The sequence below is a fragment of the Dunckerocampus dactyliophorus genome, chromosome 1, assembly GCF_027744805.1.
Source record: "Dunckerocampus dactyliophorus isolate RoL2022-P2 chromosome 1, RoL_Ddac_1.1, whole genome shotgun sequence".
Lineage (NCBI taxonomy): Eukaryota > Metazoa > Chordata > Actinopteri > Syngnathiformes > Syngnathidae > Dunckerocampus > Dunckerocampus dactyliophorus.
This window is the reverse complement of record NC_072819.1, coordinates 43,329,718-43,443,898: the sequence shown is the minus strand read 5'-3', so window position 1 is coordinate 43,443,898 and position 114,181 is coordinate 43,329,718. Positions and strand designations below refer to the sequence as shown.

At 41.9% G+C, this 114,181-nt stretch overlaps 4 protein-coding genes across 9 annotated transcripts; 2 read left to right on the top strand and 2 right to left on the bottom strand.

Moving 5' to 3' along the window:
- Positions 1–346: 346 nt before the first annotated feature.
- Positions 347–42,512, bottom strand: LOC129182572 (protein bicaudal D homolog 2-like). The gene is made up of 10 exons (XM_054778903.1): positions 41,978–42,512; positions 24,662–24,874; positions 13,598–13,750; positions 13,033–13,247; positions 12,720–12,951; positions 11,598–11,855; positions 11,321–11,524; positions 10,669–11,217; positions 10,116–10,267; positions 347–4,867 (listed from the first exon to the last, which is right to left on the bottom strand). The coding sequence occupies exons 1-10, from the start codon at positions 42,215–42,217 to the stop codon at positions 4,513–4,515; spliced, it is 2,571 nt and encodes an 856-aa protein (XP_054634878.1). The 5' UTR covers positions 42,218–42,512; the 3' UTR covers positions 347–4,512.
- ptpdc1b (protein tyrosine phosphatase domain containing 1b) lies at positions 34,711–51,378 on the top strand. 2 transcript variants are annotated; one of them, XM_054779020.1, is made up of 11 exons: positions 34,711–34,793; positions 41,987–44,601; positions 44,932–45,019; positions 45,313–45,478; positions 45,551–45,631; positions 45,712–45,830; positions 46,492–46,629; positions 46,711–47,723; positions 48,626–48,808; positions 48,880–48,990; positions 49,063–51,378. In XM_054779020.1, exons 3-11 carry the CDS (start codon positions 44,974–44,976, stop codon positions 49,186–49,188), a joined length of 1,983 nt encoding a protein of 660 aa, XP_054634995.1. In that variant the 5' UTR covers positions 34,711–34,793; positions 41,987–44,601; positions 44,932–44,973; the 3' UTR covers positions 49,189–51,378. The 2 variants fall into 2 exon arrangements, with proteins under 2 accessions (XP_054634995.1, XP_054635077.1); XM_054779102.1 differs by lacking the exons at positions 48,880–48,990; positions 49,063–51,378 and having other exon boundaries at positions 47,877–48,773.
- On the bottom strand, positions 49,213–55,384 carry fbxw12 (F-box and WD repeat domain containing 12). Of its 4 annotated transcripts, XM_054779315.1 has the most exons (10): positions 54,842–55,380; positions 54,738–54,775; positions 54,499–54,665; positions 54,311–54,435; positions 52,607–52,813; positions 52,359–52,523; positions 52,060–52,270; positions 49,819–50,000; positions 49,625–49,755; positions 49,215–49,541 (listed from the first exon to the last, which is right to left on the bottom strand). In XM_054779315.1, the coding sequence occupies exons 1-10, from the start codon at positions 54,932–54,934 to the stop codon at positions 49,442–49,444; spliced, it is 1,419 nt and encodes a 472-aa protein (XP_054635290.1). In that variant the 5' UTR covers positions 54,935–55,380; the 3' UTR covers positions 49,215–49,441. The 4 variants fall into 4 exon arrangements, with proteins under 4 accessions (XP_054635377.1, XP_054635201.1, XP_054635290.1 ...); XM_054779402.1 differs by having other exon boundaries at positions 49,213–49,541; positions 52,060–52,165; positions 54,738–55,384; XM_054779226.1 differs by having other exon boundaries at positions 49,214–49,541; positions 54,738–55,382.
- LOC129182914 (protein Wnt-7a) lies at positions 53,657–75,190 on the top strand. 2 transcript variants are annotated; one of them, XM_054779698.1, is made up of 5 exons: positions 53,657–53,676; positions 54,040–54,668; positions 57,113–57,339; positions 67,602–67,873; positions 69,362–75,190. In XM_054779698.1, exons 3-5 carry the CDS (start codon positions 57,243–57,245, stop codon positions 69,842–69,844), a joined length of 852 nt encoding a protein of 283 aa, XP_054635673.1. In that variant the 5' UTR covers positions 53,657–53,676; positions 54,040–54,668; positions 57,113–57,242; the 3' UTR covers positions 69,845–75,190. The 2 variants fall into 2 exon arrangements, with proteins under 2 accessions (XP_054635673.1, XP_054635589.1); XM_054779614.1 differs by lacking the exons at positions 53,657–53,676; positions 54,040–54,668 and adding an exon at positions 56,592–56,919.
- Positions 75,191–114,181: the final 38,991 nt, after the last annotated feature.

Sequence of the window (114,181 nt, the reverse complement as noted above, 5' to 3'; positions counted from 1 at the left end):
CTCTAGGGCTTGGACAGGAAGTGTTGAGTGCACCAAAGGTCAGCGGAAACTCACTGGGATGAATGCGCGGGCGTATCTCTAGAGGGTGGCGAGGAAGGAGGGAAGCGGGAGAGAACTGGAGGAAGGCGAGCAAGGGAGAAGATGGTGGGAGTGTTTCAGTGCATTGTGTGAAATGTGATCCTTGAAGCCCTCCACAACTGGGAAGGTCTCCCGTGCACAGGGTCCGTCTGGGAGCGCTCACGCTGCTGTGTTTCACCACGTACTCGCTGGGTTAACCCTTCATCCGCTGCTGTGGAGGAGCTATGTGCACACAAACACACACACACACACACACACACAGAGCCAACACGGACACAATCTGCAACTTGCGTTACATTTATTGATTTAGTCAGCATGACTACCTTTACACAGTTCAGACCACGCCCTTACTGGAAAACAAACCAAACACTTTTTCCACGGGATGAGTTTCAGCAGTAATACATCAGATTCATTTCACTTAATTTAAATCACAATTTTCCAACACCCTAAAAAGTTCACCTGTTTGTTTTCACTGCTGTGTAAAGGTCCCATATCTGAGAAACATGCATGTGACATTTAGCTGTAATCAATATTACTAATCATAATGCACATTATTGATAAGAATACAGTACTGCATGACAAGTCAAATAAATACCATCGTACAGGTGAAGTAGTTATTTCATATAGAGATATCAAACTCTCATTATGGATCAATACTGAAACACAATATAACAGTATCAAGTTTGCACAGCTAGTTTAATTATCACAATGCTGTCGCTTCCAGCAAACAGAAAACATCTTTTTCTCTTGAACAGTGTCAGAATTGCACTTTTTTGTGTTAGGTTCACTTCCGTATTAGTAACTTTGACGCCTCAACAAACGAGCGCTGGCTAGCATGGCACTATTCACGCTTGTTGATGCCAATTTCGTTTTCTGTTTCCTGAAAACAAATTGCTTAAAGATAATGTGTAAAAAAACAAAACAACAAAAACAAAAAGACTCAATAATAATAATAAAAAAACAGACAAAAAGTAAGATAAAATGCGCTCTCTGCACATTTTTGTTTTTGCAATAATACTATTGATATCACATGACCATCACCAAACATAGCCTGTAGTTTCCAACAGCACACTCGGCTCCACAAACACTAAAGATGCTTGGAGCTGTTTGTTCAACAACAGGAGGCCAAATGGACTTCTTTTGGTTCCTAAAGTGTGATTAAAAAACACATTTTCTTAATACCCCTGAATTTGTTGAGAGGATCACTGACCTGCAGAATTCAAAACAATGCTTGATTTATTGAGCTAATTTCTCACTCATGCAGAAAGGGGCGGAATTCCCTTTGCGCTTATTGCTGCTCACAGTCATTTTGAGTCCCAAACCCTCCCCCTGAAAGACAAAAAAGCAAAAAGCGCTAGTCTAAAATTCTCCCTTGAAACAATGAAAGGCACTACTGGTCAGAAACAAAGAACTAAACAAAGCAAAAACAAACAAACAAACAAAAAAAACAAGCCCCGGGCCAAAAATCGACACCTTTCGCAGTGGCCGCTTGCCTGTCCGACCTTAAATGGTGTACCAAGATTTGGCACGATAAACCAAGAGAGAATAAAACAATTCCAATTTGGAATTTAATGGTCGCTTTTGCAGAGAATTCTGAACATCAGTGATCCTGTTTCAGTGGAACGCCCTCGGTAAGAAGCTAGGAAAAGCCGTATCGCTCAATTTTTCCTCAGACTCATCTTACCGATTCGAGGGAGAGCGTTGTCAAGTTTCATCGAGTTAGTTTGAACTATTCCTAGGAATAATAAATACATGAAAAACCCCAGAATTAGATCACCCTGGATTTTTGTAGCGAACATGGCAGTAGAACGAACATAACAGATAAATATGACAGCACAACATATGATAAAAATGAGTCAATGATGTAGAAACGCTTTAGAATTATGCAGAAATTGTAGATCTGTGGTTTGTGGAGTTTGTGGACACACATATCATGGGCTATACTGAACATCTCACAAACCATAGTACTACCACACGCTCCTACAGGTTAATAATAGTCTTTTATAATCCTATAGTATGAAAGTGCACAGATTAAAAATAGTAAAACAAAAACAAAAACAAAAAAAAGATTTACATGGAGCAATACCACCTCCTCTGGTTTCCCATTGGTGGTTAGAATCAGCCAATCAAAAGCACAGTATTGGACGTGTGAGGGCGTTAAAGCCACACAATCTGCAGACTAAACCAGAGGAGATGGTGCTTTCTGGTACACATGTTAATGAGTAACGCGTTTGACATGCACGTAGTGAAACGTAAAGGTGAAGTGGTAGGAGGTAGGAGGAGCCTGTGCGCTGACACGCTATCGTGACACCGTATAAGCCGGACGCCAATTCAGATGAAGCAAAGGCGGGTGCGAATCAAAAGGGGAGATTCTAGGAAAAGTCACATCCAGACGCTCAGATTCAACTGAGCCTTTTACAAGAAGAAATGGTGACTCGACTCATGTGAATCTTGTGGTTGAACAAGAAAGTCACCAGGAGATTCATCTCCCCTTCCGTCAAGTCTCAGCGAGACATCTTTTTCTCTTCTCCACAAGTACTTCTCCCTCCTCGACTCTCCATCAAAGCAAACAGACTGAAACTGTCCTACTCGTGAGATATGTGAATTGTCAACTTAAAAGCGACTGACCTCCGAGGAGGTTGCTCTCCATGCCGTCTCCATGCTGTGAGCGGCCGCTTACCGATGCACACTCAAGCAGGGTTGACCTCTGACGTCCCTCTCTTTGAGGAACCAACAAGCGCCCCCTCTTTTTTACATTTGTGAGGAGCGAATACTGTAGCGGGATCCTGCAAGATCGGTACCTGAACGAGATCATGTTACGAATATAGAGCTTCATTATATATTGGTAGAAAAACAAAATTGCAAAGTTTGCGCAATCTTGCAGGAATCCCTCAAATCAACCCTGCTTTTTGCATCATAAAGCTAATGTGTCTATGATCCACAAGCAGTACGTAGAGTATTAAACACAAGCCCCACTTCTACTTGAACTATTTGCGTAACACAAGCCCAGCGAGGTTTTAAAGCTATTCTGGCTACTAAGATTTGCTTTGTCCTCACACGGCAAACAAAGAGAAAAAGGTGTATAAACAAATCAGGTTAACACACACACACACACACCAGGTGAGTTATCAGGGGCCAAACACATGAGTAAAAACGTTACCCGACATTTCATCAGTCTACTGTTGGGGATGCTGGCAATCTATGAGAGAGGAGGTCGTCATGGCGACAAGAGCATCAAGACACCAACTGAAGACAGCGGGGACAAAGATAAGGATAAGGAAAAGTAGGACACAAGGGCAGGGCTTCAGATCAACAGATAAATATATCAAGTGTTTGGCTTATCAGGCACTTTTGCCAAGCAGTTTGGAGATTTATTATCCAGGTTTGAATTTTTAGAATTTGTGCTCTTTTACCGTTTTAAAAAAAAAAGCCTTCTTACTCAAAACTATAACGTAGCTCTTCTCACAGTAGTCAATAAATGGATTTCTGCCAGAAGGTAGAACCTGAGGCACCTATGCTGAAGCGCACTTATTTTGGGTTTTGGAGATTTGTCAAATGTTCCGTCTCCCTCCTTATATGGCTCTATTGATCCATTGCAACGGGAATGGGTCACACTGGAAAGTCCTCCTGTATTTCAGAGCACAAACTAACTCCTCGCTGACAATTTAGTGCCCTGCGGTATACCCAACAACAGAAAAGCACTTAAAAAGCTCATACAGCTGCAAAGCCATGCATTTCTACTGAGCCTGAGCCGTATTGCTGCGCTAGCGCCACAGCTTTAACTTGAAAGATTAAACAGCTGCCGTCACAGGTGCTCCTTTACAGCCATCATAAAAAAAAACTTTCAGATTTTTTTGTGTCGACGTAACTTGTGCTCCCCCGGCAGGAACACAGGTGGAGATTGCATATTTGAGTTCAATCTTCTTGTAAACATGTAACAGCGGTTAGCTGAGCTTTGATTTTTTGTCGAAAGGAGCACCCGTGCCATCAGATGGAGCAAAGGATATCATATTTGGACATCATCCTCTGCCATCATCTCCGTCATGTGCTACTGTTGCCAAGTAACACATTCAGGAGGCATAGGACTGAAGCACAAAGAGCACCTTGCACTTCATACGTACAGCACAAAGACTGCGGAAAGAATAGACAACCCAGAATATCCACAAAATCCCCTGAATATCATCAGGGCCCTAAAATCCACATGCCATGTATGTCTACTACAGTCCAAACGTCGAATGCACACTGTACATACAACCTGTGCTTTCCCAAGCCTTTACACTAGCACACACAAGCAGATGGTTAGTCACACAGTAGTCCCTAGAGGAGCGCAGGCTGGCCAGGGAGCAAAGCGAGCGAGTGGGGCTCTTTAACACTATTGCAGGGAGGGTCCCTCCCCTCTGTACACAGCAGTCCCTTGCAGACGTTGCAGCCGCTTCAGTCGCAGTAGATCTTGTACTTCTCGCTGCAGAAGACGCTGGGCCCTCCAAGAATGCCGCTGGGCATGGCATTGGTGTGCTCTGCTTGGCCCAGGCCAGTGCAGGTGAGACCCTGACTTACGTTGGGGTTGCTGCCGGTGCTGGCAGAGGCCTTGCCACGGGTTTTGGATCGAACGCCGCTGCCTGTGCGACGCGTCTGCTCGTGGTCGAACTCCAGGTCCTCCAAGCGCTGGGTCAGGGCGAGCTTCTGCTGGATGGCCATCCTCAGCAGAGAGTTGAGGGTCTTCTTCTCATCCTCTGCTGCAGCCAGCTGCCTCTGCATCTCCTCCAGCTGGGTGACATACTCGTCACAACTACAAGGGGAAAAAACATAGACCGATTCAATGGGAGCGAACCATTTTAGCATTTAGCATCAGTAATATCTGGTAATTCACCACCAGGGGGTAATGAATGTTTGACTTTTTCTTATACCTGTACTGAAAAGTGCATACATTCGCTGTCATCAACAGTATCTACTGGGCGACCATATTTTGGTTACCAAAATCCAGGACACTCCACCCGGCAATGATATGGCTTATAATTTTGATATATTTAAAGTATGCCTTCTCTATATTGATTAAAAGTGGTTGTATTACAAATGTAACATTTAACCAAATATACAAATTCCAACGAAAGAACGTTCAAAAACGGTCAAATATTTATGTTTTAGAATGTTTTGGAGCTTGCCCTCAAAAGTTGCAAGACCTTGGGAATTTGAACCGCCGTTGTGCATGAGACTTTACGAGACTTCTACGGGGGAAGCGTCAGAGGATTAACTCTGTGCACGTTTTGCTTTTTCTTTGGCTTTTTGGCAATAATTCAAATAGCCACCCACACGGCACCCTCTCTGAGTGCCCTAATGCCCGTCAATTTAGCGGCAATGGTAACCAGGACATTGTAATCATTTTGTAAAACAAAAAACCCAACAAATTAGATGGGCCAGGCCAGAAGGTGAAAACAGGACATGTCCTTGGAAATCTGGACGTTTGGTCAGCCCTTACAACACCGACGCACACTGCACTCAAAATTACTTTCCAGCAGCGGTCGTTGTGTCACCACCAGGGGGCGCCAGTAAGCCATGAGTGCCTACACCGCTCCTGCATTGTCAGACATTTTTTCCCTTTTACTGACAAATACACAGATTGGTATCCTCTTTGCAGCGAAAAGACCTTTCATTCTCCAGATTATCCAGTGTAGTATCTACATTTTCATGTCCGCAGTGTGTCATGGGACTTTTTGTCCATTCCTCAAAGTAGAAAAATCCCAAAAGGGTCACGCCTTTTTCAAACTCCTGCAACCACAACTTTATTTACCATGCTTGATGCACTGAGGAACAGTCAGGCTGGAAAAAGAAAAGAACCTCTCCCAAACTCTTCCCACGAATGTGATGCAGCATACCGCCTGTTTCAAATTAAGAAGCGACGACAAACTTCTTAACCATGAGGGTGACACTTGAACAAGAACTTAGCTGAAGACATGAAATTGAAGATGAACGTTGTTCAGCACTCTGGGGTGTAACTACTCACACCTCATCTTAACTTTTCAAGTAGAAGTGACACCATATTACTGCCACACTTTACCATCTATGTGGGACACAACAACAATCCCATGTGACTGTGTGCATGTTGCATTATGGCAGTGCTTCTGAAATAGTGGGGCGGGCCCCCTCTGGGAAGGGCGCGGTGAACTGTCAGTGGGGGGCGTGAGAGGCAGGGAGGACATTCAGTATTCGTGCAGACCTGCCAACATGCATGAATTTATTGTACTCAGCATGCAATTTTGACTCTTGAATACGCTTGTACACTTCACTGCTCCCCTTTGTGTTGCATTTCAATGGTTTCGGTTTTGAGTTCATTCTGTACAGCAGGGGTACCCAACCTTTTTTGACCCATGGACCGGCTTGTGCTCCCACAAATCTCCCGCGGACCTGGGGGGGGGGGGGGGGGGGGGGGGGGGGGGTTAGAGTTCATACATTATAGCGATCTAATTTATGTTATCTCTGGTACCAGGCTGTGGCCTGGGGGTTGGGGATCTCTGCTGTACAGTACAGATAAATATAGATATCATCAGTTGCCTACTTGTGCAATTTACTGCGTGTCAGCTGAACATGTCGACTGACTGACTGAGACAATTGTGGTCTGAGTGACATTCCTCAAGGTCTGACTCCCCTCCATGGAGGGAGGAGCCATTTATTTAATACCGGCTCCTATGGTTGCCTCATCCTTCTATTTCCTTCACTGCTATCGTCTCACTGCTCTGAAAAATCAGCCAAAAGCACAGAGATACTGCAAGAGGAACAAATGGTTGTATACCAGTGACAGTAGCTGTAACTGTCAAAATTGTGCGAATGCTACGGAGAAGTCAATTGTTCATGGCGGCTTTTCACTGCTGCTAACCACTCATTAGTTACATTTGCACAAAAGGATGCTGTTGTTTTAAACAAGGAAAAAAAAACATTTCGAGGGCAACATCTCAAAACAGAGACACCATGCCCAAATGTTTCCGCGGCGTGTGCGTTGCACGCGTTTGAAAGTGCGAATCTGACAGACCACTGGACAAACATAACCTTGGCCCCTCCCCTCTTGTGTGTGCAGTTTGATTCCCAGTGGGGCACACACCCAAACAAAAGGGATTAGTGCTGCTTCATTAAACCTAGTGATGATGTGGTTGGGTGGCCGGGTGGTGGCAGGAGGAGTTGACCCCAGTTAGGGGTGGGTGGGGGGGAAGAGAGGGTTTTTCCCGGGAAAAACCGAGGAGTCTATTCTTGGGACGGCTGGGATACAATGGGAGCCTTTCTGTGTTTGTGACATAGCGTGAGGCACAATGATCGAGGGATGGCTGTTGCCTCTAAGAGGAACGGCTGGCGCGTTCACATCTTTCACAAACTTTTAAGCATCATGTGATGATGATCTACTCGTCACACCATCCCTCAAGTATGGCATCAGTCATGCAGACGTGATTCAGGATCACCTATGGACACATACGGACGTGCACGCGCGCACACACGCACACACACACACACACACACGCACACACACAGTAGTTATGTTGTCTGGAGTTTGATTGGTCACGGTCGGTTGCCCTCAAAGAGCAGGGTGGAGGAGGAGGTTTAATTGAATGAGAGTGAGAAAGAACAAGGCTGACAAAAAAGGGCAGCGGGTCTGACTGAGGTTGAGGGAAGAAAGTGACTCGGGCTAATGGAAAGACTGTTCAAGACTGTTCGGTGGGAGCCTGTTCTGACAACATATCTGAGGAATGTTAAGACGCACGAGGTAACAGGATACCAGAAGCTGCAGCTGGAAAGACACACAATCACAAGCGCAGACAGAAAGGCATGTACAAACACTTGAATAAAAAAAAAAATACACATTTTTTCCCTTCTGTTTCCCTTTGTCAAAGATAATACACTTGTACAATTTCTCATTGAAATTCATCTGTCAGAAATTTTACCATATGGTGAAAACAACACACGAAGGCGTCCTGCCTTTCTTTCTTCTCTAGGGGGTGAGAGAAGCGGGTGTTTGGTAGTGAAGAAGTACGGAAGGGGCGACGGGGACACAATAGGGACGAGTGTGGGAAACCGCTAGTCTCTAACACAGTCCCCCATCCTCACCTCATGCTGTATAGGACAGAATTTACATACCAATATAAGCAGCACGTAAACAGACTATAATTCATGCACAGGAAACAGACCACTGGGAGAGAACTGGAGCCTGACGGATAATGTCATTAGGGGAGGTTCTTTGGAGAAGCAAAACACATGATGAAGAGCAACAAAGACGGACAACAAAGATCTTGCTAACTTTGGCTCAGAACTCCATAGACATGCTGCTGCCATCTGCCAACATTCACACTCACACCACCCTTTATTCGGATACTAAGTGGTCAGCTTCACTCTATAATACCATCTTTCCCCCTTGGATTTCTGCCTGAGTTGAGTTAAGGGTAGAAGAGTAGTCTTAAATGTGAAACAGAAAGCTGTCTCAGCATCTCAGCGCAGCCATCTGGGTCAGCCATGATGCTCACTAGAATGGGAGTGCACTTATGAAGAGAACACGACTCAACCGGTCATGTAAAACCAACTAAAAGGGTATAAAGAAGTTCGAAACTACTCAGATGTAAAAATGCCAAGATGCAAGACGTAAATAAACAGAGCAGGAGTACTCAGAGTAAAGGGGTCTATGTGTAATCCAGACCAAAATGAGGTGGGATTATATGCAGAACCTTTGACCGGCTTCTCTTTGGAATCCGAAAAGATTAGTGAGTGCAATGGACCATCTGAGCCCCTCCTTTCACACACGCAGATAAAAAACAAAACATGAGTGACATATTTAAACCATTTCCAGATTATACACCTTCTGTTCCCCATAGTGCATATTTACATCGTGTATTATTTGTGTCCACTGATCCCAGAAAACAAGCAGCATCCTTCTTAATCATTGAATGCCAGGCTAACAGCAGAAAGATGTATCTGATGTGTCACAAGCAAGGATCACACCAGGGGTGGCCATTACGTTGATCGTGAGCTACCGGTGGATCGCCGAGGTAGTTTGGGTAGATCGCGTAAACGTCACTTAGTAGTCGTCATATGACATCAGTCAGCTGACGTTAAGCTCCCCTCCTGATTCGCGCTTGCTCCCCCGCAGCGTTTCAAGCTACACACGAAGATGCAACTTTCATCTTTGTTATTGTGATTATGGATGAACCAACTCTGCGGTAAGATGTCTACATCTATAACAAAAGTTATCTGTTCACTTGTAGCGGTGAGTTGCGTAGAAAAAAAGTGTACTGTTTACTGGCTTTGCTGCGTGTTATGAACTCTACTACAGAAATCAGTGTTTTCTACACATTCGCTTCTTAAACTATTATTTCATGACGAAATTAAAAATGTGCCCCTTGGTGAAACCTTTTCAATATGTTGCCTTGACTTCGGCTGCATTGTCTTTTTCATCATCATTTTAAATTCTCGTACATCGGTAATGTTTGATAGCAAATGCTAACTGGATGTAATACATGAACTGTGTGCCCCAATGAACGTTACATAGCTAATTTGACTGACATATTACTAGTACTCGGGTTATGTACACAGCTATATAGGAGTTATGTGTAATTATCTTTATGTCCATATTGAAGTGAATTATGACAGCAACTACTTTGATTACCTGTCAACTTTGAAAATGTGAATGTGAAATACTAATCATGAATATTTACAATAGAATTTCAGAGTTTACTGGTTACATTTTGTATATGTTATGTTTTATAGAAAGAGGTAGATCATTTTGACTTGTACTTGCATGCTGAGAAAGTGCGTGCTGGTATACATGTATGACCTACATAAATACCTACTCATATTTTTAAAAAATAAATATAGTAAATATATGCTTTCTATATTTATAGTAGTAGGTAGATCTTTGGGACTTGGTCATTTTAAAAAGTAGCTCGCAGGCTAAAAAAGTGTGAGCACTCCTGGATTACACCTTCGTTTTACCTGAAAAAAGTGTGTATGGTTGTTGAAACTAATTTTACTGCTAGTCATTTTTTTGTTGTCATTTTGTGTTTTACCGTGTCGCAAACATAGCTCGGAGGGAGGAAAAGGTGGCTGCGTCTTCCTTCAGGGCTTTGAGCTCATTCCTCAGTTTCATCATGGTCTCCGTCACCATGGCCTTCTCGTTTTCGTACTTGCTCTTCAGGTTGGCCAGAGCCACTTCAGCTGTCTGCGGGCGGCAGCGAGATGGAAAGAAATCAGGGTGGTCAGACTGCATATATGATAGATGTATGATATATTCTGCCATGTGTAAGTCATAAGGGATGCTTTTTCTTAGTGGTTAAGAAATAAGGGTCCTTTCTTTGTTCTGGCTGCAACACACATAAAAAAAAAGTGGCTGTATATTCAGTTCCCCTCGGTTTTTATGTGGAACTGACACAAGACTGCTGCCTCCCATCCATGTGAGCTACAGACCTGATCTGCAGTGCATTTTCTCAAACAGCTGAAAAGCCTTGAAATAGCTACCCCCTCATGTCCTGTTTCTGTCCTTCAAGGCACACTGACAAATGTTTGGGATATTGAACGGTCTGAAAGTGATATCCACAGTGAATGAAAGACAGATCGACTGACCTGCTTGTTGGCTTTCAGCACAGTCCTCAGAGTTGCAATCTGCTCCCTCTTTGTGCTGAGGAGGGACTTGAGTTTGAGGATCTCCTCCATGCAGGCCTCCTTGTCCTTGTCGGCCACGGTGCCGAGCTCCAGAGAGGCAACCTTCTGCCGTGACAACTCGGTGGTGCGGTCCACGGCCAACTGCAAGTGCTTGATCTGGTCCCTGATGATGGCCACCAGGTTGTAGATGTTCATGGGCTCGCGGCGGTGGTCAGACACGGGATAAGGCAGGGAGGAGCCAGGTAATGGAGTGCCATCGCTCAGCTCGGTCTTTAGAGGCTCTGGGAAGAGGCCCTTGGTGAGCAGGATGGGAGAGCGGCGACCGCGTCCCTCTGGGCTGCTGCGCCCACCCTTGCCCTCTTTGTAGAAATCGAGCATGACGCGGTTGGGGGTCTCGTTGTTGCACATGCACACGTGGTTGTAGAGGGTCGCTAGCTCCTCGCTGAAGGTCACCAGCTCATCCTGAGCCACACTCAGACTGCCCTGAGATTCACCGGCCACGTCACTCAGCTGATGGCAGAGTGACACAAATGCATTAATGAGGAGAATAAACGACTTGACAAAGCCAGCCAATTGCAAGTCCCCATTCAGTACGAAGTTAGTTTTAACGCACCTTGCGCAGCTCCTTCTCCAGCTTGACCTTCTCCTCCTTCTCTAGACCACTTGTCTTTTCTAGGGAGGCCAGCTTCTCTCCAAGTGCAGTGACATCGTTCTCCAGCCGTGTGCGCTCCTCTTCATAACGCGACTGACACGCTTGGTATTCTGCCTTTAGAGTCTTCAATTCCTCCTTCAGCTCTCCAGCTTCTGACACAGCAACCTAAAAAGGCAAAGATAAAGGTAGCTAAACGCGGCCTTACGTTGTTCTGTCTAACCTCTCACACTCAACGTACCTTGTACTTGCACTCCAGGATCTCCGGTCCGTTGATGTCCACCTCATAGTAGTCTCCATCTTCATTGCTATCACGTTCTTTCTCATTGTCCAGGGCAGACTGGCGCTCCTTGCTGGCCTGAAGCTTGCGGATGGCGTTGAGATTCTCTGTCAGGCGGTTTACCTTCTCCTGGTGCTCTGACAGAGCACCGTTGGCCTGCTCCAGCTGTTTCTGGGAATCCTGCAGAGTGGATAGCAGGTTGACCTTCTCACGCTCCATCTGAAAAAAAAAAATTTATATATTGTTGGATACACTTAGGCAATGCCAATGCTTCTGAAAAAAGCAACCATAATAAATGAGCGGATAACAGTCACCTAGTTGTCACTATCGCTTATGTTGACAGGGTTTGTGAGGCCCAGTAGCCCAATACTAAGAGTCAGGAGGACATCGACTGTGCAGTGCTGGCACAAACCCATGTGGGTCATTTTACATGCATGCACACAGTTGTGCTGATATGACCACTGCACAATTTTAAAAGCAGATCTGTATATAAGAGAAAAGTATCATGGACACATGACGAAAATTCAAAATTGTCAACATTTTGAGTTACATATAGTTGATATCTACGTCAAAATGTTACATAGATGATCTAACTCAAAATATTTTATTGTTGAATAAATGGATATTTTATTTTTGCAGTGCTTAATTAGTAATTTTAATTAAAATGAAAAATGTAAAATGAATGAATGTATTAGTAATTGTATTCAAGGTCCCCTACCATTACCCTGAAGTAGAATCTATTTGTCAGAAAAGCAGACAATTATGTGTTTGATAAAAGGAGAGGAGAAAAAACCCCACCCCAAAACAGATACAGATGCCGCCTGGTAACCATGGTAATCACTCAGGCATAGTGTTGGATTCATTTAGTGGCAATGAAGCAGATGGCAGGTCCACTGGTGCCACACCACCCACTGTTTCAACAGTCTGGAGAGTGTGTGTGTTTGTGTGTGTGTGTGTGTGTGTGGATTGTGAATCTACCTGAACATCTTACATCTTAGGTGCATGGTCTTATATCTTAGGTTATATGAATGTGAACTTAACACAAAAGACAATTCATTTATCTCGGATGGTCAGAACACTAACCTGCATCAGCTGCTGCTTGAGCTTCTGGATCTCAGAGATGTTGAGCTCGCTGAGCAGGTCGTCCACAAGGCTGGGTGCTGGATGGAACAGCTCTTCCTTCTTGGACATGCGGTTGTCGTCGGTGGGCAGCTTGCTGAAGCCGTTGTCGTATCCATGCAGAGCGTCGTCGTTGTTTGGTTCAGTGGTGGCATCATCGCAGAACTTAAGCCCGTCCAGAGAGATGCTAAGAGGACTGCAGTGGGTAAAATAATGGCATGAGAACATACCAATTGGAATTCATTCAGAGAATCAAGTCTTGTTGCGCTTCACTTACCTGTTGTAAAGCGTGTCTCCGATGTTCATGTAGTGGGACAGCTCCTTCCTCAGGGAGGCTTTCAGCTCACGCTCAGTCTTGATGGTCTCAAGGGCTTCTCCCAGCTGACGCTCAGCAATCTCTTTTAGGCGGATGGCATCCTCCAGTTGGCTGTTCAGGAACTGTGTATCCTCTTCCAGACGACGGATTTCATGCTTCAAACCCTCGAACTCCACCTGGGCAATTATGGCACGAGAAGCAAGAAAATGAGACATGGCATTTGTCTTTGTTAAGTTCATTTGTGGATTACAATGTATTGCTTTACATTTGATTTATTTATTATTTACATACAATGTACTGCTTTACATTTGATTTATTTATTATTTACATAGCTGATGCCCCTTTTGCCATCGAGCCTGAACCATTTATGTCTTTTCGTCTTTGTTCCCTTAATGCTTCACAAAGAAGCAAGACATAGCAAGATGTCTGTGTGCAAAATTTTATCACCATATCAATTTTGCAGTGTTTGCACTTCTTTTGCTGCTTATGTTCAATATGAAAGCCTGAAAAACTGCTGCCTCCTCACCTGGCTCTGTTTGAGCCCGGAGACCTGCTTCTGCAGTGAGATGTTTTCCTCCTCCAGCTCCGTGTAATCCTGCAGCAGACGAGCCTCCTGGAACTTGTACTCCTTGATGTCATCACGCAGCTGATTCCTCTGGAGCTCTACCATCTGGCTGTTCTGTAGCGCAGAGTCAAAGGTAAGAAGAAGGGTTGTCAGCGACCATCTTTCTGATCTTGTTTGACTGAGCAAAGGAGGAGATGGTGATTGATTTGATAATGTTGCTTCAGTCTAACGGCACGTGTCAGACTGTCTTGTTAACGCTCCAAATCTTGCACGATAAGAGAGGGCCTCCATCTGGTCGCACCTGACATGCGTGCGAGTGATGATGAAGGGTGCCAGATGTCTTGCGGCTGATGCCACCAAGAGACACTTAAACCTATTTGGCTCCAAGTATTGAGTGGCAAGGTAGAACTCTAATAGTCAGTCACAATTGTAGAGCTGTAGCTGAATTTGAATCAATTCAATGATGTTGTGAAAGAGGAGGAGAGAAATACATTTCGGGCAACACATGCTTGTAAAAGTGCAGCTTGCTGTTTGGTAAAGTGCAGAAAATCCGTCATTAATTATAAAAAATGTGAGAGAGGAAAGAGAAAGCCCTTCCCCCACGAGGAGCCGCAAACCTGAATCCTAAAGTGCCATGAGCTCTACTGAACCACCTGTTTTAGTACCCGTGGTAAACACCCACCCTGTTTTTTCTAAAAGGCTACATCAGTATGTCAAAACATGAGGCATCGCAAATGTTTGTCTCAAAGTAATGGCCCATTTAAGCTCAGAAGTCAAGCCGTCACTATGAGCTGCTAAAAACAAACACGTGCGATCAGGTGACGCGAGAAAGAAGAAGTAAAGCACATGTACTCGCACACGGCTAATGGTGTCATCGCCTGAGCCATGGTGTGGAGCACGTGGAGCTTTGCGTGTGTGCGTGCGTATGTCATTCAGCAAAGCTGGCAGAGATAACCTAATAGCAGAAGCATAATTAGCCTACCAATCCCTTTACCAGGTGGCCCCTTCCACCCACGTGTCTGCATTCTAACCAGTGCGGACAGGCTGACTAAGCAAATCAATAATGTTAATTCAAAACAAAGACCGCTAAATGATGTTGAATGGATGACCTGCTGGTCTTGCAATGATGAAAAAATTTGAAGTGAGGATGGGGCGCCCGCTTATATTATCGACAGAAATTGGCATAAATATTAGGTATCGGTTCATATTGGTATCTGCTTTTCTGCCGATAAGAATATTGGCGCGTGAGTGATGACGTGCTCCACACAGTGACAAGCTTGCTAGCTCAGCATGTCCCAGGTCTGGAATTATTAACTTTCACCTTTGGATTGTGAATATGCAATTTGCAATGAAAGTGTGGGTTATGAGTCTTTATGCCTGTGAATATTCCCATTCATCCAGGTTATTGTATTCTCAGGGCATTGAATCGATTGCGACAAGACAAGACGTTTCGCCTCTCATCCGAGTCTTCCTTGAATACTTCTAATGCTGCGTTCATGCGTGACATGCTGAATAAGCCCGGTTTATAATATCACTGATTGTATTAGTCCAGAGTTTTATACTTTGCACTTTACTTTGTTCTTATATGGATGTTTGTGCCACACACAAATATGCAGCTTTCAAAGTTGTATAGTTACCACCCATCCATCTTCTATGCCGCTTAGCCTAATTAGGGTCGCGGGGTTATGCTGGAGCCTATCCCAGCTGACTTCGGGCGAGAGACGGGGTACAAACTGGACTGGTCGCCAGCCAATCGCAGGGCACAAATAGACAAGCAACCAGTCACTCTCACATTCATTCCTATTGACAATTTAGAGTCTCCAATTAACCTAACATGCATGTTTTTGGAATGTGGGAGGAAACCGGAGTACCCGGAGAAAACCCAGGCATGCGCGGGGAGAACATGCAAACTCCACACAGCCCTTTCAGATTGTGTGGCCAACCTGCTAACCACTAGGCCACCGTGCGGCTGTATATCTACCAGTATTATTTAATTGGATTCTTATTAGTGTGGTTGTTGGTTGTCATGACTTTAGTTGATGGCAAAATGCTTAAAATAAATACACTTTTTCTGTAACTTGTATTGCATACCACAGTATACGTTTTATTGTGCACAAATTTATGAAATGGACCCGGTGGCATCACAGAAGAAACTAGGGATGCTTCGATCAGGGTTTTATGCTGCCGATCCCAATATTGATCATCCATGAGTGAAAGCGGCCGATACAGATCACACGGATTAATTATAAATGTTTCAATTTAATTATGATGAGTGCTATGAGGGCCAGGAGTGCTGGATACAGTGGAAAAGTCAGAACAAAAATGGCGCAAAGTGAGAGAGAGCAGTCGGCGAACCCGGTGTCTTGCACTGCTGAGAAAGACTGGTCATCTCGTCCCATGAATTCAATTATTTTTCGGGTTATTTAGCCTCCTGACTGTCACGCACGTACGGACGAGTGTTTCCCAGTGTTTTGGCTGCGTTAGCTGCCGTTTGACTGATGATCACACCATGAGCCTCAAACAAGACACTACACTACAAGTACGGATCGCTGCAGGGAGAGATAATAAAAAAAAAAAAAGCATATGCCAATTTCGTGCTTTTTCACGGAAATCGGCGGATGCTATCGCTGGCTGATCGATCGTAACGCCCCTAGAAAAAACAATGTGTTCATTCATTAGACGAGATGTGACCTGACATTAGTCTGAGGGAAGAGCTGCTGTCGGTATTGGAATTGACATGCTAGACGATATCAATGTATCGCATATCATTAAGAAAGTCCATAAATACATAAAATGGTTTATTTATGCACAACAACAAAACATCACTAACGTGCCTCAGGAGACGTTCCATCTATGCAGCACAACCTCCGGGTGTAATAAGAGTGGTTTGCTTCCGGTGAAGACAACACCCTTGATGGTTGCCCCATGAAATGATTACCGTAAAGCACCGTGTATAAACCGCACTTTTTTTCCACTGGTAAGAAGCAAAAAATCGGGGTGCGGTTTATACACGATGACAGGTCTGTGACCAGACGCAGAAATTGACGAGAAGTCCATTTTAGAATCGCCATCTGTGGGTCAGACAGTTGCTTTGACTTTAGCGCCCTCTGCTGTACAGTTGCTGAAAATGATAGTGTATGCAACTAACTTATCTGACGGCTGTCTGTATTTTCACACAGTGAAACGATCTCAATATACACTGAAGCTAACCTAAGCTTCCAATGTAAAATACAATACAACATGGAGTTTATTCAAAAACTGAAGCAATGCAATAAAATAATAGAGAAAAAGAGAAGCAGTGAAAGATAAGATGTAAAAAATAATTTCTTTATTTTTTATTATTATTATTATTATTATTATTATTAATCTGTGCTTAGCCATAATATTAAAGATCTAGATGCCGAAGTTCAGATTTCTCCTTTATTCTTCCTTTTGAAATTGCTTAGTACCTTTACGCATGTTGATTTGAGATGAAAGACTTGGCAAGCATTTATGAACTAAAAAAATTTTTTTCACCGCCGTGAGCCCGAAAATGGGGGTGCGGTTAATACACGGGTGCGGTTTATACACGGTGCTTTACAGTAATCACCATGTGCACAAGTGAGCTGCAGCGGATGTTTCAATCCTAATTCATATTTAGGATGGGATTGTACATGCCTAATGACATAAAGGACAACAATTAATACATGACAGATAATTGCCCCATAATCAAACAAGGAAACAACCAAATGTCCATCCCTAGTCCAGATGGTGAGCTATACAGTTTTATAGAAGCAGATGTTAAGATTAAACATTATTCAGGTCTCTTCGGGGTCAGATGTCATTGGTCTCAGCTGGAGCGTCGGTGCTGTTGATTTGATAAGAATACAAAACACAAGTGAACCTGATTAAAACCCCTCCTCAGTCTGATTACATTGCATGCCAGGGTTGTGACCTTGACTCCACATCCTGTGCCACACAGAACCCCCTTACACAATGGGGGGTGAGGTCAGATGGCCTTGCTGCCTGACAGAAGGTCATTTAAGTAAGCAGGGAGGCCTTTTGTGCTCCTGTGGGGAATGAACTAACAGGCAAGGGAGCCTCACACGTCCTGGGATGGTGTGATAATGTGTGTGTGGGGCTGATTAGATAGCGAGGTATGGTGTATATACCATAACAGGTGATGTCTGGGCAGTTGCTCACACACCACACACATACAGACAAAATGTGCCACCAATAATCACACCTGTCCCATTTCAAGTGGGTGGGTGGCCAAGGAAACAGTATTTGCACAGTGTTTGCAAGTACAGTGTTTATGTATGCATGATAAAGCAGCTGGGTCATTTTGAGACTCTTTCTAGGCCACAGAGTGCTGCAAAATGTCTGGAAATCACAATCCTGGGGAGGGCTTTTTAAAGTCACAACGTCCGACCGAGCTGCAGGACTGTCAAGCACACCAATGAAAGCTTCACAGTGTGATAATGCTCAGCTTGCTTAAATCACCCCAAAGCTTGGCATTATTTCTCAATGTGTTTAAGCGGCTATAAGCAAAACTTCAATGGGAAATAGCTCAGTTGCTCATACGCTACTGTGGCAAAGCATCAGGATTTACATGAGCCCAGATTAGGAATGTTTTAGTGCTTTGTTAAAAGCTATGTTCTCAGCACCAGAAAATCCAGTTTGTCATTCTGCAGTCTACATTTAATAGCATCTTATGTTCTTGGTTGGCTCCAAAGCAAGTGTTGCCCAGACTCGATCAGCAAAATTGTTATTACTGCTATCATAAACACTTACTTAGATATACAGTACTGTACATACGTTACTTATATCTAAATTCGCTATATATCTCTGCCTTCATGCTAATTTTGCACTTGAAATGAACCGTGGCTTTCATCCTGTTTGTTAGCATCTCAGATCACCTTCAGTCCAGCAGGTAACGACTTGTTGTGGAGCTCACACAACTCAAGTATCATCACATTAGACAGAGCTTGGGGAGCTCAAAAGGCTGCTTGCTTCTGTGAGGGTGAAAGCATATCAGCTTTCATACTTCTCTCCACCACAAGGTAATCTTACTCTGTTTTGACTTCCCGCACACCAAATGCGGCACGATCACAAATTAAAACTAAAGCGTGGCTTGTACTTTTCGCATTGCGTGGCCCGGGTAAAAGTGTGCCTTTATGCACTCAACTGTGTTTGTAGGTCATTTGGACAAAAGTGAAGAAACACACACACAAGTGTCCATGAGTAAAGTGAATATGTCAGCCTATTAGTCTGTGCGCTGTTGATTAGGATCCATTGATGCAGCACAGAAACATCCCCTTTGTCATTCAGGCCTCAGGCTTAAATCAAACCTGACACTTTGGTTTCTTTCTGAAAGCTGACAAAAGGCCAGACATCTTTTGGGGTTAATGGTAAGCCTGCCAGATACAGTGCATTTGTATGATTCTGTCTGGGCTTTAAAGGATACAAATAGACACATTGGTTATAAACGGAGCAGATTTAGCAGAGTTGGATTAAATGATGCTGACTATCAGCTAACCCACATAACATGTGGAGCGTTTAGTCCAGCTGTAAAGTTTCTACAGCGGAAATAATCGATTGCAGCCCTGAGATAAAACCCATAAAAATGTCATTTAGGCAAACTTAGAGAACTTGCTTGTGTCGAGCAGCACAAAATTGGTAGTATTTTGACTCATTCCACATAGCATTGCCTATCGACACCTCCAACAAAGAGGTGATGTTTTCCTCGTCATCTGGATATGGTTGGCCGGGTTATTACGTGCAATCTATGTACCAGCAAGAAGACGGCCAATTTTGCACATCATACCTTTTAGCAAGCAATTTTCTCTTGCTCACATTTTTAAGCTCATACTCTATTGTCGTGCCTGCCGGCAGCCCTTAGCCTCCCACAAGGCAGGAGGTGATCCGTCATTGACTCTAATTTCACAAGAAATAATACGACAGTGGACTTCAAAACCCCAAAGCCCTTGAGGGATCCTGTTACATTTTCTTTATGTTGGATGATAACAACTGGGAACAAAGAATGACTCATTTTACAACTCCGTTGTGACCTTTTCACAGTAAAGGTAACGCACGCAATGACAAATTCAGATTTTGCGTCCAAATTTTTCACTGATTAATTGAAATCCAAAGAGCCTTGTTCCAATGGTCTGCAGATTACCCTTAATCATCAATCTATCCTTGATCCCTTTGCCTTGCTCAACCTTCCACATGTCCAACCTTCGTGCTTGTCAATCGTGCTTGACATTTGAATGGCTTTGTCATTACGCTGATTGACATAAGGTGTGCGAAGAGTCCAATCATGTCAATAGCGCATCAAACGGTCCTGAGTGATGCCATTGTAGAAAGGGCTCACTGAAGGTTGATACTGAACATACACTATCTGACTGCTGACAACTGAAAACGACCTTGATAGTTATCGTCGGTGCAACATTTGCAATATGAGGCAGGCAATGTAAATCCCCATTTTGTGGAGATAAGCGAAGCAATCACTGCAGGCATAGTCATCTTGTGGCATGCAAATGAATTTAATGAAGTCATGCTTATTAGTGTGCGCCTCCCTGCAATGATCCTCGCTCTTTGTGAGGGTTTAATCTTGTCAACTGTACCGTAGCGAAGAAATGTGTCTCCTTTGTGCTTGGAGGATTATATTGGCTGCCTTGTCGTAAGAGACTGCCTGTGAGATTTACATGACATGTGTGTAACGTGCTGCTGCCATTAAAGCTCTTCCACTTTGAGAAGAAGTGATTGTTTTATTCTGCAATGATTTTGCGTAGGCCTGTAACGATAATCAATTAATCGAATGAATAAAAACACAGGTTGATAATTATGACGCTCTCAATAAATTGACATTTGCATGTATGCGTGTCTGCTTGTCTATCTGTGACACACAGGCTGGGTGACAAGAGGGTTCACTCTGCATCTGTATGTGCGCATTGGTTTTGTAGTGGTATGAACAAAGAGTGGGCTCTCATTTCATTCAGCCTCTTTGTGGAGGCGGGGCTACTAGCTACTAGCTACTCTATGTTCACGACTAGCTATGGCACATGCCTATGGCTACAACCCCCTAGCTGCAGTTAGCTTTGTGAGCCAGCACACGCTAACATGAATGACAGCACAAAAGCAAATACCACAGTGAACACAGTGAACACGGTGAGCGCATGAAAACCGACGACCGACACGGACAGTTTTCTCAACTGGGGGGAAAAAAAAAAACACTGATGGAGGTGCTCGGGCAGCGGAGCCTTTGTCCCGACAGTCAACGCTTACCGAGGCCTTGGGTCAGCAAATATAAACAAAACAGATCAAAATGGTGAGCACCCACAGAGTGTCGCTGGCTACATTGCAAAACATACATAGTCAACTTCTGTGTCAAGCTAATGTGGCTAACACAGGTAAACCGGCGTACACTATACCATTTAGTGGTTCAAATGCGAATGACACCTCTCATGACTACAATGAATGGCAAAAATAGTGTAAAAATGTTTGCGATAATATTAAATATCGACGATAATTTGTAGCACAATTATCAATCAGCAAAATTTGTTATCGTGACAGGCCTAATTTTGCGTTATTCAGTGATGACATTCTGTCCGTAGTGGACCACCATATACCACTGAAGCCAATGTACTCTCATTTAGCATGTCTCCTTTGCTAAAAGACTTGAGGACTCGTTCCTTTTCTATTGCGCCATTTCATCTCCTCGTGTCCCCTCCCTTTCTTTCTCGCTTCAGCTTCGAGGCTAATTTAAAACAGTGGTGACAAAGGCCTCTTTCAGGTTTGGTCACAATGCCAGCCTTGGTGCCCATTGCTGCCTCCTTTTGCCTGCTACACAAAACTCTGCCAAGCACCCGCAGAATCACCATTAGAATGGTCATTATCTACCATAGATGGGGCTACTTATAGCTCCACACACTAACATGAAACCAATTGGAATTGGCCGAGATGTGTGAACAATAACGCTGCACAATGGCCAACATGCTGGCCACCAGCAGAGCACTAGTTGGCTGTCATGCGCTCTATAACTTAATTCTTTGTAGTAGGCCTACATACTGTAAAACCAATACAGGCCGATGCATTCAAAGGCAAACATTGTGTCTTTGAAGTCACACAGATTTAGGAGCCATTGAAAGGAAAATACGTTGACTTGGGACTATTGTGAGACACAAATGTCTTTGAAAAACAGTTTGGTGAGGCACATCTGTTTCCGTGACGGCCAACATGCACCAACTTGGATGCAGAGCTCAGCAGCAGTTGACCTAATTATAGGGGGAGGGACTCAAAGCTTTTCGGAACTTAAGTCGTTGAGAGAGACATGCCATTTTTAAGTCTATCTCTAAGCCGAGTAAGAAACACTGCTGACATCTGTCTCAAGCTATGAATCACAGAAAACAGCAGTGATTCCCTGCAGCTTTATTATGTACACTAAGGTTGGTTTTGGTTGTTTTTTTTACTCTATCTGCAGCTTACATTGGAATTATCAGTTTGACCTTAAGCATCTGCTCTACTCAAAGATGTGGAATAGTGATGCATTTAAGTAGCACATAGTGACAGGAATGTGGGAGAGTAGATTAAAAGCACATGAAGGCTTCCACCTTTGGGAACATCTTGACCAAGCATACTAATGCTTTAAAACTCGGTATGCGTCGATACTTTGACATCAGAGGTAACACACTAAAGGTGAACACCATTTTCTGCTCTCCTGCCTTGAGTTTGTTAATCTCCTTTCATCTCTTCAGATGTACCCTGTATGCCAGTCATTCAGGGCCTCTTCAAAGCTCCTCAGTCTCTTTGATTACTGCTCTCCTCATCACCAACTTCATCACACATCACATGACCAAAGACATGCAAGCCTCTGCACTTGCTCTCTTGTCTGCTCTAATGAGGTCAGTTGTGAGAGGAAGTAATGGCAGTGATGATGAGGTCACACATGATCCAAAGTGGGGCAGAGACAATAACGGTATGCATTATTATGTGTTCTTTGGGAAGCTGAAGGTTGTAAAATGTGTTGGATAGAGTGTGTACAAAGCAACCAATTGTAAGGATTAGCTTTTAGTTTTATAGAATTAGCCATATTGTAAGGAGCAGCCACAACAGAGAAGTATACAGTACGGCCGTCCCTCTTTTATCAAGGTTAATTGTTTCCAGCCCCGACCGCAATAAGTGCATTTCTGCAAAGTAGGATGCAATATTAATTAGGGGTTTCAATGTTAATAAAGATTTAACGAAAATTCCCTTTTAACGCCGCTATTTTTTTTTTGACGCGCAGTTAACGTGCACACATCCTCTTTGACCCTCGGCCCACACCGTAGTTGGTGTGGCAGCTGATGTGGAGCCACACGTGACAACAAATATTGGACAGAAATGGAGAAAGAAAAGGGTTATTTTTGAATGGTAAGTTTGGCTTCAACGTCCTGACAGATGCTTCTCTTCACAAGACCAAAGTTATTTGCTTCTAGTTGAGTTGTCATATCTCGAATGTACTGTGGATCAATCGCACGGCATAAAAAAAAAAAAAAAAAAAAATCAACATCAGCCTATCATCTATCCTTACTGTGACGTTTGTTACTTGACTGATATGAATTTGGCATACATAGACATACGCTCCGACACTACTGCTTTGTTTACACCAACTCTTATGCGCAGGGTAGAGGATCTCCGAAGTGATACGAGACGGCTGCCGCTTTGAAATTTAGCAATATAACGATCTAACTGGTTAGCCTCCAATTTATTCATTCTAAATTCGAAGAAGGACAAAGCAAAAAGCAAAAAATGTACCACTTCCACACAGAATGAGCAGAACTTTTCTCCACTATGTCATGTCGGACTCTGCATCCATTGCTGCATGTTAAGGTAATGTAATGTAATGCCTCATCAATGTAACATTACTGACGCCTAGCTACCAGAATACTACATATGACCTTTCTTTCAATATTTTTGACGATTTATAGTCCATAGTCAACCACAAAAGCAGCGATCATTTATTAATTAATTTGTGAAAAACTGCTATAGAGTGAGGGAGCGATGATTGAACCGCAATGTAGCGAGGGATAACTTTATACCACTTTTCCAATTCAATTCGAGTTCAGTGGTTATCACACATTATCACACCACTTTGCTATCACTGGTATTCCTTTAGCGAGGCAGCGCCATTATGAGCTCTTGCTTTCTGTCTTCAACCTCTGAAGAATGTCGACTTTAGAATTTTTTTTTTTTAAATTCAAGATTTGGTCTAATTGCAAATCTCATTTTCCATGACCTCTAGGGGTGGGGGAAATAATCGATTCTTAGATGCATAGCCATGCGGACACTGACGATTATTAATCGATTCATAAATGTCAATAATCGATGCTGACCGAACAAAAAAACGGAACAAAAAGTTTATGGTGGTGCACCTAAGTGTAAGACGCTACCAAAATGGCTGAGCAGAAACTCCGACCCGCACCCCCTGGATTTAAAGCGAGCGTCTGGAACCACTTTGGCTTTCACGTAGTTGAAGGTAAAAATGAGTGCCTCGGTGATTTCCCTCAATGTGTAATTCGAACTCCACCCTCGGTGTAGAATGAAGGCAGAGAACGTCACAAAGGCACCAAAGGCAAATTGTTCTTTCAAGCCAGCTCAGTCTACAGTGAACAATTAGACTAGTTCTATCTTGACAATAACAATAGACAAGGTTATGCAAGACACAATCTAACCTTAGCTCCTTCTGGCATGGACGACACTGAAAGAATTCAAGAGATGATTGCATGTGGCACTCATGCATCATTGTCAATCTAGTGCAGAGTGGACTACTTGCATTGCATCTCCAAGGGAAGCTGTTCCTTGCACAACCAAATGAATTCAGTGTCAGGGCAGAATAACCTACCTTTGAAATAACTAAGCTTGGGATATTTGCTGTGTTTAGTGGCGGATACTGGTATAGAAAAATAGTAGTCAACAGTACCAACAGAAAAGTTCATTTTAACACACCCATTACCAAGGAAATATAAGTTATTACGGGCTGATGAACATAGGAATGGTTGTCACCTCTCTCATCTCTTGTGAGATAGTGGTCAGGCGTTCATTCTCAGACTGGGTGTTGGTGAGAATGTTGCGGGACTGACGGATCTCATTCTGCAACTCAAGGACCCTCTGCTCGTAGTAGGCCTCCTTACACGCCGACTCCTGGATAAGAGACTCCTCACGGCTCTCCCCATCCGCTGCCACTTTCCTGTGGTTGGAGTAGGCTTGTCCAAAGGCCTGGAAGATAAAATGACATCCTGAGTTAGACACTGGTGAGCACATTTGGAGTGGAAATGAGGAACGTATGTAAATGAATGAAACTAAGCAGTTTTTTTTAAACATTTTAATATAATACTGATCTTTCACTATGGCTAAGCTGCGGACTGGGGGTCACATCACTCTGGAAAGATAATCAGTCTAGCGCCATCTGGGCTGCATCATACCGTCCCCACCCCCCATACCTCACCCCTGCACGTGCACTGTGGTGACATCACTAATGGGAAAGCGCACAGGAAAAGTAGAGCAGTGGGTCTAAAGACTGGGCGATCATGAAAGGCCTGTATTCTAATGCTCTTAATACCGCAGGAGGCAGATCATAGCGGAGTTGGGGAAGGTCACTCGATATTTGAATCTTATACAGATTAAGTAACTAAACAGGGTACGCAGGCAAATTCCATATTCTATTGGGATTATATTATCTTCTGAGAACCTGGAAACTGTTAATTTTGACTTAAATGTGTTTATGGCCTTTAAAGCGAAGAGAAAAGTACAGCCGGGAAGCGCAGCCACTTGGAGAGCGAGAAAAATGCGTTGCTCACAGCAGAATCTAGGTTAGACTATTCCCTCTCATCATAATCACCTCCTCCCAGATTTAATTCTCCAACTCTGTCACCAGCAGCAATTCAAATGCAGATTCTCTCATAGCTCAAGTGCATCACGTAATCTACAATCACCTGAGGCGCAAATCTGACCTTGTTTGCAGCCACTTATAGCACTCTGCTCTGAGTGACCTTCTGCCAGCACGTGTGCACGTGAGTGCTTGCTGCGGGATTTTCTCCATTTGACAGAAGACTACTGCATTAATCCCCATAATTCTGTCAGAGAAAGAGAAATCTGGAAAATTGTATCAAGTCAGACTGACCTACTTTTGAGACTTTGCAAAAAATATGGGAATGTATGCTACTGGTTCACCGGGTTATTGTACAGTGCAAGGATTTGTTAGATGAACTCTTGGATTTTGGTTTATGAGATCGTAAGGTCTTATAGTCAACCAAAAATTCTCATCCCCATTCATACCGCCTACAAGTTGAGAGTGTAGTAGCAGGTTTTTAACCCAATGGATCAGTATGTTTGTAAATAAGGAAGAGTGTTATAAGCCAAGGAAAAAAATGTAACTTTAAGGAACCAAGATTTCGTACCACCACAAAACGCTTGTGTTTGTCAGTATGCAGGGTGAGCCTTTTGAAAGGATTTAGCGTGGAACTGAAGCAAAGTACAAATATGATACAGTTTTAAATAATGATTTATTTGTGGTTATGATATTTGTTTATTTTTGTACTTGTACTTTTGTACTGTGCTTGTATGGTGCGACTGTACATGGATATACAGGATATGTACAGTATGTATCTACAGTATGTACTGTATGTGTTGGAGAAGGAAGGAAGTTGATTTGATATTGCTTAAGGACAGGGAGCGGGAGTTTTACTTCCATCCAACACATCCATCCATGCCTCATAATGGGGTATGCTGGAGCCTATCCCAGCTCACTTCGGGCGAGAGGCGGGGTACACCCTGAACTGGTCACCAGCCAATGGCAGGGCACATATGGACAAACAACCATTCACACTCACTTTCATACCTATGGACAATTTAGAGTCGCCAATTAACCTAACATGCACATACACACACTCACACACGGGCAAAACATGCAAACTCCACACACAGATGCCCAAGCGGAGATTTGAATCCAGGTTTTCCCGATCTCCTGACTGTGTGGCCAACATGCTAACAAACTTGTATTGTATTGTACTTTATTTATCCCACAGCAGGGAAATTCACAATACTAACCACTCGGCCACCGTGCAGCCCCTTTTTGAATATATAAGTGATTATGTTCCTTTCCATTTATTCTACTTGATTTATATTATTATTATGTTTTGAGAGGAAAACTGTGCTTTTTTTGTTTGTTTGTTTGTTTTGTGCCTGATTCAAATATTCAAACTAAACATTTCAGTCATTAAAAAAATATATATATATATGATTACATGCACTTCACATTTCTGAAGTGAAACTAGTGGATCGGTTTACCAATTAAAATTACCAAGACTATATGTTGATTTCTCAAAAAAAATTCCCTAAAATTTAAATGGGGACTTCCTGAGGCCTCTGCTAGAAAATTCATTGTAAATAAGCACTGTGGTATTTGACTAATCCTTCTAACAGACAGACAGACCAACACTGGCAAAAACAACCTCCTTCCGCCAATGAAAATAATGGATTAGTCTTGGAAGGCTATTGCGAGGAAGAGCTTTCCTCCTTAAGTAATGCTGGCGACTACCTGGCCAATGAGAATTTTGTCAAAACAGGAGCCTATCAGCCAGTCAACTCTCAAAAGGATATTAGAATTGGCACTACTGGCACCACCAATAGCACAAGTGGGAAGCGTTTCCATATTTCAGAAAATGTCTTATTATTTCTGGGTTTACCTTGTATTTCTAATTATTAATGTCTAATGTGAGCCATTATGGATTTACTGTTAGGGGCTATCCACATGGAAACGTTCTCAGGTCAAAACAGCAAAGTATACTACAATTTCAGCCTCTCATCCACACCGAAACGGCGTTTGGGTGGCCTGGAATGGTATTTTTTTAACGGCTTCCAGAGTAGGAAAATCTGAAAACGCCGGCATGTCATATACTAGCAATCCGCTGCCGTTTTAAAACGATGACGTCAGCGACCCATCCCCATTCACGTGACCAGAAGTGAGCTTTGATGACAAGCCAAAATAATATCGACATTCTCCCGGTATTTTCTTATCTCATGCTCCCAAAATGACGCCCATGTAATTCCACTTTGTCATAAGTCTAGCCGTGCCTTGGAAAGCGGAGGATGACGGACTTATGCGCATGCGTTCGTTCTTCTTCTATAGTTTGGTGTGTCACGTGGTTTCGTCTGGGTGGCTGTTCACAGCGCCACACAGAGAGGTGTGCCTTGTGTATTACATCGTTTTCACTCAGTTATCCGTTGCTGTCTGGATGCAACTATTTACTAATCCGGGATAGTGTGGATGCAATTGTTTTCCCATCCATCCATCTTCTATGCCGCTTATCCTCATTAGGGTCGCAGGGGTATGCTGGAGCCTATCCCAGCTGACTTCGGGCGACAGGCGGGGTACACCCTGGACTGGTCGGCAGCCAATCGCAGGGCACATATAGATTTTAAACCAGACAAAAAAAATAAAAAATAATAATCTCAGGAGCGTTCCTGTGTGGACAGGGCCTTAAACACAAACCTCTCCTTTGAGGAGAAAATAAAAATCATCAATCAGCAGGAGATTTTGGAAAATTAAGTCAGATGACGGGATTAAAGAAATCACGGAAATCCCATCAATATATCGGTGGGGCAACATGCGAGCTCCCCAAGACAAAAACCTACTTACTCAAGGCCTCTAATCTCTGCACCCAAGCATGGGTTTAGGTTAGGGAGGATAACTTTGGGACGCACGCCACCAAGCCTCTAATCTCACAGAGAGCTGCCTCCCCAATTTAATATTCATCTTTATCTTGCCATATGCTGCAGTTTTACATTGGACATGTGAGCATGGATTATTAATCTCTTGTAAAGCTAATCAACGGCCGCTCTTTAGTCATTAGCACACTGTCTAGTCTGGATTTCGCTCAACGAACACCACATCAAACATAAAGACCCTACAGAACAGACGGTCATATCCCCTCGACACAGCCTCATGTCTGATTCCAGATGAGTGCATACATCATGGGGTGCGGTGAGACACCCTGCTGGGCTAGTCTTTACTTTGGGCTGCCATGCAAAATTAACAGACATAACCAATGTGAAGAATCATCAGGTCACCAATACATACAGAGAATACAGAGATTCTAACCAAAAAATATAACTAAAAAAATGTTTAGGTAAAGGTAGAAAAAGTCCAGTATCCTCCGATTCCTCATTTTTGGATTACCGTGAACTGGATGACTGGGAATCCACATAGAAAAATGACTCACATAACAACTTTATACCCTTTGACAGATTTGGTTAGGGTTTCTCTCTGCCACATTGTTTTCATTCCATTAATTATAATCTATATAAAAAAGGGCATGACTATTGCAGTCAATAGATTAACTAAAAATACTCTGACATGGGCAGGTTTCAATCCTCTGCATTGTAGGGTGTGATACATTCCACACCTGCTGTACGCGTCGTTTAATAGTACAGCAAGTCAAATGTTGCTACAACAGTGATGGTGAAATCTTTACATTTACAAAAGCTTATTGTTGAGAACATGCTGGAACACGCTCTGGAGGTGGCTCTGTAATGAACATGAGATGACCATCGAGCACCGTGACCCCTGCTCCCAAATAATTAGGGGACATTCCTGATGTTCAACACCTAACGTGGAGGGAGAAAATAATGCTGACGGAATATACTGTAGGTCAGTTCACCTGTCAATCCTCCTCTAATCCACTGATTTGTAGGTATAAGGGAGTTGGGCCTTGGGTCTCACCTTGGCTCAATAATGCTAATGTAAAATATAGGTAAAACAAACAAACAAACCAAATATATATATATATATATATATATATATATATTTTTTTTTTTTCTTTGAATTCCTTTTTCACTGGTAACCTGGAGTAAGTGCATGAGGCGGGGTGCAGACATGTCTCCAGAGATATAATTACTGTCGACCCTTTGACGAGGAGACCAATACTAGCTTGCATGTGCAATAAAAAGGACTTGGTTTGAACAAGACGTACAGAGAATTTCAATCAATACGAGAGCAGCATTTGGACAATCCCTGCTAAAGACTAAAACCCAATTAAAAACTCTTGCCGTGGACCATATTTTCCTATTACCAGTCCAGTTTTAGATATAACACTGTGTCTCCGGAAACTTTTCAGTCCCGAGTGACAAATGAGGAACTTCAAACAGGATAAAAAGACAGACACAAAGCCTCTTTGGTGCTACGTAACAATGTTACATGCTGCATTCATGCAAACATCACAATGAATGTAATATTTAATTAATATTAACATGTACAAATTTGTTGGACTCAACATGCAATTTGAGTCTTTAATACGCTTGTATGGGGGGATGTAAACATTTCTGTCCCCCAGAGGGGGGCATGACCACTGCATTAACACAAGTCTAGCTAGAACCACGTCACAGTGGGGGGTAACCAGCTACGAACAATTATTAGCAAGGTTAGAAATTAGCAAGTTCATTTATAAGAATCGAGAGAGAGCCTAATACAACAACTACACAGAGCAACTACACTGAACGAACCCGTCTGGAAACCAGAACTGGCGCAATACGTTACCGCATACATGAGGAGCATTTGTAATCTATAACTTGCTTTGAAATGCTTCTATTACATTATTTATATGCCAATGAATATATGTGGCAATATTGATTTAAGGCCATATCGCCCATTCCCAATGTCCACAAAGCAAACTGCAGAAGTAAGGGCAATGAGGGAACACCAGTGAGTGTAAATGTAATTAAATTAAAGACTATAAATTAGATAAAAATGCCCATTCAGTGGGAAAAACATGTTAAGTAGTGGAAAAAATAACATGTTGGACACAGACTGATCAAAAGCCAAGATGTCTTGGTCCTGCCACCAGAGAAAAATGAAATAACCCTGCCTTGAGATGTAGACATGTGATACCACAATAGACATGACCAGACCAGGCTTGAGTATGAGAGTGGGATGGTGCTACATTCATCTGCTATGACATCAAGCCATGTGAGCATTGTGGAAAAATATAATTAAAGCCATTTTGACATTTACATAGCGAGACCACTCTGTGGGACAGAATTGAGTGCTTCACTGAATGGAGGCTGTGGAGGAAGAACAGCGGAGCAGGAAGGGGAAAAATAGGCACAACACTGAATGGAATCTCTTGCCTCGTGAATCACAGCTCACGTGGAGTCTGAGTTTGCGATGATAAACAGGAACGCTTGCATCCTCCCACTTTCTTCCTGTGTCTCCAATTCCACTCACGGGCCAATGAACACCATTGCTCCAAGATGTGTGGCAGTTTTATGTTTAACTGACCAATGGTACAATACACAGTTCTTTTATGGGCACAGGGTTAAAAAGGCATCTGGAGAAGTGGCGCATTCTTAAAAAACACACACTCATGACCCAGTACTGCAGGCTGACCGTGTATTGTGCACAGAACAGCGCTGTGTTATTTTTGTGACAACATGGTTTTGTGAAGAATGCACACCATGTCACGTGCCACCGTGTGCGGGCAGGAGTTAACTCAATTTACTGCCAGTTACTGATTAGTGCATGCAATGCCAAGACCAATGACACTGCTCTAATGAGTAACAGAGAAGCTAATGATTGCTTTAGACTTTACTCTTCAGTGGCCATCTGCAGAGATGAACACTTTGCTGGTTTGAGAGCTCCCCCTGTCCTGATTGACTACGAATGTTCATTAAGTAGAAGAAGAAAAACGGAGGGAAAAATAAGACAGCCTGAAATATTAGCTGCTCCCTGCACCAACGTGAATTACTGCAGAGCCCAGAACTGCAGGGCTATGATTCACATCACACATGCGCATACACGTACATCCCATTTTCAGTTTCCTGGTGTGCCCTGCAGTCAACCGTACTGCAGCACCTGGTGCTCCGGCTATGTTAAGACTTGCTCTCGTTTTTTATATGGAAGAGTTCTACTCGAAAGCAATTTTGTCAACATATCAAGGCAGCAAAGAGTGAAAAACAGAATGTGCACGTGCCTTAAGATGTATACTTCCTTGAAAGCGGTGCCAGTTTGTGGAACAGCAGAGTTCCTCTAGGCTAAGAAAGAGACGGCTGTAACAAATTGGGTGGTCGGGGGTGTTTGCACAAAAACAAGCAAATTGCTACTCAATTTTATCAGCACTTTTACATGCCTGCCTGAAAAATACATCCTCAAAAGATAGAAATGCATCTACACACTGATTCTCTAACAACATCAGTATGAGTTTGTATTTCATCAAATCTTTAAAGGCATACAAAACAATTACCCTTTTTATATTGTTTGGCTTGGTTTCTTAATTTCAGGTTATGTCCTTTGCTGGTTCTGTATTTTCAGCAAGTTTAGTATATTGGATAGTCTACAGACATTGGCTGCAAAGCCAATTAAAAATGAATGAAACACTAAGGAGGGATGGAATTACACAGTACAAGGAAGAGTAGAGCTCCTTTGAAACCAGTGTGCCCAGTGATTGACGACCAATCCTGGGTAATGTGCCCCCGCCCCTCCCACTATTGGGTGCATTTTTAAAGATGTCAAAAAAAGGTCTTACTTCACCTTGGTCTGAAAATACTTCTGTTTTATTTATGCATTTATGTACTCCACAACTTAACCCCTGTGCACTCTTATCCACAAGCAGCATCTAAGGCATTTAACATTCAGAGGCTGTGTTCACCTGGGATACAAAACTATTATTTTCATATGTTTATGAGTAAATTTGTCACTTCACTGAGTGGAAACACCTGTGAGAGGAAGGCAACTTAGTTATTCAAAGCCATTACGGAGTCTGAGTCAGCCGTAAGATGTGACACTGTGGGTGTTCACAGCTTAGCTCCTCTGTTTTGACGGTGTAAAAACAGTAATCACATTCATGACCCATGGATCTGAGGAGTGTATTTACCTTCAACTGCAGAATGTTTAAGTTGATGTGGAATTCCACACAGTGTGGAACGTAATGAGAAAACAATTCCAAGACACTTGTGAGTGAAATCCAAGGTAAACCCAGGAATAAACCGTAAACGTATACATAAACTAGTGTGTCTTCACTTGTTTAATTGTGTTTGGGGTTTTTTCAGTGTCTTATAAGACGATAATGAGCCAAGCTTTGTAATCTTAAACATGTCTAGGAAGGATGCGTTTGGTGTTTTTTTTGTTGCTGGTAAAATCGGCATTTGCACGAAGGGAAGAGGTGGCGTCTTTAAAAGGAAAACTACACTTGTTTTGGAATTTTGCCCATCATCCACAATCCTTGAAACATGAAGACACATGTCTTTCTCTTTTCTGTGCATTCCAAATAGAGAAAAACAGCCAGCATGTGGGAGCTGACAATGCACGTAACGAGACACACCTATTTCCACTATAAAGCCCTAAAAAAAACAAACAAAAGAAAAACCACTCCAAAATGTTCTCTTTACATAACTGTCCTGTATATAAACCAAGCTACAGCGACATTGTTATTGTAACAGCTAACACAAATAACTATTTTACTAGCGTAGTTGTACAGCGCCACACACCACTACCAAGTGCTGTTCAAAACAATGCGATAGGACACCAATCTGTACTGACTAGGAAACAAGAACAAGCATATGAACAACTACGAATAGCCAACCAAATGATGTGTAAAGCATTAGCTCACATTCCATGTTTTGTTTATACATAGCTAGATGGAGAGTGTTGGGATATCATGTGCTCCAAGTATCACAGTCAATATCACGGTGACTTACTTGGACAGTTGTCCGACTGGTCCAGCTGGTCTGGGGTGCCATTTCCATTTTATTTTAGGTAAGTTTCTATTACACTGCAGGGTTTGTTAGCGCTAACAATTCTTTGTTCGTTGTGATGCAATCTCTTGGAGCAATGTCCTCCTCGCCATACCCACGAAGCCTTTCCATCAATGGTAACACTGCATGCCACACTCCATTTCTCTCGGCGTGGCTTGATAAGCTCCACATTTATACCACCAAGTCATGCCGGTGTAATGACTTGCCCCCCATCTGCTCAGCTTCTAAAACCTGTAGCTCGTCCTCCGTATATTCATGCTCAAAAAGCTAAGGTTCTGGATCCTCATTTGTCCAAAAGTAGTCGGCGGCGGTGGCTCTTGCAAAGTCTGCCATGATTAGTAGTAGCAAACAGACACACACTTGACACGCTGCTGTTGACGGAAGTAGCACTAGATGTGAAATCAATGCACCCAAGAAAGAAGTTCCGGTAACGTTTAAAATGGTCAAAATACCGTAAGTATTGAATGTTACCATGAATGTACCTGTTAGTGCATGGTCACGGCATGTATATAAAACGATAAAACATTGGATGTTTTTTACAGGGCTTTATAGTTGAAATAGGTGTGTCCCATGACTTACATTGTTAATTCCCTCATGCTAACTTTTTTCCTCTCTTTAGAATGCACAGAAAAGGGAAAATGTGTGCTCATGTTTCACATAAGGATTGTGGATGATGCGCAAAATTCCCCCAAAAAAGGCAGTTTTCCTTTAAAGACAGGACAGTCTTGTCATTGTTGTTCACACCGATTCAATGTTCAATGTTTCAATGTTTGGGGCGCCTCAATCATTTGCAATGCAAAATCTGCCTTATCTCGTCTGCCTCCGTTTGTTAGGATGGGAATACCCAGGTCCACGCACCCAAACCCCAAGGGAACTACTGTCGCCATGGCTGCTATGCCAATTACAGTGACAGAGCGAGAGCCAGTCAGTCAAGGCAGGGAGGTGGTGAAGGGTGCACAGATGGCTGTTTTAGGGCTCGGGCTCAGCCTCATGTAGCTTCTGCTCTTCCCTTTGCTCTTGCAACCATCAGTATTCCTCTCCAAACTGATATTTATTCTGGTTGATAGATTTATATTTTGTTCTGCACTCTCTGGCCAAGAAACAATCATAGCAAGCCAACTGAACCAGACCCTGTCTCCGTTTAGTGCATTTCTCCCCGCATTTCTGAGACAACACTGCTCTTGTTTTAACAGCAGAGGAGGGTTGCAGCTGAGGACAAGCACACGCATACATAAACGCGCGCACACACACACACACACACACTTTTGAACTCTATCATACACACGTGACTCGTGACTTGTTTTTTCCAAACACTAAGATTACATTTACGGACATGTCATGGCTGAAAAGGACTTGTCATGGCCGAGCTCAAGTGTAAAAAGGTTCTCTGGTAAGTTTTTGGCTTATTTGTCCTTCCCCACTCCGTTTGAAACAATTAAGTTTAGAAAAAGTAAATTGGAGAGGCTAACTAGTTAGCTTGGTAGCTTGCTATGCTAGCATCTTTTGTCCCTGCAGTGATCCCATAGAATGCGCAATGTGATGTAAACAAAGAATAATAACGGTAGACTGTGAATTTGACTTTAGGGTGTTATTTCATGTCTACATGGCTCTAATAATGTTAAAACCCGTATTTAGAAAGTCATAAACAGGTTCTCCATGCTGTAACTACAAAAATGTTACGTTTATTAATATTCTTGAATCCTACTTAGCGGAAATTCACTTATCCCGGCCGGGTTTGGAACCAATAAACCGCAATAAACGAAGGATTACTGTATTTCAAAAAATGCTTGTTTCTATCATTTTAAAAAGCACTGTCTTAAGAATATCAAATGTGTTTCTGCTGTACAAAACTAAAGATAGGTTTGGTTCCCTTTAAAGCACTAGTCAAGCCAGCTGATGGCAGAACCATTGTTCTATCCTCTCAAAGCTGTTTCCCACAGGAGACCCCTGCATTGACTGGCGCCCTTCCATTCCACACTTCACCTACCTCATTCTGCCTACAATCGCCATTTCTCAAGAAACCCTGAGGGTCTGGCACCGATCCAACTAAAACCCCTCCTGTCGTTCATCTCTCAAGCCCAAAACTTGTTTTGCAGTGAAACCAAGGTTCTCCACTGGGCCCCTCCTTCACCATTTTTTGTCAATTTTTTCCCATGAGTTGGGGTTTCAAAGCACGGGCTGCATGTGTCTTGGGAACAACATGCTGCGATAACAGAACCAGACTCACTAGCCTATTTATAAAACAGGAGTCTGGGGAGAGGAAGGAAGGTAGCACTGGGGGGTGGGTAAGGCATGTGGAGAGAACTCAGATACCGCTGTTCTCTGATTGTGTGGTGGTGTAAAGGGTCGACCCTTTGAAATTGGACTTGCACAAGTTTTAATAGGTGTTCCACTGAAAAGAGGAGTTTCCTTTCAGCATCATCTGCCCGCTGCTCTAATTAATTTAGTGGAGATGGGAGGCACTGCGCCACCAAGAGTGAGGTGTGAGTCAAAATGTTATTTTGATTAGCTGTTTATATGTGCCCTGCGATTGGCGGGGTGTACCCTGCCTCTCGCCCAAAGTCAACTGGGATAGGCTCTGCATACCACCGCGACCCTCGTGAGGACAAGTGGCATAGAAAATGCATGGATGAAAATAAATACAGTATTAATAATTATGAAATATTAGTGCCTATATTGCCCTCAGTAAGTTAACAAATTAGCCACTGGTGAAAACAAACTTGTGCAGTTTGAAATAATGTTAGTGGCATTGCATTAGCGGTCCTGTAAACAAAGGAAGTGCATCAAAATGGGTGTTGACTTCCTCCATGTTGTGGAGGTGACTTCATTGTTAAACCTCATGTGATCATTTCCTGTGATCCATTTAAAGATATCCAGCATGATGTGAGCCATAATTCACATGAGACCTTCCACGTAAACAGGATGCAGTTTAAGCAGCTCAGGAGGAAAATGTGTAGACAATATTTCAATAAACTTTTCCTGACAAGAACATCGTTTTGGCTGTCTAGTATCTTGTTCCTGTAACGTTTATGGACGGTACAAACATTTCCGTCTTCCTACTGTAATAGGCGCATCTACCCCCAAAGCTGCAGACAACAACAATCATTTATTAGCAATCACGCTCCCACTTCTGAGCCTTCCTTGCCCTGTTGTAAACTTCTTGCTTATGTGGAAATCTGAAGCCCTAATGTGTCAGGAGTGTTCCGTTTTAAAAAAAGTTCAAAGTGATGTTAATTGGCGCTACGTAAATAAAACTGAATTTAGATTAAGAGACCTAATGACGCCATAGCAAAGATCAGAAGCCAACAGACATACAGTGCATCACACACAAGGTTGCCATCATTTCTGACTGCATACTGTGGCGAAGAAATAAAAGCCACATTTCTTCTGGAGACTTTAGTAATGATGGAGGCGAGGCTCAAAACACATGCAGCTGAAAGCATGTGCTCTTCCCACATACCAGGCTGATTCATCTGTTTATATAAGACACAAACTTATGACTTAGCACGGCCTAAACTGAACTAGTAAAGATAAGAAAAAGTAAAGAAAAAGATCTTTCATCTCTATGTTGCGCAACATTTTGAGTTATAAAACAAGAGAATATACTGTCAGGTCATAATAACTTAAATTACCAAACATGAATCGGACACAAAGCATCTCTTTGATTCTTTGGCTCAGCCACATGTCTGACAGAAGGGAAAATGTATTGTTGCACAGCCTTTTTGATGACCTCATCGCCTGCTTTTAGACCTCACTAGTCTGTGGTAATTGGATTACACACTGGTTGAACCATCCTAGACGGTTTTATTGTTTCTCTACTTCTCAACATTTGACTTCTGCAAAAATGCCTTTAATCACAAGAGAGTATGAAATGTCATGATTTAACAGTGTCTAAGAAAAAAATTGGGGTCGGCATTTTGCAGGTGTTAACTATTTGAGTTTACCAAAATTTTAAATTCATTTTGAATTAGATTACCAAAATATTAGGTGTGACAATTTAAAGAGAAATTGTGGTTATTTGTCAGATATCCTTATATAAACCTATTTTTAATTGTTAGTAGACAAATAATCTCTAGGAAAAATGTTTAACGATGTTTCATTTAGGATGAAAATTATGTTTCTTCCTTTATGTTTATAATTAGGGGTGTCCAAATAACTTTTTCACTTTTTGATCCGATATTGCAGCCTTGCCAGCCTAGTAGCTCCACTGTCTTTTTCGGCCTTTAATGAAAAACATAGCCGCACAGCTGAGATCACACCTTCCCCTTGCTAAACACGCTAGCACACGCTGTTGCTTTGATCACGTGGGTTCTGCATGCATGCAATAGAAGTGCTGGTGCGTAGTCTGGAATGGACTGCTTATACTGGAGTGCCAATATCAAAGATTTTAGATGCAGGCCGATGTAATCAGATACTGTTTTTTTTATGTTATCGGGCCAATATCCAATATCAAAATCAGATCGGGACACCCCTATTTACAATGCTAAGCAATCAACAAACCCAATGAGTCCTAGTGCTCACAGGCACTCACTCATCTTTCCGGACAAATGACGCCCATGTTTGAACTGTAGGCGGGTGCTGGTGGTATTTTATTTATCAGCATTAAAGACAAAAGCTCTTAAAATCATTAAGGATTAGCGGTGGGTCATTTTACCTAAACTGGTCTGAATGATTCCCTTATTACTTTGCAATAGCATATGGTTGCCTGTCTGTGATCCAAAAGCCAGTGGTATTGCGGATTGAAACACCCGCTCTGAAAGGAAGTTCAGACTTTGAATTGAACCAAGTTAAACACAGTATGTGGGCAGTCCTGACAATGATTCCTAAAACTTTGCTGAGGCTGCTGAGCAAAAAGTTAGCAGAGCAGAAGGTCTGTTTACATGTAGAAATCACCCTCTAGACTTGGCATCTGACACTGTCTGGGCAGGGAAAAAAAGGTCAGTTTCTCAAGAGCACCTGTCAAAGCCAGCGCAGCATTACCTTTAAAAGGTACCTCCCTTCAGATCGCTGGAGGTTGATGAGACTGGGTGGACCTGGCAGATGCCCAGTCCCCAGTAAACCCTGCATAGTGGTGGGGATTCATCCTCTTATGCCCCGAGGGGAGGGGATTTGGTTCTTTATTTAGTGCCATTTAGAAAAGATTACCCCTAAACTGCAGATTTGTGGTCCAGAATGGATAAAAGGGATGATCAGAAAACCCCCAAACAATACTGAAAGTTGTAGCACTTCCTAGGACTACAGATTGAAAGTCTAGAGAAACAGTGAGAGAGATTGTTTGCAACAAGCTAAAAGAAAGGCAAACTAATCAGATACACCACATTGACCTGACATTTATGACTCTTTGTATAGGAGACCAGATGAGTTTTATGTTTGTGTCGTATTTTATACTGTTGCCCAATCAAAATCAAAATCAGAATCAGAGACCTGAGAGTCACACCAGATATCATTGTTCAAGAACAATGGGGTATGTGTTGGTATCCTTTCAAATGGGTCGCCGCTTTCAACCTCTGCTTTGTCATAAACTGTTCTGCTGGCATTGAGCGCTCGCTACATCCGTGACACCCAAGAGCCGTTAACCCCAGACTGCTCACGCACACACAAAAGGGCCTGAGGGTTGAGCACATAACCCAAACATTTACTGAGCTGAATATTTAAGGTCCTGATTGTCCAGTTAAATTCCACAATGCAGTGCACAGCTGTTGCCACACTGACAAGAGGGACAAATGCGATGAACCAGGGTCTCTGCTTGTGACTGAACAAATTCAACATTCCAAGGACTTGAGAAGTTGACAGCCCCATCTCCTGAACAGCAAAACCACTTTGATGTCTTAATAAATAATGGTCACTCTGTTGACTGACAGATTCTCCACAAGCAGAGAAGCTACCTGTACATACTGGACTGTGCACAGGAGCTACCGCTAAAAGGTGTGACACATGATGTCGCCTGTGACAGGCTTGGGATAAGAATATCAATAACAGCTGAGGGAACACAAGCTTCCACTTACGTGCTGCAGTGTAGTATATTGTCATTAGGGTGTTCACCCGACTGCAGCAGCCAAACATGATCAACTTCATTAGCAGCCCGACATGAAGTTTATCTCAACATTATGATTAGGGAGATGTTACTCTTTACCTCATATGGTGTGTTATGTTAAAGTTTGACCCTGGAAGCGAACTCTACATTTACCAGAAAGCAGCAGAAGATAGCTTTTGCCACTGTAGGCCTTAGGGTGGTATTTGCCTTTTAGCTCCTTCTTTCACTTAAAATTCTCTGTATAAAGATGGGGACAGGATCTCAACATGGGAGAAAACAGACATAATGGATCACATTGGGTCCCTGGAGAGGTGCATACAATGGGCGGGGCAATAATTTTGTTGTTGGAGGCGGACAGATGAATTGCCGGCTGGCTGCCACGGTGCTAAAAGGCTGACCATATTAATGATTACAAATATACATACAAATGTTTTCTTCCAATAACCGGTTGAAAATCTCATGCATAAGGTACCAGGAGTATATTTCGTGTTCTCTCTGCCTATGAGAAGATCCCTTGGCTTATCACCAATCAACACACTCTACGGCAGCACCTACTGTGTAAGCAACGTGGACGCTCACATTCAGGCATAGCACTGTGCTGTTACTAAGCAACACCGCTGTACAGAATTCCTCCAGTGCCCAGCCTGGGGAGTAGTGTAAATGTGGGGGTGGAAATATTAGCACACTATTCTACAGAAGATAAGAATACACAAACCAACTTGATGGAAATGGATATTTTCACAGTGTCAAGGATTTATGCCCAAAATTAGAGAAAAGAGGTACATCTTGTTAGGACTCTGGGAATACAGTAAATCACTAAAGATAAGTTATTTGTGGTATTTATGCATGCCATCAAGCGAGAAGACTACTTCTACTAACATAACTACTAGTATAACTTATTTCAAACATCATGCTTGGTGATGAGAGCAATTAGAACATGCTTTAATGTACAGGGTAAACAGTTCTGAGGACCACCATTGTGGCAGTAGCTCATCTTGTTTGCTCATCATCGTCTCTGGTTCTTCAGCAGACAATCAAGAGAATGTCAAGTAGGATAGGAGAGGACTGTGTTTGTATTTGATCGGCGATAACATGACTTCTGTCCTTCATACAGGCTGCTGCTGGGCTTGGGGGTGGAGGATGGAGTAGTTGTGGAGATAAACAAGTAGTTGTGGAGATAAACGAGCATGGCTCCAGTCTTCTAAGGACAGACATCTGATTAGTAATCTGCCACCAGCAAGAATGCTTGCTTTGGCTAAGAAGCAACAGTTGACTTTATAGTTGTTAGCGTGATAATATGTCTTTAATACTGAATAATATGTCTTTGATTTTACTTAACAAAACTAGTCTTCAAAGATGTCAAACAATGGCGTTTACATACGATTTCAAACAGTGGAGTATTCATTTTTGAAATTGCTTATTATGTGTTGCATTTCAAAACCAAGGCCATTCTTCATCAGTGGCAGGGCTTGATTTCTTTGCCAAAAAAGATACATGGGAAAATGGTGGTCTCTTTGCCAGAACAAGCACATGGGGGATGGCCCCAGGAAGATGAAGAAAGAAGACAAGAGAACTGAAAAGTCACTGGATGTTTCTTCACCACTGAGAAGAACAAAAACTCGAGTGATGATGAGATTTCTTTACCATGTAACCATCTGTCAGTAGTCTGGTATGATTGACTATGCAATAAAAGCAGGATACGACAACCACAAACTACCCTGAGTCAGTGCAGGAATGTGCTTGTTTTCCATGACTCGCGGATCACCCTAAAGTAACATTTTCGTCTCCACAATTGAATAAAGTGCAGCACATGAGTAGACAACTGGACACAGTGTGGGAGGACGGTGGGAGTTAGTCCAGCCACTGTTCAGAAACAGACACCTCCTTTATGGGTCTCCCTAGCTAAACTCCAGCTGTCACATTCTTCCCATTCCCAAAGGATTGTAACAAAACTGGCTTCCTCTGTCAGTTACTCATCCTGCTCTCTTCTGAGCGGGACGTTTTCAAAATTCAAACTTACTCCGCCCCTTGCAACAGAAACTGGTCATACTTGTTACCAGAACAACTTTTTCGACTGGAGAAACAAGGCAAGCCAATTATAACATGGATGCACACGTTCTGAAATAGATTTGTTTTTAAACAAATCTGAAATACAGTGCTGACAACACATGAAAATAGAGTACAAAATACACAGGCGGAAGGCCTTGGATAGCCGTGACCAACATGTGAAGAAGAAGAGGCATGAATTAATAAAGGTGGCAGCGCAATGGGGATACCCTGAGTAAAGAGGGGGTTGGGTGTGGAGAAGCCCATCCTCATCCTGACCTTGCAGCATGAGACATGATGCTATTTAAAACGCCATAGTAAGAAATATATTTCTAGAATAAACATTAAAATGTTTTAAAAAGCATATAAAACGACAACGAAGTGTACATTATCGTACAAATCATAGATATAGGCGAATGATTAGATTCAACTCGATGCGTATCATATACGTTTACTAATATCATTAAATATACAAAATCGGCTATGCTTTTTACCTCTTTCAGTTGGTCGAGTTCCTGTCTTACGCCTTCGTACTCAATCTCCAGGTCATCGTACTGCTGTTTGAGCTGCTGCTTTTCCTCCAGCACCGCCAGCCCATACTCAGCCGCTTGGATTTTCTCGTTGGTGGTCTCGCTCAGCTCCCGGGACAGGCGCTCGATCTCAGACCGCATCCACTCCGGACCGGCCTGGAGCAGCAGTAAACGGTCGGGGTAGCCCTGGTCTTCCACGGACATTGTCACCACAGATGACGACGAGCCAACCAGATGGTCTGAGTCAAGAGGGATGCGGTGCGTCTTCAAGCAGTGTAACCTTGAAGAACAGGAGCGTGCTCAAATTCGTCTGTATTTGAATTGCATGATTGTTACGTTTGCGTTTTTTTGTTGCTGGTCTAGCGTCTTTGGTCATGTAGATGACTCCCTTCAAATTGCTCAAGGGATGTACGCCGTAACCTCTTAGAAAAGCTTCATCGTTTTTGGTCTGAGGTTGCTTTCGCCCCCTCCGCCGGCTTGTAAGAGCGTTTGAGCAAAGTAGGAGTGTACCAATCGTGACGATACGGAAAACGAATGAACTATTTATGTTGCTTACTTTCAACATAAAATACACACAAACATAATATATCATATTGCTGCTAGTATATGGCCACATTTGATTGTTTTAGATATTAAAAATATTCCTAAATACGAACAGTATGTACAGCGCAAAAACAGATTATTCAATTATTAAAATGACAATGATACAAATTTTATTTTGTAGGCAGAATTGACCAACTTCCGGCATTTGCTTGAAATTCGTACTGGCGTCAATGAAACAGCTGAACAGGCTCTTTCTAACGCTCTACTTTACCAGCTGGTCCGGCCCCTAAAACTGCCGCAGTGCATCTTGGGAAACCAAGTACTGCAGCGTATAAAAGAGGCAGCTGATTCATTGAAAAGAAATCATTTCCCACTGCGCTTTTCGCGTTTGCTTACGTGGAATCCGGAAACGTTTGTCGGCGGCGGTTGTCAAGCAACAGACAACTAACGGTTCTCTCTGCCATATGCCTGCCTGCTGCCATCTGTTGGAAGATATTATGAACTCACTGACAGTTTGATAGATCGCTAGATAGATCAAAGTACGCTATGTTTATACTTTATTTTATGAACCGATCAGATATATACTACACTATATACGCTGTGCTGTACTATATGGTAGTGCATTGGTGTATACTGTATTATACTACAGCATACTGCTACATAATGTTGAGTATTCGACATACTCTTAATGATTATAGCCTATAGCACATTTAATTCATACTGGTATAGTTGAGGCATTACACTATCTTATGTTTTACATACTGTTGTATACACTTTTGTATCAAGCATCTCAAAATTAGGATACATTGTACAGTGCTGCAGGCCAAAATACGGTGACAGTGAGTGATCGCTAAAGTTAATAACTTACTGCAGTCTTTGTTCTTTTATTGCAGTTTATAGAGAGGACACGTAAAAAATTCTGAAAAACATGGCTGCCCCATTAATGTTCTTTCATCGTGTTTAAGGAGCATATTTCCTTTCATTGCTTGATGTAAAATGTGATTTGTTCAATCTAAAATGTGGAATTTTTCTAACTTTTACAAATAGAGTGGTGTTTACAGATTCTATTGGTTTCTTATGAGATATATTTGATTGTTCTGTCATGGACACGTTTCTAGGACATAATGAGATGGCGACCAGTCCAGGGCATACCCTGCCTCTTGCCCAAAGTCAGCTGGGATAGTCTAGACCACGACCCTGGTGAGGACAAGCGGCATAGAAAAAGGATGGATGGATGGAAGGATAATGGGCAGCTTTTTCCTTTGCAGTGGGTTTATTGGCTTTTTTTTTCCAAATCCCGTACACCTCTTTGCACTAACCTGAACCCTAACCAGCTTTAGTAAGATGTACTTGGTAAGCCACTCGGAATTCATGTACTTGCTATGTCACCAAGTTGCAGCTATTTGTAGACCATGCCAATAGCAGCACTATCCCAAACCTTTCTATGGCAGAAACACACATTCATACAGTAACTAACGTGGAATTGTCCTAATGGGTATGTGCTTATAAATGAAGCAATTTATTTTTTTTAATAAAACGTGAATATATTAGTAGATGTTTGCAGATCCAAGCACTGCAGTAGAAGGCAAGGCTGACATGACCATGCAGTACATGACTTTAGCTGAGGAGTGGGTACTCTTTTATAAGGTACACTAATAAGATTAGTTGTCTAATCCAAGAGAAGACAGGAATAACCCAATACTCCCCCCTCTGCCTCTGAATTAAATGAAGAACCTGAGCAAAGATATTTCTTTACACCACACGCATTTTTCCAAACGGTCTTTGATTTTTTTTTGTTATTCTTGCACTGGACCCTTCATGATGAGGTAGACATCTCTGAGAAACCACAATATCCTGGTGGACAGCCCCACCCTAACCCACAGAGATAATCTGAGGCAAATCAAATCAAGCGAGGCCAAAGGATGGACTTTCCACAGAGCTGAAGCGGGAGAGACAACATCAGAGCAGGTTGATGTCACTTATTTTGGCAGCTATGGTGCATGTGTGCTTTGAGATGGCGCTCACCTGAGAGTCACATACGACAGGTAAATCTTCCTTTTGTTAAATGATGTTGGATTTGTCTAATGGATCGCATTCACTGCTGACTTAACATGCTAGTAATTTTACACCTTTTAGACAAGAGTCAGGGTATGTTTTCTTTCTTGGTCTATGTATACAGTACTATATTTCACACATTAGTGCAGGGGCACTGGCAGGAATTCTGGGCCCCATGAAAAAAAAGCATTATTGGGCCCCCTCTGGGCAGCTGTTGTTTCCATTTTGGGGGGGAATTGTCCTCCCTTTCCCCCCCATACAGCACTTCTGCTTAAGTGTATTGTAAGGATGGCAAATATGAGGTAGCTTTGTGTGTCCAGGCTCTGCTATGACTGTGGACGTCATCCAAAGTGGAGGTTCCTATGGCACGCCATGAAAAGTCAAGCGGTGGTGCTCTGATGGAATTCAGTAAGTTATTGAAATAGCCGTGGGGAAGTTTGCATGCCGCATAAAGGTTTCATTGTAATACATTTTAAATGTCCGATAGGGGTAACTATTTTTACTGATGACAGACATGTAATGCCAGACAGGATTAGACAGCATTTGCCGCTGATGATCTTAATCATGTACAGTAGGTGTTTTAGATAAAAACAACCGAAATATAATGCTATAAATTAGTTTCTAATGGTGCATATTGCTCAGTTGCGGAACCACTGATGTAATTGCTTCAGTTTGTTTAATATTACTCCTTTTTTCTGCAGTCAGAGCTCCCAGGGCAAATTACACTATAATCGGAGAGGCGATACGCTATGTCATACCGCCACAAATGCAATGTTCTATTGGTTGTGGAGGTCAAAACTGCAAGTATGACAACCCAAATTACTGGCGTGAGGACCAGCAGGCTATTAAAGGCCTCTACTCATCATGGTACACATCCCACTCCTATATCAGTGTTGAGTCTTTTTAAGCCACCATTATTAATGACTTCATATCTTTTAGGGTGACAGATCATCTCCTCGCTATGTCCAGACCCTCAACTGAGATAATTGAAAAATATAACATTATTGAGCAATTCAGAAGGTACACGATATACCACTTAGTTGCAATGTATTAGTATGAGCAAACAGCATTTGCTCACCAAGTGTCTGTGCTTATTTTAGGAACGGTATTAAAACGGTGATCAACCTGCAGACACCTGGTGAGCATGCCAGCTGTGGAAACCCTCTCGAGCCAGAGAGCGGCTTCTCCTACAATCCAGAGGCCTTCATGAAAAATAACAGTGAGCACTTTCTGATTTTTTGGTGTGCTTATAATTACAGCAACTGGCTTGTAAAATATATTATTTATTCATATAACACACTCAGAACGATGAACAACTCCGTTGTTTCCTTTGTACATGTTGGAACAGGATCAATTAAGCGCTGCTGTTTATGATGATGCATTCAAGCACACTGGTAAAGTTGAGTGTTAGGGAAAAGACTTCCAGGCGTCAACTAATCAGAGGATGGAAAAATGCTGATGTCACAGTGGGCCTGCTTGCTGCTTTGTGGGCTGACTTTGAAATCTGAAAGAATCATCGGTTACAAAACAGCCCCATTGCTAATAGTTTGTATTTGACATGGGCCAGCACTACTGATTCTGAAGGCCCAGGGCAGATTACACTGACATGGCAACACACAGAAGATGAAATCTGATTGGAAAACATTCCAACATACACATATATGTACTGAAAGCGGTGCAGCTAAGAGACACGCTACAAAATTAAGATAATAAACTGCTGTGAATAAATTAATACAAATTAATGAAAAAAATACTAGAATTTAAAGTGTAAATGTAGGTCAGTGCTTCTAATATTGTTTAGGCCAGCAGAGAAGGCCTTGTTGGCTCTGACTGCACACCACTGCTACTTATAATGGTATTCACGCACATGCTTTTTTCAGTTTATTTCTACAACTTTGGCTGGAGTGACTATGGAGTGGCGAACCTTACGACAGTACTGGACATATTGAAGGTCATGGCCTTTGCACTGCAGGAGGGAAAAGTATCTGTCCACTGCCATGCTGGTCTTGGAAGAACAGGTAGACTTCCACAAGAAATGTTCCAAGACTGTCTGACCTTGCGCCTTGGCTCACAGTGAAATTTGTCTCCTTTCCTCTTAGGTGTGCTTTTGGCATGTTTCTTGGCTTACACCACCAGGATGACAGCCAACCAGGCTATCTTATATGTGAGGGCTAAACGACCTGGTTCCATCCAGACACGGGGTCAGCTGAGCTGTGTGCGAGAATTTGTCCAGTTCCTGCGCCCTTTGAGATGTGTGTTTTCCTGTGCTGCACCTCGATCCGAACCCATCACCTTGACCCAGTATCTCAACCGCCAGAGACACATCCTGCATGGCCTTGAGCGTAAAGAACTGAAGCACCTACCAAAGATAGTCCAACTCGTGTCGCAGCTGCTGTTGGATATTGCAGAAAATAGACAAGTGATTGAGGAGGACATTTTGGAGGCACCGGATATCCATGATATTGAGATGACAATGAGCATCATTGAAAAGCTTGGACCTGACTTTTGCGCTAAGGAGCCTCGCTTGCCAGGTTCCCCGACCTTACCGAGACATTTTAATGAGCCACCCATCTTCTACCATCGTAAAAGTCTGAGTTACAGTGAATCTGATTTAAGACGTCTGGGCTCACAGCTCAACCTCCTCAGGCAACCTTTGGGCTCACTCTCACAGGGCAATGTGGCCAAGTCCATTTCCACTTCAGACTATGCTCAACCTGCAGCCCATTGCCAGAGCTGGAGTTGTAACGCATCTGAAATCTCCTACACCTCCACCGGATCACTCTGGCAAGTCAAGAATGATGAAAAGGATGGGTCTATTCTGTTGAAGAAAATAAAGAAAAAACCCATCCAACGCTGTGACTCTGTTGGAAACAATGGACCTCTACAAAAAGGTAGCATGCTGTCCAGGTTGAAGGCAGAGCAGAGGGAAGAGTTAGCAGAAAACGGGAGGAAGTCCCCGGGTAAAGAGGAGGAGCAGTCAGAGGTGCCCTTCATCACCCTGCAGTCTGAGTTGTGTTTGAAAGCACGGAGGCTGCTGGTGGCACAGGCCCTGGCAGTGGATCTTTTCTTGGATGGGGAGGAAGAGCACAGGAACAAAGTGTTAGCATGGCAGGTAACTGACCCAGTCTAAATGTAATTCTTTGTCCAGAGTGCATTACAAGCAGCAAACCCACTTGCTTATGTGAAATTACATAATCAAAATAGCTGTAGTTCCATCCTTGGTTGAATACATTATGCAGTCATCATCGACGTCCTTCTCTGACAGCTATTCGGGACAACCCAGTGGCCTGCGGAGCCCTTTAGAGGGAGGTAGATGGGGAACCACAGCAGATAGAAGCTCCATTATAGCATTACCCTCACTGCCAGGCTTTAAAGGCTTGCACGTGAATCTGATTCCATCTGTTTTATCGATCATCTTTTATTATCACTCATTAGCGGTGAGTACCTATATATCTTATAATTTAAAATGCATTTAATGTGTTACCCAGTGGCCTGCAGAGCTGCTTAGGAGGGCTATAGAGGGGGCACCACAGCAGATGGTGGCGCCATTATAGCGTTACCCTCTCGGCCACTGAATCCGATTCCATGTGTTCTATCAATCATCTTTCATTATCATTCATTAGTGGCGAGTACTGATACATTTGACCATTTAGGACTTAAACCAGGATTGTTCTTCCATGTACAGTGTTTAGCTTGTTAGCTTTCTTCACCACAAGCAAACAAAGGCAATTGACGAAAGATGGGGGTTACTCTGGAACTGAATCTAATTTAATAATTACAACAGTCACTTTTATTGCAAAGGTTGATGCGAAATAGGACGAGAACGTCAAGCTAGCAGGAGGGTTTGGAGGTGGAGGAGCGAGCAAGCGCAGTTTACAGTGGCACCTCGATGCAGCAGCATTATGCAGACTGTATTAAGCGTCAAAAATAGACATTTTTATGGAAACCATCATAAACCTGGGGGCTGTGTACCAAATGCTCACGTGACATGTCTGCATGAGTATGTGTTTGCAGGCCGAGCTGAATCAAGGTGGTGCATGGGAGAGGCTGTGCATGGAGCGGGATCCCTTCATCCTCACAGGTCTGATGTGGGCATGGTTGGAGCAGCTTAAAGAGCCCGTCATCTGCCTCCAGGATGCTAAAGCCCTGAAGCCTGAAAACACTGATGCTCAAACTGTCCTGGACACACTTGGCCAGGTGAGACCTTGCTAGTCACACTGACCTTCCTGGATAACCCAGCTACAGTATATTCTTCTCTCTCTCTGCAGGCACCTAAAGAAACATTAAAGTGCATACTAGACTGTATGGCTCATTTACTGGAAGTACCAGAGGAGGTTGAAGATGCCTTTCTGAATCGTACCATTAAAGCTTTTACTTGGGTAAGCAGACATTTCCTTTGCACAATTCCAGTCCAAACTCTTTGTCAACAAATGATGGTCACCTTTCAACAGATGGGAAACAATGAAGGCCAAGTGTATGAGTCCATGACAACAGTCCTACGATGTGTCCTTGAGGACATGAGACGTGTTGCCACCAAATCAGAAGAGCTAACAGAGTCTTCTTTTTCTTTCGTGTAAATACTGCAGGCCATTGATGAAACATGCAGCCGACACCAAGTGCCTTTTGATCAAGATATTTATTATGCAATTGCTGATGTTGTGAGATGAATACAAATAGTCATGGTATGGAATGTCACCCCCATACTGAGGTAACCCAATGAAGAACAGGTTTTTATGTAATGTTCTGCCTTAAGACTTAAGAAACCTAGTCTTAGAATAACCAAGGAACCTCATAATAAAAGCAAGCATGATGAACAGTGAATGCCACAACTCACGATGTGAATGTATAAGCCTTTAAAACATCTTTGCCATCTTTTCCTTCAACCGAACCAACAATGCTGGAGTAGTCACAGCAGACGTGGCTGAACCCTCTAAAACACAGAGCAGTAAGGTCAAATGCAATATTCACACACTAATATTTAATGGCAGCAGATACTGAAATGTTGAAACACACCTGGACATCGTGTGAGAACCTCCTAATAAGTGGTATCGGCTATCCAAGGCCAACCCGTGACCTCTGTCATGTCTCCAGGTCAGCACACGTAAGGAAAGGTCCTGAGATGCCGTTACCACACGAAAGCTATCCTGTAAATTGACAGTGCTTTGATCACTTTTTTGCATTCTGTTGGTTTATGATAAAAACCTTACCACACATATAGAAGTAATTGGCATGATGTGCTCTTCAAAGCTGGCAAGCAAGACGCCTTTCAAAGAGTACACCCACAGATGACGATCAGCTGCCATCACAATGCAGTTGCTGTCTTTTGCCTCGAGAAGAATGTCGGAGGATGTGCTATTCAGTGCCAAGGGGAAGGACTCCACCTGCTGGACTACAGTGAAACGTAGTTGCTTTTAGATCAGAAGTGAAACTTTTTCCACAGTGGGCTACATGTGATACAGAGCATATGACACATGTATATGCTAAGAAGTTAGGAAAAAATGCATTTCAGCTTTGTGATATAAGTGACATATTATTAATATCAACTTTGGTTTTTGCTCTTTTTTTCCCCATTTTTGCTGTTGATTCTTTAAACATTTTTAAATATTTCAACTTTCTTCTTAAGGGCCGCACGGTGGCCTAGTGGTTAGCATGTTGGCCACACAGTCAGGAGACTGGGAAGACCTGGGTTTGAATATCCACTGGGGATCTCTTTGTGGAGTTTGCATGTTCTCCCCGTGCGTGCGTGGGTTTTCTCCGGGTACTCCGGTTTCCTCCCACATTCCAAAAACATGCATGTTAGGTTAATTGGAGACTCTAAATTGTCCATAGGTATGAATGTGAGTGTGAATGGTTGTTTGTCTATATGTGCCCTGCGATTAGCTGGCGACCAGTCCCCTGCCTGTCGCCCGAAGTCAGCTGGGATAAGCGGCATAGAAGATGGATGGAACTTTCTTCTTAAATAATCTTCATAATTTTCTTTTCAAAATATTATGACTTTATTCCCATAATACTATAAAACTTTTCCCCAACCTAATTTCCCAAAAATTCAAACTTTATTTTGTTTGTTTCGCTTAACATGACAACTTTTAAAAAAATATTTTTTTTGTTTAATATTTGTGATCTGTTCCATACTTATTTATTCTTATTCTATTTTCTTATTTTTGTAGTCTCTCATGTCTTTGCCTTGGTTGTTTTATTTTGTGATTAAGTTCATTATGATTTTTGCACAGCTGCTGGAAAAATGTGAATTTCTCTTGAAGATCAATAAAATATCGAAAGTATCTATTTCAACTATGCTACTAAAATATATATATAGTAAATAATTACTAACATATAATATACTGCTCAAAAAAATTAAAGGAACACTTCGAAAACACATCAGATCTAAACTGGGGGAAAAATGATCTTGAATATCTTTCCTGATAATAAGTGGGTGATGTATTAGTAACAAAATGATGCCACATCATTTGATAGAAATGGAAATGATCGCCCTAATGATCGCCATTTCGGCTGGCTTTTTTTTGTTTTTTTCCCCCCGTTTTCTAAATACTTCAACTTCTTGTAAGTTTTGTTCTCGTAATTATTCGGGATGTCCAATACTGGCTTTTTTGCCGATAACTGATATGCCGATATTGTCTAACTCTCAATTTCCGATATCAACCGATACCAATACGTGTAACAGGACTGGACTTATTACCTTATTATGTATTATTATTACTATGTATTATTATTATTTCTTATGTATTATTGTACAACAAATTTGACATGATCCGTTTCATATTTATTTATTCTTATTTTATGTTCTTATTCTTATTTCTCATGTCTTGCCTTCTATCTATCTACTTTTTTTCCCATATTGTCCAACTCTCAATTACCAATATGTGTAACATATCTCCTTTCATGGAATTAACACCGCTGCCACGAGTGGCTGCCTTTAAAGCAACTGTTTGTTTATTCAAGCACATTTTGACGCGCCATGAGAGCGACGCCCCGCATCGGTGTGATTCACATTTTTATGCCAATATTGGGGCGATATTATCGGATATCCCTAGTAATTTTGACTTCTCTTGTAACATATCTTTTTCCACAACCAAAACGTATGCACAAGTTTTTTTTTGTTTGTCATAATATTCCGACTATTGTCTCCTAATATTTTGACTTATTCTTGTAAAATTTCTGCTGACCTTTCCATTTTTGCTGTTGTTTTTTTTTGTTTTAGTTTTCTCGTTAAATTATGTTTTTAGACTGTGCCGCGGGCCAACAAAAAAAACAGCCACAGACAGGCCCCCAGGCCACACTGTGGATATCTCTGCCTTAGATGAAACGCACATTAGAGAGTGTTGTAATCTGGTCAAAAGTGGTATTATTTGAATGGTTACTATTTCAGACACTCACTACAATGGACATCCGAGGCAGGTGTCTACATTTCTAAAAATGTCCTTGCTCACCTTGGATCTGGGACTTGTACTTTGACTTTTTAATGCTGACATCGAAGACAGTGAGGGCTTTGTTGTTGGTCCGCTCTTTGCTGTGGACCGTGGCCAGTCTGGCAGACTGTGTGGGGATGAAAACAGCAGCCTGGCATCCCGTGACTGGTACTAACTGGCACAGAGGATCTTCGTCCTCAACTGGAGAGGTCAAACTCTCAGTGTAAATCACCTGGCAACAACCCCCTCGTCAAAAAACCCCACCCTAAATATACAAAAAGGTACAGTATATTGCAATTTGTCAGAAAACAATGACATACCTTTGGATGTAAATCAACAATCTCCTTGGATCCAGCCAAGATCCATTTCTTGTCAGGTGACACCAGGACTATGTTCACCTTAAAACTGTCACATACCATCATATTGGATTTTTTTGTCAAAGCCAAGCCAGCTAGTGTACACAACGACCCCTGATTTGTTCCAACCTAGATAAAAATATGAGTAAGGATACAAGCTATAATATCGTCAATGCTAGTTTAAATATTCAAAGAAAAGTGAGGATTCCTACCGATAGAAACCAATCGTTGTCCTTATTGTACTGCAGTAACGTACAGTGTGTGGATGCGGCAGAATAGGATGCCACCTCCTGGCCAGTCTGACCCTGCCAGACCTTGATGAGACCAGTGGAGTCTGCTGTGATGACAAAGTCACTCTGCTCGTCACGTATGATGCTTGATAAAGGCGACTGCTTCGCACTGCACCACAGGAGTTCACCCTGAGCGGAAATAGACCCAAATTAGCCAGAGGAATTTGATGGATTGCATTGTCTAGTGTTGCAAATTTCAGCTTTAAGTCTATTTGCATAATTTAGATTTAATTGTGGGTGTCAGCACGACTCTATGCTCATGCAAAGTTGGAAGAACCATATTTGGTCCGGCACTATAAAAGCAGCAGGGCATGCACGTATCAAATTTTAGTGATTTATTTTATTTTTTTATCCAACAATTTAAATATAGACGTTTTCTCAGAAGCAACTAAAACACTCACCCCCCTAAACCTCACTCATCCAGGTCACGCAGCCAGCGTTATGGCCTGCACACACCGGGGATCAAACCCCAGTCTGCACATCCCCCCTGGATGAGAGTGAGGTTTAGGGAGATGAGTGTAATAGATGCCAGCTAATTTGGCTGTGCGAGGATATACATTGTATAAACCTCACTTCCTCAGGCCTTAAAGGAAAACTCCACTTTTTAAAAATTTTTTGTCCATCATCCACAATCCTCATGTGAGACATGAACAGAAAAGTCTCTCTTTTCTGTGTGTTCTAAAGTTATAAAAACAGATCAAAAGAGAGCTCTTTACTGCACGCAATGGGAAACACATTCCGCCTATAAAGCCTTCTGAAAAAAACTAATAATGTGACATGCATATTAACCAAGCTACAGCGACATTGTTGTTATTATTAATAACATGGTTACGCCAATTGAACTACGTTACTGGCTTATTGGTACATTCCCACACCACACCGGCTAGCTACTAGCCGGCTAGCTACTAGCCGGCTAGCGACTAGCTTCACCACACACCCGCCGACAGCGCGTCAGCGCCGCGCTCTCAATGCCTCAGACCACTACCAGAAAGGTAAAGCTACATATTGGAGCTGCCGCCATTGCTGCTGTGTTTATTCTTGAGTTTGGAAAAGTTAACTCTAGGTGTTGGTGTTAGTTTCTATCTTGCTATGTGAAATTAATGCGCCGAGGAAGGAAGTTCCGGTCATGCTTAAAAGGACCAAAATACGGCAAAATACTGTATTACATACAAGTATTCCATGTTATCATGAATGTACCTGTTACTACATGGCCACAACATGTATATAAAACCATAAAACCTTGTTGGAGGTTTCTGAAGGTGTTTTAATAGCGGTCTTTGTAGGCAGCATAGGTGTGTGTGTCCCATTACGTGCAGTGATGAGCTGTCTCTTTTCATCTGTTTTCATATCTTCAGAACGCACAGAAGAGAACGACGTGTGTTCATGTCTTACATAAGGATTGTGGATGATGGGCAAAATTCCAAAAAAAGTGTAGTTTTCCTTTAAAGAGTTGACAGCCCAAGACTTTTAGCTCACTGGCTAGCGTTGCGTGGGTGACCACAGTTACACATGCCCCTTAGATCTGCTGGTTTATGTTTAATTTACATGTGTAATGGATGTTAACATAAAAGATTTCAATGTAACAATATATAGTGCATGTAGAAATACTGATGGGTTTTCACTGACATTTTGGATGTTCCATGCTCGGACTGTACCATCAGTCGAAGCACTGCAGACTGTGGTGGATGCGCTCCATAGGTCAGGACTAACAGGTGAGCTCCCCTTCAGGTAGACCAAGCCCACTATGCTCCCTAATGGAAGACAAGACTCAGACTGGAATCGTTCTGCACTTAAAAAGCAGACTTATGTCAGACCTGTGTGGCCCCGAAGACTTTCGCAGGCATATCCCCCAGTCCGCCCTTCCTTCATTTTCGTCTCCAAATGGGACCGTCGCACGAAGTATGTCTTCCACGAGTGATTGACGAGTGGGCTCGCCAACACAGCCTGGCTGCAAAACCCCCATCGCTGCAGGCACATCTTCCTGGTAAGAAGTAAATATTGATTTCGTTTTTTTTTAAATTTCCTTAAATGTAAGGACACTGAAGAAACGTACCTCCAAAGCCACTGAGTCTCGGCAGCATGGTGCCAGTGCTGCAAAACAGAACAAACTTCATGTCGTGTTGTCAAAGCTACTTCCGCATTTTGGAGGCTCCTTACCTTGCACACGCTGGAGGCGCTGATTAAATCTTCCTCGGCCAGAAAGGTAAAAATATGAATGAGACAGTCGCCTATAAGGTCCTGTGGGTTCATACTGACGTTGTAATATCACCACTCGTAACTCAAAAGCGTCATAAAGTGTCAAGATTACGCAACATGCAGGAAGAATTCAGGAAGGCCGCATGCATGCCGTGCATCCTGCCAAGAGGTGTCGCCGTAATAAAAGGAAACCGGCCCAGAGGGAGTTCTTCCGGGCAGTACAGGTACACACCAAAGGAGGGAATAATGAATGTATTTAAAAATGTAAAGATAAAACAGGCTAAACATTTCAAATATGCGTTTACGTCTTAAAGTTAGAAATAGTGAAATTGTTTGTGCGTGTCAATCTGGGCATGTCTGGATTAAAGCGTGTTTTTTAAGTAGACATTTTCTTACTGCAACCTTTGCAGGGTTAAGAAACTTGGAGTAATCTAACTGAATGGCAATCATCGCAAAAGCATAAAAATGACCCATTTAAAAACGAAATAAGCAGGCAAACAGCTGTGGTATGCGTGTGTATCACAGTGGGAGACCTTTTTGCCCTTTACAAAACACTCAATTGGTTGTATTTGTTTAAAAGTAAGTCATATATAGTAAATAGTAAAAAGGTCAGTAAATAGTACATACTGTATAAGTACAGTAAGTACATACAACAGTAGCCTGTCTGCTATTTTGAAATAGAGATTAAGTAAAAACATTTTCCCGCTTTTGAATGGAAACAATTGAGGGGTGTTTGTAACTAAAAATGAATCATTGCAGTGTGGTTGAAGTAAAGACTTGATATCTTATTATACGAAAATCAACTATTTAAAAACGTATTTTAACAAGCCCTGAAGATGCATCACCACCCAGATGGTCATTTCTTTTGGCCTAGTATTTACTGTGTGTATATATATATATATATATATATATATATATATAGCATATACTGTATATACTATACTGTGCATAGTTGTCCATCTGCATTGTGCATTATTGTTTTTAGGGACCAAGATGAAGAGTAAATTATCTGCATTAGAGAGGAAGAGTGAGGAACCTTTAATGGTTTCATTCAAGATGCAAGTAAGAATTTCACAGCCGTGCAGAATATACTTAAAAAAAAAAAATGTTTTACAGTAGATGTGGAGCACAAAGCTTCTCCGGGACCTCAAATCCAAACATAATTTGTGTCAGTGGTGACAAAGAGAAAGCTATTTTTCAGAGTAGCATTTCAGCTGCAAAATGAATGTAATAATCATGTTTCATAATGCTTATTGTGCTGTTTTTGCTGTGATCTCCCAACGTGTGCTGTCTGATTTGTCTGACCGTGTTGCTGCCACATCTTCGTGAGGTGTCCCTCTGTTCCAAGTTGTCATAGAAACAGCATAATGAGTTTTTTGTTTGTTTTATTGGGCATGGGAGAGACACTATCATTTGTGCACTGTAGCCTTTACAGGTGAACTTAATTTGACCTTCTCTAAACGTGTTTTTTATATATAAAAATACCACTGACTCTTATAGATTTTCCGTTTTGGAATGTGAAGTTTGGAAATTTGAAATGTGTCATTATCAAGCCCCGGAACATGAATCCAACACCTGAATGTAGAGTTTCTCAAGAGAGGGAGAGACAAGATTCTTCCGTGGGGCCCCAAGTCTCCCGTGGCCACGCCCACAGAGATGAGCGCGATATAAAGCAGAGACGTGCGGGTAGCACAAGAACTGTGAGAAGTGGACCATCGCACCTCTAGAGAATTACCTGCGTGGTGACGTCATCCTCGCAATGACAAGAGGGTCCGGCAACCAGGGGGCCACCTAAAGGGAATTTGGCTCGACCTGGCAATTTTAAAAAAGTGGGGAGGACAAGTGTTTTGAATGTTTTTCCTGCTTGTGGAGTTCCCTTTGGAGTTACCTGAGGTGTGATCGAACGGAGAATAAGCGCCTTGAGTTCCTCCTCAGCTGCAGCAGTGGTTGCATGACAGTGAGGTCGCGATGAGTCGGAGAACACGACGTTGGATTTTAAGAGTTTTACTTTGTCTGGGGATTGTTTACCTGAAAATTGGGTGAGTTGTGCTTGTTTGGATTCACGCCACACGGACACTACTTTGTCCCATCTTGGTGTCAGAATTCCAAGTAACTCGCAGCATCTTCCAAAATTGTATGCTTTGTTGTTTTGACAATCAAATTGCACTTGACCCAAACTTCATCAAGATAATTATTAATTCATCAGTCCAATCCATCTCTTTTTCTCCACAGGGGCTTCTCCTCGGTGGTGGCCCTTGGAGCGAGTATTATCTGTAACAAAATCCCCGGTTTGGCTCCCAGACAGCGGACTATCTGCCAGAGTCGCCCCGATGCCATCATCGTCATCGGAGAGGGCGCGCAAATGGGCATCAACGAGTGTCAGTTCCAGTTCAAAAACGGGCGCTGGAACTGCTCGGCCCTGGGCGAGAGGACCGTCTTCGGAAAAGAGTTGAAAGTGGGTATGTTGCTATCTGTTCATGTTTGTTAATAATCGGAAAATACAGTCAATTAACTGGGTGCGTAATTGTGCGCCCTGTGCGTAAACTTGCATCCCATATCTAATTGCACACTGCAGTAAGAAAACAAATCCGTTTTTACAATCACATCGTTACATTCCATTACATATGTAGTAGTTGGTGCACTTGATCTTTGAAATTACCACTTAAAAATAACAAGGAGGCCCTTAAGAATGTACCTGCTGTTTGCTGGATCTTTTCTTTGTGTTCTCATTTTGAAATAGAATGAAAAGTACTATTTTTAATTCTAGAATGCTTGCTTTGGTTGGACCTTAAATACATTTAAAGCAGTGTGAGACCTTTTTACCAAGCATGTATAAGAGGTATCTGGAGCCAACACTGTAACAAAGCGCATGTGAATAGTCGCAGCCTTTCTTTTCATCCCAGGCTGAGTCTCATGAGACACATTTTCACTGGTCTTCATTATCCTGTCTGCTGATGGGTGCTTCAGCTTCCACTGTAAGGCCCGAGATCTTACCACGGGTATAAGTTACAGTGAGGAAAGTACCATGTTGGGCTAGTCGGACATGGACGCGTCCTACACCAATTGGATCATTTGTTGACTGCTTTATTAGTATGATGTGTTTAATATTAGACAACAAATTAAATTAAACCGGGTAGATAATATGCTAAGAGTTAGAGAGAAGTTTGAGAATAAATAAGGTGCTTTTGCATTTTTTCCATTTCAGGGTAACCCCCACACCCCCCACCCTATTCAGTGCAAACAAAACCTCCTAAACCTCTTTTTACACAAAACCCAGTAGCTTGCGCCAGCTGTTTGACGCCATTTTGCCACCGCAAATGCAAAGAAAGGCTGATCCTGGTCATGCTGTCAGAAACTAAAACAGTGGCATTTGACAAGCTGAGTTGTTTTGGCCCATCAGGAGTTTTGGTGTGCGCATGAAAGCCTGCACCCGATCCACGGCTTGGACAGCCATAGCAAATAGATTGGTTTCACAGATCAGATTAGCCCAGAAGCCAAGTGGTTGCAAATGGAAGCCATTGTTGGTGCCCCAACCCAAGCAAGGGCTTTGCTCTTTTAAGCAACAAAGAATGGCAGGTTTGTGGGTAGTGCAAGGTGCATCGCTTTGCTATGATTGGCCCTAAAGGTTCGACTGAGCTTATTGAGGAGAGGCTGAGAGCATAAATATCAGTTCACCCATCAGTCATTACACTCTTATGAAGGGCTCATTTCTGGAGAACCTGTACACAAAAAAATGTAGGGTTAAAAAAAATGAACCACACTGCACTCAGATGTGACTGAGTGCACCGACACACCTTGTTTTGTTGGCCTGGAGCCCATTTAGTCTGTGAAAACGTCCACATAATTTATGACTTTAGATGAGATTTTTTTTTCTTTCAAAGTTAGAAAGGCAGCACACAGTGTGGTATTGGTGAGCTGGGTGGCACAAGGAAGCATAAAGAAAGTGATGCTGTAAACAAACAGCGACAAGAGGAGTTTATTTACACACAGATATGACGGATATAATCAGCTGTTTCTTGTTTGCTTGATAATGAAAGGGGAAAAAGATATGCGACTGCGATGTTATGATGTTTTCATTCGTTTTACACAGTTTCCAAATAAGGCCTCTTCTCTTTGCAGCGTTTCATATTTCGCCCAAGAGCTGCTTGTCACACTCTTTCGAAGAGTCTTGTCAGATTAACCTTTAGTTAATTGTCAATATTTCCGCATGTGTAAATGATTTGTTCACTGGACTCAAATGCAGATAACGCCAGGATGGAGATGCTCATGACTTATACGTTTGCACAGTATGTGTCACTTCCAAGTGGATCAATAGCTCTTTCCCCTTTTGACAGCCCTCTTATTCATGCTGCTTTGTTGACTAAACTACCAGCAGCCATTTTGGTTCACGGACAGGACAGTTTCCGGGTCAGGTTTCAAAACACTGGAGCCGTTTAGTAATTTAGTCTCTGAAACAATGATGTCAGCACGCATACTGTTAATTGATAATGTTGAATAATTTCTTTAAAAGTAATAATATGTTGCCATTTGATCGTATAATATACAGAATAGTAAGCTTGTGTTTTATTGCCATGACAACCCCAGATCACCTGCTCTGAACATCTCTTCAGAGTTGTGTACAGTCCTTGAAGTAACTTCTATAACTTCTGAACATGTTTTTGTTGTTGCTTGAACTTATTTAGCTATTTTTATATTCAGAACCTGTTGGCTATGAAGCCAACTATAAATGCATGACACATGTTTTTAGCGTAATGGAAGTTATAATATTGTGTAAGTAACTTCTTGTTGCTCGATTTATACACAACCCTTGCATGTAGGATGAACTAACAAACAGTAGTCTAACATCGCCACAATTGTGTGCCAATTATTGATTTCTGCTCGAATTATCTGGAACGTATACACTTAAAATACTATGGAAAAAAACGATTTTTTCTTTGCACATTCCCTGTGTTTTGTATTGCTGCTGGTTTTGCTGTGATAATTATGACATTTTGTTGTGAATTTAGTTTCATATTGGCCACATTTTGCGACTAAAATTTGAGACATTGCAAGTAAATGCTTCATCTACACGAGCATGTGAGACCAGATAAAAGTATGCATCTCGTATTGAGTTGACAAGGGACGCACTTTGTCCATTATTACCTTGGGAATGAAAAATAGTCTGTAAAATGTGGAGTCAGTTGACGACAGCTAAACCTTTCAATCTCAGCTCAACTTTCAATCTCGTTGCTGTTCGACTTTTCTGGCATCTTTGTTTCCACCTAGTCTCTGGTCTTTGAACTTCAAATGTACCTTTTTTTTTTTACCAAAATAAATAAAATGGACTCCCAGTCTCTTGTTGCAAAAATTGCACTGAAGTAAAAATCAACAACAATAAAAAATAGATCCTTCCTCTCTTTCTCTATTAAGAACACTCCAATAAGAAGCACACGCAACAATAAAAGCAATAAAGAAAATGGAGTATCACATCACTGTAAAGAAAATTGTGCTTGCATAAATAATGAACATTGGGTATTATTCCTTAACAGGAAGGCTGAACATGCAGCAAACTACACAGTCTGTGAGTGTGCACCGTTTTGTGCTGTTTTGTTTATATTTACTTTGCTCACCAAACGCCTCAGTAAGCACTGACTGTCGGGACAAAGGCTCTGCTGCACCTCCAGCGGTAGTTTTTTTTCCAAGTTGGGTAAACTGGACAGGATGGTTGTGTTTGAGGTGCACATGCAAATTGCTTGTATTCCCCTTCTTCAATCGTCACTACTTTGCACCAAATGCCACATATTGGTTCGTCCGTGTTCATGCGCTCACCCTGTTCATTCTGTTTAAAACCGAAATATTCCCACACTGGGGCTGGGGCATTTGGCTTAGAAATCAGGGCTATCCCAATCCAGATATTTTGCCTTCTTTTTTATAGTCTTGCCGATCCTATTCATTACTCGGGGTGGAGGAAATAATTGATTCTTAGATGCATCGTGATACGGACATTGACGAATGTTAATCGATTCATAAATGTCAATAATCGATGCTGACTGAACAAAAAAAAACCGAACAAAAATCGGAGATCGGAAGTGCAGAAGTTTATGGTGGTGCAAGTGTCTGGAAGCACTTTAGCTTTCACGCAGCTGAAGGTAAAAATGAGCTGGACAAGAGCAAGACAATATGCAAGCTTTGTCATACAAGCTTAAAATATGTTGGGAACACGACAAATATGGGAAACCACATAGCACGTTTCCACCCGAGCCAGGAGGAAAAACAGCCAGCTGAAGTTGCTGCTAACCAGATAATAATCGAGCAGGTGATAACAAGTTTTCCACCCAACTCGGAAAAGGTGAAGCGAATCACAAAGTCAATCTCAACTTTTATTGCAAAGGATTTGTGGCGATATTCAGTGGTTGAGAAGCAGGGCTTTCGTGCTTTGTTGCGCACTTTGGAACCCAGATACAACGTCCAATCGCTACGTTATTTCACTGACACTGCAATTGTGAATAAGGGCAGCCTAGTTTTTTTGGTTATTAATAATATACTTACGTCTGCAAGCATTATTCTTGTATGAGAGCCGCTGGTACGGAAATCTATATTTTGTATGAAAGCTGTTTTTGACTTTGCTATACAACAAAAATATTATTTTGTCAGAGATTCTATGCTTAGGATTTTACTTTGAATTCAGAAGTCTATTATTTATTTGTGAATAATGGCAGATTTTTTCTGTTGGTCACTCAGAATATGCTGAAGTTGTTAATTTTCTACATGCTGCTACTGGTGCACTTTACTTTTCCTGCTGGTTCTGTGCAATGGGAAATATGTTGGTAGAGGTAACCTTCCAATTATTAAAAGATAATGGAAGTAAATTCATCAGTTTCATGTTTATTTTAATTGTGGATTATTACACATATGCTTTGTTTTAGTAGTACACAGCGAGTAAAAATAAATTATATATAGAAAAAAATAATCCATGAAAAAATTAACAAACTATTGATCACAAAAAAAGATGCATCGAGATGCATCGATAATCGTTTTATCATCGCATCACAGGCCTCTGAATCGTAATCTCATCGAATCGTGAGGCGGCCAGAGATTCCCACCTCTATCCGGTACTGATCCTTTTTTTTTATAATATGCTTTTGTTACAAACATCAATTTGTAGAATTGAATATGTTATGGAAATAGCTCTCCAAAGCATTAATAATAATGCATCCAAAGTATTGCTGAATTAACTTTTTTGTGACACAGTTATAGATCAATTTGTGGTGTGATTTAGAATATATGGAATTTTTAACAAATTCTGTTCAGCGCAATATGAATTTATTGACGGTCCCGAGTGTAAAAAAACAGCGGTTAGAGCAGCACTTCCCGTGCGAGCCAGAAATTTTTCATTGGGGTGGCCAAAGTGAGGCCATTACTCACATAAGAGTAGCAATAAGTTGATACCTGAAATGTCTAGATGGCCAGTGGGGTGGCTGGAGAGTGACCAAGGGTGGCCACGACCACCACGTAACTGCACCACTGCTTGCAAGCTTCCTGCACAATAACACAGCAGTCCTGGCGCAGTGAGGGGGAACTACCGCTTTAGCTACGGGGCCGAATGTCCAACATCCAAGATGAAACTAACTTCACCACGGTATACCGCGGACATGTCTGCATGGTGGTGTTGTGTTTTGTTCTTGCGGATGGCGGGAGTCGAGTGGCAACCAGCTTTGAGGCCCATTACTGCACATGTTACATGGTGGAGCGTGGCTCAAAGTTACCGATGTGATACGGCGACCGGATCGTCCCGATATTATCTGATCTTCAAAATACAGCGGATCGGCAGACGATCCCGATCCTGAAGATCGGATCGGGACATCCCTATTAGAAACCATCGCTTTTGTGCCTTCATACCTACTGTATTTGCGTTTGTTTGCTCACGATGTTAACTTGTGCTAACGCTAACCTGGTGGACTTGAACTCTGTATCAACTCACTAGCAGCCCTGCCTCCACCTACTGGGATAAAGAGGCTGAATGGCTGAGAGGAGGGTTCACTCCCTTCGTTCATTCCAACAGAGCACCAACACGCCCAGAAACTATTACTATTAGAGTAGTACTACTTATATAAAGTGGCTTCAAGTACCATGGTCACATGTGGTTGAAGCCCTAGAACAAAATCCATTACTTTTTGGTCTTAAAAATGAATATAAATTCATATAAAACCAACAAAGAGGTGTACATGATACTACTGTATGACTTTGAGTACCTAGGTCACATGACCTGCAAGCTATTAAACAAAATCTTTGATTTTTTTATGTTAAAATTTCATATAAAATCCAATAAAATATAAAATTGGAAGAAATGGGCGTGAAAAATACTTTTAGGGTAGGACTAATCATTTGACATGCTTATATATCAGTTGATGGTTTGATATAGAATACTGGATTTTTTTTTTTTTTTGTAACAAACTCTCTTCAATGCAATCGTAATTTATTGATGGTCCCTAGTATAAACAACCAGCGATTAGAGCGACACTTCCAGTGTGAGCTCACCACACCATGAGATAGCAGTCCGGGCACAGTGAGGGGGAACTACCGCTGTTGCTACGGTGCCGATTATCCAACTGCCAACGTGAAATTAACAGCGATGTAGACAAATATCCAACGTCCGACTAACTTCACCACGGTGCAGAGAGACCCCGCTTGTCATCCAGCCTGTGTGGTAAGAAGAGGGGAGAGAGAGGGAAACAAACACGCATGCATATGCATATGTCAATTTATCGAGGCCGGTAAATTATTGACTTAGTTTTTTTTTTTAATCGTTCGATTAATCGATTTATTGATTGTAGTGACAGTCCTAACCACTCATAAAGCTGAACACTGAATTTGTACTGTTTTGTATTGTCCTGTCTAAGCAGGACAGATGTTTGTTTTTATCATTGCTTCTGAAAGTTCTCCACGGCCCAGTTTGGCCCCACGTATGGACCCCTGCTTTAAATGAAGCTACGTTTGACCTCAGCATATGATGAAAATGATAATGATTAAGCTGTTAGGTGTGATGACAGGCTGGTGGTTTCTGGTCTATGGTAAATATTGAAGGAGTAATAGATATTGTACACCACAGTCATAACATGACATGTTATAAGGTGTGTACTGTATGATGCCACCAAAGAGGCCTTTCAGAAGCTAGGGACTGAAACAGGGTGGTTAGAGAAGACAGTTGTCATTTATTGTTCAAGCATTTATCAGTAATACAGTGACTAGGTTTTCGTGATGAATCCGTTCCAAAGGGTCTGTCTAAAACCAACTCTTGGGAAAACTGGGACGGTTTTTCCATAGGAAACAAAAGTAAATCCAATTGTTCACACAAAACACTTTTAATATTGAACAATTAAAATTTTACATTTAGAAAATAATTTGAAATGCATATAAATGGCAAATTTAAGGGATAAACGACCGTTTAATTGGGGGTGAATGATAATTTAGAGAAATTATGACATCATACCGATAAATCCAATAACTGATCAAAAAAAAAAAGCTCCAATGAGACGAGATTACCCGTACTGTGCTGTAAGTGGGTTAACGTGAGCAAATCAAGAGCTCCTTCCGTGTGACATGCTACAAATGGCCTGTCTTAATGCCCCCCTGAGCTCACTTGTAAACATGGCATCGATTGTGTCGGACATCTAACTGTTTTAGAGAAAGACATTTCACTAAAATGCTCCAAAATGCTCTGCAAACATTCTGCGATGAGGGAAAAAAAAACATCGAACTTCAACACATCAGACCTTATCAGCCACCTGAAACGCCAGCATCGCCACAGTGCCCGGGGCTTGTTACCATTGCCACGTTGTTTGAAAAGTGCAAAAAAGTTTGCAAGGGGGGCCCGAAGCCTTAAGCGATCTGTCATTTCATCATGGAAATGATGGCACTGGATGACCACCATCGTTGAATACACCGCATTTTGTCAGCTAGTAAACCCCTAGGAACCTCAGTTTGTACTTCTGAGCCTCTGAGATTTTTTGTTTATAGTTTGGTTAATAGTAGTGATGTCGTGATATTTGTTAAGGACAAATCTACAGGTGCAGTTTGTCAAATCCAATTTTGTTTGCGTCATTCTTACTTCCAGATGTGCACAAACTACAGTTAAAAAATATAGATAAAATATAGACATTGATAAGATATAAAAAGTTGACCGCACAGTGGCCTAGTGTTTATTTAGCATGTTGGCCACACAGTCAAGAGGTCTGTAAGATCTGGATTTGAATCTCTGTTGGACATCTCCATGTGGAGTTTGAATGTTCTCCCCGTGCGCGCGTGGGTTTTCTCCGGGTACTTCGGCTTCCTGCCACATTCCAAAAATATACATGTTAGGTTAATTGGTGACTCTAAGTTGTCTATAGGTAGGAATGTGAGTGTGAAAGGTTGTTTGTGTATGTGGTCTGTGATTGGCTGACGACCAGTCCAGCGTGTACACCACTGGGATAGGCTCCATCATACCCCTGCGACCCTTATGAGGATTAAGCGGCATCGAAAATGAATGAATGAATAAAAAGTTATAGGTATTGATATTTGCTTGAAAAAAAATTAATGTGCTTCCCTACATTTAATGTCACTTTTACCTACTGTAAGTGAAGACTCACAGTGAAGACACCGTTGAGGTAGTGGCGAGGGAGGAAATGTGGAGAGAGCAACATGGACGACATCTTTAAGTTATCTCTTGAGTTCAACTTTGGCCCCATGGTGGGTTATTTTGCAGCCAAGATAAAATTTAAAAAAATCTGACTTGTATAACTGCATTGGAGCCACGTGGTCAGGATGTCTTAGAGGGGCGACGTAGCTGGGGGACAGTGACTTCCATGTGGGAGTTGAGAGCATGCTCACAGGCACGTTTTGTAATTAAGTCACAAGAACACAGTTGGACTCATGCAGTGTATTACTAACATGACAAGATTGAGTCACCAATGTGTGGAATTCCTTGTTCGGCCACTCGAGTCCACAGAATGATGTGTGAGCAAAGGGACTAGTTTTTGTCACATTCTCATTTGAGTTTGCCAAATGAATGAGCGTTACAGGATGTCACGGTGTTGTGGAAACTAAGTATCGTGAGGTTTGGTGTTGGGTGTGCAATCCAAGATGGCGGAATAAACCAGCAATACTGTGAGTAATCCATCCACATTTATTAATACCAAAAGATTCAATGTGCCAAAGAATAAATTAAAATAAAATAAAAAAAAATTCTCCACATAATATTGTATGATACCTGAGACCGTCTACAAGAAAAACTTTGTTGAAAACTGAATCATACAAAAATTGGGGCGTTCAAAAATGTCTGGTTTGCGTCTGCCACAGTTAATTAATAGTGTTTCGGTTAACATTGAAAATGTATGCCATAATTTGGCCTCAGTTTGCGTACTTTTTCCGATTAGCATATGATATGGCACGTGTGAGTGCATGAGTCCACTGCACGAGTCTAAGTCTTAATGTATTTTTAATGACAAAATGTCCATTTAGCTTGCCATTACATGGAAACAGAAACCGGACTCAGCTGCGTCGCCCGTCTATGATGTCCAAAGCGTTAACCCAACAAACAGGGTTTTTATAGTTTTACAATTCTAGTTTTACATGCATAAAACAATTCTAAAGGCATATAAATGAGAAATGAAAGGGATAAATTAATATTTAAGGTTACTTTTACCCTCACTGGAGACGTGACTGTTCCCAAAGACACGATGTGGCAGCGAGATCAACACCTTCCTCTTCAACACCACCTTCTTGTTTTATCACGTTCTTGAATTCAATAGTGTTTCTCACCTTCTTTATCAAAGGCTGGCACTTGCAACTTTCTCTGGCTCTCTTTTGGTTTATTGAGGTGAGAAACACTATTGAATTTAAGACATAATTCATGGCAAAACAGGAATTTGGAGTCTGTGTTGACCTGGCTCCCATATCGTCTTTGGTAACAGTCACATCAAGAACCACGTCTTCAATCAAGGTAAAAATAACCTTAAATCTTCATTCATCCCTTTCATTCATCATTTCTATGTATTTATATGCATTTCAAATTGTTTTCTGCATGTAAAACTATAGTTGCAAAACTATAAAAACTAGTTTTTTGTTAACATTTTTGGCATTCTGGAACAGATTAATTGGATTTACATTATTTCTTATGGGAAATCAGTCAACAGTTTGGACACGCTTTCTCATTCAGTAGCATGGAGCATAGATGTGTGTCCAAACACACACATATGTAGTATATATTGTATTACCGTATATTATTAAAGTGCTGAAGTGACTATTCTGTTGAACTTGTACAGTATATCACATTGCTTTTGGACAAGATTTGTACGCTTTCCTTTTTCTTAAGTACGATTTCGGGCACCATTTAAGCATAGGCACTGTTGCAATAGTACATATTTGGCACCAATATCAGATAAAACGTAAACAACACGCAACCTCAACCACAAGCAGCTCAAATCTATTGCCCTAAGGGTGGGGTTAAATATTATTGAAATTAAAATATCATAAGCTAACATGCACATCAAGGGTTTGTATGTTCTGCAAGGAGTGCAGTTACACATAGCAAACATTTCAACCAACAGGCCACGAGCCCTTTAGTAAGTGCATCTTGTTTTGCAACACATTTTCGGTCAACTAAACTCCACAACTATAGAGGCAGCCCGGGAGCAATGTAAGAAAATAGACGTTCCCTTACTGCCGCTTAAACGCTGATACATTTCATTCTTTTCTTTTCAAGGAAGTAAAGAAGCGGCCTTTACGTATGCCATCATTGCGGCAGGGGTGGCCCACGCCATCACCGCTGCCTGCACGCAGGGTAACCTGAGCGACTGCAGCTGCGACAAAGAGAAGCAGGGTTTCTACAGCAGGGACCAAGGCTGGAAGTGGGGAGGATGCTCGGCGGACATCAGCTACGGCCTCAGCTTCTCCAAAGTATTTATTGACGCCCGGGAGGTTAAACAGAATGCGAGGACGCTCATGAACCTCCATAATAACGAGGTGGGACGCAAGGTAAGTTGCACCCATCTTTAAAGTCACTGCTTGTATCTGCGGGTCAAATGCAGGTCCTGATACCCGCAGTGACCTGGCAGCCTCTGCCAGGCTGTAGCGGAGGTGAACTTTGCCAGAGATTTGCTTAGCAGGATAAAGGTGGCTTTTAGTGAAAGAGCTGTCTAAGCAGGAAGGATTGATTACAACCCTGATGAGAGAACACATTGGCATTGGCCGAAAAGAGTCTCTGTTGTGCCGCACCAGTGGGACATTATCCAGTTACTTTTGTCGCAAACGTTCCTCTAATATCATAAATTGGTTATGTTCCTTTTTGTGCACCATGGGGCTGCAGCGATGACTGGAAGTCAATGCACTCTTTCAGTTCACTTTCAATTATTGGATGTAATCTAATCCATTTCATTGTTATTCACAGACATGACTAAAATAACGATATGCTTTCATTTCCTGCAAGAAACAAACCGAATTTGCAGCACCAAGACAGACAACAATTGTGCGACAGGATACAAAGAGGACAAACATACCGTTCTCCTGCTCTTTTCAGCAGGCCAGCGCAGGGTGACAATGAGACTCCATTCGGTCTAAGAGGTTAAAGACCGAGTGGAGTGACGTGCCAAACAGCCAAAGCGGACTTGGTGAAGAATAAAGAGCTCAGCTTTGGCCAAGTTAACTCATATCCCCTCCACCTCTCCCTGTGCCAGAAAAGCCTGATTCACACAACCAACACGTCCATCGCCTCGCCGCCTGAAAGGCCTCACAATCGCCCTGAGATCATTTTCTATGTGCACGTCAGGGCCGTGAATCCAAATTGGCTTTTCTGGACAGCAAATTTGTCTTCCAAGAAACTTTGAGCAGTTGTTTTGTCCTTTTTGCTAATAAAGGGGCTCTCTGTTTTGATAGCAACCCCCCCCTCCTTTATTTATGCTAATCAAACGCAGTGACAATGAGCTGGAGCTCCCCTTGGTCCAATCATCCACACAAAGGCTGTCACAAGTGTTGGTTACACAGCAACTGATGGATTAGGGCCGTTGAAGCCAACTGCTTTATGAAGTGATTTGGGTTTTAATGGCACAGAACATTTGTGTTCATATGGCATCTCTGGGATGCCACGTTAACGCTAAACTCCCAACATTTACATGGGAACACTCAGAGTTCACACTGTTTGGAAGGAAAATTCCTGTTCCAGCCATTGGTGCTGCTCGTTGTCATCATGCTGGGCTTTAGCAGTAATCCCAGTCACTCTACGCCTCTGACGCTCACTCTTGACATTTGTGTGTTGTGTGTGGTGACTACACACACAGGGGCTGATATCTGATATGTTATTTTGGCTTCTGTGTGTACGCTATCATGCAGCAGTGCGATGGGCTTCCATTGAATTCTCACTTGTCACGCTGTTATTACGTTGCATCCTGTAGACGTCACTAATTTGCTTGAAAATTATTATCAACAAAACTATTTAGGGTAGTTGCTAAGTTGTTTTTGTGTTTCCAGGTCCTAGAGAAGAACATGCGACTGGAATGCAAGTGTCATGGAGTGTCAGGCTCCTGCACCACCAAAACCTGCTGGACTACACTTCCCAAGTTCCGCGAGCTCGGCTACATTCTCAAGGAGAAATATGCCCAGGCGCTGCACGTGGAACCGGTCAAAGCCAGCCGCCACAAGCGCCCTAAATTCCTGAAGATCAAGAAGCCATACTCTTACCGGAAGCCTATGGATACAGACTTGGTGTACATAGACAAGTCGCCTAACTACTGCGAGGCGGACACTGTGACGGGCAGCCTGGGGACGCAAGGGCGGGTGTGCAACAAGACTATGATGCAGCACATCAGCGGCTGTGACTTGATGTGCTGCGGCCGAGGTTACAACACGCACCAGTACTCCAGAGTATGGCAGTGCAACTGCAAGTTCTTGTGGTGCTGCTACGTGAAGTGCAACACGTGCAGCGAAAGGACAGAGGTGTACACGTGCAAATGAGAATATTTATTGGACGGCGCTGGAGTGCATGCGGTTGTGAATGCGTGTGTGTTTTCTCAATGGTCACGGACAAACTGGATCCATGCTGCACGAGGAGCTACTACTGAGACATATGTTGGATGTGTTGGAAGACTTGAAGCTACATGGACACGTGGTTATAGGAAATGGAATACGGTGCACGGGATGGCTGTGCCGTTCACACTGCTGTCTTTCACATAGGGAATGACTCAGCCATGTGGAATATTTAACATACTGTGTTTTAGAGAATGGAGATAATTAATATTAATTTATTTGATAAGAACTACTGATTTTGTCCATTATGGGTAAAAAAATAACTAAATGTTGGGAGGGCTTAGTTTATCAAAGGGATCAGAAACTGTTAACACAGCGGATTTATTCAGTCCGCCTGGTGTTAAACTGGTGTCGGCTCCTCATATTAACTTGTGACCCGCTTACGTCTTCCCTTTTGTTTGCTGCTAGTCCCGAGAATCCCATTTGTTTAGGTCGAAGCTTCAAAAACACTGGCACAATTTCCACTTTTGGTAAATATTGGTTCATAGAGTATATTTTGTAAGAGCCTATTTTTGTATGGATGTCTTATTTATATCTGTTGCATAATATTCAACGTTAAGCTCTGACACCTGTCTGTTAAAAAAAAAAAAAAAAAAAAGCTGATGTATGTTAGTTTGCCCCCTGCTGTCACTGCCGTGGTTGTGTAGTGTAAGTAATAGAAGCTGTTTCTATGTGTCTTGTTTACTGCATTTCATGACTACTACTGATGGAATACAGGAACAGAATAACACCAACAATGCATGATTTTCTTTGTGTTTCCTCTGGCGTCCATTTAAAGCACGACAATCCTGCTTTAACATGCTAGGTTCAATATCATGTTGAGGGTACAGTGGCTTGAAATAACAGGAATAATGTCTCAGGATGACATACTTTAGTGGTGGATAATGTTGGTGGACCAACCAGGGCACGACATATTGTGTTAACTAGAGATGCTCGATATTGGCTTTCTTACCAATATCCGATATTGACCAGCACTTCATTAACGATACTGATATCATCCGATACGGAAATAGGCAGTAGCCTTTCCCTCAAACTTATGTCGCCACTGGATGCATTTTACAAATACAGTAATCCCTCGCTACTTTGCGCATTTCACAGCTTCACTGTACCACGGTTTTTCAAAAATACTGTATATTAAATAATAAATCATGCTGTTTTGTGGTTAAACGCTGCCTATTATTAGTAACAAATATGCATCTTTAAGCAAGTTTTACATTTTCTTGCCTAAATTAAGCGTTTTCAAGCTTAAAAATGGCTAAATGAACTAAAATACAAATACAAGGCATTCAGAAGATGCATTCAAATACATGTTTTTGATATGTAGTATTCTACACTGGTCAGTAGGTGTCAGTAATGTTTCTGTAATGTTTTGGTGAAACACCAGCTTTCATCGCAAGCTTCAATTATCTCACAACAGGCACAGAAATCCCCAACACAAGCTGCTGTTGCGGCATTAAACCACGGCAAGCTCAAACTCAACTCTGAATCCCCGACATCACTTCCGGTCCTCTCACCCACTCAGCTCACCCAGCACCGGAACACATTTACAGCAACACACATAAGTACAAGTCTTATTTATGTCTTAAATGGCTTATTTTCTGTTATTATGTCTACTAAATTGGGTAATATGAATTCAAAAGTGACTATAGGGATGTTATTTCATGTCTAGAGGGCTCTAATAATGTTAAAAATCGTATTTAGAAGGTTGTAAACAGGTCTTCCATTCTCTCGCTAAAATATATTTGATTAGAAAAAAGGAATCCTACTTTGCGGGAATTACGTATCACGGTCGGGTTTGGAACCAATTAACCATGATGAACGAGGACTTACTGTAAACACTTTGTGCAAAACAAGACAAATACTGCAATATGCAGTAGAAGTTATAGAAAAAAGCTAGTATGTGTGACTTCCTCAGGTGTGATGTGTAAAGATTAGAAGTAGGGATGCTCCGATCGATCGGCCATCAATCAGTATCGGCCCATTTCTGTGAAAAATCACAAGATAAATGCCTTTCAATGCCGATCACAAAAGCTGACCACCTGTGGCGACTACTGTTGCATCCTGCCTGCGTAGTAGTGTCTTGCCCTAACTAGCGTCTCGGGCAGCGTCCTCCCACCTTCCTTCACAGCGCGCAGGCGTGCCAAAACAAACAATCATGTCTGCCGTGTGGAACTTACCTGCCAACACATGCCACGCAGCTCGTTAAAAAGCTTTAATTTAATAAAGCATTTGAAGAACAAACGCATGACGGAGTATGGTGAGTTTTCAAGGCTCACGGTGCTAACGCAGCCATGAGGCCAACCCTCGCCCGTGTGTGCGTGACAGTCAGAGGGCTAAGCTAATAACCCCAAAAATAATTGAATTAAAAATAATTCATCGGATGTGATGACCAGACTTTCTCAGCGGCGGAAGACACCGTGTTCGCCGAGTGCGCTCTCCCTAGAGCTCCACCAATGTAGTCTCACATCCAAACTCCCCTTAAAGAAGGCGTCTCATCCTCTGTAAGTTTCGCCAGCGATATACCGTATGTTCTCTTGAAAAAGTAAGTCACATATGTTTTTGTCTAAATTAACTTCATTTTATGGTTCCTTTTTTCAAACCATACAGCCACTAGCAGGGGTGCAGCCAGAAATTCTGGGTCCCATGAAAAAAAAAAAAATCACGTTTTCCCTGCCCTTTATTAATTCATTACTAATTTTATAAGTTATTGCCTATTTTTTGGGCCCCCTGACAGTCAGGGGACCTTGGAATTGTCCTGACTTTCCCCCTTTATATGGCACCCCTGGCCACTAGCACTCAACATAAATATATTCAAAATGTATAATTAATCCCTGTGATCCCTGTATCGGCCGATTTCACTCCTGGATGATCGGTATCGGAATCGGCAGCATAAAACCCTGATTCGAGCATGCCTAATTGGAACTAGTGAGGGAAGACACCTTACCCCCCCTCACTTTACGTCATGTTCTGAATGACAGGTTGGACTTTAGTTTTGGCTTTCCTTAGTTTTCACAGTTTTTTTGTTTTGTCCTCTTATTTTGGTTTTCTGTTTCCTGTTGCCGCGATGTGCAGCTGTTTTGCGGTGGCTGGTAAGGATGTGCGGCGTTTTTTGTTACTACTATTTAGCTGGAGCCGCGCCGTGAGTTAAAGTGTAACACTTTACAGGCATATTGCATATTTACAATCCAAGGGCGAAACTTCAAAATAATTCTAGACAACAAGCATACTGAGCTAGCAGGTATGATGCTACGTGGAGCGCTCACTGACACACTCGGAAAAAAACCATACCAACATGATCCAAAATCTAACTTTTCTGCCAATATCGGCCATCCCTATTGTTAACGCTGAGTGCTAATGTTACTCACGTCAATTCTCTACTGTTCCTTTAAGTAAGCAGCAGTGATGCATAAATGACATAAAAACCCACATTACTCATTAAATTGTGATCAATTGAGCATTAGTCATTAGTTTAACTTTCAGATGATGACATAGGTTAATTATTAATAGCAGCTCGGCTGGCAGTAGGCTCATGATGGGCCACTCAGATTTTGCCATGGTGATAAATCATTGTATCCTGCTATGTTTGTGTCCATGCATACAATGGCGACAGAAGTACAAGAGATGTTCTGTGAGAGGGAAACGTTATTCAGGGCTTAATTGAGGGCCCATCTTGCCGACTGGGAAGTGGTTGAAGGTGTCGAAGGAGAAGACGCGTTCTCTAATAGCAGGGTACCGATGTAATTGATGAGAATAGTTGGGCTGACTGTGACGGTGATGGCTTGCTCAGTCGTGGGAGTGGGAGCTGTCAGGTGATAGATGACTCGCACATCTGCTTCATTCACTTCTGGGCCGCTCGTTGCTACAACAACCTCAATGTTGCTCAGAAAATGCGGCGCAGTCTCCAAGAGAGGCCGGACGACGTGTCAGGGAAATGTTAACGATGCCGAAGCCCACAGTCGTTACGGATTCCACTCTCATCGGCATGGGAGTGGAGCAAAGGGGTTCACGGTGCTGACGGAAAACACGCTCCTGGTCTTCTTTTGGGACTGATAAATGTGGCGTGTTTAGGTATTCACCTGTGCTGCTTTTCTGTGCAATTTCCCCAGGTTAATTAACGGTATTTTAGCCATATCGTGTGTCATTGTCAGGGATAATCTGCCCAGGAGGAAGGAAAAAAAGAGGCAGCGATGGGAACAATAAGGAAGGCTTGTCACTTCTGACAAAAGCTTTTCATGATATTGCCACAAAAGGTTCATGGAAGACTAGGCAGCCGCTCCGAAAGCTCAGGTTAAACCTCAACAATTTTTGTGCATCACATTACCTCATGAACACTTACACATCACTGTGTTTTTTTGTGGTACTTATGGAGCAAACTAATAGCTTCAAAAGGATTTGGATTTAAAGTCGTCCCTTGCCACTTTGCGCTTCAAATCTTGCGGCTTCACTCTATCCCGTTTAAAAAAAATAATACATTAATTAATAAATCATCACTGTGGTTGACTATAGCCTATTATTTGTCAAAAACATACATATTGTATGTATTTTTGCCTAAATTAAGCATTTTCACGCATAAAAATGGCTAAATGAACTAAGGTACATATATAAGGCATTCAGAAGACGCATTCAAATACATGCTGTTGATATGTAGTATTTTACGCTGGTCATTATGTGTCAGTAATGTGACATTAATGAGACAATAGCCACTGCAGGAAGCACTCTGTGATAATGTGACTCTCAATGCTAACATGTGAGTCTGTATCATGTCTTATTGATGTCTCAAATGGTTTATTTTCTGTCTACTATATTGGGTAATACGAGTGTATAGTCAAACATGACTATAGGGGTGTTATTTCGTGTCTAGAGGGTTGTAATAATGTTAAAAGGTGTATTTAGAAGGTTGTAAACAGGTTTTTTATGCTCTAATTACAAAAGTGTTCCATTTAAAAAAAAAAGGAATCCTACTTTGTGGAAATTCACTTATCAGGGTTGAGTCTGGAACCAGTTAACCATGATAAACGAGGGATGACTGTTCTAGCTTCACATAACAAGCGCTTGTGTTGCGTTAGCACTAGCATCAGTGCCAAAGTGTCTTTTCAGAGTTGTGCATAACGATCTTACAAACTTTGCTAAAGCTAAACAGTGAACAGTTTATTTATGTTTGATTGCATCTTAAAATTAAACCTCACGCTGATTTCCTAACTACCTCTCATGTTGTGTTAGCACTGGTGTCAACACTAAGCTACTTTTCATTTTTTGCTTTCTTACAAACTATTAAAAATGATATCTAACTTTGTGTCCGGGAGCTTGTTAACTAAACCATTTGTTGTTATTTTACTGTACATTAAATTGGAGCTACCGCCTGTGTTGTGTTAGCACTAACGTCGGTGCTAAAGCTGCTTTTCAGAATTGCGCGTAGTGCTCTTCAAACTGTGTGAAAGAAATATCCAATATCTAACAAATATCTTCTACAAATTATCTTACATCGCTTGCTAGCTACTTTTAATATTGTGTTAGCACCAACACGTTTTCTTGCCAATAGGCATGTGCACTATAAAGAATATCTAACTCATTAAATGTAAACATTTTCAATCAAAATTGAAGCATTTGTGGTTAATTTTTAAAACACAACCTTTAAAACGATTTTAATGTTTTTGTTTCTGGTTTTCTTGCTACCTCATGTTATGTTAGCACTTATGCTAGAGATACTTTTCAAATGAACGCGTTGATATTCGATATTAAACTGGCATCTTTTTTATAAAGAAAATAGTATGTGTTCAGTATGTCATTGTTATAATCATACTTTTAAAAAAAAATAATTGTAGCTTGTGTTAGCACTTGTGACAGTGCTAAAGACAGTTGTACGCAGCGCTGTTAAACGGTCATACCTAATATCTAACTATATATCTCTGACGGAGTATTAGGGCCACATTCCAAAAAAAAAAATCTGAGATTTTGAGAATAAATTTACAAGAAGAAAGTCATGAATTTACGAGAACAACGTCGTAATATTACGTGTCGTACGTGTCAGAGGGGAAATAGAGCATAGCTCTTCAGGAAGGAAGGAAACTTTCCTTTTATTTATAAATGTGGCGCAAAGCACAGCAGTTGAGCATTTAGCATTTAAATTAAATTAGCCTCCAGTTTTTTCGCAAAAATGTAGGACTTTAACTCTCATAATATTACGAATTTTTTCTTGTACGTTTACGACTTTTTTCTCATAAATTTACGACTTTATTCTTGAAGTCTTAGATTATTTTAATACTTTGTCGTAACAGGCGTTGCCTGAGACAGCTATGAAAAGGGGGGACTTATGTGACCTTTGGTCTGGGGCAAAGGCAATATTACGACTTTTTTTCTCGTAAATATACGACTTTATTCTTGAAATCTTAGATTACTTTAATACTTTGTCGTAACAGGCGTTGCCTGAGACGGCTATGAAAAGGGGGGACTTACGTGACCTTTGGCCTTGGGGCAAAGGCAATATTACGACTTTCGACTTTTTTTTCCCGTAAATGTACAACTTTATTCTCATAAATTTACGACTTTTTGATGCACCTTGCCGCTGCTTATCTCGAATGCAGTCGCAACTTCAAATTCCTCTAAGCCTACATAACTCTGATAATTCATACCGCCAAACCTTTTTCCAGGTTCAACAAAAACAAACACAGGTTGCCCGCCAATGATCCACCTGCTGTGTTTTCCAGCTGCACAAAAAGAACCCACAAACCACATAAAGGCTCCAATGGCTTCGTCCCCACAAAATACCACCTTCTTTGATGTCAGACACCGTGCGCGATCACTGAGATGCTAATTATACTGTGAACACTGTTTTTCCACCAACAGAGCCGAGGCCATGCCAAGGTGCTCGTGGGTGTTAATATGCGTGTTGCTGTGAGGTTTGCATGCATTCTCCTTTGGTGTTTTGTTTGTCAAAACACACTAAATCATCACACAGAGTTGTTAGAAGTGGTCTGCTTGGTTTGGCGGTGAGCTCCACGTGGTGGTTAAAAGCTATAAAAAGACAGTGGAGTTGCTCTTACTTTATTATGATTCGACGTTAGCTGGCCGCTCCTGTTTCGGCATCCCCCGACGTTTCACTCGGTCAAGTGGACGGGCGTTAAAGACAATAATTTGACGGAGGAGGTGGAGCGAGAAAAGGTGCCCTCCCATTTCTCTCTCCCCTTCGCTCTCTCTGGCCGTAAATCTTATGACACATGGTTATGTCAGTCATACTTTTGTCTTCCCTCTGGTTGAGACATGCACAAGCACCTGAGCAGCGCACAGCAAATTGCAGAGCACAAAGTTGTCTTTATGTGATTCCAGAGATACTGCGAGGAGCTGCAGGAGTTTCATTCATGCACTCTCTTAACAGCATGGTGTTTGAGCGGCGGCGATGGAAGGCCCAGATAGAAGACAATCTGTGCTCCCGACAAGAGAGATCCACAAGGCCTCACAAGGTCTATCTGACTTCCCATGCGCTATCTGATTTTTTGCAGGTAAACACACTGGCCAAATAGCTTGAAGGTATTGTCAGTGGCATTAAGGTACTCACAAAGAACTCTCCGGGGGTATTTTATGATGATTTGAAGCAACATACCAAGCCTTTGAAAGCTCTGGAAACAACCATGTTTCCTTTTAGGAAATGACATGAGAACTTGGACTGTGTTAAAGTCACCTTTGACGATGATGATGATGATATATTGTTCCCTTTTATTAGTTATAGCGGGCCCTCATACGTGGCCAGCGCCTCCCCTCCTAAGCTTACAGTAATCCTCCAACGTCTCAGGCGTCATGACACGGGATGTTTACAATAAAAACACTAAAGTCACTACAAACCCCCGTAGATGCTTAGGCAACATCACTGATCGTCATCTGGCATGGTGACAGCCACCCACCCTCATTCCTGTACTCCGAGGCATGTTCCCTGGCCTTCCAGGGCATTTGCTTCCTTTGTATTTGTTATGTTGCTTTGCCAAGATGGCAGTTTTACTGTACTTACATATTTTCTAAGACTATTCAAAATACCGTGAAACCTCCCTTCCATGACGCTGGTCGCAATTTTGGGTAAGGCTGTAATACTGCATTCTAAATGAAGAAAAACACTACCTTCAGTGTAATAAGAGTACGGCGACACTTTGAATGTGAACGTAGAGCTGAACTGAGCTCTACGTTGAGGTGCCGTGGTCAGCCGTGCTCTTTTATTGGGTCCACCGACCGATCAAGTGGGCCCACGGTTTCTTGGTATCTGACTGGGTTCGCTGGAATAAATTAATGTCTGCTGTGTTGTTTATCATTAGTGTCCATGTACTGTATACGTCAGTGGTATGGCAGTACACGATGTATTCTAATACTGTAGGTTTTGAGTTTTATTATTCTCATGAAACATAAAAACAACACAATTCTATGAGGTAGAAATGTGCCAGGCATTAATGAGTTTCAAAACGCGTTACTGAATCACGGGTACTCCTTCCTGCCCAAGCTGCACCGCAGACTCGACCAAACAAACAATTCATTTCTCACTAACTCACAGGTGCTAGACGAAGGCTCGAGTTTCACTGACTCACAGGTTGACGGAGTCTCGGGTTTTACTGACTCATGAGTACTTGGCAAAGACTCGAGTGTCACTGACTCACGGGTGGGCAAATTCTTGAATTTTACTAACTTAGGGTACTTGGATTAGACTCTGATTTCACTGATTCACGGAATGATGAAGTCTCGAGTTTTACTGACTCGCGGGTACTTTACCAAGAGTTGAGTTTCACTGACTCATGGGTGTAACTTGTTGCACATGTGCAAGTTTCTGCACATGCGTTCTGTGAGAGGTGACTCGAGGGACTCGAGTACTCAATTTACTCCAGTGAGTGACTTATAAGAACTCGAGTCAGTAAAAAGAATCGAGTTTCCCATCACTACTACGAGGATATACTGCACATGTTTGTAAATAATGAGTGTGCCTCGAGGAGTACTTTTAATATACCTGATACCTTTACAGCTTGGGAACATCTACGTACACTTTTGGGGAAAAAAAAGCTATAAATAATCTCCTTAGTCTGTCATCATCAACCGATGGGTTACATGAGTGCAGATTGTACGCCTTTTCCTGACAGTGTGCATGCTCAGTGCTGCACGAGGCAACAGTCAACAATGGAAAGGCGCACAAACAAGTGGCTGGGATGTAAACACTTGCGTGTACTTTCCTGATGGTGTCATCGGTTCCAAGTCTGTGAACGGGCTGAGCAGTTCAGTGGGAGTTGCAATGAATTCTCTCCTCTAGCATCTTCCAACCTGTCCAGGCATGCTGCAAATGTATCATTGCAGCAAGCCATGAAACAATTTGAGCTGGTGCTGCCAGTTTAAATAACTAAACCGTGTGGTCAGAGCTATTATATCATTAATCTTCTGCCTTCTCTCCACTCATGCCTTGCCAAGATGTGGGAACACCCTCACTTTCAACCCAAAGACGTAAAGAGATACCCGAAAGTGCTTCTTTTGATATGTGTCCCGCAATGCTGGTGACCAAAGTGTTTTGAAGTTAGTGCCACAGACCTTTTCAAGCATGTTATCATCATTTCATTCCCTGATGCCGCAAGTACGCACAAATTTGCTCTCTCCGAGCACCCGGGGGCACAAAACTACCGTGTTGTATGTATGATGAAATGATGTACATGCAGATTTTTTATGACTCCGGGTGCAACCGGTTGGCTGTAAACAAAGATGTTGGACAGGTAATATCTCCAGGTCATTCAGAACTAATTTCCACAGAGCGCTCTTCACTCTCTGCCTTGCTGCAAATGATTAAGTTCTCACAGGAATTGCAATGAGCGGTAGTGTAATGTGCCCTGAATGACCTCTGAGTCACTGGGGTCATAGGGTGACAGTTTCAGATGAGGATGTGACAGTGCTAGATGATCCTGCAGTTCAACACCGGGGCAAGGGTTTGTCTGTAGGGCAGGGGTGCACAGCTGGATACTTTGCTCTGAGGTCAGCCTCAGTGATGGTAATGAGATAAAGAATAGCACAAAAGGGAAATGGGAGAAAGAGAGCAACAAAGTGGAGAGAAGCTCACTTTCACTCTGTCTTTAGAGCCTTTACACATACAGTATGTTGATTTATGGTTATTGCTGCGTTCCATTGCCATTAAGGCAGCCAAATGACATTATGTAAGACATTCATTAGTGAGTGTCTCCTCTTGGCCTCATTAAATCAAAGTGAACATTTCTTGCAAGAAAGTGTTCCATTTTGGATGCACCTGCAAAACAGTGTCACGAGAAGATCGTTACGTGAGGCCAACGTGCAATGCAGGCTAAACAAATTCTGGACTACTTCTCCCATGACTCCTGGAAAGCAAGCTGAAGAGTTTTCTTCATAAATCACAGCTCCTCTCAAGGACTCAAGTCAGGTGCATGAAAGGACCACAAACTCACATCCTCATCCCCTGTGGAGGAAACAACTGAAAATCATGTTACACTTGGTAAACACTTTAATCTTTACGTTTTTAAAGTGTAAGTGTTGTTTTATGACGTGTTCTCCAAACCTGCAGAGACCTTCACCAGAATCTTCTTTTCTATATATATTTTGAAATTGTTAGTCGTAGGTGAAATGGAAATTCCATATTTGAGGTATGGTGGTGATACAAATTGATCTTGGATAACGTTTTCTTGATTGATGATTTCATCCTGGATATTAGGGACATATTAGGACAAAAAAAGACCCTGACTGGAATATCGTGGTTTTATTGAGTGGGCTCTGTAATTGCATCCTGTAAAATGATTTGCAGGGGAAGTCATTATTGACGTGCTGTTTGCAAAATACACAAATAATTTCTGCTACACAGATAACCCCGACAAAGTACAGGAAACTTGGAAGTCCAATAAAAATAGTTATGTCACGGCCTGCATGTCAGCCTGCGTGACAGTTTGCTTATTTCTTTAATTCCGGTTTTCATGCTCTTATTTTGTAGTTCTTCCTGCTTGGGTCTGCGTTGTATCTGTTGCCTTTACCTTCCCGATTGCGCTAATTTGAGTTTCCCTGTATTTAGTTCTGCCAGTGGCGTGAGTGTTTGTCGAAGCACTGCGCATGTTTTTGCACGTTGCTGTTGCATGTTTCCTTGTTCTGCCCAGCGAACTGGATTATTAAAAGACTTTTACCTGCACTTGGCTCCTGTCTCTGCATTTTGAAGTCATGCCAACACCAAAGTGTGACAAGTTACCTTTCGTGTCCGCCGCACTCACGCTCATTAATTAGGATGGGAAGTGTCCTGAACGCCTTCTGTTTTGCTTCTAACACACAGCAGCTGCAAAGAAAGACGCTGGCCTTGAGTTATGGGGCCAAATTCCTCCATGTGACTAAAACCTTATTAAGTTCATTATGTCAACCAATTGTGCACAGAGACACACAGCAGAATATGGCATACCGCAGGAGTACATTGCCATCTTCAAAAGCGTCTACGGGAATTCCAGCTGTTGCATAAGAACAAAAAACAGCAACACAGACTTCTTTGAGACTGTCACTGGAGTTCAACAAGGATACCTTCTGTCATCACTGTTATTCCTTCTCATTATTCACTATGTGCTGAGAAGGGCAACGGTGGCGGAAAGTGCAGGAATACCCTGGAAATCCAACAATGGCCTACCAAACCTGGACTTCGGGGGTGACTGCCAAGACGTAACAAAGTCTGCTTTTGCAGATGAAGCATCCAAGGCAGGTCTGAAAATCAGCAAGGAAAAACAAAGGTTATGGTGATTGGTAGACATGGTAACATCGTGTTATACTTCAATGGAGAACCACCAGATGAGGTTACTGCTTTCACATATCCTGGCCAGACTATCGTTTGGCCCACAGCAATGTATGCTGCTGAAACATGGAAAATGACAGCAAGAATTGTGCACCAACTCAACGTTTTTCAGCAGAGGTGTCTTCAAAAAATTCTTGCCGTTACAGATGGAGATCACAAAACCAATAGTGAAATACTCCAGAGGGCAAAACTTCACTGGGCTCCAAGCGATCATTAGTCAAAGAGGAATGAGGCTGGCAGCACATGCGTTCTGATTGCCTGTGGGACGACAACCAGGGGTTGCAGGAAGACCACTGAGAAGGGGAAGACCTAGAAAGCACGGTGAAAGACATTCCTAGAGGACCTGTAGGAGTTGGCTGTGACATGGAAGGATGCAATGGACCAGGCACAAAGCTGGGACGACTGGAGACAACTTGCTGCCCGATGCACAAGCCAAATGTACAGGAGGACCTCAGCCTAAGTAAGTTTGATATCTAAAAGTATTGATATCTAAAACGTATGTGGTATCCAAATCATCATGACTGTTATCACTGACATCTATTTCGGTGAGTGCAATGTTTTATTTGCCACTATTTTCCATGAACTTAACATTGCAAAGTTACCTTTTTACATGTTCTTGCTTTAAACGGAAGTTGTCTCCTTACTATGGCCAAAAGCCAAATGTTGGGAGGTAAATACAGGAGACCCTTGTTCTCCTTCAATGTTGTCCTCTGTCAGCGTGTCTTGTTATGATGTATGGGTTCAAAGCAAGGTTTTTTTCACAGGGGAAAAGTGACAGAAGTCAAATATGTGATGTAAAACACACCATTTGTCATTCATGGCTGCTTTAGTTCAATCAAAGGCGGCTCTGGTGTTAGCAGAGGGCAGCGGTGTCCAAAACGGGGGCCCAAAGCAGCTTGTTTTTTTGTTTTTTTAAATTGGCCCTTGGCATAATCTAAAAATAAAATGAATTAATTATTAATTCAGTCTAATATCAAACACAAATAATGTGCTTTGTCACCTATAAGACAAAGCTAGGATGTTGACGTTTCTGCAGTCACTTCATCAAAGTTTTAGTGAAAGCAACAGAAGAGAAAACGCATGGCAACTACTGTACGAACTAATGAGTAATTTAATCATTACTTTCGAATTACTAATGTAACGAATAATATATTGTAGTATCGCAGGGATTTGACGCTGGACTTCCCAGCATGCTTTGCGGCATTTTGCAAATAGTTGTCCAGCTACATGTTTATTGTTAACGTTAGTTGTTGTGTATTATCCAACGTAGTAGTAGTAGTAGTAGTCATTATGGATGTATTTTACCTACCTGTTACGTGTTGTGCTGTCATTTTGTTTGTACTGTGAGTGCAGTTAGTGTTCTGTTTAGCGACACCATGTCCATTTCCACCATGTCAGGCTCGTTAAGCTCTGTTGACAAGTGCTCATTTCAGAATAATAAGGAAGCAAGTGGCTCTGACCGTTCCCTGTGCATGTGGTTAGCATGTCTGCCTCGCAACCAGAAGGTTTTGGGTTCAAACCTAGGCCGGACCTATCCATGTGGCGTTTGCATATTCCACCATGCTTATACGGGTTTACTCCAGGTACAGTAGTCCCTTGTTGCGATTAATTGGTTCCAGACCCAACTGTAAAAAGTCAATTTTCGTGAAATAGGATTTCTATTTTATAAATAGAATATTTTCATAGTTCGAACATAGAAAACCTGTTTACAACCTTCTAAATATGTTTCATAACATTATTAGAGCCCTCTAGACATGAAATAGCACCAATATAGTCACCTAACACTCGTATTACCCAATATCGTAGATATAATCAGAGAAAATATGGCATTTCAGACATAAATAAAACCCGTGGTTGTGTGCGTCACAGTAAATGTGTTCCGGATGGCAGGAAGTGACGTTAGGGGTTCAGAGTTGAGTTTCAGCTTGGCATGGATTACAGCCGCAACAGTAGCCCGTGTTATTATTCTAATTAGGGATGTCCGATATTAGCTTTTTTGCCAATAACCAATATGCCGATACTGTCCAACTCTCAGTTTCCGATTCCGATATCAACCGATACCGATATGTGTAACATCCCATATCTTTTTCCTGAGTAAAATTGTTCAAAAGTAACAATGCTCTTGAATGAGTACAGTTGTTTTGCTTGCGACTCCACCCATCTCTGAGTAGATAATTAATGTATTACATATTTTATATAAGAACATATTTTTGTTTCTTGCACCTTGATTCATGTTACTTTTGGAAATTACTACTGTGTGGGATCAATAACGTTCAGTATTAACGACATAATTCAACAATGTTGCAATTTTGCGACATTGGAGCTAAAGGCTCTATATCGGCTTTCATTGTAGGGAAGGAACGATACTGATGTTGGCCAATATCACATTTTTATGCCAATATCAGGCCAATAATTTTAGGTGACCGATATTATCGGACATCGCTAATTATAACTATTATTATTACACTGCAAAAACTAAATTTCAAGAAAGTAAAAAAGTCCCTTTTTAAGCAACCATTTAAGCAAACATTGTTTTTTTTCCTTAAAAAAACAACCTTGTATAGCAATTTTCACTTGGGAAAATTAATTCTATATTAAAGTATGGCTAGCCAATTCTTATGAAGATATTTTTTGACAGAAATGTGTTCTTTTTTCTAATAACAAGCTAAAAACACTTAATTTTTATTATTCTTCAGCAACAGATTAATATATATTTGCCTTAAATTAAGAGCAAAAACTGCTTACATAACTTTCTAAATTTAAAAACGGACTTACACACAGAAAATCTATCTAAAGATTTGCTGATTTCGGCACAAGACTGCAATTTTTATTCAAGAAAAATAATCTTATATTAAGAACGTATGGCTAGCCAATTCTTATGAAAATAGTTTGGCCAGAAATGTGTTCTTTTTTCTCACAACAAGCTTAAATTAAAAATAAAACTGGTTTCTAAACTTTCTAAATTTAAGTATGGATTCACACACAAAATAAATGTAAAGGTTTGCTGATTTCGAACCAATGTGAGAGCTGCACAGCAAATTTCATAGAGCGAACCAAGATAGTCATAAAATCTGTGTAAATGTAAGAAGTAAAAGAAGTAACCAGCATAACTAACATGCCGACAAGGAGCAATGTTAGCTGCATGGTGGCCAAGTGGTTAGTATGTTAACCCCCCACAATTGGACAACCTGGGTTCAAATCCCTGTCGGAACACATCTGTGCAGAACTCACACGCTCCCTCCTGTGTATTGGCCAGCTGGACACCCCAAATTGTCCATAGGTGTGACTGTGAGGGTGAATGGCTGTTTTATCTTCATGTGCCCAGTGATGGACTGGCAACCAGTCCAGGGTGTATCCCGCCTCTCATCCGATCTCACTAAACATGGGACGGGCTGCAGCTCACCTGTGCCACTGAAGACGATACGCTTTTCAACATTACTACTGAACACAACATGACAAGCGTTGGATAACATCAGCATTGTTTTTGTAGCTGCTACATTAAAGTCGACTTGAGGAATATTTGAGAAAATCAGAAGAGACAAATAGTCTCTTAAGGATGACTGATGGGTGACAGGAGGATGTCAAAACAGTGTCAGGCGGCCGCTGCGAGGGAAGGCCGTCCTCACCTCCCGCAATCAGGAAGCGGTACTTATAAAAGTACGCTGGACAGCGAGACAACCACTGCTCGTGAATCTCACTTCTGTGATGAACTGCTTGGCTGAATGAGAAATAAAAAAAGGAAATCAGAGTGAGAATGTGACAGGTTTGTCTGTGGCCTAATGACAGGTTTATCTTGAAGGGAGACAGAGACAAACATTACCTCAGAGCTGCTGCAGACTTGCCATACACACCAAAGACTGTGTCATTTCACCAAGTCTCTACTGATCTGTCCTCAGGGAAATTCCTTTGTCCCTCTCTGAATAGACTGTAGTTGTCAGTGTTGGGTCGTACCGTCATTTCTATTGGTGCGTTCTAGTAATGGAAATAATTCCACGATCATTTACACAGCAATGTTCAGGTAAAGCCTTTGCACCTCTCAGCTTTTACAGAATATAGATAACAGTACACACACTGCCAAAACAGCCATAGTAAAATGTTCTCATTACAAGGTAAGAAGTAAGCCAAATGCTCTTCTAAGATTCTTAAATTGAGACAAAATTTGCTTTCATGAGGCAAAAATGTTTTCACATAGTGTAGACGTAGGAGTACAATTCTATTTTCTTACAATATCAACAGTCTCCAATTAACCTGTCATGCATACGGAAGGAAGCCGCTATAGGGAGGAGCATGTGGGTTCCACACAGATGTGTTCGAACCCACATTGCCTGATTGTAGGGCTAACACAGATTCCACTCAGCCACCGCGCAGTTAATGTCGTCACCTGTCGGCACGTTAGTTATGCTGGCTATTTTCAACAAGCAGAAAGCAAATGATATGGATGGAACTTTTTTTTTTATTTAAAAAGAGTGTCATCGCATCTAATAGTCACTTAATTTAGGAAAACCTACTGTCATGAACACCGTCACAATCCCTTTTTGGTATGATTTGCATGTCAATTCACTAGTTTTTACATGTATAAACTAGATAAAAAGAGAGTAATATGTTCTTGAATCAACTTTAATCATTTTACACATTTAGATTTCATTCATATTTAACGCTCTATGAAATTTGCTGTGCAGCCTTCACATCGGTCTGAAATCAGCAAATCTTTACATTTATTTTCTTTGTGTGAGTCCATTCTTCAATTTAGAATGTTTAGAAACCAGTTTTATGGTTCATTTTAGACAAATATCATGAATCTGTTGTTGTAGAATAATCAAAATAAGGTTTTTAGCTTGTTATTAGAAAAAATAACTAATTACTGGCAAAAAATATAAGAATTGGCTATATATATGCCAGAAATTAGTTATTTTTTCTAATAACAAGATACAAACTTAATTTTGATGAATCTTCAGCAACAAATTAATATATATTTACCTTAAATTAAGAGCAAAAACTGCTTACCGAACTTTATAAATTTAAGAACGGACTCACACACAGAAAATATATCTAAAGATGTGCTGATTTCGGAACAACATTGCATTTCAAGAAAAATCATCTTATATTTAGAAAGTATAGCTAGACAATTCTTATGAAAATATTTATTTTGCCAGAAATTGGTTCATTTTTCTAATAGCAAGATAAAAAGTTAATTTAGATTAACCTTCAGCAACAGATTAATACATATTTGCCTTAAATTAAGAGCAAAAACTGCTTACGTAATTTTGTATCTATCTAATCTTAGATACAATCACACTTTTTTCTTTTTAAATAAAAAAGTTCCATCCAAAAAGCAAATTTTATTTCAATCTAAGAATTTTATAAGAGCATTTGGCTTACTTCTTACCTTGTAATAAGAACATTTTACTAAAATCTAGCTATGTGATTAACAACTTGCTTATTTTAGGACTGATTATACTCTTAAAAGTCACAAGAAAAATAATCGAGTTATAAGAATTCTGGCCAAGGAACTTTTGCTTACCCTGTTGGCATAATTTTTTAAATAAGAAAAGCTGTCTCGTTTTAATATCATTTGGGCTTCTTTCAAGCATGGCTGTTTTTGCAGTGTAGTGAATGGATATGAAAGGAGCGTACACATATCTGCTAGTGAGTTCTACTGTACATTATAGGAAAAGACCCACGTGAAAAATGGCTTGAGTCGGGGTTTTAGACACATTTGACACACAGAAAATGTGCATGCACGTGTGACGCACATAGCAAACATGACTTTAATTCCAATATTGCAAAAATGATAACAAATAGCCTCTCAAAATATGACTTTGTGAGTAATATGAGCCAATATGACATGTTAAATAAAAGAACAGGTGTCCTGCTACTTCCAAGGCGCCATTGCCATCTGCACCGAGCACCTTTGCGGTTCATCGTCAAAGTCTTTCATGAATTGTTTTAAATTGTGCAAGATTCTACCCTAAATCCTAGTGATCAATCAAAAGCTTTCAAAAACAAGCCCAAGGCGACACGCTCAGGAAAATCCCTGCTGTTGTCAAGCAGAGCAGCAGATGTTGAAGACGGATCCTCCTCTCTTCTGTGAATGGTTTAGTCAGTAACATCAAGAGTTTGTCCCGCGCATGCAGCAAGCTCATTGAAATCCACAATATGCGCTAAATTGGCTATAATCAGGGCATGAGCGGAGGCTGTCGGTGCTTTGATAGATTTGGGTGAGAGCACGATCTGTCTGGAGCCCAGAGGCCTGCCAGATGCTTCTGTATCAACACCTCTTTTATCACCTGAAGAGAGTCATCAAGCCAGCTATGACAGTAATTCTATCTGAGAGGGCCACACTGACAGAGAAGTATCATCCCAGCGCGGAATAGTGCGCTCCCTACATTTCGTTAACGTGCATTTTCTCACTAGGTTTCTCCTGGGCACGGTTGGCAAATGTTTGGATTCCTTCAATTTATGCATTCACTTAAAAGACTTCTTTCATGGGTGTCTGTCAACCTACGTAACTCTATTCGGGCTAAATGGCAATAAATGGCACGTTAATGCGCCGACATTATCACCCATGATGATTTAATGCTCCCTGCAGGAAAAAAATGTCAGGAAAAAGTCATCCGTGTGCCTCTGGCTTAAGTAAACAATATTTACTGGTCTGGTTAAACATCATGTCATCTACATGTACAGTCAAGAGGTGACTCCCGTGCTATAATTGTCTAATCAAACAATTAACATGCATATCATTCATGCTTAAATACAGTGTCTTTAAATAGCAGCATGGTGTAATTGGATGTGTGCTGCTAGACCAAGGTGTGTTTTATGACCAGACCTGCTTATTACATTGTGCTAGACACCTTTACTTACCTATTTCTCATTGTTTATACAGGAATACCTGTTGTTATGTGCATGGCTGTGGTACAGTAAATGGGACATGCTGTACGTGTGTGCTGGAACATCTCCAAAAACATAAACATAATTGAAAAAAAAAGATATATATATATGTAGCCAAACATCGGCCTGATTTTAGACTTTCTCAATATCGCAGGACTGATAATCTTGTCCTTTAAATGCTCACATAGTAGTCAGTGTAAGGCATTTTTATTAGGGGAGAGGTTTTTATTTGTTCAAATGCAGTTAGAACACTTGACAGACATAAAATCATATTTAATACTGTGCAAGGAACTTCTTTACAGGATCTGGAAAGTCTCCACACCACTGATTCATCAGCTGATGTACCTTGGCAGGTGTTGCTGTTTTGGTTAACAACATAGTTAACAATAAGGTTCTGCTGGGCTCAGCAGTTCATTTGAACATGTCAGTGTGTGAACAGTAGCATTTATGAACTGAGGTAATTAAGTGGCCACACATTTCATTTCTGACTGGGAAATTTGGGAGGGTCTGTTTGAGGACTCAGGTGGATGAAACACCGAGCGATAAATTCACTAAAGTAGAGCACATGCGATAGATTAGCATTAATCAGTGGTTTTATCAGCACCGGGCAACATGTTCTTATTAAAAGAAGACAAATGGCTTTTCACACAATGTTCACATATTTGTCAAATCACCATCCAGTTATTTTCCCGTGCTCACCCTTTTCTAAATAGTTTCATTCAGCTCTTGGTTGTCAGGTTAAATTTTATGGGAAGGTCACTCATTGTCAGTGGAGGTTTCAACAATGGATGACTTAAATACTCTCATCAATCTTTCAGTCTGAAGAAAAGACCGATGTATTGGTCAAATCGTGTGCAGTTGCACTATTTGAAGATTTCTGCCCTTCTCACAGACTGGCAGCCTTATGGGAATCCCAAGGACAAATCCCAAACATGCCACAGCACAGTCTGCACAGCCATATGATGATCACAGCGTGAAACGGAAAAATGTGTTTTGAAATAACAAACAAGTCAACTCATTACCTGGATGACATTGTTTCTTCCCCAGCAAGCCCCAACTCTTCAACTCTTCAGTCTTTTCTCATCGTACAGCTCTGCCCATTGCTCACCCACAGAAAATGTATTGAGCCACTTATATCCACTTAGAGTAATGGACAGTAAGCATTCCACAGCTGGTTAGGTGTTTGTCTGGAATGCATTACGCCAGCTGAGGAGATGGACTACTTCTGACCTCATTAATAACGGGAGCAACACAGAGAAATGTGGGAGTTGTTTGCAGGATTTAATGGAAGAAAATGTTAAAAAATGTCTTGTTAGTCACCTCAAAAATTGGTTTAGGCATGCTTGATGCCAGTGGGAATGCTGCTCCAGGTGGTGAAGATGGCTTCATGGATGGCATCTACTGTTTGGCACTGATGTCCATTTTTGTAAACTTTGCTTGCCATCAATCCCCAAATGTTCTCAGTTGGATTTAGATCAGCGGAACATACAGGATGGTCCACAAGAGGGATGTTAAGTCCTTTGTCAGGCGGGCATTGTGAACTGCAGCGTTGAACAAGCCACACAGGTGAGGGCCTTCAGTCATGAAGGATACCCCCTGCAACATCTCCACATAGCCATCTGCCGTTTGACGCCCCTGCACAATCTGAAGCTCCAAAGAAAAAGCACCCCAGATCATGATGGCGCCCCCTCCACTGTGCCGTACGGAAAACATCTCAAGTGGGATCTCCTTGTCATGCCAGTAACGTTGGATACCGTTAGGACGGTCAAGGTTGCATTTTTTCTCATCAGAGAATAAAAGTGTCTTCCACCTTTCAATGTCCCGTGTTTGGTGCTCTCGTGCAAATTCTAAACTGGCAACTTTGTGGCACTGGAGGAGATGAGACTTTTGAAGATGTTTTTTGTTCTTAAAACCATTCCCTTGCAGATGTCGTCTGATGGCGATTGGACAGCACTCGGGACCAGTAATAACTTTCATTTGGGCCGGGGATCGTCCCGTGTGTTGTCAGACAGCCAATTGGATCCTCCGGCTCAGGGCTGGTGACATTTTTTTGGATATACCACTTGACCTTCTACCTGCGTCCAACCTCTGCAGCTACGGCGTGCTGCGAGGGGCCTTGCTTATGCGGCTCAACAACCTGACCGTGTTCAAAGAGAGGAAGCTTTCTCACATGTTGCCGTCAAGCGATCACGACAGTGTGAATACATGACAGAAAATAACACCAAGTCCATATTTATGCCAAGATTTTGGCTTTTAAAAGCTGTGTTCTTAAACTGATGAACAGCCTATTTCATTTGAATGCTTGGTACTCAGAACTGGTTTTGTCTCACCCCCATTTCTCCTTTTTGTATTTTCAAGCTCTACTTATAACCTCCTTGAGATCAAACAGTGCAAAATGTACATTTTTGCAATTTCTCAACTGGTCTTAAACATTTGATTGGGCGTGTATATTCGTTTTCCAAGATTCTTATCCATGTCTTCATTAAAACAAAGTAACGCTGATCAGTCCCATTCTCCAAAACACAACATGTTCTCTTTAGACACCCATCTTCATTAAGTATGGAAGATCACATTCACACTGTCAGAAAGTGGGAAGTGAACCCACACGGCCTGCATGGAAGGCAGGTGAGTCAACCACTGCACTATCAGTCAAGCTCACCACAAAGGGCACAAGTTATTTACTGTATATATTTCCCGCCTACTTATTTGCTTTCTAATCTGCTGAACAAAATAATCTTATTATACAGGGCCAGGCAAAATGATCTGACACATTTGTAGGTTAAATAAAAGGCAAATAAAGTAAAGAAACAAAAAAAGTATTTTTATTTTCGGAAAGTGCATATATTGCCATTTTGCTTTGTTTCCATTGTTTTCCGTTTCTTTTTCAGTTGCTGCCATGAATTGGACTGGTGAGCATCGTGCTTTCATTGTGGAAACGTTTATCAAAACAAACAAATCTGTAACTGCAACACAACGAGCGTTCCGTTTGCACTTCAATCTTGGTAGACATGATCCCGTACCAGCTGGAAACACCATCTTGTTATGGACTACCCACTTCACAGCTACTGGATCTGCATTGAGAGTGTGGACAATAATGGATCCCATTTGACTGATTTAATTTTTAAAACATAATGAAACAGAATGGCATTATATGTACTTTTCCAAAATAATAACACTTTCTTGTTTCTTTACTTTATTTGCCTTTTATTTAACCTGCAAATGTGTCAGGTCATTTTGCCTGACCCTGTAGCACAAGTTGCCAAGAAGTCTCTGGTCCTTCCTTTGCACATCCTGACAGATTTAATGTTTACCATGTTCACAGTGTTGGAGAATGTTTGCATTTGCCACGTGGAAAGGGACGCAAAGTACAGCATGGGCCTATGGGAGTGTCCTTAGGTGTTTAGCAATAAATGTAATAATTAAGTAGACATGCCCGTGAGAGGTGTTAAAATTAATCCTGTGGTTACAATTAACGTCTGTACATGTTGGCACCCTACCCGGCATTGCAAGAAAAACATAACCACAAACTCATGGTGGAATGAAATGAAAAGTATCTCACTGTGGTAAGCACCGTTCACAACTTGTTGCACTCGACAAAGATGTGAAAGCAACACTTTTGTTTGAGCTGAGCAGATCTGTGTGTGTCTGTGTTAGTGAGCACGTCTCCTTTGCTGAGATGCTCCATCCAACTCACAGGTGTGGCATATCAAAAACGCTGATTACACTACATCATTCTAGAACAGGTGTGCCTTAGGCTGGCTGCAACAAAAGGCCCCTTCAAAATGCGTAACATACTGTATCTCCTTTGCTTCGAGTTGATGAGGTTGTGGATTGTGGCCTGTGGAATGTTGGTCCACTCTTCTTCGATGGCTGTGCCAAGCTGCTGGACATTGGTGGAAATTGAAACACGTTGTCGATTGCGCTGATGCAGAGCGTCCCAAGCATGCTCAATGGGTGACATGTCCGGTGAGAATGCTGGCCCTGCAAGGATTGTACACAGACCCTTGCAATATGGGGCCGTGCATTATCATGCAGGTGATGGTCGTGGATGAATGGTACAACAATGGGCACAGGTATCTCAGGTATGTCAATAAAATGCACCTGTGTACCTTATCCATAACAAACGCCAGCCCATATCATAACCCCACTGCCACCATGGGCCACTGCATCCAGAACGCTGACATCAGCAAACCGCTCACCCACATATACAGTGACAACCAGCATTTATTCGTGAAGAGAACGTCTCTCCAAAGTGCCAGATGCCAATAAATGTGAGTTTTGCCCGCTCTGGTTGGTTACAGATTGAGACGAGCATGCAGATGATTTGTGCAGACATTCTTTAGTTATGCAAACCAATAGCTGGTCTCAGACAGTCTTGGAAGTGAAGATGCTGGATGTCGAGGTCCTGCGCTGGTGTGGTTACACGTGGTCTGCAGTGTTTGAGGAAGTCGGATGTCCAGCCAAATTCTCAGAGACGGTTTATGGTAGGGAAATGAGCATTCGATTTATGGGCAACAGCTCTGGTGCAGTCAGCATGCCTGTTGCACACTCCCTCAACACTTTGTGTGATAAAACTGCACATTTTGGAGTGGCCTTTTTTTGTGACCAGCCCACGGCACACCTGTGACACAATCATGCTGTGTAGTCAACATCTTGAATATGTCACACGTGTGGGGTGGACAGATGAAAGAAGAAGTGCTCACTAACAGATTTAGACAATTTATGAACAATATTTGAGATAAATGTGAGTTTCATGAGTTCAGCTCATGAAAGATGGGAGCGAAAACAAAAGTGCTGCGTTTGGATTTTTGTCAAGCGTAATTGTTGGAGAAACGCGAGTTGGCTTCCTGACTGCTGTCGAGGTGTTGCCGAGCAAGGCACCCAACCAGGCTCAGCTCGACACTGCAGCTCTGTTTGTGTGCCCCATTATAACTGCATGTGCATGGTTCTCTGTGTGGTGTGGTGCATGCAACGCAGTGATATTCTGCATACAGCACAGTGAAAACTATATTCCTCTTCAGAGGTTAGTGTTTTCCTTGAAAAAATTCAGATTACCAAAGTAGGTCCATTTTAGTAAAGTTTAATGGCTCGCTCGGCTGGATTTCATGCAGCCAGCATGGGATGAGTTCCCACCCCAGGAAATTTAGTGAAACATGTCTGAATGTGTACGAGACAAGGCACCTGTCTGTGATCAGCAGAAAGCAAAGGGAATGATGGTGCTGTCCCCTCTGCAGGCCCGTATTTTCCGTATTTGCAACACTTTGCCGTGTTTGAAGTTTGATTTGAGTCTGTAGGCGAAATCAAATCAAATAGAGTCATTTGACACCACAAAGATCTGCATTCTCATCGTGCACCTTTGAAATGATTTTGAGTCACCAGCTCCTGTGGGAACAAGTCTGAAGATAACCCATTCAGGAAGCCCATATTAGAGTCAATGAGGCAGAGGGGAAGAAAACACCGAGAAAACTCAGCCCCGCAGGTAAAAGTCCTGATGGCTCCTGGATGAATTGGAAGGGAAAATGCCCCGTCATCCGGCACAACGGGAGGAAAATGCAAATGCGTCGTTTGATGTGATCAGAAGTCATTGTACCTGGATCGTGACTCATCATGAGCTTATTAGGAGACAGACATAAAATTGCTTCAATCAGACCACAGAAAATGACACACAGGAGTGAATCACGTCTTGTGCATCCACGTTTTTTGACGGGCCACCCACCACCAAGTAAAAATAAGCAAACCTGCATTGCATTCAAACGTTCAACAAACCCTGTTTGCGTCACATTCTCCACCAGGGGGCGTCGTTCCCTGTTGTCTCATCAGGAGTCATCAAAATGACAGTCAGGGTCACGCACAGGAGAGGAAGCTGAGAGCTGTGGCACATCAACTACAGTTCGTGCCTCCTGTCCAGACACATTCACATTTAGGAGATTTATGCATTTCTACACTCAGATGTGTGACTGAGGACGTTCAAAACTTAGCGTTTTGTTCCTGAAATGAGTGACTTTTCCTTGAATTGCTGATTCATTTGAGAACTACATATGATATTCTTTAAAATCTACAGAGTTCTGAAGGACAACAGCAAAACACACACACACACACACAAACCCAGAGTTGGAGGATGCAGGATAGGGACATTATGGGACATGTGCACAGTGCACAAACAACTCCCTTTCTTCATGTTGGAAAGACAAATTAAACTCAATTTTGTTGTTTTTTTCCCCAAAAATTGGCTTGGAAGGATTTGGGGTTCTGCCACTGTAAGGCAGAGCCGGCTGGCTCGTTTGGCAATACAGGCAGATGCTAACTCCGCCGTGGCCTCCACCGGATGCCAAAAACTTGGGTAAAAATTCACCTTCAATATAATTATTTTAAAAGCAGTTATTACTCTGAAGTCCTAAAATGGAAAAGTTCACATCGATTCAGCCATCCATCCATCTTCTATGCCAGGGTCGCGGGTATGCTGGAGCCTATCCCAGCTGACTTCGGGCGAGAGGCGGGGTACACCCTGGACTGGTCACCAGCCAATCGCAGGGCACATATAGACAAACAACCATTCACACTCACATTCATACCTATGGAAGATTTAGAGTCGCAAATTCATCTAACGTGCATATTTTTGGAATGTGGGAGGAAACCGGAGTACCCGGAGAAAACCCACACAAGCACAGTCTTCCTCCGAGTGGTCACGTGACGTTGACGTGAGGTTCCTGTCTTCACTGGCAGTAAGACAGCGACATCAACAACATCACGTGACCACTCTGATACGAACAAACAACCATTCACACTCATTTCCACACCTACGGACAATTTAGAGTCTCCAATTAACCTAACATGTATATTTTTGGAAAGTGGGGGGGGGCAGGAACGCCTGAAGAAAACCCACGAATGCGGGGGGAGAACACGCAAACTCCACACGGAAACTTGAACCCTGGATCACCTGACTTTGAGGCCACCATGCAGCCGCAATATGGACAAGGGCTGGGAAATTAGCTACATGACGGTCACATGACTGCTTGCACTTTTGAAGCCCTGTAGTTGTGATGAGCGAATGCCTCCTGCTCATCTCTGATCAACTAAATGCACGAAAGAAAGAAAAAAGATGAGACCTTTTGATTAGAGTCTTTTAAATCAGGCAGAAAGGAATGCGCACTGACTCTCAGCTCGCCTTGGGGCCTCAGCCTGCACCAAACATGTTTTTCGAGTGGAGAAAAGCACTGCATAGCAGCCAGTGGGCTTGGATGTACCATAAGCTGCTAATGTGGCACAATTCCAATTCCATAAGAGTGAGTTTGTGTTTTCATAGTGTCACATGCAAATGATTCATGACTTGCGATGAGTACAGCCTTGAACATGTTTACAAAAGTGTGGAGTCGCGGTCGTAATTTAGTCTTTAATACTACGATTTATTTCAACAATACAAGTTTGTCATTTTCAGAAATTGCCCCGTGATTCTTCCTATTTGATCTCTGCACAATGCTAATCCTCTCGTGCGAATGTTGACTTTTTTTAATCCCATAATGGACACATCCTCCCGATTTTTGAAGACAAAACTACTGTCATCCCGTGGTTGTGTGTGAGTGAGGGAGAATACATGCATGCAAGTGGAGGCATGAGTGTGTCTCTGCACACTTTCATGAACGTGTCAGCCAAAATCCTGGCCTACCAAGGAGATAAAACAGGGATAATCTACGCCTTTGCCAGAACAGTCACAATTCTATTGATTCTCTTGCAAAATGTAAGGCACAACCTGCACTTGGGACTACAACTAAAACATGGTGGACTCATTGAAATAGATTATGCCAAAAGAAACTTGATTCACTTTCTTTCCCACCATTTCGGGTCCCTAGACGACAGAAAAAATCCAACAGATTAATATTTTTTTCTACTTTTTTTGCTTAGATCTCTCAATCAACTTGAGTTCTAATAAAAAATACCAAACGTGTAAATATTTGTATGATTTTAACCTTCGAAATGACCATTTGATTCAAAGATGTCACTGTTTTTGCTTAGAAAAATACAAAGAAAATGAGTTATTTTCTATATAATAAACGTTAGCGGGGCTGTATGTCAAAGATCAGGCTTAACTATACATAAGATGAGTAGTAAAATAGACTTTGATGCTTTGTTATTTTTTTAATTCCAAATTCTGCACCCTTTTAGGCCCCCAGAGGACAAAAAAGTCCACTCCCGAAAACTGCTATAAAAACAAAACAGATTCATATTTTTTCTACTTTTTTTTTTGCTTAGCTCTCTCAATAATCTAATACAAAATACCAAACATGTAAATATTTTTTTATTATTTTAACCCTCTAAATGCCCATTTGATTCAATTATGCTTAGAAAAATACATACAAAATGTTATTTTCCATATAATAAATGTTAGGGGGCTGAGAAATGCAGTGTCAAAATCAGGCTTAACTATACATAATGTTAGTAGGAAAATCGATTTTGATACTTACTTTATATTAGTTATTTGTTTGGAGGGCCAGACTCCAAATTTCTCACCCTTTCGGGTCCCGAGAGGACGAAAAGCAAGCACCATTTTTCAATGCATTGGAATTAGACCATAGAAACATGCATTTTCTAATTTCAGGGTTTCATTTTGTTGAAAATAGTCCAATTTACTGTTACTGTTTTACTGTTTACTGTAGATAATAGATTGGACAATGTTCACATTGTTATGGTAATGGGAATGGCTTCATTTATATGAACATGCATGCAAGTTACACCGCAATACATCACATGTTACAATCCACAGTTACGCATGTCCAGAAGGAGCAGGAAGAAACGCATCTTATTTAATCCGACCCCCCCATCCGTTTTACTTCAATTGCAATACATTAGTCAAATTTCTTGAATTTCTTTGATTTTAGAAAGAGAGGATTTGTATGTTCTTTATGGATTATCCTAACTGATCTTTTTTGCAGTACCTTGAGCGAGCGAAGTGTACTTTTATAGTTATTTCCCCACACAATGAGGTACTGTAGATATGTAATACCAGGGAGCAGTAGATTTGATCCAGGACAAATGTAGCTGTATTCAATATTGCTGTATTTCTCACCACTTTATGTTGTATATATTTCATGTAAGATTTCCAGCTGATGACCCCAGAAATGTGTTTTTGTTCACCCTTTAAATGTCCACTCCATCAATTTGTATTTGTGCATAAGTATCGTTCGGTTAGGTGATAGTGTTTTCATAGCAGATTTTGGGAGTAGACTTTTTTGTCCTCTAGGGACCCGAAATGGTGGGACATTTGGCCTGGGCGTCTGGTTAACCTACGAACAATTTGAATGTTGTGATTTTTTTATGGAAAAAAAAAACATCTTAGGAAAAATCATGCCGTATGTGTCACGCTGGGTCAGTCTCTTAGTGGTTTTTGTGTTTTCTTCATTTGTGTCGTGTTTGGTGTGGTTGCTTACGCTACTTCTGTTGGCCTTTTTCAGATGCTGACACTCCCTGAGCTGGGCGGAGCTACTGCACCCCTGCAGCTGTCCCTCATTGGCGGCCTTCTTAATAATCTCAGCTGCAACTAACTGATGCTGGATTATTCCATGTGGTTGCTCCTTCTGACCATGTGCAAGATTGCGTATTGCCACGTTTATCCCTGTCCTCTGTCTTCGCCACTCTAAGCTCTCCGGCCGTCCTGCAGCCCGGTAGTCCGTCCAGCTCATGTGGTAGTTCCTTTTGTCCTTTGTTAGCTGTTAGTCCTTTGTTTTCCTCACGGTGCCCCTCTTCAGTTTTGCACCGTCGCCTTGACAAGAACAACGCAAACTGCTTGAACTGTCCCTGTGTCTGCATCCTGGCATCCATCGGCACAGCTCTAAGAAACAAGCAAAAATTTACCTGTAAGGAAAAAAAAAGTCTTTCGGGACCCCAGAGGCAAAAAAAAAACATCTTTCGTTGGTTGATAGTGATAATCAGACGGATGCACGTTTGCATTTTGTGTTCGAGTCAGATCAATGACCCCGACACCTAAATGAGCCTGAAAAAGGTTGAAAAGCTTCACAGGTTTAAACATAGAATTAAATGCAATTATGAAAAAATGTTTCCCAGCTTAAGAGGTGCAAGTGAGAGGGGGGGCCAGGCAGGCTGTATTCATCTAACACTGCCCTCAGGTGCTGAGGGGATACAGCAGTCCTTTTCATATTGGCAGCTGTTTGATCAAACTAACAGTCATAGCCTATAGCTGCAGGTGCCATCTAAAAAGTCCTTTCCCGATTCAAAGGGGACGAAATATCTCCAACCCACTCCGGGCTTTTTCCACCAACACGACTGAATTGCTCCTTTGAGCACCCAAACTGGACTTTTTTCTTTCAGGCGGCTCAACAAATGCTGCTGTTGTTGTTCTGCACTGTTTTCCAGCCAGGGAGGTGTGAAATGTAACCGTGAAGGCATCTGATAGCTTGTGTTTAGATTGATTGTACAGCTGATTGCGTTCTCGGGGCATTGTGGGATATAAAAGAGAAAGCAGCGCGAGACACGGCGAAAGGCGGTGTACTGTAGCTCTGTGATTCTGAGAAGCATAGTAGATGACTGATAACCAAGGTGTGGTGTTGAGTAAGTGTGTGTGTGTGTGTGATGTGAATGACTGCACAACAAAGAGTCCAAATAGATTTGAGTCCAAGCTCAAATGCTGATGACGCTGCATTCCGAGAGCTTTATGATGTGAAACACCAAAGGAAAAGAAAACAATGATGGCATTCATAGGATGTCATTTTCTTTAACTTTTATCTCTGGAATTTCTTGAGTATTCCTCCTCTTTCTCTAACGTCATGTGTGCACCTTGTCCAAAGTGGGCCTTGAAAGCTGCAATTGTATCCGGGTCAGTGGCTCGCCACAAAAGTATCGGGACATATGGCTGTCACGACTACAGGAAGTGAAACTGGAAGACGATCTTGCAGTTATTAAAGCTTCTAGGAAGAGTGTGTCATGTTTTTGGTTCATTAACTCTGATGTTGGACCTAAGCGAGGGACTGCTAGCTCACCATCTCTGTTTGAATTCATCCCACAGGTGTTTTTGGACGGGGTTTAAGTTAGGGCTCTCAAATTCCTTCATGCTTTGTGCAGAAAAGGAAGAAAAGGGGCCTTACCCTTGTAAAAAAAAAACGTGGGTTTAGTAAGTCATTTTTTATAAATAAGGCATCCCTACTGTGTAAATTCTTAGTAAATTTAAAAACCTAAAAAAATTATAACAAAATATTTATATTCGTCAATTGAACGTTATTTTAAATATATTTTTTCTGTGTAATTGCTGAATTTGCACACAGGGCAGAAACCTAATTAAAAACCTAATTAAACCTAAAAGGCTAATTTCCATCTGTTGTCCCCCGGACAGGTTGATGTTAAACACAAGAAGACACAGTTAAAACAGTTAAAAACCCATTCAAACACTATAAACATAATAAAACACATAATAAAAACCTTCACACTGAATTACATTACACATGACCCTCCCAACACAACTTCCAGAATACACATAACTGGTCGAAATGATTGAGGCAACGTGCTGGAATGCATCGTCCAGAATAAAATAAAATAAAATACATTGGTTGTAATGTTGCAGAAACATGTATTATACACCCTGACGTTCTACAGCCTGTGTAATGTCTTTCATGTAATTGTGACATCATTATTCTTGCTAATTGGACAATAAAATACAAAAAATGTCATACAGGAGACACTTGCAATACTCTTCTCATCCTGAAGGGGTGGCGGCACGCGTTAGCTGGACGGTGCTTGTCACTGCAGTCCTTCCATAGAGAGGAAAAGCCAGTGTTTTTTTGTTGTTGTTGCTGTTTTGACAGCAGCACCATACTGGAGAGCCGAAATTAAAATGCAAGGTGTTTTGTATGCTCTGCTGAATGAATGAAATTGACTGTCATGATTGAGCATTATATGTTCAAGCTCAACAGAACAGTGATGGAAATTTCGGCTCTTTTTAGGCTCCCAAGTGGCTCCTCCGTTTTTTTGTTGTCTTAGTTTATGACCAAATTATGTAAAAAAGACATTATATCAAATGTTTATTATTTAAATGGATTTATTTAAACCTCAATGAAGAACTACAAAAATATATTATAACTAGGGATGTCCAATAATATCGGCCGCCGATAATTATCCGCCCAATATTGGCATAAAAACGTAATATCGGCCAACCCTGGTATCGTTTTTTTTCCCTACAATGAAAGCCGATATAGAGCTTTTAGCACCAACGTCATAAAATTGCAACTTTGTTGAATCATGTGGTTAATGCTGTACCGCTCACAAGACTGTGAGGCGGAGGTAACAATGCCAACGCGTCAGATGATGATATTTGCGCATTTGGAAGTGAGCCCTGAAAGCAGGCTTGGACGGCTCTGCATGCTGTGTTTTACGTTTTTTTTAACACCGAGTTCCACTGACGTCAACGCGTCCCAGACTTTCCCCAGCAACCCCGCTCTGCTTCGCTCTGTTCACGGTGCAAGCATGGCTCCCAGGAAATGTTTGTTCAGGTGTGCCTAAAGAGGCGAGCATCAGGCAGAAGTGGTTGGAGTTGCTTATTGTAGCTCCAAATGAACGGAACGTTGAAGTAAGCTGGACTGAAAATCTATTTCCCCAACAGCAGTCTCTTTCGTCGTAGAATAACATTTGAATCACCCGTGCTATTATGAGCAATGAGGAGCTGCGTTCAAAGACACAATGTCATTTGAGTTGAATTTGCAAGTTTTGAGTGTATTTTCTGATAAGAATATCCACTTTAGACCACACATACACGCATAATGTTGTGATTTTCGGAGTTGTGTTTTCATGAATGCACCTTGAGAATGAGGAAGTGCTGTACTTGTGAGATGGAGATACATATGTGTTGTTGCACTGCTGTTGTGTTTAGGTCGGAATACACTGTGCCTCCGTCTGCCGTCACGACAGAGGTGTGTCGCTTGCCATGATGCCAATGCATTAGCTATGCAAAAAATTGAAATGCAATTAATGAAATAAATTAGTTACTGCCAATAACGCATTATTTTTTTCCCTAATATTTAATGTAATGACTGAGAATGGCTGATTTCAGGCATAGCGCTACTTGTCTGGACAGTGAGACGACCCTTTAAGTCCAAATCAATTGCAACGTCTCTGGAAAGACCCCACATTTTATCAGATCTTCTCGACTCGTTTGCTGTGAAACATGACACCCCTCCAAATAATTGTTGAGTTGCTGAGTACACTATCACCTGACCACAGATCTGACAGGACTCTCTGAGCATTCTCCATCAAGTAACACTGTTTCAACACGATGAGAATTTCCCCCTCTGCCTTGATGCTTCGCTTTGTGTCAGCCAGAAAAATGACTACATGTCAGTTGGAGTTGTTTTGGAGAATGGATCAGGAAATACCTCCACTGCGCTCGAGTGCAAACGCGCGTCCATACACTTCCCTGGGCTACTTTGTGAGTTATTGTGAAGAGTCTGGGAAATTTCCCGCTGTTACGAGACCATTATCTGGGCGTGTTGCTGATGAGTCATAAGTTTGTGCATCAGTGACAAGTTAGACAATTACACAGAAATAACAACAAATCAACCTGTCATAAAAAAAATATCTCTTGACGCGTATAAAAACGTTTGCAGTGACATGATTTATGCTGATTGCTGCTTGTGTTTTTGAGATGAGAATATTGAGCGGCTGTCAGTCACCGCCAACCTGCTTAGTGCCACATGCAGTGGGATTTACACCAAATATCCACACAGGCATCAAGCTGTTTCAACAAAACACACGCAGCCGACCAGAGCATGCACAAGAGCACACAAAGCACGTGTCCTGAGCCTTTCTTTAAGTATATCAACTTTGCTTTCCAGAAATGGAAGATCAGTCAAGCTGTTGGCTGAAAGCATACACACAAACAAATGTACATATTCCACAGAAGTTTGGAGGTGTAGTTCATTTTTTGTTTTTTTTTTGGAAGGAGAACAGAGTGTGTTCTAAACTGGGGCCGCAGGGTGCAAAGATAAAGAGAGTAATAGTTAGACTGCGGTCACATTGGAATGCAGACAGCCATGAAAGCAAAGCAGTACCTGTTGCATCTTGCAAATTCATTTGCTAAATATTGTGAAATTTCACAGCTTAAATTTAGAACCCCCGCCCCTTGCTCCCTTTTTTAAATGACAGCTTGAGGGATCAGGAGCAAATATGTGTGAAAGGCACCAGCAAACAGGAAAAGATGTTCAATTAGAATGCTGAGTGGATGTGTAAAGGGGCATCAATCACGTATGTGGTAAAAGCAAAGGTTTGCGCTATGTGCAACTCTTTCTATCACGACAAAAACACTTTTACGATGTATTTAAGCAATCTTGTGGATCCAGAGCGGGATGAGTTGGTAGATAATTTCAAGGAAATTAAATAACCGTCCAGACCCGGGTTTGAGTCTCCGCTTGGGCATCTCTATGTGGAGTTTGCATGTTCTCCACGTGCGTGCGTGGGGTTTCTCCGGGTACTCCGGTTTCCTCCCACATCCAAAAACATGCATGTTAGGTTAATTGCCGACTCTACATTGTCCATAGGTATGAATGTGAGTCTGAATGGTTGTTTGTCTATATGTGCCCTGCGATTGGCTGATGACCATTCCAGGATGTACCCCGCCTCTCGCCCGAAGTCAGCTGGGATACCAGCATATGGATGGATGGATGGATGGATGGATGGATGGATGGATGGATAAATAACCGTCCATATGTGGCTCCATTTGACATACAACACCTCAATCACGTTGTTGACTCATGCACACGGGTGACTCAACAGTCGCAGCTGTTGTTACGACATTCCATAGCACTGACAAGCCAAGACTGACGGCATAGTTGACCTCGATGATGGTTACCTCGGAATCCACTCCGATCATCTGAACCAAAGAGACGGCACGGTAAAACTGAATCTGTGGCCTGAAGTCCACCGTCTTCAAACCAACCTACAATATCTCACAAGAGTTAGTACAGCCCTCACATTTCAGCAAAATAGTAGAGGCCGAGCCAATGACAGCATTGTATTGCATTGTGGGAAGTTGAGTGTCTGCCTCTTCCCTCTCTTGTCTGTCTGCACCACCCATTGTTTTCGGCGTGCTGATTGGCTGTAGACCATTGTCAATCAATCTCCTTCGTGCCACCACGCCGTGTCTCTTGTGTCATTGCTAGCTTGCTGGCCGACTGTCACTACGCAATACGTACCCGGAACGCAATCGGTGCCGAGGACTACGTCACTTCCTCCTTTAGCAAATTTTTACGACAACATTTCTGCGATGTCACATGCTGTGGTAGTTATTATTTTTAAAATGTATGAACATAAATGGTCAATAACCATACTTCATATATGTAATGTATTGCGAGGTTACTTTAAGAGTGACTCTTGTCAAAATACTTCGTTAGCATGCGCATGTTTCTATCGTCTTGTGGCATCCACCAAGACTGAGCTACGTAAAAACGTATGCAATGCAACGATAAAATTCCCCTCACAGTGACAGGTTTTCACTTTCACTGTCATTTTTCAAGTTCCCCAAAAACAAAGTCAGGTATGTGTGATAAAAGTGTTGTACATGTATAACATTGGTTGTTGTACATAAACACAACATTGAACAGGACTCACGTTTATATTGTGTGAGACTCCCACACAATATTCACTCCAAAAAATATAAACGCAACACTTTTGTTTTTGCCGTCATTTTTCATGAGCTGAACTCAAAGCCCTAAAACTTTTTTTATGTACACAAAAGACCTGCCTATCTCAAATATTGTACGCAAGTCTGTGTTAGTAAGCATTCATCATTCATGATTCATAATCTGTCCCTGTCATAGGTGTGGCAAATCAAGATACTGATGAGACAGCATTATTATTGTACAAGTCTGTCTTCAATTGGCCACAAAAATGTGCAGTTTAACTGTATTGGGGATGGTCCGGAGGGGTCCGAAAACCAGTCAGTATCTGCTATGACCACCATTTGTCTCTAATACCGTGTACGCCAATCCAGAGCATCCCAAACATACTCAATGGGTGACATGTCGGCTGAGTATGGTGGCCATGCAAGCAATGGGATGTTTTCAGCTTCCAGGAATTGTGTACAGATCCTTGCAACATGGGGCCGTGCATTATCATGCTGCAACATGAGGTGGTGCTTGTGGATGAATGGCACAACAATAGGCTTTAGGCTCTCGTCACAGTATCTCTGTGCGTTCAAAATGCTATCAATATAGTAAAATGTATCGTGGTTGGAGTGGCCCGTGGTGGCAGTGGGGTCATGGCATTGGCAGGCGCGTATGTTATGGACTACAAACACAGGTGTTTTATTGGTGGCATTTTGAAGATGTTTGGGATGCTCTGGATCGACGTATACGTTATTTGAGGCAAGTAGTGGTCACACCAGATACTGACTGGTTTTCGGACCCCTCCGGACCACACCCCAATACAGTAAAACGGCACATTTTCGCCTTTCATTGTGGCCGACCTAAGGCACACCTGTGAAATAATCATGCTGTGTCATCAGCATCTTGATATGCCACACCTAGTCTATCAAAAGTATTAACACTGCCATGACTGAAATAGACGTTGCAGTGTGTAAATACTTCCAGTTAAATATCCATATAACATAAGTACTTTTAAATTCAATTTCTGCTGTTACCTGAAGGTCATGAAAAGATAACCAGATTGTTTCAAATCAACTTGGAGTGGTAATTTTAATGCCTGATACGACTAAAGGTACCTTTGTTTGGACAAATATTACAGTGACAACAAAAATAGCTCATGGCAGTGCAATGCTATAGCTATTCATGAACTTAAGTGATTTTGGTTATTATCAAGAAAAGCATGGAAGTTGCTACTGTAGATATCAGCTCTTAAATTCAACTCTTAAGCGTTTAATTTGTTGTCATCATTATATTTGTCCAATTTGTATCAGGCATTAAAATGGATCAATAAACTGAAGAAACAAGGGTGGTCTAATCATTTTTTCCATGACTGTAGCTCATACTGATGCATCTCGCGCAGGTCATATTTTGGAAATTGTTCCAAGTCTTTTGCGTTGGGTCTTCTGAACGCGTGGCTCTACTTTGGAGACGACACCTGCACTTTGTTTAGACGCACAACACTGTCAATTCTGACAAAAATGCGCATTTTTAATATGCATGAAGCTGCGATTGTGCACTTATCAAACGATATCAGTGACGCTGTTTCAATTCGTGCCGTTGTATTGGAGACAGTCATGGTGATGCATTCATGCGTGTTGGTTATTTTTGATGTCAGTTCAACCAGTGTTGTTTTCTTCAGCGATGATGACCAAATGATTTTGTTGCAGAAACTTTTTTTGTCCTGACAAAAACAAGGCGGTGACGAGCTAAACATGGCTCTTTGATGACTAAAACTTGATGAGTCGTGTGTGAGTTTTCGGCGAGGAGACGCGACTGCACGAAAATGTTAGTGGGTGGCCGACCAGACGTTTGCATGACAATTCTGCCGATTGTGTGTGTGATCTTTGAGTCAAAAACTAAAATGCAGCATCCTTACTTAGCATGCAGCGCACTTCCTGGTTTTACTTTTGGTTGACTAAAACTAAAAGAAAACAAAATGCGACTAAAACAAGAAGCATTTTCGTCCAAAATACTAAGACTAAGCATAAAAATAAAATGGCTGCCAAAAACAACACTGATTTCACCTGACCCTTTGGTTGCCTTTTCCAATATCTAAACGTCATAAAAATTGAGAGACACAAAATAGGTCCAAGCGTGAACTTTTCAAAAATTACCAAACTCAAAAAAATTATGAGTTTCTTAATTTATTTTGGTTCAGTGGTTCGTGCTTTTGAGGCTTTTCTGCTTTTGATTTCTTTTTTTTATGATGCAAATGCACAGTTTCCAGTTATAATTAACTTTAGATCTCCTGTAATTCATCACTACAGAGGTAATGCTATAACTAGTTAGTTGGTTAGGTAGTTAATTTGGATTTTTTGTGCAAAAACATTTTTCTACAAAACTTTGTATTGGACAGAAGCCGTCAAAGAAGGAAGAACCTTACATTTTGGTGAGGATCTAATTGAAGTTGCAGATACAGTAGCTCATTCTTACTGTTTGGGCTAGGACCCGTATTTGGTGATTAGTTTTCAGTCAAAATGAATGCCCCACACCTCACAATAAAGCAGTAGAACCATGTGATTTCTTCCAGCCAATCAGTGAAAAGCGGTATTGGGGTAATGAATATGAATTCATTATCCTGTCATGTTATTATAAATATAATGCAGCCTGCTAACTAACACAAAAAAGTCAAACGCAGTGTTCCACAAACCCTTTTCCCTTTTGTTCAATGCACTTCCAAATGATAGCAAGTCTCATCTTCAAGTTGCATTGAGAACATTTCACCGAAAATTGCGTTCAACCCAGTGGAAGCAAGCGTTAGCAAGTCACAACCTGCTAAGAATCCGGGACCTATCGATCAAATCAACAAATTGCTGGATAACCAACTTCTCCAAAAAAATATCATTTGAACTGTAGGTGACCTTGAGGAAAGGTCAAGAGGTCACCAACAGCGCCGGGATGCACCCTCTTGACACCATGAGTGTCTGCGCTAAACCGATTGACAATCTATCATACTGATGTCGAGCTCCATAACCTACTTTAGATGACATGCCAGGAAAACTGACGTGCTTGGTAACGTTTGTTTCTCATTACTCCGTCAGAGCACAATCCAAAAAATTCCTTGGCAACTTTTTGCTGTCCTGCGCAGCAGAGAAAGGACGGGGAGATTGGACAGGAACACACTAAGGCAGGGGTGCCCACATTTTTTCAGCCTGCGAGATAATTTTAAAATGACTAAGTCCTAAGGATCTAGCGTCTATTATAAACATAGAGAATATACAGTATATATATAGTATAGTATATGTATAAACCTGAGTCTTTATGAACATTGTGCATGTACAGTACGTATAAGAATGAAAAGAAATGGCTCTGTTTACAATCGGCGATCGTTTCAACACACTAAGACTGATCGTCTGAGCAGTGTGCCCACTGTTGCCAACTTTTCAGTCAGAAAAGTAGCTACCGGCTGTCCTACAAGTCGTGTCTAATTTGCATATTACTTGCATGTGATGAAAAAAAAGCATCATCTCGTAGTAGAGACAAAAAAAGTGAGTAGAAACACCTTAACTACGTTCAGAACTACAAATAAACTTGATTGCTGGTTTGTTCATTTAAAATTGTTCATCGTTTCATCAAAATAAAAGAACTAGTTTTTTTTATCTCGGCCAGCGCCTCTCAAAGTTCTCCCGTCACGCGTCGGCAATTGAGGGCTTTGTTAAATGAGCGAATAACAGATTATGCTGTGTTTATTTCATGGCTGACATTAACATGACAGATGTGGTGTGTGAGTCGCACACTCTTCTGGTGGATGTGCGTAACAGCAAATCATTTGCACTTTCGATGCGAAGAGCGCCACATCACGGCTTGTGACTGCCTTTGTGACCTGTCAACACTCAGTGAGAACACAAAATGCAGAACCATACGCGTTTTCACCGTATTAGAAAACTCCCCGACGACGTCAGAAAAAGTCGCTGGATTTGTCGCTCGCCGCTTTTGAGAAAATGTGTCGTCAAGGGGGGTTGGAATGTCGCCAGATCTAGCAACAAAATCGCCAAGTTGGCAACACTGAGTGTGCTGCTGTGCTAACGCGTTACACACTTACCCAGGCGGAAGAAAAAGTAGTTCCAACGAAACCGCATAGCCACTGTGTTCCTGTTAATGATATCCAGTACCTCTTACTCTGACTGAAGTATCAAAGTATTGGTATTTTGATTTAAGGATCACTTTCAGAGCATAAATGGCATAAGACTGATATTTCAGTGTCGATCTGCGCATCGCAAGCCTCTCTAAGAATAAGTAACAGACTTTTTCAACACAGTGCCCTCTTGTGGATACAGAGTGATATAGCGCCGCTTGTCCTTAAAGCAAAATCACCACTCCAGGTACAGTTTGGCTGACCTTTTAGAGTGATATGGTTCGTGTCACATTTTTCCTCATTTTGAGTGAGTCAATATTCCGAAAGAAGAAAACATGGTTTGTGGTGTCAAAAGCCTCGCATGCCGAGAATGTCCGACATTACATGCTGTCAAAATGGAAGTTAACAAGGCAACGCATGGACTGTGGTGCCCCTCCCATTGGTCAGTGAACACGTTGCCAAGGTGTCGACCTGTGATTACAACTCCAGTAAATCTTCCCACCCGGGCAGCCTTGGGGAGGCGCTTCCCCCGAGGTCAATGCACCGCTGCAGGGATGCGCCTCCCTTTCCTCCCTGTCTGCCCTCGGGAATAAATGGCATGCTTTGACCTGGATCTCCTTCACCTGCCCTTCTAGCAGGTCACACCAGAAGCAAACTGTCATTTTTTTGTTTTACAATTATCCCTGACTTGCGTGTGCACACACTGCCATTCATTTCACTTGCAACAGTGGAATATTAGGAATATGCTGCAATATGTGCTGAAATGTGATCAGATGATCCAGAGGCTGAGCTATCAGGCGCCTCAAAGTGACAGACAACCTTACATACCTTTTTTCATTTTCCTCTCAGGCAAATTCCTCACGCACTATCTCACTTTCTGTGTTCATTTTCTTTTTTTTCCATTTAGGATAATCATGCTCATCTCTCTCGCTCTCTCACTTTATTTATATATATACACTCCTGAGCAAAATCTTAAGACAAGTTAAAAAATGTATTTTAAGTAAGGCTACAATTAAGCCAAAACAAGAAGGGGGGGTGAGACAAAACAAATGTGGAACTTGTAACTTAGACAACAACAAAAAACTGAAATAGGTTGTTTATCACCTGATCAAAAGTTGAAGACCAGAGGCTATAAAAGCCAAAATCTGCTCAACTTGTTCATTTTCTGTCAGGCATTCACACTGTCATGCCCTCCTGATGGCTAAAGCTAAGAAGTTTTCTCTTTTTGAACGTGGTCGGATTGCCGAGCTGCATAAGCAAGGCCTCTCGCAGCGTGCCATTGCTGCTGGGGTTGGGAGCAGTAAGACAGTCATTCTAAGTTTTTTGAAAGATCCTGAGCATTATGGAACAAAAAAGTCAAGTGGTAGACCCAAAAAAATCACACCTGCGCTGAGCCAGAGGATCCGATTGGCTGTCCATCAAGACACAGGGCGGTCTTTGACCAAATTAAGACCCTTACTGGTGCCGACTGCTGCACAATAACCATCAGACAGCATCTGCGGGAAAAGGGTTTAAAAAACAGAAAATTAATTTAAAGCCCTCGTCTCCTTCAACGCCACAAAACTGCCCGTTTAGACTTTGCCAGGGAGCATCAAGCAGGGGACATTGAAAGGTGGAAAAAGGTTTTATTCTCTGATGAGAAAAAATGTAACCTTGACGGTCCAGATGGCTTCCAACGTTACTGGCATGACAAGGAGATCCCACCTGAGATGTTTTCTACCCGGCACAGTGGAGGGGGGTCCATCATGATCTGGGGTGTTTTTCATTCAGTGGAACAATGGAGCTTCAGGTGGTGCAGGGTCGTCAGACGGCGGCTGCTTACGTGCAGATGTTGCAGCGGGCATCCCTCATGACTAAGGGCCCTCGTCTGTGTGGTAACAGTTGGGTTTTTCAACAGGACAACGCTGCAGTTCACAATGTTAGCTTGACGAAGGACTTCTTCAGGGAGAATAACATCACTCTTTTGGACCATCCTGCATGTTCCCCTCATTTAAATCCCATAGAGAACATTTGGGGATGGATGGCAAGGGAAGTTTATAAAAAAGGCCATCAGTTCCAGACAGGTGATGCCCTTCGTGAAGCCATCCTTACCACTTGGAGCAATGTTCCCACATCAAGCATGCCCAAACCTATTTTTGAAGTGATTAACAAGAACGGTTCCCATTCCTGAGTCCTACTGAGAACATTTTTTGTTGTGGTTTGGAGAGTTTTTTGTTACTTTTTGAGCGATGGTCTCAAACTTTTGATCAGCTGATAAACAGCCTAGGCATACAGGTCCTAGGCCTTCATGCGGACATCCGGACTAGATGCCCGAGCCACCTCAACTGGCTGACGTGAGGGAGCAGCAGCTCTGCTCTGAGCCCCTCCTGGATAACCGAGCAGGTCACGAGTCCAGCTACCCTACGGAGGAAACTCATTTCAGCTGCTTTATTTCCGCAATCTCAGTCTTCAGAGTACAGTAAATAGCAAACTAATTTAAATTTGTAATAATAATTTAAATGGCAACACAACTGAACACAAAATGCAGTTTTTCAATGAAACTTGTAAATATTAAGGGAGAAAAAAATCCAAACCCACAGTGGTGTGAAAAATCCTAAAGGAGAATGTCCGACCTTCTGTTCGTGACCTCAAGCTGAAAGCAACTTTTTCTGCAGCAGGACAATGACCCAAAACACACCAGCAAGTCCACCTCTGACTGGCGGAGGGGCCTAGTCGAAGTCCTGTTGTCAAAGTCCTGACCTGAATCCTGTTGAGGTGCTGTGGCATGACCTTAAAAAGGCGGTTCACGCTGGAACACCCTCCAATATGGCTGAATTACAACAATTCTTCAAAGGTAAGTGGCTAAAATTCCTCCACAGCGCTGTCAGGGACTCATTGCAAGTTATCACAAATGCTTGATTGCAGTTGTTGCTGCTTAGGGTGGCCCAACCGGTTATTAGGTTTACACTTTTAGATTTCCTACTAGTTACTACTTAAATCATGCTGTTCTGTTGGCTCACAGAAGCGGGCGGGGTCCATTTTGAACACCCTCTTGTGTTGCCAAATATGGTTCCCTTCCCGTTAATCTTATTCTAAGAGTAACACTTTCAGTCAAATCTCTGTGTGGTAATTCCAAGTTAGAAATCACTCGTGTGTGCAGAGGGAAGAACCTGCGCTACTGGAAGAAGTACATCGCTGATATAGTCAGGCTTCATGTACTCATACATACTTCCCACTGGTTGTGGCAGACGAGGTGCTAGCCCGTGCTTGTCTGCTCCTCAGAATGCCCATTAACACTTGCTTCCCCCTCAGGTGATGACCACCTGAGCTATCAAAGACAATTGTGTCTATGACTCTCATTGCTACACTCCATCCTCACCCCGCCCTGCTCCCACCACCTCCACACAAATCTTGCCTTTTTTTCCCCTCGTGACCCTTTGGACTGTACCTCAAACAAATCTTGTTTCAATACCTGAGCGAATTATGCAGAAAATAGTTCCATTGTCTTTACGACAAGGTATGTGTTGTAGTATTCCACTTAGGTGTGTCCTTGCATTAGACACTCCCTCCAAAACACGGTCATCTTTTGGACCTTCATTCCTCATGAGACCCTCATGGAGGCTGGGGTGTTTATTTTGGGCACTGTCTAAAAGATGTAATTTTTCATTCTGCATTTATCGTTATTTTTAGCATTGTTTGGTTGGGAATAAATCGCATGGTTTTACACACTGATGCATTCAGGGCCCATTGCAAATTCCACTTAATACCGTAATCCCTCGCTTTTGAATTTCGCGGCTTCACTCTATCAGGTTTTCCAAAATATGTTAATGAATAAATCACTGCTTATCATTAGTTTAAAAAATGCTTATTTCTTCTTGTTTTGCCTAAATTAAGCATTTTTAAGGATAAAAATAACTAAAAGACAAATATAAGGCATTCAGAAGATGCATTCAAAGACGTTGTGATGACATGTAGTGTTCTTCACTGGTCACTAGGTTTCAGTAATGTTACATTGATGAGAGAATAGCCACCGCAGGAAGTACTGTACAAAACAGGAAGTTAAAAAACAGAACAACAACAAGGAACTTTCCCAATGCCAACATGCGTGAGTCTATGTTATATGTCTTATTTATTATGTCTTATTTATGTCAAATATGTCTTATTTCCTTCTATTATGTCTACTATATACTGTAGGGTAGTACTAGTGTAAATGTGACTATGGGGTGGTATTTCATGTCAGGAGGGCTCTAATAAAAAGAGTATTTAGAAGGTTGTAAAAAGGTTTTCTATGCTCTAACTATCTTAATCCTACTTTGCTGAAATTCACTTATCATGGTCGGGCTGGGAACCAATTAACAAGGGATATTACTGCATGCCAAATATAGTTCCTTGCATAAATAAAATTATTTTACGTCACAAAACAACTGCTAAATTGTAGAGATAGATAGATATGCAATAGAACACCTCTGGGACATTATGTTTAGGTCGCCAGGTTGCTCCTCAGACTGTTCAGGAGCTCATTGATGCCCTGGTCCAGATCTGGGAGGAGATCCCCCAGGACACCATCCGTAGTCTCATTAGGAGCATGCCCCGACGTAGTCAGGCATGCGTACAAGCACGTGGGGGCCACACAAACTACTGAGAATCATTTTGAGTTGCTACAATGACATTTTAGCCAAATGGACCAGTCTGCTGCATCATTTTTTCACTTTCATTTTTGGGGTGTCTTTGATTTCCCCCCTCTAAAGGGTGATCACATTCATTTCTATCAAATGATGTGGCATCATTTTGTTACTAATACATCACCCACTTATTATCAGGAAAGATATTCAAGATCATTTTTCCCCCAGTTTAGATCTGATGTGTTTCTCTAGTTATTTTGAACAGTGTATATTATAATATATATATATATATATATATATATAACTCAGTGCTTCTTAAATAGTGAGACACGCAGGATGGACTTTCAATATCGGTGTCTTCCTGCATTGCCTGCATGCATGGTATTCATGCTTGGACGATACACAAGCCTCCAGGTAGTTAACCTTAAGAGCATACGAAAATGCTGTTTACATGTCATGCATTGTATTTATGTCAGAATATGAATGTAAAAATGTGACATCGGATCCAATTATTGTAAGTGTGGAGACATACACTCAGGTCAATAGTACCTCTCTTTTTTTCTGCAGGTCATATCCAAACTTCCTGTCGGTGTCCTAAAGCCATAATGGATGTATGTATCTTCCTGTCAGGGATATATGATTCACTGTCCCTGGAACACAGCACCACCTAATCTTGGAGAGCAGATAAAGCTAATTAGGGGAAAGAGATGTCAGTCATCATACGTGAGAGACCGGCTACGCGCTCGACATACCACCAGTGGCATCTCAGTCACTGAAAGCTGCAGTCAGTAATGCACACATAGCTATTAGCGTGAGTTATGCCAGGGAGAACGTGTCAAACTCAGGAGCTCCATTGATCGCTTGTGCGCTACCTGTGCAGCCGAGCAGCTGTTACGATTCCCAAAAACTAAAATTAGGGCTGAAATGACACAAATCAGTATCTTTTGTTGGAATGACCTCTGCTGTTATAACTCATCCGAGGGAGCAGAAAACTGGCAAGCAGCTCTGTTTGGATGTGCAACATGCATCAGTGCTGCTGTCACATAGACACACACACCCTTTCCGATGATTACAGGAGGTCTGGGAAGTTCAGTGAACTCGGGGGGCGTACAACAGGCCTATTAGCTTGTAGCAGCAGGGGATAGAAATACATAGAAATGCTGTAATTATCATCTACAGCCAACCCTCGCCACTTTGCCCTTCGAATTTCGTAGCTTCACGCTATCATGGTTTTTCAAAATATGTTAATTAATAAATCAGCACTTTTTTGGG

Coding starts and splice junctions, on each gene's coding strand:
- LOC129182572 (XM_054778903.1), bottom strand. CDS start 42,217: ATGTCCGTGGAAGACCAGGGCTACCCCGACCGTTTACTGCTGCTCCAG. Junction 13,751..24,661: donor TCTCACAAGAGATGAGAGAG/GTGACAACCATT, acceptor TCTGCGCTACAG/AACAGCCAGATGGTAGAGCT. Junction 4,868..10,115: donor CGAGCTATGTTTGCGACACG/GTAAAACACAAA, acceptor TTCCCCTTGTAG/TTGTGACGAGTATGTCACCC.
- ptpdc1b (XM_054779020.1), top strand. CDS start 44,974: ATGGCACGCCATGAAAAGTCAAGCGGTGGTGCTCTGATGGAATTCA. Junction 45,831..46,491: donor GGCCTTCATGAAAAATAACA/GTGAGCACTTTC, acceptor TGCTTTTTTCAG/TTTATTTCTACAACTTTGGC. Junction 46,630..46,710: donor TGCTGGTCTTGGAAGAACAG/GTAGACTTCCAC, acceptor CTTTCCTCTTAG/GTGTGCTTTTGGCATGTTTC.
- fbxw12 (XM_054779226.1), bottom strand. CDS start 54,934: ATGAACCCACAGGACCTTATAGGCGACTGTCTCATTCATATTTTTACC. Junction 54,666..54,737: donor GAGACTCAGTGGCTTTGGAG/GTACGTTTCTTC, acceptor ACTTCTTACCAG/GAAGATGTGCCTGCAGCGAT. Junction 54,436..54,498: donor AAGTCTTCGGGGCCACACAG/GTCTGACATAAG, acceptor GTCTTCCATTAG/GGAGCATAGTGGGCTTGGTC.
- LOC129182914 (XM_054779614.1), top strand. CDS start 56,849: ATGAGTCGGAGAACACGACGTTGGATTTTAAGAGTTTTACTTTGTCTG. Junction 57,340..67,601: donor CGGAAAAGAGTTGAAAGTGG/GTATGTTGCTAT, acceptor TTTCTTTTCAAG/GAAGTAAAGAAGCGGCCTTT. Junction 67,874..69,361: donor ATAACGAGGTGGGACGCAAG/GTAAGTTGCACC, acceptor TTGTGTTTCCAG/GTCCTAGAGAAGAACATGCG.